The sequence below is a fragment of the Mus caroli genome, unplaced genomic scaffold (genome assembly GCF_978045245.1).
Source record: "Mus caroli unplaced genomic scaffold, Mus_caroli_1 scaffold_2, whole genome shotgun sequence".
Classification (NCBI taxonomy): domain Eukaryota; kingdom Metazoa; phylum Chordata; class Mammalia; order Rodentia; family Muridae; genus Mus; species Mus caroli.
In genome coordinates, this window is record NW_028227257.1 from 45,355,122 (window position 1) to 45,499,300 (window position 144,179).

General features: G+C 39.6%; 1 protein-coding gene and 1 pseudogene across 1 annotated transcript; one reads left to right on the forward strand and one right to left on the reverse strand.

The window, feature by feature from the left end:
- The first annotated feature begins 10,484 nt into the window (after nt 1–10,484).
- Nucleotides 10,485–58,548, forward strand: Hao1 (hydroxyacid oxidase 1). Its single transcript, XM_021185841.3, has 8 exons — nt 10,485–10,663; nt 15,979–16,130; nt 32,461–32,716; nt 39,891–40,066; nt 50,214–50,305; nt 54,745–54,903; nt 55,015–55,084; nt 57,580–58,548. Exons 1-8 carry the CDS (start codon nt 10,527–10,529, stop codon nt 57,648–57,650), a joined length of 1,113 nt encoding a protein of 370 aa, XP_021041500.1. The 5' UTR covers nt 10,485–10,526; the 3' UTR covers nt 57,651–58,548.
- A 35,140-nt stretch (nt 58,549–93,688) lies between these two features.
- LOC110289262 (nectin-3 pseudogene) lies at nt 93,689–95,827 on the reverse strand (annotated as a pseudogene).
- Between the last annotated feature and the right edge of the window lie 48,352 nt (nt 95,828–144,179).

Here is a 144,179-nt window from a genome sequence, read left to right on the forward strand (position 1 = left end):
CCTTTGATGAGTATGAAGTGCCCCTCCTTGTCTTTCTTGATTATTTTGGGTTGGAAGTCCATTTTGTTAGATATTAGAATGGCTACTCCAGCTTGTTTCTTCCTACCATTTGCTTGGAAAATTGTTTTCCAGCCTTTCACTCTGAGGTAATGTCTATCTTTTTCTCTGAGATGAGTTTCCTGTAAGCAGCAATATGTTGCATCCTGTTTGTGTAGCCAGTTTGTTAGTCTATGTCTTTTAATTGGGTTGTTGAGCCCATTGATATTAAGAGATATTAAGGAAAGGTTGTTGCTTCCTGTTATTTTTGTTGTTAAAGTTGGCATTCTGTTCTTGTGGCTGTCTTCTTTTAGGTTTGTTGAGGGATTACCTTCTTGCTTTCTCAAGGATGTGGTTTCCATCCTTGTATTGGTTTTTTTCTGTTATTATCCTTTGAAGGGCTGGATTCATGGAAAGATAATGTGTGAATTTGGTTTTGTCGTGGAATACTTTGGTTTCTCCATCTATGGTAATTAAGAGTTTGGCTGGGTATAGTAGCCTGGGCTGGAATTAGTGTTCTCTTAGTGTCTGTATAACATCTGTCCAGACTCTTCTGGCTTTCATAGTCTCTGGTGAAAAATCTGGTGTAATTCTAATAGGCTTGCCTTTATATGTTACTTGACCTTTTCCCCTTACTGATTTTAGTATTCTATCTTTATTTAGTGCATTTGTTGTTCTGATTATTATGTGTCGGGAGGAAATTCCTTTCTGTTCCAGTCTATTTGGAGTTCTGTAGGCTTCTTGTATGTTCATGGACATCTCTTTCTTTAGGTTTGGGAAGTTTTTTTCTATAATTTTGTTGAAGATATTTGCGGGTCCTTTGAGTTGAAATCTTCATTCTCATCTACTCCTATTATCCGTAGGTTTGATCTTCTCATTGTGTCCTGGATTTCCTGGATGCTTTGAGTTAGGATCTTTTTGCATTTTCCATTTTCTTTGATTGTTGTGCTGATGTTCTCTATGGAATCTTCTGCACCTGAGATTCTCTCCTCCATCTCTTATATTCTGTTGCTAATGTTCACATCTATGGTTCCAGATTTCTTTCCTAGGGTTTCTATCTCCAGCATTCCCTCACTTTGGGTTTTCTTTATTGTGTCTAGTTCCCTTTTTAGGTCTTGGATGGTTTTATTCAATTCCATCACCTGTTTGTTTGTGTTTTCCTGCAATTCTTTAAGGGATTTTTGTGCTTCCTCTTTAATGTCTTCTACCAGTTTAGCAGTGTTCTCCTGTATTTCTTTAAGTGAGTTATTAAAGTTCTTCTTGATGTCCTCTACCATCATCATGAGATATGCTTTTAAATCCGGGTCTAGCTTTTCGGGTGTGTTGGGGTACCCTGGACTGGACGAAGTGGGAATGCTGGGTTCAGATGATGGTGAGTGGTCTTGGTTTCTGTTAGTAATATTCTTATGTTTACCTTTCTCCATCTGGTAATCTCTGGAGTTAGTTGTTATAGTTGTCTCTGTTTAGAGATTGTTCCTCTGGTGATTCTGTTACCCTCTATCAGCAGACCTGGGAGACTAGCTCTCTCCTCTGAGTTTCAGTGGTCAGTGCACTTTCTGCAGGCAAGCTCTCCTCTTACAGGGAAGGTGCACAGATATGTGGCGTTCGGACCTCCCTTCTGGCCGAAGATGAAGGCCCAGAACAGAACATTTCCCAGAAACTGTGTTGCTTTGGCCTGTCACAGAAGCTGTTAGCTTCTGTGTGCACACTCTCACCTGTGCAGACTACTTTTCGGTGGAGTCCCGAAACCAATATGGCTTCCGCAGTTCCTGAGGCAAAAGCCTCCCCGGCCGGGTGGACACCTGTCCTCTGGCCGGAGAGGATGTCAGATGTCTGGAGCCTGAAAAGGGCGCTGCCTCAGAAGCTCTGTGGCTCCCGCCTGTCCCAGAAGCTGTCAGCTTCTGTGTGCCTATTGCAGCTTTCAAGACCAATTGTTTTCTTAACATTTTTAAAATCTTTTAATTATAGCATATTGTTGGGAGTTTCTTTTTCTCAGCTGTTCTCTTTAGTTAGTGTTTTATAGACCTCTTGTTCTTGGTTATATGCAATTTTTTTCTATGATTTCATGGAAAATATAAATGCCTTTGGTTTGATATTATTCTGCATTTTATACACTTATAATCCATAGGTTAAGTCTTGTCAGAGTACTCTAATATATGTCTTCATATATTTGCAATATATATGTTCATATGGTTAAAAATATTGTCCTGACATTTTCTGAGTAACCATTTTCTCTACTTTGTCTTCTATCCTAGATTCTCTGTTTTCTATAGTTATGTTATTGAGGCTTTCCACTGAAGCTTTGGTTCAGGTTACTTTTTTTGTTTTGTTTTGTTTTTCATTTCCAGCATCATTTCAGTGTTTTCCTTCAATAAATCTATCTCTCTCTTGAGTGAAGTTTTCACACACTGCACTGGCCATCTTCTTTGCTTTTGTTTTCTTGGAGTATATTTGTGTTATCTTCTTGTTATCTGAACACAGTTATAATCACTTATTAAAATTCTTTCTCTGGAAGTCTTCCAGGCAGTTTTCATTAGGCCTGTTATCATGAGTCAGTCATTATGAATGAGGTGTGACTTGACTCTTTTTATAGATTTTTTCTGTGCTGAGACTTGCACATCTTGAGTAAATTGTTAGCTCAGTCTCTCTCTCTCTCTCTCTCTCTCTCTCTCTCTCTCTCTCTCTCTCTTCTCTCTCTCTCCCTCCCTCCCTCCCTCCCTCCCTCCCTCCCTCCCTCCCTCCTTTTCTCCCTCCCTTTATCACTGCCCTCTCTTGTTTTGTTCAAGTTGCTTTTCTGTTTTCAGTAGCCTTGTTTAGAGTGTTCAGGAGAGGTCTCTTAAGTAGGATTGAGATGTGTGTTCTTCTGTAGAGCTTGTGTAGGAAGTTCCAGGTGGCATAGGTGGGCCTAACAGGGGAAGGGGGAAGCTGGAGTCCTCTACTTGTTGCAGGAGGCTTTTGGGATTTTTTTTTTCCTGAATCAAAATTCCCAGAAGTTGTGTGTGAGCCTGTATAGGAGGCCAGGATGGCCTAGTACCTGGAGTGAGGTCCATGAGTAGTGTGAGCACACTTAAGAAAGGGATGCAGGGGTTGTGTATTTAGTTCAGGCACTATTAAACACTTAGCATGTGATGTGGAGCTTAGTCTTTTAGCTGTTACTAACTGGGAATGTGAAAGGGGGTTATGTGAACTAAAGTGTGAGGATTATTTATATACGTAAGATGAAATGTTCTGTCTAAAATTTACTTGTAAAACATAAGTGAACTCTAGTGCTTGGAATAGCAGCACTAGAGCTATGGGCATACTATGTTTCAGGTGTCTATGCTGGGGACTGTTCATGTCAGGCAGGCAAAACAGCTACCATTAGGACAAAGTTGCAGGCTCTTCCAATGAAAAAAAAAAACGAGAAAAAGAGGAAAGGTATTGTCTTGGCAATTCTATGCTGTACAACCAGTTTAACAGTAACAAACACCCACAGTTTGTAACCAAAACTTGTTTGCATGGCTCAGAATCAGCTTGTTCCCAACTACCAGAGAGCCAGAATACCTGATTTTCTTATGACTTGAAAGAAGGATGTGAGCAGATTTATTGAATTAAATATTTGGTTCACTTACTGAAGCACAAGCATAACTAATGTAGTCCATAGATGGATGAAAACATGGGAGAAGGCTGTAAGATCTGTGTGGAGTGGTTATTGAAGAGATATTCATTCATTATATTGATGTCCATATAGGCATGAAGTCAGATACAAGGCTTCATATCCCTGAGGCTGGAGTTATGAGGTTGTTTTGAGCTGTCCAATTTGGGTACTGGCAACCAAACTCCAGTCCTCTATAAGAGCAACAACTGCTGAGCCACCTCTCCAGCCCCATCTATGGAGGTTTATGGAAAATAAGACTAAAGAGCTTAACACAATAGCAATAGTATAGCTTTATTTGAGCATATTAAAATTTTTGAATTTCTGTGTGATAAAAGGCCTATACTTAAAGGCCCTTAATTTGAAGGACCCAGACTAGCCTGATTAAATAGCCGTTTACTGAAGAGTATATTTTACAATGTTTTTCTGAAGTGGCAAGAAAATATTGGATATTCTTGTAAGTCAAAGCAGAAACACCAAGCTTACAAGATCAAGGAAAGCCTTTCAGACAGGTAAAATGCTGAATATTCTCCCATGTATCTGCTAAGCCCAAGCAGAAAGCATGTTGGTGTTTGTAGCTGACTGGTGTGCGGGCAGCATGGAAAATCCCATTTGAAAATTCAGCCCAGAAGGACAATACCTATGGTGAAAGGACAGTGGATCGTGGATAATGACCCACATCATACACTAGATGATAGAGAGTGGGAAAGGAGAAAGAAAAGAAAAGAAAAGAAAAGAAAAGAAAAGAAAAGAAAAGAAAAGAAAAGAAAAGAAAATTAATAAGATCTTGCTTGGGGCACAGGCAGACACACTCATGCACTTAGGAATCTCTGCAGTGCTGAGAATAGGAGAAATCGTCTTTCCAAGAGAAAAGCACACCAACTGGATCCCCCATACCAAATAGTGGGCCCTGAAAACATGCACACAAGTAACGTTCTTCAGATTGAGCAGGGCATATTCATGTATTTAGGAATATATATGTATATACATGTACACATATGTATATGACAACAATCAGCAAAAAGAGGAGTCATGAATTTGAAAGCGAGTATGAGGAGTTGATGAGAAAATGCTGGAGGGAAGAAAGGAAGGGAGGATTTCTGTAATTATTAATCTCAAAAATAAAATGAATAATCTAAGCACATTGAAAACACTCTACTAGAGCAGTCACAACCCAGAAGTCAGAAGTTGAGCTACAAGCTCTGTGCTGACCTAGACATGCCCATCCAGGCTCTCCAGCCCGACTCCCTGGGTAAGTCAGTGACTTTTGAACATAAATTTTTGGTGACATAGTCAGTTTCAGAATTTTTGATCAGCAAATTGTTACCTGTATATTTATAAATATATCATGATTCTGTGAAAATGTATTATCAAATAAAAGAGGAGGAAACACAAGGGGAAAAAAAAACACACCAGTATCTACAACAACAATTAAATTACGCAGTGCTTATCAGCTCAATGTAGAACAAGCTCAGGTCAGCTAAACCTCCCAGGAAACTGCTAAGTTCTACTGTTCAGAGGAAGAAAGAAAACTTTCTACAGAAGCTTGTCAACATTTACATACCCTTTAGCCTCCACTGAGAGTCAGCACCTCCTAGGAAAACACAGCCCTCTAGTTAAAATTTTACCCTGCAACCTTTTTACAAGGTGCAGAAAGTGTGCTACATAGATATAGGCAAACTGCCTGTCTAAGACTTGGGTGTGACAGAAGATGAGGGCAGAAGGGATAGACAATTAAAAGGAAGAGTATTAGAAAAAGACAGGGGAGAGTAAAGGAATAAGAATACAAAAGAAAGGGAAAACAATAATCCAAGACATGGACAGAGGTGAAGAAAGAACGAATGGATGAAAAGACAGGAAGAGGAGAAAATTTTGAACCATAAGAGAAAGGGAGGGGATGGAGAGAAAGAGAATAGTGAAGACTGGGGAAACATGGAGACTGAGCATCACAAGTTCTCTTAGATGAAAATTAGAACCCGACTGAAGCAGAATTAGGCACAACAGCAAGTCAAGAATTTCTCAAAGGGCTGGGGAATCCTGTACAAGATCCACGGTTAGTTTCCAGCACCAGTGTTAAGTGTACCTCCAGCTCTAGGAGATGGAACTTGCCTCTTCTTGGCTCTGTGGATATTACACACACACACACACACACACACATTTAAAAATAAAAATTTATTTTTTAAATTTAATTTTATTTGTAATTCATTTTTTACATTCCATATTCCATTCCCCGCCCTTTCCCATTCAACATCTGACTGCTCAACATCCCACACCTCCTCCCCACCCCACCCCATCTCCACATGGATGCCCCTACCTGCCACCCCACCTGATCTCTAAACTCCCTGGGTCCTCCAGTCTCTTGATGGTTAGGTGTTTCATCTCTGAATAAACATAGACCTGGAAGTCCTCTACTATATGTGTGTTAGGGGCCTCATATCAGCTGGTGTATGCTGTCTGTTTGGTGGTCCAGTGTTTGAAAGATCTTGGGGGTCCAGATTAATTAAGACTGCTGGTCCTCCTACATAATCACCCTCCCCCTCAACTTCCCTAATTCAACAACAGGGGTCACGTGCTTCTGTCCATTGTATGGGTGCAAATAATTGCATCTGACTCTTATAGCTGCTTTTTGGGTCTTTTAGAGGGCAGTCAGGATAGATCCCTTTTTTGTGAGCATCCCACAGCCTCAGTAACAGATACACTGAATCTAATAGAAGAGAAAGTGTGAAAGAACCTTGAACTCATTTGCACAGGGGAAAATTTCCTAAACAGAACTCCAATGGCTCATGCTCTAAAATCAAGAATTGATAAATGGTCCTCATAAAACTGGAAAGCTTCTGTAAGGTAAAGGACATAGTCAATATGACAAGTCAGCAACCTACAGATTGGGAAAAGAAATCTTCACTAACCCCTCATCCGATAGAGGGCTAATATCCAAAATATATAAAGAACTCGAGAAGTTAATCACCAAAAAACCAAACAACCCAATCAAAAAATGAGGTATAGAACTAAACCAAGAATTCACAACTGAGGAATCTCAAATGGCTGAGAAACACTTAAAGAAATGTTCAAAGTCCTTAGTGATCAGAGAAATACAAATCAAACTGACCCTGAGATTCCACCTTATACCAGTCAGAATGGCTAAGAGCAAAACCTCAGGTGACAACACATGTTGGAGAGGATATGGAGAAAGAGGAACACTTCTCCATTGCTGGTGGGATTGCAAACTGCTATAACCACTCTGGAAATCAATCTGGAGGTTCCTCAGAAAATTGGAAATAGATCTACCTGAAGACCCAGCTATACCACTCTGGGCATATACCCAAAAGATGCCCCACCATGCCACAAGGGCACTTGTTCCATTATGTTCATAGCAGCCTTATGTGTGATAGCCAGAAGCTGGAAACAACCTAGATGTCCCACGACAGAAGAATGGATACAAAAAATGTGGTTCATTTACACAATGGAATACTACTCGGCTATTAAGATCAAGTTCATCCTGACTTTATCCGGCAAATGGATGGAATTAGAAAATATCAACCTGAGTGAGGTAACTCAGACCCAAAAGGACATGCATGGTATGTACTCAGTAATAAACTAATAAGTGGATATTAGCCAAAAAAAAAGAAAGAAAGAAAGAAAGAAAGAAAGAAAGAAAGAAAGAAAGAAAGAAAGAAAGAAAGGAAGAAAGAAAAGGGAAAAAATTTCATACAGAATACACAAAATACAGTCCATAGAATTCAAAAGGCTCAACAAGCTGAAGTGCTCAAGTGAGGAAGCCTCAGACCCACTTGGGAGAGATAAGAAAGAAACCACAAGTGGGGAGGGGGGGACTTGGGAGGGAAGTAGAGGGGGCAGTGAGGCATAGAGGGGAACCTGACCTGGTATTGGGTGAGGGAAAAGAACTGAAGCCCTGAGGGCTGGAAGAAAGAATGCAAACAGGCAACCTCAGGAAATAGGAGGTTGGGGGACCTCCCCCCACCCCCGCCCCTGCCAGAATACACCAGAGACCTGGGAGGTGAGAGACTCCCAGGACCCACAGGGAGGGACCTTTGATGAAGTGTCCCCCATTAGGGAGAGGGAACCTATAGAGCCCATCTCCAGCAGAAAGACAGGACATCAAGTGAGGGATGGGGCTGCCTTCTCAGTCACACCTCTGACCCATAATTGTTCCTGTCTGAAAGAATTACAGGGATGGAAATGGAGAGGAGCCTGAGGAAAAGAAGGTCCAGTGACAGGTTCAAAGTGGGATCCAGCTCAAAAAAAATCTTACGAAATTTTAAAGAGTTTAGTGAAAATATACATACATAACAGAAAATGTTCTATACTCAAAAAAATGCATTTTAAAAGCCTGCCAGTCAAGTGTAAAAACATGTATTACGAAAAATGGCCCAAAGGTTTCACAAAGATAGAGAATGAACAGCCACAAGCATGTAACAAGAAATGCCAAAGTAGTCATGGAGTAGTCATGGGTAGTCATGGAAACATACTTTATACCTGGAAAGGGCTGTCTTCTGCCATCCATGGTACCTGGAGTTCTTGCTTACCTTTAGAGCTAGAGAGTTGGAATTCTGAGTCTCTTTTGATGCCAAAGATGATGGAAATGACTGATTTGTCCCTCAAATCCCACCTGTCATTTCAATAAAATGTTTCTTCAAAGGGTAAAAACAGGAAACCAGATATTCTCCCCCCAAGAGTCTAAAGTACCTGTTGGATAAAAGTACCAAGAAGATTTCGCATTCTCATTGGTTGCTATGAGCTCAGGCTTGTGTCTTACTGGAGACTTAGGAGCAGGTAGTGTTGCTGAGCAGTCATGTAGCTTGGAAACTATCAAAGGGGTTGGTAGTTGTTGGGACACTACTATTGAAAGTTTTCTTGTTGCACAAAGGAGAATGAGATGTAAATTAAGTTCTATTAAGGCCAGTATTAAAAAAAAATGAAAACTCGAAGCTCCAGTGCTTTGGTCACTGTGAGTAAGAGAACTTGAACATTTACATGGGCATCATCCTGATTCTCAGATTTGAGACCAGGGCTGCTGTAGCTGCACACAATTGTACCCTCTAGCCATGTGAGTAAAACCCGAACTTGCTTTGACCATTCTCTTCTTAAGCATCCTGTTGTGAAGGTTTTCTATATTATTTAGGGTTTTACTGCTGTGAACAGACACCATGACCAAGGCAACTCTTATAAAAAACAATACTTAATTGGGGCTGGCTTAGAGATTCAGAGGTTCAGTCCATTGCCATCAAGGTGGAAGCATGGCAGCATCCAGGCAGGCATGATGCAGGTTAAGTTGAGAGTTCTACGTCTTCATCCAAAGGCTGCTAGTGGAAGACTGACTTCCAGGCAGTGAGGATTTTAAGCCCACACCTACAGTGACACACCTGTTCCAACCAGGTCACATCTATTCCAACATGGCCATACCTCCAAGTGATGCCACTCCCTGGCCCAAGAATATACAAACCATCACATTTTCCATGGAAGTTTTACAGACTATCTCTGGGGAAAAAAAAAAGTGCAATATTTAGTCAATGTGGTTGTCATGAATTAGCAAAGTCTGTTTTTAAACTCCAACCACTTTTATTCCTAGCCACCCAAGAGATTACTAAAATTTTGTGAGGACTATGCATTTCACAGTTTACTTTCTAAGACATCATTCTAAATCCACCAGTGACCTGCAACAGTACTGAAGGAGAATGGAAGGTTGGTTGGTCAGTTGGTTTTAAAATTCATGTTTCTTCCTTTATTTCCTTTCTTGCCCAAACCCTAGCTCTCAAACAGTATTGTGAGCCACAGTCACAGGCATGGCTTCGTACAGCCCAGCTGCCTGTACCAAGTGTCTCATCCTCGGCTGAGCACGAAGATGCAGATGCTCATCTGGCATCTGGTTCTAGAGGATGCTCAGCTCTTGGTTCAGAATCATACTTTGAAAAATCTCTGGCTTCTACTTCCCTTCTTTGGTATCACTAGGATTTGACCTGCTTAAAGTTTATTAAACAGTACTAAACCGCCTCACCATCCTGATTATGTAAGTTGCAAGGTACAAATAATAATTTCTAGCAGTTGTTGCAAGGGGCAGGCTGCATAAAGAACAGGTCGTTTAATTTGCAAATTTTGAATCTGTTCTGAGCAGCAGACAAGACTTTGATCAACTTTCTTAACGATCCTGTTAATTGCCAAACTGGGGCAGTTAAGACTCCTTTGATCAACTTTCATAACAATCCTGCTAACTGCCAGACAGGGATGCTTGCTCCTCAAAGCAACGCAGTTGGTACATTCTCATAGTAACTTTAAATTGAACAATTTAAAGTTTTGTTCATGCCGTTTTTATTCTTTGGTGAAGGTTGTTGGAGCTTGACCCCTGCAATTGCAGTTTTCATGTTACTTATATTGATGCCTGAACCATTGGGAAATATTGTAATATATCTATGTATTCATCCAAACAGTAAATCATTGATAAGCCAAACAAATCTTCTTTGATGAAATAAAAATTCTTTTCCCAAAACAGTTTCAAGCTTATATTCATTACTGGTTTCATTTCCATTTTTTTCTCAGACTATTACTATGGACCCATTCTTTTAATTCATTCCCTGCTTTGTCAGTGTGATCAACCTTACCCATTTCTGCTACCTCCCCAGCTCCAACTCTACATGCTTTCCGTACATTGGATGGCTAGCCTGCAAATGAAATGTCAAAGTCTAGGCATACAATGTTTGCTCATTTGATGTAAGCAAGAGAGAATTAAATATGAACTTTGGCAAAAGTCTATTAATAATTGACAAATAACGGAATTGTCTGGGGATAAAAAGCAATCCATGAAAACCCTCCAGAGTATCCTAGGTTGCCATACCCTGTCACAATGTTGCCTCGACTGGTCTGCATCAGTGATTATGAACAGCATGCCCGATTAGTGCTTCAGAAGTCAGTGTATGACTATTACAGGTCTGGGGCAAATGATCAGGAGACTTTAGCTGATAACATCAACGCATTTTCTAGGTAAGAAACTTTGCTATTTAAACTTGTGTTGTTATATCACACAAAGACATGGCATGAGAATGAAATGTAGTTTTATGTGACAGTGTAAAAATGATTGCCTGGATTTGTGCTTCATAAGTAGAACATTTCCGGCATGTGAGAAATCTGGATGTCTTGAAGATTGATGGATTGGTGGCAAAAGCTAGCAGTATCTTTTCTTGAACTGTGTTAGTAATTAATTTAACTATACATACAGATTGTTATAATTGCTCATGATGCCATTTGCTTTGTATTAGAGTGTTACAGAGAATACATGTGTTGATAGACTAGGACAGCTTTAAGTTGAACTGCCACCCTATCCAGTTGAACCCAATACAATTATTGCTTCCACGTTCCCATCCTGTTGGCTTTCTCCATTGACATTCACTTTGATATTAGGTTGCCTACACTTTTGCTGCAGATTGCAATAAATCTGTGTAGCATCTGCCTTTTACCCTTCCTGCCTCCTGTAAAGTGCTTCTTCTCTCTTCCCACATTATTTCCCCCAGGCTTTCATGTTTCAGATACGAGACAGTAGGTGCTTTTTTTTTTATTCTTTTTTTTCTTTCTTTTTTTGTGTGGTAAAAACAGAAAATAAGATAACTTTAAACGGGTATGTTTTCTTTCTTTCTTTCTTTCTTTCTTTCTTTCTTTCTTTCTTTCTTTCTTTCTTTCTTTTTCTTCTTCCTCTTCTTTTTTTTCTTAGCCAAGTAGCTGAGGGGGCTTTCCCATCTCTCACTCTTTCCACGCCATTCCTCTTCCATTGTAGTCCTGAGTGATGGCAGTGCGCAACAGGGTTCTCCATTTGTGATCACCCATTAAATGGAAATGGACGGAAAATGTCCAGGGGTAGAACATCTGCCTTCTTTCCTTTTTCTTCTTTGATCTGGAGAAAAACCACTCAGAATTGCCTTTATTTTTCTGATTAGGAGAAATTAAATCATTGTAATCAAGGCAGTCTCTTGTTGGCAGCAGCCATGTTACACACAGGTTGGTAGCAGTGCCTGGGTGGGCATAGCGTGGAGAGCAGGATGTCTTCCCAACCTCTGAAGTCCTTGATCAGGCTTTCTCTGAATCCTTCCTGAACACACAAATGCTGGGGAAGTTGTAGATGGGTAATTGGTTAATAATGCAGGAGCTTAGAGTTCTGAACTTTATCAATTATTATTATTATTACTGATATTATTATTATTATTATTATTGACTTCTTCAACATTTCCTGCTCTTGTAAATGTTCCTTCTTGGGGTCATGCCACTGTGTCCCCCAGATAAATAGATTTCCTGAGTGCTCTCCTTAAGCAACAACTTAGTTCTTCTGGGCTTTTATAGCAAAAGACTTCCATGCCCTTGACTGATGTATAGAGCTGTATATGAGCATTGCTGCTGGTGGTCACCAATTCCATTTCTACAAAGCCTTCTCTACCCTTTTAGATACCTCACCTCATCTGGTCCAACTTATTAATTAATGCATTTATAGTCTCATCAAGTAACTCCATGTGATATCAGTCTAGCCATTCAAAGTCATCCTCCTAACTGCTTCCTGAGAGCTACAGGGATGTGCCAACAGGCAGGATAATTGATTGAATTACACTTTGAACTGTTTCAACAGACAAGATTGCTACAAGCTGAGGACCCAACATTGATACAGATAGAAAGTTCCTACCAATAGAAACTTGCATTTCAGCAACTATACATTGACTTAGCATCCATAAGTATAGATACACCCATGGTATTTATACTTCCATGGAATAAAATACCTCCCCACAACAGCTACCATAAGAGAACAAGCAAAGAACAGTAAGACAGACTGCCTTGCTGACACTAGAAATTCTAGAAACGTTCTGAGGCATAGAAGTCTTGGTGTCCAAGTTTTAACCAACCAGAAGGGTCCCATGGCTTCTATGAATTCTATAGCATCCCAATAGAATACCATCCTAAGTGTGGATTAATTTTTCTCCATGGCACAGATAATACAACTGGGAAAGACAAGTGCCACATCTTTCATGGAACTTGATAATTCTTTTGTTTCTTTAAAGAAATAAAAAGGCCTTGAGCAAAGTTCTTCAAAGGACAACTGGTTCTTAGTGTTTGTACTCCAGCAAATGTCAAGTGTGATCCCTTCTCTGACATCTCAACTTCTCCCTTGCCTTGTGGTTCTCTGCTTGACCCACAATCCCTTGATTTGTTCTATTGAGTTGGTCATATGCAACTAAGAGAATTTCGGCTGACTTTGGTAGCCTTGGTTTGATAGCAGGAAGGAAGTCACACTGGAACTTCTCATTCTGTTTCCAATAAAGTCTACAAAACAATCAGACATAACAAAAGGTCAAAGGCATTTGTGACGTTCATCCCCTTTTCTTCCCACAAGTATCTGGGAGCATCCTCACCAGCACTGTCTATCAGCACACAGATCTGACAACCACATTTTAGAGTTCTGGAAACTTGGGCCACTTATGTGACCAACAACTAGCTGGAGATGTTTCTTGGTCAGACTTGGGACTAGCATTATCATGACCAGAAATAATATCACGAAAGGATAAATAAGTTGAACCACCGAGAAAAATGAAATTCTCTGTTGCAAATATGTAAGAATAAGGCAAAGTTCAGAATGCCAAGGGGCTTCATTTTGAATGGACTGACTGGACTTGGGGTTAATTTGAAAAAGTGTACTACAGCGTTTCTTTTACACACTGACGAAAAGGAGCCTCCCCACCCAGGTTTGTCACATGCTCTGGCTTTTCCTGAAGGTATTCCTGATGGAGACTTCCTCCACAGTTCGATTATTTTGCAGGATCATAACTTCAGAAGTAGAAGCTGCCCTTTTGCTGCTGCATCTTGATTGACACTGACAAAGGGAAGGTTTAAGGCCAACTCTCTGGTAGATAAAAGCTATGCTAGCCCCAGTTTCTTATATGGGAAACACTACAAACTTGCTAGTGGTGTTTTCAGTATTACATAAACAGAACTGTCACAACATCTCTCCGTTGATCCCTGAAAAAAAAAAAATGAGGAAAGAGCATTTGCAATCATTTGCTTTAAATTTGTGGAGGGAAAAGTTAAGATGAAGAAACCCTGTGGTTTGCAGTTGTAAGTGGGCATAGGCTTCAGTGCTATGGAATTTGGGATGTTTCAGGGAGTGGCTATGTCTGCGGGAGCATGTCTCTCTTTTGAATTTTGGTTTATTTAGAACTTAGACCTTTGTTCTATGTGAAGTGTAGGCTGGGAGTCCTGTTGTAACTTCCTTTGTTCATTTTGTTTTTTTTTAAAAAAGGTTGCTACTCAATGGTCCAGCTGTTCTCTCCATCTTCACAGGCTCTTCCCAAAGTAGACAGCAGTGAATGAAACGTAAGGTTATGTCGAAGAGTTATTTTTTGTATAATTGAGGTGATAGCCATTTAAATTTGAGGTAGTTTTCAGTGAGAGTCAAAAATTCTTTGAGACTATCTCATAAAGCTGTTGTTATTTGTAAAACACCCAAACCTGGAGGATATTTTAAAAGGTGTACCCTTCCCCATTTCACTCGATTTACTTAGTTTTGCCCAGAAACGTAGGTGTTGAAGAGTCTTTGTAATATTTGAAACAGAAAACGTATTTACAGAAAGTGTGAGCATGCAATTATTAAGGTGACTGCGCCACCAAGTGGACGAGTGTAAGGCTGTTGTTTATTGACAGAAGGAGCCTTGGTTTGAGTGTTGTGTGTCCTCATAAAGTCTTCAATTGTTCTTTTAGTCATTCGTAAATACTAATGTTAATGCCTGTCAAAGCTGGTGTGTCTGTCCCCTCTATTAAAATCGCTTCCTCTCATTCCAACAACTCTCTTAGAGATGATTGGTAATGAAAATTCCCTCCATGGTTTCTGCCTCTCCCCCTTCACACTGGAGAGCAGACAATCGTGCTGTAAGTGTCCATGCCGAGGAACAGATTTCCAGGAACAGAACATGTGGTGTGATGGATAACCATGACAATTATGATGGTCAAAGAACAGCTTATGGAGAAACCAACCAACCAACCAACCAACCAACCTACCTACCTACCAACTGGCTAGCTTTAGGAACCAGATGCTAAACTTCTCTATCACCTCGTTCAGGGATGGGTTGTTTTAGTTTACTGTGTGACAAATGTTAGACTGCAGACTTCGAGCAGGTCCTTAGGATAGAACTGCTGCTGCTGCTGCTGCTGTTCTTCTTCCTCTCCCTCCCCCAGAGACAGGTTTTATTCAATGAAGGGCTTTCCCCTCATTTCTCCAATATGAAGTCACTCTTCACTATATTTGCAAGAACAATCTCAACCTTATTAGAATTAGAGTTAAATCTAGAAAATCAATATACAGGACTGTTGGTTAGGCTTGTATGTATGTCTAAACAAGGTATTTATTTTAATAATGTCTAGTTTTGGTCTGCCTGCAATGAGGAGACTAATTGACATAAGCAAGTAGGAAATATACATTCTGCTGATAAGTTAGTTACGGGTAAGATTTACGGATACAATTTGACTTATTAACTTCTGTTCTGATTTTGAGGAATCACAGAAAAAAGTCATTTACAATAAATTTCAAGAATTAAAAGTTTTAGTTTTTATTAAATATTCTGAGGAAAGGGCTTGACTAACAAAACAAGTAACCAAAGCTTATACTCTTAACCAAAGCTTTAACTCTTCTCTTATGTTCATTCATCAGCAGACACAGCACTTAGTTAATAACTTTGAAGAAAATATTCATAATTTTAAAAACAATTGCCTTGAACTCCTCTCTCTTACAGAAGGAAGATCTATACCTTCTCCAATCTGAATATAACCTCTAGGACTTTGTATATCATCATCTAAATCTGGGGAAAGTAAAATAAGATCTATATTCACTCCAAAGCCTATAAGTGGATGTTCATAGTGACTCTCTTTATCATTTATAGAAAATGGAAATATCCTAAGTGTACCCCAGTAGTGAATAAGTAACGAAGGTTCCCTCCAGGAGGTGAAATGAATCAGCCCAATGGTACAAGCTAGTGATGCACACACCAGCACGGATGGCTATCAAGGACACCATGTCAGGCTCAGAGGCTGTCTACTGTAGGAATCCATCACACCAAACTCTTAAACAGCAGAAGTATGAGGATGAAAAGTGCAGACCAATGTTTGTCAGAGGTTTGAGGTAGGGAGATAATTTCACTATGCAAGGAAAAGATTTGGCCTAATTAAAAAAATAATATTTTCTCTTTTAAACCGAAACGTGTTGAAGTTTTTTGGTTATACCTTTGAAATTCTAAAATTACATCTATTGATATTAATATTATTTTAAATTCCAGATGGAAGCTCTATCCACGGATGCTTCGCAACGTTGCTGATATCGATCTGTCAACTTCTGTTTTAGGACAGAGAGTCAGCATGCCAATATGTGTTGGGGCTACTGCCATGCAGTGCATGGCTCATGTGGATGGGGAGCTGGCCACTGTGCGAGGTAAGAAAAGAGAGACAAATAGAGGCTCCCTTCTTGAACACCCTTCCTAGGATGCTTTAATTTAAAACAATTACATTCCTTATTTTTCTTTACTTTATATTTTTCAATGGTATATATATATATATATATATATATATATATATATATACACACACACATATATACACCCTATTTCATATATATGTATACACACACACACACACACACACACACACACACACACACACACATATATATATATATATGTATATGTATATGTATATGTATATGTATATGAAACCATGAAACCCTTGGTTTTACCATCAACTTTCTAGATTTTGGTTCAGTGCTTGGTGCTTGATGCTTGGCTTTCTATGTCCTCTGCGAAACAGTGATCAAACTAGTAGTTGTTGCTTTTGGTTGCTGGGGGGGTGGGTCGGTCCACAGAAATTATACATATAAACACCTGATGCAGAGTAGTGCTCAGCTAATGTTTGTAATTTTATGAGTAGTAATATCAAGGTCTCTAAAAATGGAGATCCAAGAACTAGCTTTCCCAAGATCATAGGTCTTGAGTGGCAGAGGTGGGGTTGCTCCAAACAAATGATTTGCATACTGAAAAAAAAAGGTGGATACCTAGTTGGCTCTGATTTCTTCTATGGTATTGGAACGTGATTCTGTTTTATGGGTGGATTCTTTTCCCAGTAGAGCATTTCCCACTGCCCCAGGAAGGAGCAAAGAGGAAAGGAAAAAGAGTACAAAGAAATTTCTCTCCATGGCTAATAGATGACCTTCCTAGTTCCCTAGCAACACTGACTATGTGAAAGGCTATACATAGACCTCAGCATATTCAGCTTTACAGACTAAGGACTGTGGCTGAGGAATCCTATTTAACTGCTCTTGATGCCAGGCAGGCAAGAGATGAAAGGCCAAAAGAGCATGAACTCAATGCTATTTAAAGCTTTTTAATTCTGAGAATTACGAATTAAATGGCTCTACCTTCTTCATTAAAATGTCTCCCACAGAACTCTGCCATGAACATCAAAATTTTGCTTTGACACAAAAAGGTTGTACTGCATCAGCCTAGGTCAGAGGCTGACAGCATCCTTACTGCTGGAGAACTACATGCAGCTGAATGTACTCAGAGCCCCAGGGGATTAGTTTTGGTAATCCAGAAACACACAGCCCCTGGGGTGGAGGTGGTGGGAAGTGGGAGAACAGACTAAACAAGTGTGGAGGAGTAGGTCCATTTAAAGAAACTTAGGGCAACAAAACAAAAGTGGGGAGGTGGGCATGTTAGCTTAAATCTTGAATGCACCAAAATTTCCATAAATATTAAAAGGAGATATTCCATAAGATATTGTGATTTTTTTTGAGGAATTGAATAATAGTTGAGAAAATAAGAGACAGCAAAGGGAAATTTTCACTCGATGTCAATAGCCCTCAAAGAAGAAAATGATACAAAGACAAAAGTAAGAAAATAAGAAATTCATGAAGGGACACAAGAGTCAAGGAAGGGGAAATACTCCTCTAATATGCAAAGGAATATAAGTCATTACCATGTATCTTATTTTCTGGATGTGAGATTTTTATTTTAAGGACATGATGTCTGGTGTGATTTGGGGAAATGTTCAGTGTCCAACATAGATCTGAAGAATAGAAAGCAAGGAATCTAAGAAATAGTGTGGCACTTGGTATCAAAGATTTTAGATGTGAATTCTACATAATGCTGTAACTTTTTTTTTTGAAAAAGATTTGTACAAGAGTTTCCATGATTTTAACTTCATTTGACAGACCTTAGAAGAATTGACCTCTAATTCGAGAAACCATGGAAAAAATGGCAAGCATATCAAAAGAAACAAAAATTTTGAAAATGGTACAGAAATTGATTGTGATCTCTGTCTTTTGTCTCTTAAAAAAAAACAAAAAACAAAAACTCTTTCCTTCTTTTTCCTCTTTTCTTGTTTTCAACTTTTTACAAGAATCTATTGTATATCTCAGCCTGATCCTACTGCCTCAGCTTCCTTCCTGCTTGGATTATAGATATACTAGCTACCATACTTGAATTATTTCAATTAGCAGTTACAATTGGAGTAAAGCACACAGTTTTCATGTTTCTGTTAGTGGGCAGAAACAATGTTAGGGAGACTGTATTGGAGGATGGAGATGCTTTTTGTAATTCACTAGTTTTTTAAAGTGGAGTGGGAGATTACTTCTGGGTTATAGCCCATCCTTATAAACTCTATTTGAATTATTGTTCAAGAAACAAGTGATGGAAAATAGATTTGAAAGAGGAGACAAAAATTGGGAAACAACTCAGAGGATAGAGCAGAGGGAAGCAAGTTTACCAGTGGGCAGAGCTCACCTGGTAAGTCACTGCGGGACCAGGGAACTTGGCATTACTGTCTGGTTTTGTGAACAAATTGCTAGAGTTTTCGAGAACTGCTTTCATAACCACTGATGGCATGCTGTATTCTCTAACTTCCTCCCTATGGGTCTGAAGCCCGTGATTTTGTTTGAGGACGGACTGGAGTTAAATGAAAACGCTTGTTTAGAAATTGTTAGGGAGGACTAGTCATCAAAGGTTATGTCCCCGGGCACTCACCATGAGCTGATATTAAGTGCCCATTAGTTCTTACCCTTTTAGATTTATTTAGCACAAAATTGCCACCTTCTAGGCACTTGCCTAAGTACATCACAGCTCTCTCAAGTTTGGTGTTCTCAGAAAGCCCAGAGAGGCAGCTACATTACTAAGCCTAGTTTACACATGAAAAATGGAGGCACATATAAGAAGAGTCACTTGCTCAGGGCTACATGATTCATAAGTGACAGGAAGTGTCCAGATCCCAGCAGTCTGTCTCCAGAAAAGTGGCTCCTAACTACCTCGTGCTGCTTTGAAAATGCTCTGAAGGAGTTATAGCATCAGCAGGCAGGCGTTTATAGCTTTAGATTTGTACAAAGGAGGACTCTGGGACAGTGACACATACACTCTACCTTTGAATGAAGTGGAAAGGGCGTAAGAAATAGGGTTCGGAGAACCCTGTCTTCAAGAATCCAAAACATCTGAGTCATAGCATCTCAGGCTATAATACAGCCGTATACCAGAGAACTCCCTCAAGGACCTCCGCATTCTTCCAGTTTCCATCTGTGTTCTCACGATCTTCTATGGTGCGTTGTTCTCTTTAATATTGGAATTAATCAGCTCAGAGCAAAGGCTATTGCTTGGTTCGTGCATGTGGGCGTGGTCTGTGAATTTGGCAAGGCTTGTGCATTTAGGTGTGGGATAATGAGTTTCTTTAGCAGGAAAAGGAGGGGGCCCTTAAGCTGATGCTGCCGGTTACTTGCGTATTTGAATTCATTACTTCTTCCTGCCACTGTTGGCTTCTAGAGAAATGTGGACCGAGATAATAGCTCGGTGAAGGATGTAGTTAGCCACAAGTAAGTTTAAGCAAGAATGGAGCAACCTTCATGTTTAGCCGATTACTATCTGAAATGCAGGAAACTATCACAGAATCAAGAATCTATTAATTGATTTATTCCATTATTCCCAGGAAGAATTAGACAATCTATATCTGATCCTTGAAAATACTGCAAAATCTGTTCAAGTTTCCAAGGAAGAGTTTTGTCTACCTCCTAATTATCTGGCCCCTAAATTTTGTATTTCCAGGGACACAGCCTACGTGAAGTCGGGGCCAAGTTCAAAGGACAGAGGTTAGTTTGTGATCTCAGGACAAAGGTGTCCCCAACAACCCAGCAAATGAGAATAAATGAGGGTCAATCACATCTACAGGGAAAGGACTGACCTGTGAAACTAGCATGTTCTCCTGACAGTTATAGATATAGTGACAGTTATAGATATGGCCACAGCACCATAGTCTTACATACCCTGGGTGATTTCCAGAGTTCTTCCAAGAATCTGACTCAAAAGCCCTTTACATTGTCCTGTCACCACTGTGGGTACAAATAGGCATGACCCAGACCCACAGCTTCAATTCCACGTTTTCCCATTGTCTGATGACTGTAGAATGCACTACACATTTTATTATTAATTTTGAGATGCAGTGATGATGCATACAAGCATACCAGGTAAAATTCAGGGGCCCTTCACATATTAGTGAACAGCTATTCACTGGATGTACTCGAGAGCTCTACATTCTTTAGTGTGGAGTCCTGAAACAAATGCTAAGGAAGTCTACAGGGGTGAAACATGCCACTTGCTCACTTTTCCCTCAGACCTCCAGGTTCCCAAAATCTTCCTCTTGCATATATAACTGCTTTCAGAAAAGCACAGTCTATTCATAGCTTTTCATAAGGAAAATCACTTTATTTTTGAGCTAATACTTTTGTCTTACACTTAAAGCAAGGACCTCAGAAATTACCTTTGAAGGCTAAGCTTGAGCTATTTCATGTCCATAGAGTAGAGGAGGTAAGGAAACTAACAATCTATGCTCAGTGCTGAAGGCAGTGATCGCCTGTTTTATCCCAAAGGGGGCAGCCGTGAACTTGCTTCAGCTGACTGCTCCTGAGAGACTGAGGGAGTGAGCTGCCAGCTGTTCAAATATCTCAAAAGAAGCCAGCAATCTCATTTTTTAAAAAAAAATGTACAATTTCTTGTTTATATGCGTTGGCAAATATATCAAAATTCTTTAAAACGTTATTTGTGGCAACAGTGTGTGGGCCAAAACAAATACAACTGTTACAATGTCCCCAGGCTGTTCAGTAAGGACAACGTATTTATGGACAAATTCACCAAATTTGCATCTTGCAGCTCCTTTTCACTTTCTAAGGTTACTGTTTCCCCACTGATAATGTCCACTGCTTAAGAAAGCCTGTGGTTTTGCATACCATATCTCAAGGGGCTTCGGGCTGTTCTGAAGGACCTTAGAAACTTAGTCAGCACTGAGCATGCCTGCTGTTATAAATTTAGTAATTAAAAAAAAAGTTCTTTAGGGAAATCTTTCCACTGCTAAACAATACATGACAGAAAACCTGTCTGTGAGAAAACTGCAAAACAAAACCAGCTCAGCATGGTGGCTTATGCCTGCAAGCTCAGCCTCAGGAGATGGGGGCTGGGGGTTGCAGTGAGTGGGTAGCAGGGAGGGAGGGTTACATAGCAAAACAAAATGACCGCATCACCATAAGACTCAAGAAACAAAACCAGAGAAAGAAACCAATGCAGGCAGCACAATTTGTATGTTATGTTCCCTCAAATGTACATTACTTTATATCTTAGTAACTTATGTATGTGATTTGTATGAATGCAGGGATAGGCATTAAACAGAAAGAACGCAGGGGGTCAGAAGACAACATTTAGGAACCTTACTGAACCATCGTGCAGCCCTGTGTGTGTGTGCACACAAAATTACATGAAAACAGCTTGGTGCAAATTAAAAAATTACCCTCTCACAATGAATGATCCTTTCTATTACATATTTGATGTGGAAAAGCCTAATTTGGTGAGAAAGTGAAGACAAAAATGACCTCTGTCTGAGAGGCACTTTGGTCTTGCAAACTTTATATGCTCCAGTATAGGGGAACACCAGGGCCAGGAAGCGGGAGTGGGTTGGTAGGGGAGTAGGGTGGGGGGAGGGTATAGGGGACTTTCTGGATAGTATTTGGAATGTAAATGAAGAAAATATCTAATAAAAAATTGAAAAAAAAAAGAAACCAATGCAGATAGAACACAAGAATCCAGAAAAGCCCCAGAGAAGAGTGAATGATTTTTACCCTTAAAAAAAAAAATTAAAGTTTCACTAACTACTAAAGACAGTTCAAAGTATATAGTTGTCCTCAAACATTTTCCTGGGGTTCCATGTGGTTGGAGAGCCGGGACAGGGGGTGAGCACCTGTGTGCACTTGTGTTTCTACTCACACTGTACCCCTGGGATATGAAATAGGAGTGGAAACATATTTATCTTTGATTCTTGGCAAAGACACAGATAAATATTTGGTAAATATTTCAGAAATTGAGAAAATGATACTTCAAAGCCAGTGGAAAGATACCCAATATTTATTGAACCATTGATGTGTCTCAGAAAATTTAAATTTCTCTCATCTATTGCTTAACACTATCCTAAAACACAGTCACATGAATCCCTAAGGTCTGATATTTAACTCTATTAATGTGGAAACCATGGCTGGGTGACATTAAATGTTTTGTTCAAGGTTGTTATTCCATTAGTCTATGCTGACTGTGATATCCTGGTCAACCACCGGTATTTCCCAATATCATTAATTGGAGCAGGAGACCCAAGGCAAGCCCTATGTGCCCATCTAGGAACATTAATCCAAACCATAGCAGTTTTACCCATTTGATTTTGGGAAGAAGAAATAAACCAAAGAAAATAACAGCCATTAGGAAATACTTGGTAGCCTTGAATTATGTATCAACAGAAACTACAGTTTCTAAAACTCCTATGAAGTAGAGGTGTGTGACTGGGAGCGCCACAATTTTTTTTTTTGAGGCATTATACTGTGACTAAAAGATTTGCTACAGAACATTATTTATCCTTATAATTCCACCTTAACAGCTGGAAATTGTTCTAATATTTAGTGAATAGTAAATGTCCATAAATAAGAAATGTTAGCCCCCCTCTTTTTTTTTTTAGTTTTTGTCTTTATTCTTTAAGAAATTACTTCTGTATTTTACTAGCAAACAGTGATCAAGGTTATTTAAATTAGCAAACGGTTTCTGTGTTGCAAGATGGGTAGACCACTCTGATCTCTCTTGTCTCTTTCATTGTCAACTTAGCTGTTGATAGCTGAGCCATCTCTTCAGCCCCAAGTCTGATTTCTCAAATGCTTGTTGCTATGCTACAGGTGTTACCAGGGAAACTCTCTCATTGTCTGCATAGTGACCATAATCGAATGAACTTTACCATATTTCATGAAGTTGTATAAGCCTACTTATTTAGTGACTTTAAACATGGGGAATAATAATGAAAAAAATTTATTTATCCTTATATTTCTAACTTGTTATGTGGACAAAGACCACATGAGGGAGTACTGGGACCTTATATAGAGAAAGTCACCACTGTCTAATGCGTTCCAGGAACGCTCAGCATATTAGCAAATTCTTATTAAACTGTCAAAAAAAAAAAAAAAAAGAACCCACCCCGTTTTTAAAGAAATCCCCTCCGCTGGATGCAATTAGAGGCTACTGCACAGGATTTGATGGAACATAAAAACATTAAATCTGAACACTTTCTCTTTGAGCCTAACACATTCCAAAGTGAAGTTTGGGATTCAGCTGTGATTGGCCACCTATTAAGGTGCAGGTGGAAGGAAGAGACACAAAGAGCTATACACTTCAGAGAACCGAGCTCAGTGGAGGAGCGCCACGTTCTAGCTGTTGAATTTTCTGGATTTTCTGAGATTAAGTGGTCAGCCTTCACACCGACAGACAGACAGAGCACTCAGCAGGAAAGCACTGTCATTTCCTTTGCTTCCGACTCAAAACGATGCCGTTTTGAAAGTTTTATTGATTTATATATTTATGTGTTATTCTAGGTGACCAGGGAGGTGTATACATTTCAACATTCCTACTAGGAAAAGAACCGCATTGTTCTCAGTTTTACAGAACCCAGGCAAAGCAGTCGCTTGCTCAGAAAGACAGTTTTTTTTTTTTTTTTTTTTACTTTTCTGCATGTGGAGGGTATTTGCTGTCCTAGGTATAATGTTTGGATTTTACGTCTCTGCCATTGCTCCTCAAAATGGGCCTGCAGGACGATTGCCATTATCATGACAGGGAAGAGAATGGGTTGTGTGGGCAGAAGGGCTTAATCTAGGTATCTCTCTCTCCAAACTCTGCCCACTGTATTGTCCATTTTAACTAAGGGGAAAAAAAAAACGGAATTAGGAACAAAAGGGAACAGATCACCTCACACTTTCTGCACGTTATGTTAGCTAATGCTTTGGAAGGGAATATCTTATTTTGGTAAAAAAATGAGCATGCCAACAAGTAAGTTAAAAACACAAAAATAACTAGTCCGTGCTTTTAAAATATCCTTGCCTCGAGTAATTTTAGCTTAGTTTTATGGTTTAGATCTGCTTTTCTAGAAATCAAAAGTAATGGTTGAGGCACATTTCATATGTACACACACACACACACACACACACACACACACACACACAAACATGCACTCAAATGCAAACAGTATATGAAAGACTACTGTACTATATTGCTTGTAGATGTTCCTGACTTAACAATAGATGGTATCCTGATAAACCAGTTTTGAGTAGAAAATATTGTTCAGATAAAATGCATTGAATGCACTGAATTTGCTAAACCCCTCAGCTTAGCAGGTCACACAGGTTGCTTACGAAGTCTTTCTTTTGGTGACTGGAACTTGTAGCTCACAGCTACTGATCAACATGGCAAGCAAGAGAACAGCATTTGTACTACTGCTGGCCTGGGAAAATACTAAAGGTCAAAGTCTGAGGTGTGGGTCCTACTGAATGCATGTTATTTTCCTTCTGCTAGGAACTCAAAAACCATAAGCTGACCTGTTGTAAGTTAAAGGGAATCTGTAATTAAACAAACAATTTCATATCTAAAAATTCATAAAAGCTAAAATTTTATTTTTTATCTGAAAGTTAAGTTCAGTATAAAAATCACTTTTCAGGAAATAAATATTGTTCATCAAAAATGGCTATTTTTTTTTTTTTCGAGACAGGGTTTCTCTGTGTAGCCCTGGCTGTCCTGGCACTCACTTTGTAGACCAGGCTGGCCTCGAACTCAGAAATCCGCCTGCCTCTGCCTCCCGAAAAAATGGCTATTAAAATTAGCTAGCTCTATTATAATTAGAGCCATCATCAAGTGGTATGATAATAAGGATCGGCCACAAAAATGAAAGCAATTGAGTAGCTTTGTGAAGATCATGTGATTGCTTTTGTGACTTCTTAGTGGATGTCAGATTGTGACAGTGAAATTGATTGTGTTGTGTCCCAACACTGAGGGAGTTAAGCTGTGACAGTTGATTGAAATCACCAGGGATAGCCTTGGTGATCTTCAAAGTCATTCATCATTTGGAAGTGTCTGACTACAGGATGGTCCCTTTCTCATTATCTACCAGTTATATGGGGACTGGACCACTCAGCACAGGAGAAAGACAAAGCAGGTGAGGTGATGTTTTACTGTAATACAGTGTTGTGGTTGTGCCCTAGCAGTGGGCTAGAACAAGGCAGGAAGGTCTAAGGAGTCATTGGGACTGATGGGTCTTTACAAACACTTCTGTATATTAACCAAAACAAACAAACAAACAAACAAACAAACAAACAAAGTACAGTGGCAGGCTAGTGTGAGCCTGGAGAATGTACTGCTCCAATTTGGAGAAAGATTCATGTTAAAGGAATTGTAAGATTAAGCCTGTTTCCCTCACTTTTGTTGAAAGTATTTAAATTGATTAAAGTCCTTAAATGTTAAGGTTTGTTTGACCATTTCTAAATAGTTTGAACGTAATTTACAGTTCACTTAGTTAATTTCCTCAGAACTCTATTTTTCCAGAGAAGCCTAATAATACTTCGAGACACTCTTGAAACATTGGCCATGCCCTTAGTCCTTGCAAGATGAAAGGCTGACGCATGCAAGCGGACATTAAGGTGTATGTTTTTGCAAGTACTTCAGCATGTCAGACCTTGAATTTAGAGCACACAGTGGCTTGGTACTCTGTCACTGCATATTTTCCCCATTACACAAGGACTTCCTGTGCAGATGACAAAATTCGTTTTCAGCACAGATGTTTTGGTGACTAAGTTTTGTAGGAGCATTTTAATCAAATGCATCATAGAATGTTTTAGACCTTTTGAACAAATTAGAACTTTCTCCTTGCTTCTCTCTCTCTCTCTCTCTCTCTCTCTCTCTCTCTCTCTCTCTCTCTCTGTGTGTGTGTCTCTTTTAAAAAATGTAACTTTGAAAACTCAAGTCTCTTTTCCCATAAAATAGAGATAATGGTCAAATAAAATGTTTGAAATCAGGATACTGATCGGTACTGGATGGTGGCTTCATGGATCATACTGCTTACTTCATGTGTAGTCCCACACTAGTGTACATGATTTAACTTTAGTAAAGACACTTTATTTGGGTGGATCTGAGAGCTGAGCACTTGCTATCATTACTCCACAGCTTGGTATGCGGGTTGTTTATTTGCTAGTGGACTGAGTTTTTCATATCCCTTTGATAATGGCCCCTTGTCAGGCATATGATTTGCCCATGTTTTCTTCCAGTCCACTAGTAGTTTCTTCTGTTGTTAACGGTTTTCTTCACTGTGCTGAGACATTGAAGGTCAGTGAAATCCCTTGAAAACTAAGAAATAAGATTAAAATGTGACCCAGTCATCCCACTTTCGAAATATTTAAGGTTATTTAAATTAGCATGCTAAATATACAGTTGTAATCTCATGTTCAGTTCAGCATTATTCCAAATAGCCAATAGGAAAGAACCTAAGATCCCATTAATGGATGAGCAAATAAAGAAAATGTGGTATGGATGCATGCACAATGAAATATTGTAGAATTGTAAAGTGCTAGAAACTAGAAGCTGTGGTTGGGGGATGAGGATGGGGAAAGGAGGATGTCAATCAGAGTCTAGGATGCTAGGATAGAAATGAGAAGCCAGAGTCCAGGCTGAGAATGGGGAAAGGAAGGAGTTAATCAAGGTCTAGGGTAGACTAGAGGAACAGCCATTGGGAAGCTATTGGGCTGCATGAAACCACGCTGAATACTGATATATTATATATTTCAAAATTTGCTGAAAGAATAGGATTTTAAAAATTATTTTTAATGCTATGGGTTGAACTCAAAGCCTTATTATACATACTATTCAAGTCTCTACTGAGCTACATACCCAGCCTTGAAGAACAGATTTTTGATATTCTCATCACAAAATTACTTGCATATGTCACTAGCATAATTGATTATTTTTTACTATGTGTTTATAAGTCAAAAGATCACATTGTATCACCATTATACACACAATTGTCACTTGTGAATTAAAATTCATAAATATATGCATATGAAAAAAGGAAACATTGATGACGAGGGGCACTTTACCTTAAGATGATGTTAAGAAGTGTCTACGATAAAATATGAAGAATTTGACAGAGCTCTTGGTTTTCCTTTTCCATATTGCTGTAGAAATTACTGTACCTAACCCATCACAGTCATGTGACCTCGGCATTCAGTCGTGCCTCTCTTAGCGAAGTAGAGGTCAGCAAAGACTCAAGACCAACAAGCATTGTGCACAGTTAGTTCTATAAGCAAGCCTACCTCAGTCTCCCACCCCATGTCACAATCGGTTGAGTCCCTTTTTAGTCCTCCCTCGAAACATCACCTGTCCTCCAGCACGTGCATCTGTCTCAGCTGACATCACTCTGCCAATCAGTCTGAGTCTGTGGAAGTGACAAGAAACCACAGCAAGCACAGCACACCACCAGAAACTTTTTTTGGTGTGTTTCTTTTTATGAATTCAGGACAAATGGAGCTCAACTACACAATGTAAGGCCGACCACTACATGCATGTGAAGAATCTCCCATCATGTGCTTGCTGTAGCAAAACATCCTTTCACCTGTGCCTGCTTCAAAAAAACCTTCATTCAGGAGTCTGCCTTAGTCACTCCTGCTAAACATTCCTTCACGTGTTTGCCCCACTAAAACACCATCCAACCAACTTCCCAAAGAACCTGCAAGTTTCCACTTCAAAAAGGTTAGATGCTCATGGTACCACGAATCTGAAATCCCAGCACTTAGGAGGTTATGGCATAGCGAAAAGAGGGTCTCTTGTTCAAGGCCAACCTAAAATACATACCAAATTTCAGGTCAGACTGTGATGTACAACAAGACCAAGGAAAGAAAGAGCTTTCCTCTGATATTTTAGGGTTCTATTCTTGACATTATATCTTCAGGATGATAAAAAGAGCCAGGGAAAATAAGAAACCAAAGTTCCAAGAGGTCACACGGGGTTCCCATTTACTTGACAGTGTATTCTTCTAGAAATGTTATACTAAATTTATTATTATTATCATTGTGTGTGTGTGTGTGTGTGTGTGTACATGTATGTCAGTCAGAGGGCAAATTTGTAGAGTTGGTTTTCTCCCTCTACCTTTATGTGAATTTGGGGGATTAAACACGGGTTGTGAGGCTTGCTTGCAAGTGTTTTACCCTCTAAACCGTCTCCCTAGCTCTGGGTATGTTAACTTTAGTATGCATTGACCACCATGAATCTTCAACCCTGGACCAGTATTAGAAATGCTCACCCCTGGAAAGAGCCAGGCTGTGCTTTCATAGCAACAGTGCCTCATCTGAGAGCTCTGTTCAGCAGGCAGTGGCATTGAAGAAATTCAAAGTCACCTTGCAGTCAAGTGGTGAACAGCCACCATCTGGGGATAAAGAGGAAAGCTGAAGCCTATCCTTTGAAGAATTAAATCTGCCTTTGAGAGGCGCAGGTCACAGACTCAGACCTCACAGGGAGACTCAAAACCTCTTGGGAATAACAGGATGAGACTATCTATGTACATAAGTCACCAGAAGATTTTTCTCACTAGAACTTTGGGACAAAGCTTGCCCATGCTCAGGTACTTTAAAAAAATTTTAAAAGTGTAGTCTTTATCTCTAAAAATTCCCAGTGAGCTAGAAGGGTTTATCTCTTGGGTGAAGGTGATATGTGAAATCCCTAGTATTCAGAACAGCAAAGGACTTTAACCCATGAAAAATGATGCTTAGATACCAGCATCTTATGCTGTAATAGGCATGGATGCTGCAGGGTGTGCCAAGTATTATAGAAGTCACTGGTCTGTAAAAGCTCCAAGGAACCATTGGAGAAGGGAAGAACTGAAGGCATGACAAAACACTTTGGTACATTTGAAGGACAGAACAACAATTACTTCACAGCTATGGTTACTTCCCTATGAGGATGGAAGTACATTAATTTTCTTTTCTGGGATCAGGTATAGCTGAGGCTGGCCCTAAACTTTCTCTGTTGCAACAGGAAATCAAGACTTTCCTTAAAATTGAAAACTTCATACCTCAGCTTTCCCAATGGCTGAATACCAGAGATGAGTGATCACATTTGGTTACATTTCAATACACTGAGGCATCGAAATGTCATTTTCAGATATGCTCTTACTTGATTAGACAATTTTTTCAGTTCTATCTCTAAATGGACTGTTAGTTTGTTCTAAGGTAAAAATATGTTGAAAAATAACAGCTATATTGCATTAGTAATTTTCTTTGTGCAGGATGAGTCATCACAAGTGAATAGGAATCAGAGTGATCAGTAATAGTTGTTCAGGAAGCAGGGAACCTCCGAAGATGTCTCCCGTATTTTTTTCCTGGTTGCAATAGCTTTGCTTCAACAGAGATGATTCATCATGCTCAGATTCTGCTAGTCCCTCTGTTGCCCATAGGCTCTTATTAAATCACCAACATTTGTTAAATTCTTGCCACCAGAGACAACTGTAACTTAGAATTTATGGTCCTCATCTCCAGATTTCAGCCCCTATGATGTTAGTTGTTGAAAAAGCATGCTGCCTGGGACCATTGCTCTGTGACAGCATTCAGGAGTAAGCATGCCCTGGGTTTGATCTCCAGACATGGAGGGCAAAGTAAGTTTGAGGACATTATAGCAGGATGGGTAGGTAGCTCCAGAGCAGATCGGAGCAATGGAGGCAGGGACTGCCCTGTACTTGAGTGATTATGGAAAGATGTCTAAGAATGTTGACACCCCAAGAAAATTGGAAAGTTGGTGTTGGGTTTTTGCATTGGTGTTTATCGTTGTCATAACCCCTATGGAATGCCTGTAGATACTAATATGCTAAAGAGAGTCCTTGAATCCATTCATGTTACCACTGGCAGAGCTGTGATTGGGTACACTGTTAACTACATGAAGGTTCCCAAAGGAGATATCTGAATATCTCCTTTACTCATCCTTTTGTGAGGAAATACCTTTTAATCTGTGCTTGGCTACCAGGAGAAAATCATGGAAAACAGTCCTAGACAAATAGGCACGTTGAAATTTTGTCTGTCTTTGCTGCCCAACTCTATATGACCTTAGTTAGGTCACATCTTCAGGACATCTTTTTTTATTTTATTTACTTATTTATTTATTTTTGTGGTAATGGGATAGCTAGAAGTTCTGACTCAAGCACTCAATGCCCTCTGGTGTTGTTTCCACATTGCTAAATTTAATGAAAATCAGACAAGGATCCAGATGTATTGTTATCTAGCAAAATGTGTTTCTTATGGACAGTGATTTTTCAAGCCATGAGAACCTATTATAGAAATTCTCAAACAAAGCTCCTGGGATGAACACGGTCAAAAAAGGCATGGTGCACTCCAGCTCACATATTTTGTTTGAGATGAAGATACCATCAAAGGTATTAGAAAAATAAGGTCCATGTTTCAAAAATCAAAGCCACCTTAAAAGCACTCAAACTTAGACTCCTAATCTCATAAGCTGTTTTAGTGTTCTAGTGCAGTCCAGCATAGATAGCAGCAGCATATCTGAAATAGTCGAACTTGGGGTACAACAGGGACGGATGGAGTAAGAGACTGTTGGTTGGACCATGACGCCCACTTTTTAAAAATATTTTTTATTACATATTTTCCTCAATTACATTTCCAATGCTATCCCAAAAGTCCCCCATCCCCCCCCCCCACTTCCCTACCCACCCATTCCCATTCTTTTATAAGCTCTCCAGGAAATCTGGTTGCTGGTTAAAGTTTGAGCATGGAAGCTCTTGGACCTCTCAGAGAAACTTCACAAACACCTTCTCCCTTGATTCCCCTTCTTGTCTTGTGAGTGTCACTTGGACAAGTACATTCGCTTCCATTAGACACAAGGTGGCCTTTCATATATGAGTGGCTATGGACGCTTGCGTTCTACTTCTTGGAATTTTCTGGACCTTTCCTCCACGGACTCCTTACTACCTTTTAGGGAGGATGTCCTATGACCCATGCTCTTTCAAGTCTTCCCATACAGTGTTGCTACCTTGCTCAGAAGGATGAATCTGTTTTTGATGTCTAGCATACACATCTTTAAAAGGGGGCAAAAAGGTAGAATGTGTCTTAGTAGACACTTAAAAAAGAAATTCAGAAATACAAAAAGGAAGGAAAACCTGAACTCACCATGGCTTTATAACTCAGTGATGTTTCATTTGCTTAGGTGAGTTATAATTTGTACAAATATGGAATCATGTAATAAATGTTGCTTCTTGAGTTTTTAAAAATATATCTATGTGTCATTATTGTATTAAGAGGCATCTACAAGTATTTTTTTTAAAAGATTTACTTTGTCTATTAGTACACTGTAGCTGTCTCCAGACACACCAGAAGAGGGCATCAGATCCTATTACAGATGGAAGACTTAACTAAAACATGAGTGATGGGATTTCTTCCTTAACAGGTGGTAAGAGTTTAGTGGAGAAGAGGCTGATTTGATGTTTTCATGCTATACAGATTGTGGGTGCTGGGAAGTGACTTAGGACCCCTGGAAGAGGAGCCAGTGATCTTAACTGCTGAGCCATCTCTCCAGCCCTATAAATATTTTATAATTATAGCAACTAGAGTTCTCCAGAGAGATGGGTTCAATACCATCTCTCTTCCAATATAGGTAACAATATCATCCATCCGTCTATCTCTCTCTCTCTCTCTCTCTCTCTCTCTCTCTCTATATATATATATATATATATATATATATATATATATACCACTATGTAAGATAGAGACTTACTTTTAGGACTTGGGTTACATAATGATGGTGGCACCTAAACTCCAAATCTGCACACTAAGTAGAAGGCTAGTGAATTGATGAAAAGTGATATTAAAGTCAAGTTGAAAGTCAGTCAGCTGGGAGATTTTCCTTTCCTTCATGTTTTACAGTTGAGGCCATACAAGAGCAGGCTATCTGCTTTGCTCAATTCTACTATTAGTTTAAATGCTAATTTCAACTAAAAACACCTCCATGGTAACATCCAGATTTGACCAAATATCTGGGCACTATGCCCTAGACAATCTGACGCAGAAAATTATCCTTCAAAAAAGTGCTATCCTTAATGGTTGTATGCACTTTACATATTAATTACATACACTATAACCAGTACCCTAACATAGTCATTTATATTGCTCTTAGGGTTTCCACCTTCATCTATAGCACATCCTTGGTTATTTACTTATTCTTCCTCAAATGATATAATAAACCCAGAGTGAAATTCAATGCATGTTGTATGTATTTATGCTTAAAGATTTAATTTCATGTTGACAGGTTGTATTTGTAGAGTTCTTCCCCCTTGAATGAAGCACTAGTCTTAGGAGGAGGGACTGTGCTAGGTCTTCCTCAATTTTCTCCATTTCATTACAGCCTGTCAGACCATGGGAACTGGCATGATGCTGAGTTCTTGGGCTACTTCCTCAATAGAAGAAGTGGCAGAGGCTGGCCCAGAGGCTCTTCGCTGGATGCAACTGTACATCTACAAAAACCGTGAGATCAGCAGACAGATAGTGAAGCGAGCTGAAAAGAAGGGTTACAAGGCCATATTTGTGACTGTGGACACCCCTTACCTGGGCAACCGCATTGATGATGTGCGGAACAGGTTCAAGCTGCCACCACAACTCAGGTCAGTATGATCTCACAGACTCAAAGTGAAGTTTCTCTTTTCCTTTCATGGGCCACGTCCAGAATCTGCTTTTCATTCATTCATCCATCCATCCATTCATTCATTCATTCACCTACCTACCTACCTACCTACCTACTTACTTACTTACTTAATTTAGTTTGCAAGTAGATACTAGATCTCCATAGAGACATTAACTATAAAGATATTAACCACATCATTAAAAGGATCTCAACTAGAAATGATTGGCTCTGTGTTTTAGAGAAAGTACTGCCATATATTTGCTTGGGGATGCCACACATTTGAGATATTCCAACAGGAGGGATTATTGTATATTTGTAAAAGATTTTTTTTTAACCAAAGTCCATTAAAGTTTTTGGGAAATATGAAACAGCCTACAGATGAATTTTGTATAGGTCACAGTTTTATTATTGTGATCCTGGTACCCTAGTTCTCTGTGGAAATCAAAGACTCACATTCATCATTTAGTTTTAGTTGAAGTAGGAGCAGCTAGGGCAACGAAGACTGACAAAAGGACAAAGGCTTGGAGGCAAAAGAAGCCATGCATTTGATTCTTCCACTTCATTCCGTTCCTCTTTCATGTGGTTCATCCATGGATCAAGACTCATTTATTCACTTACTCATTCATGTTGGCAAAAACCATGCATCAGATAATTTTAAGTTGAACTGATATTTCATCAGGACATTCAACTTTCTATTGACTTTTAACTGTCCTTTCCCTGGTAGCATCTTCGAAACCCAAGTCAAAGCCAGGCCTCAGTGGAACTCAGTGAGAAAGGACTCCAGGTTCCTTCAGCTGGATCATCTTTCCCCATTGCTTTCTCATTCTGTATTTTATACCAAAAGGCCTCTTCTGCATTTTTCATAGCATTTGTGGTAGATGTGTGACGTTCCTTAGGACTATATATATCTAAACAGACACCAAACCTTTGTGTTAGTAGATGATATTTGATGTTGGGTGACTGTAGATGTCTTCCAGGGAGTCTAGGCTTACACCACAGGGACCACTGCTCACTCTGTAGATATTTAGTTTGTGTTTGGAACTTTAGGGCTTTAAAGACAGAAGAAATATAAAAGAATAAAAAACAAAGGAGGGCATGTGTAAGCATTCTCTGTTTCATCTTCTGAAAGAATTAAAAATGAACAGAAGCAAAGCTCAGGTCAGGTTTTCCCATAAAAAAGACAGATCACTGGAAATGTGACTTCATATGCATCATGGGCAAGAGTGCCCAGCCTTGTGTAAGGACCACAAAACTGACACTTACCATAGCCACCAACATACTTAAGATACTTTAAAGTTCCACACATAAGATTTTGCTATTGCTGTGTGTCAACTGGTGATGTCCTTAGTGGGAATGCTTGTCACTCCCAAACAGATTTGGGGGACATTATTTCTGTAGGTGGTACCTCAAGTAAGCTAATGAAAGACTTAGTAGTAAAGCTTGGCCACAGGTCTGATGAATAGGCTACCTAGATATGATGTAGGGAACAACTTCCAACTTCTCTACTATGCAATCTATACTCTTTATTTTGACGGCCTTTTTATAGACTTTCTAAAATAATTAGTTTCACACTGCTACAGTTTCCTCTAGGAAACACTCATATTTCCCTTTGGCCGTTTGTGAGGGACGGTCCTGTTTCCTCTTTTCCTAATGACATCACTTTGACAACAGTGATGATGATAGAACCACGGAGTTTGCTTTGTGCTTCCTGATCTTGGTAGCAAACACATGGGTGTCTTGTGGGCAGGAGAATACTGTTGTGTATCCTGGCTGCGACCCTTGGTTCTCAACGCAGGGTGACTGCATGATGATCTGCAGCCCCCCCTTCCCCTTTTCCTTTGCCCCTGGACTTCTGCCCAGATGATGTGGAGAGCCATGAAACAAAGAACCCTTTCAGATGTTAGTGTTCAGAGGAGTGGCCCAGCTTGTCACAGCTCTGTTCTGAAGATGATCAAATCACGAGCAACACATCCAGGTTATGGGGAACACGTAAAACATCCTGCAGCCGGGCACACCCCTTCCGAGCCTCACACTGGCAGGGTTTGTCCTGAAGGCATCAAGGCAGTCAGTGGCTCCTGCTCAGCAGCACCTTAGCGATCCACACTCTGTTAGAAGGCAGAACACACAAACTGGAGGTCAAGCCTTCCGCTTGAAGCTTCCTTCATCCCCCCCACCCCCCGCCAATTCATCTGTGAACAGTACGATATGAAATCAGTTTCTTTTTGCACTGACCTGACTCATAGAAGGTGAAGCCTGCTTTTCAGAAGTGAGGTTTGGCAAGGGAGGGAAACAGGAAATCCAGGGGAGAATGAGTCGCTAAGCCTGGCTCCTTCCAGCCCTTGCTACTTCCTCTGCCCGGGTGGAGGGGAGGGCCCTGACTCTTGGCACCCGGGAGCAGATACAGTTCAGAGGGTTGGTAATAGACACTTGGTCTATATGCAAAACATATGCCTGTGTGCTCTTTACAAGCCAGGCAAAGGGAGAGACAGAAGGGAAATCCTCTTTTCTGGAAGAAGCAGAAATAAAGCCAGTTTACCATGTGGATTCCGGAGCCTGTGAGGCAGAGGCATTTTTGCCTTGCCCATGCTCCATGGACATGATTTATTACTTGGGTTAAGATTTGTCTCTTCCCTTCCCTCCACAGTACCAGACAGTTTAAAGAGAAGTGACAAGAGCGAATCACTGTTAGGAATACACGCCCAGGCAAAAGGAGTCCTTCCACACCTGATCCCTTCCTTGGAAAAAATGAGCTGGGCAGAAGGGATTGCGATAAGGATCTTGAGATGGGAGATGACCCTGTTTCATCACATTAGACATTGTATGCAGCGAAGAGTTTTGTTACAGAGAGACATTCATGTTGGAGAGAGGAGGAGCTGAGATGCTAAAGCACTTTGGAACCACGTGCTCCAGGGAAGCTGGGCTGTCCACTGTGAGGACAGATGGGGGAATCCATTCTTGTCTAGACAAGCAAAGAGACTGGACACCCCTCTACACCTTAAGTTGAGTTCACAGAAAACCATTTTGGTCTTTCTAACCCTTGCAAATATATATATATATATATATATATATATATATATATATATATATATATATATTTGTAACATTACAATTATTTAGGTTTTTTTTGTTGTTGTTGTTTTTGTTTTTTGAGACAGGGTTTCTCTGTATAGCCCTGGCTGTCCTGGAACTCACTCTGTAGACCAGGCTGTCCTCGAACTCAGAAATCCACCTGTCTCTGCCTCCCAAGTACTGGGATTAAAGGTGTGGGCCACCACTGCCCAGCTGTAACATTACAATTTATTTTTATGTGTATGAGTGTTTTGTTTGCATATATATCTATGCAGCATGGTGTCCCACTGAGGTCAGAAGCTGATACTGGGTCCCTTAGAACTGGTGTTATAGATGGTTATGAGATGGCATGTAAGTGCTGGGAATGGAACATGTATCTTGGAAAAGCAGCCAGTGTTCTTCACAGCAAAGCCATATCATCAGACCTCAAATTTGCAACATTTTACATCTCTACATCTGTGGTCATTTGTCACAGCAGCAATAATAAAATAAATGTAACCATATTGAATTCAATTTTATAGTAGCTTAACAATGAGTTCTGCCTTTGTTGCTATACTTAACCCATGGATTTGAGACTGTGCCAATTGTTTTCCCTCCTACCCAGTTGTCGCCCTTTATTTTGTACTGTACTTACATTCCAACAAACTTGACAATTTACACTTTGATTGTTTCTGTGACAGATGGAGATCTTTTACTCTCTTCTTTACTGGTATTTATTAAATATCTAAAACAGTGGCAGATAATAGTGGTGCTTGGCATGTAATTATTTAATCAGCATAAGAAATTTCCTAATACATATGGGGTTTCCCCAATATATGATAACTAGGAAAAAGTTGAATAAGACTGGAACTCCAATTTTATGGCCCTGGTCTGTCTTTAGAGCACTCAGTCACACTGAGGAGGAAGTGACCAGGGTATGCTCTGAACACTCTACTTTCCTAAGCACAGAAGAAAGACTGACTGCCTGTCCTCATCTCCTGGGAACTGGGAACCTGGCTTCCTCTCTGCACTCTGATGAAATTGCAAACTTAGCTGATTTTTATTTTGTTTTACTTTATTTTTGGAGTTTTCAGTATAGAGATGTAGCTTTATCCCTAGTATAATATTATCAATATTTATAAATCGTATGTTACCATCAATGTTCATTCTTATTAGACTATTAGTTTCTTTCAACATATTTAACTTTAGTAACTATTACTATTGCTTGATATTGATTTTATTAAATCAAAGCTAATTTTTATGTTAGATTAAAAAATATACTAAGAGCCACTCCAGGCATAACAATTGCTTTACAAGGAAGAAAATTGATCTCTTTGCAGTATTTACCAGTTCAGGATTCTGAAAATTAAGTTCTAAATAGATATGTTAATATTTTGGTGTTGTGTTTTTTATTCCTTACAAAATAAATATCAGAAGGTACTTTACGGTTTAAGGGATATATATATATATATATATATATATATACATATATGATATATACACAGATATATTATATATATTATACATATATATGCACACATATATGTCACAATCTGAATAAAAATAGCATTCTTGGCAGTTTCTTTCAGAGCCATCAGTAAAACACTCCGTCGCGGTTCTCTGTCTAGATATCTGAAAACTTTTTCTTGGCTTCTGGCTTTGAACAAAGTTTAGAGTAACAACAAGGCTTCATTGTGCCCTGAGATTTCTGTAAGGCAACATTCATTCAAGTGTTGATCTGCATTGCACGGTCCAAGAATAACAACAGTTATTTATATAATTTTATCCATGTTTCTGTTTTTTTCCTATCCATCTCACCCTTTCACCCGCCCCTACCGAAGCACTGCCGCCTGTTTGGAGTGGGGGCAGGGACACTTGCAGATGGTTTCCTTTTTTTTTTTTTTTCTTCATGTCTGATGATGGGATAGATTGTTCTTTTTTCTCTTAACAATATTATTTATGTTTGGAGTTTAGTATCCTTGATGTAATGGGGTAAATTTCTCTCCCAAGAATATACTTATTGAACAGAAAGCTTAATTCAATTCACATTAAGGAGACCACAGAAGACGTAGGACTGTGACACACTGTATAACCCTAAGTGCTTTGACAAATGGAAAAGCTCAGGTATTTCATCAAAAGCCAATAACTAGACGGGCGTCAAGTATTTGGGGATGCTTTATGTCTTTATATCCATGAATCTTCAGGAATATGTTCAGTCCTTCAGAAGAAGCTGCCATGATACAGTGGCTTGGATAGGGTTGTTTGGACCTGAAAATTAATGTCCATGGTATGGTCTGTGGTCCCTAAGTACTCCACTAGTCATTTTAGCTGAAGTGTCCCAAAGTGTAAAGTAAGTATCAAACAGTTTTGTATGAAAAGAAGATCTACAAATGATTTGAAAACAGAATTCCTAGATACTTCTATCTGCAGACATCCAGATGTAGTCATGGCTCCAGGATCTTTTCTACATTCAATGGCAGAGATGTTACAGGGGAAAATGAGCTGGGACGAATCCAACAGTTCTGTTATCACGTAAGAATGGGTAACAGCTCAGTTAAAGCATGTAGGAGAGCAAGTTGAGTTCCAGTGATTCAAGAGAAGTTGTTCATGTAATTAGTTTGCAAGTAAATTGGGGAATTGTAGCCTGCTAAGCCGCATGGAAGAAACCATCTGTACAGTCTCATTGCCAGTCATCCATGAGGTATGATCAGAACTACAAGCAGAATGAACTTTGGCTTTAGCTTGGAACACTGTTCAAATAAATCCAAGAAGGTCATGCTAGAGCAAGGAAAAAGATACCAAGCATAGAGGATCCACTAGTAGAGTCTTGGTCATGAGTTAGAGAGCTACTTGGTCAAAATAGAACAAGAAGTTAGACTAGGAGAAGTTGACAGCTCAGACGTAGCATGTCTAGGCTGTGGCTCCCTGGGGACTAAACAGCCACTGGCCAAGTGTATTTCAGAAAGTAAAGATTGCTGCCATATAGGGATGTATGAGCAGTAGAGGAAGGCAACAAAAAGCGGGGGGGGTTGTGAAGACTGATTAAACTGTGGGCAACTGAAGCACCTAATCCGGTGAGAATATTCTGTGATCATATGCATACTATATCTCAGAGTGAGTCTACCCAGAGGTGCAGGAGATGACACTTCCAGTTTGCTGGGTGTTAATGAAAGTCTGGCACTAAGACACACACACACACACACACACACACACACACACACACACACGAAAGAATGATGGTTGGTGATCACTTGAAAGCCAGACTCTTGTCAAAGTTCTCTGGAAGATCAGAGTTTGAGACAGTAACCAGGCAACCAGAGAGGACAGGAGGGAACTAAGAGACACTTCCTGATCTCCATCAAAGCCTACAGCACAGCACATCTGAACTAAGAATATATAGTCAGTAGTCAAATAATCCAGGCCAGATCCCCAATAATGTCCTGAGCTAGTTTTATTCTAGGTCACTGAATTCTGCAAGTGAGTTACTATTTTCTATATAAAACAGGAATTGTGGTGATTCAATGTTACGTTCTAAGAGATTTTCAAAAGGAGAAATGTGCAAATAAAAGTCCTTTGTAAACCATAAGGCAAATGGTTTCTATTATCATGAATTTGTGTGGCTGGCTGAAAATAGCATCCAGTCTATTGTCTGTAGCTGTAAAGTGATTGAAACAGGAAACATTTGAATGTGGCCACATATTGATAATCAAAACTGATTTGTCTGAATACGACACACTTATATAAAGTAAACTTTAGTTGGTTAGTCAAAATCACTGGATGGTCACAGTTAGAACATACTTCTATATAAAAATAGAAATTCCGCAGACAACCAGCCTGTGGGTGTCTGAGTACATTACAGAAAGGGGGACTTTTTTTTTTTTCTTATTTTCACCAAGTCATTTATAAACTGTCTCTAATTCCTATTATATGCATCAACTCAGATATAAACTGTCTCTAATTCCTATTCTATGTATCAACTCAGATATAAACTGTCTCTAATTCCTATTCTATGTATCAACTCAGATATAAACTGTCTCTAATTCCTATTCTATGTATCAACTCAGATATAAACTGTCTCTAATTCCTATTCTATGTATCTATTCTAGGATGAAAAACTTTGAAACCAATGATTTGGCATTTTCTCCTAAGGGAAATTTTGGAGACAACAGTGGACTTGCTGAATATGTGGCACAAGCCATAGACCCATCTCTCAGCTGGGATGATATTACATGGCTCAGACAATTGACATCACTGCCTATTGTTGTAAAGGGCATTTTGAGAGGTTTGTCATTTCTCTACTTTGCTGCACACTGGTTTTACAATCATTTATGGATAAAGTCATGGCAGATTCCCTATCATTTGATAAAACAAATGATATTGTAAATTGAAAGCTGTATCAGCTTCCATTTCTCTCTCAAAACATTTATGTATGTCCATATGCCTTCATGGCAGAATGTGCTCTAAGTAATGCATAGAGCCTTGGGATATCATAGAAGGGCATCAGATATATTAGAACTGGTTTATAGGCACTTGCGAGTCACTATGGGTGAGGGGAACCAAACCTGGATCTTATACAAGAGTAGTCAGTGTTCTTAATCACTGAGATCTCTCTGTAATCTTTCTAGACATCCAAGTCTCTCCTTTGGGTTTAGTAAACCTCTTGACTGTGGACAATATTCTGTGATAGAATTGAACTCCCACTAAATAGAAAGTAATTTCTTTCCAAAATATTGGAATGCCATTGCCTTATTTTGGAGCTGTTACTGAGTCACAGAGGTTGACAGAACCTAAACAGAATATCATGGGCTCATTGCTTTATCTGAAGGCAATAGTAATTGATCTTAGTCTAAAGAGAAGCCCCACAGATGGCACTGTGGCCACCAGAACTATTTCAGGAGAACTTTTTTCTTTTTATTGCCTTCCTTCCTATGACTAATTTTTGACTAACTTTTGAATGTGTCAGACTCTACACAGTCTCTCTTTGGAGAATGGTAGAAGATTGTAAAATTCCGAGTTATTAAGCTGCGGGTATTAAGAAATCGGGCTCTGAATTTGGCATTTGCATATATTTAAATTTACCTGGAAACTACAAAGATGATAATGACTGTTCAGTAGTGTGTTCATTCATGGAAATGTCTTCTCACCTTTAAAAATATTTAAAACACCTCTAAAAAAGAAGTGGTCCTAGGGAAACTAGCAAAAATAAGTTTAAAGTAAGGAGTTTGAGTAAGAAACTTTGAGATGAGAGTGTCTACTAAAATCTAAGGATCTAAGGATATAGATTTAATTTGAACATATGCCTTCATGTCCATATGTGCACTATATGTGCATAGAGCCTTCGGAGGTCAGAGGTGGGCATGAGAGCTTATAGAACTGGGTTATAGGCAGTTGGGTTAAGAGCCTCTGTATGTGTTGGGAACTAAACCCAGGCCTTCTATAAGAACCGTCATTGTTCCCTATTCAAGCCATGTGTCCCTATTCTAAAGCTCTGGGCATGTCATCTACTTTGATTCTGTCATCTAATTTATATAGAAGTGAAGCTCATAAAAGTTAAAGAAAGAAAATGAGTCCACTGCTACTCTGGAGTATTGGAAACGTGTTTAAACATAACTCAGTGTTAAGTTTTGCTTTTTAATTCAAGAAAAGTTATACCCTTCCCTGTTGAGCACCGTTGTAACAGAATTACTGTGGATTCTACACCCCAGTGTGCATCCTGCATCACACACTGCTTGAACTGTGATGACTATTACTCCTAATTTTTAGATCTATATATAATCAAAGAAATTCAGCCTGGAAGTTCTGTGCCAATTATTCAATTATCCACTATGTTATGCATTTATTATGCTAGCTCTGTGCTGACTTTTGAAATATAACAACTTGATGGCCTGAGCCAAAATTATAAATGTTTTTACAGAAAATGTTTTGTGGAAAAGCATTTGGAGTATAATAAAATAGAGAAGGTGCTGATGGTGAGATATGAATCTATAGAGTAGACTGCAGTAGACATAAAGTGCTGTCAGGCAATTTTAAAGGTAGGCTAAATAATCTTATTTCAGGGTGAAAGTTTATGGGATGGGTTTTGCAATCTTATCAGATCACCAAACTATTCCAGACTGAAATATTAGTAGAATAAAGTAGCTGTAGGTAACAACTTAGGTAACATGTACTCAAACTAAAGAATATAGACTTAAGGAGGAATTAGCATCCTAATTCATTCATGCCTTCTGCAATGGCCCTAACACCATGCACAGTCAACTATCCGGAAGTCAGGGAGCATAGCTATCATGTGGGCAGATTGTGTGTAAACTCAGAACAATGCTGGTAAGAGACTGGGCATGTGCAAATGATTAAAAGATTAATACATTAACTTCTAGAGGAACTGGTCTGAATATATGAAGATGTATGAACGTTTACTCTAGCTCCCAGACTAGCTGAATTAAACAGGGGACAGATGAAGTAACAAGGTAATTTCTGCAGTCTTGTCACTTAACTGGCATCACAGTTCTGGATTCTTAACTTATATCATTCCATACAACTTTATCCTGTGGCATAATCAAGCAAATCTGCTAACTTAGGTTTGATAACAAGTGGTCAGTTAAAAACCACTTGCACATCTGGATCTGTAGCTTGCAATCACTATACCTAGGACTGCCCCCACTCTATTGCCCTCTCTTCTTATCCAAATGGGTCATCTGGCTCATTTCTCCAGGGTTTCACAATATTTAGCATACAATAGATAAAGTGTTCCCTAGGTAAAATGCCTGGTGAAAACAATGAGTCTTTCTAATTAGAGAGAGCTCAGAAGGCAAGATGAAGATTGTAGGGTTGGAAAGGAAGTTATTCATACATGTAAAGTTTATACTGTCTAGTTTGTCTGTAACTGTTTACTTCACTTATTTATTAAACAAAAATCATCTCCATGACAACAAGTATATCAAGTAACACATATGCTCAGCCTGAACTTCAGGAAAAGCTGAGGCAGTTCTGAGAACCCCAATTCTCATCAATTCACACGTTCACAATTTTACCTGTAAGTCACATGGGTAGACTGAGATAATTTCCTCCCCTCCCCTCTCCTCCTGTCCCCCCTCCCTTCCTTTTCTGTCTTTTCATTTTCAATTTCTTTCTAGCAGAAGAACAGAGAGTCTGAATTTGGAATATGAAACCATGGGTAGCCGGGAAGTTCTAGAAGCATCCACCCTTACTACCATTTTGGGAATTGCATTTTTAAAAAATGCAAATTGGAATGAGAGATGTAATCTGTTGCAGTGGTTAAAATCTGCCCCTGGAGAACATTAGCAATTTTCCAACCCTGTGCTTCAGACAGGATTTTGTCTTCACTAGAACTCATGCTAACAAACAGAATCTAAGAGCAAATTCATAGTGCTTCTTGGAGTTTCCTTTCTTTGATTTTTTGAAACTGTCATTAGGAGTTTTTTCACTTTCATTAGGAGTTTTTGCCTTGAAGAAACACTTCTCTAATGAGATCTTTTCACATATACTAGGTTAGAAAATTCCTAACAAATATTACTTCATTATCCCTGGATTATTTTCAAAAGTGTTGATACATATCCAAAATATTTTAGTTCTTAAACTTACACAAGTTACTGAATTCCCTAGTGCTTGAAGTTAGCCCTATGGAGTTTAAACTTGTCTTTGGTAGTTTGAATATGTAGAGCAATGTATGATATGACAGCACATGGTGTATTACCCTGTGATGATTGTCTTTCTTAAACACTCAACTGACTTAAGGACAAAAGCACAAAATTAGAAGGCCACATCATGTTCTCTGAGGGTTAGTGAAAATGTCAATGATTTGTAAATATTTTGCCAAGCCAGAACATTGTGACCCTTTAAGTAGCTTTTTGGTCTGAGTTATAAAATAAATAATTAAATTAAAACTTAAAACACAAACTCATGGGCAGGTTTCATAAGCAGTTAACAAATAAAAAACCCTTTTATCTGACCGTGTTTCTTCCTGTCTCATACACTCATAATTCCGTCATAACAAGCCATTCTGTCATTTGCCCAACAGCCCAGCAGTGCCTAGAAAACATGGAAAATGACTCTCAGTGGTCTGGATGACATAATTTTTAAAAAAGTGTCATTTCTTCAAATGGAAGAGCCTCTCTAATCTTATCCTGGCTAAAGTATGACTTCCTTGTCTCAAAACATTCAGTAAGTGAGTTTTACCCAACTTTCTCTACCTGCTGCCTGGAGTAGCACCCACTCATTCTCATCCTAAGAAAATAGAAATAGAAGTTCCTTTATTGTCTGAGGGTCCAATGTGTGCTGGGCACTTTCTGAACACCCAACTTCTTCACTCCACAAGCCCATACAATGCAGATCAATGACTTCACTGGGTGGTTTAAGATATTGACACAGAGAAGGCAAGAGATTCTCTGCTCACACAGAAGAGGGGCTACTTGAAGGTAAACGGGAGACTGTCTATATGCTCAGCACTGGACTTAAACAATCTTAGTTACAATTTTTTAATACATTTGGTTTGATATCTAGACAACCAGAGGCAGCTACAGCATGTTAAAATATATTTTTGGCTACATCTATATTTTAAACATCATTCTGTACCATATCTCCTTATGGCTACAATGTGAAGTGTGGTGGCATCTGCCAGTCACAGGTGGCTATATAAATTCATAAAAGTTAAAGTAAAACTTCAGTTACTGAGTCAGAAGGCCACATTTCAATTCTTTTCTATTTTACTTTTTAGTTAGCATGCAAGGTATTGAGTTCCATTATGGGAATTTAGAGCCTAATTTTTACCTGTTTGGTTAAGCCTCTATCCCAATTTTCTCCACCACCACCCCGGCCTGCTTTCTACTCTTCTTCCTGTTTACATAGTACATGTCCTGTCTCCTTCTCTTCCTCAGCTCTTCCTTTTCATGCTCGCATGCTCTTCTTTCTATTTTTGTGGCCTAAACCCACATGGGTGGTTACATATATGTGAACACTGAAGCCATCATCTGCATTTGAGAGAGAAAACACATTATCTGCCTTCGTGAGTGTATGTCACCGTGCTTAGTTAAGAATCATTTTAGGATCCACCCATTTTCATGAAAATGACATTATTCTCTGTAGTTGAATAAAATTCCATTGTGTATATGTATTTCATTTTCAGTTTTCATTCATGAGTTGAGCAGCTAAGCTGGTCCCATTTCTCAGCTCATGTGAATACAGTAGCAGTTAACGTGGATGTGTAAGTATCTGTATGAGCATGTAGAACACATTGGGGATGGCCCCAAGTGGTTTAGCAGGGTCACCTGGTAGTTCCATATGTTTACTTTTTAGTTTTCAGGAAGTCACCACTCTGACACTCCATGGGTCTGTGCTCATTTTAACCCCCACCCCCACCCCAGCAGTGAATAAGTGTTTCTGCTCCTTCACATGCTGTCTTTTATTTTCTTGATGATAGTATGGTTGACTAAAGTGAGATGGACTTACCAAGTAAATTTATGTGCATTTCCCTGTTGGCTAAAAGTCTTGAACTACTTAAAATATTTACTGACCATTTGTGCTCTTTTGAGAAAGGTATCTTCCTTGTATTAGCTTATACTGACTGGTAGGTTTACTTGTGTGGAACTTTTAAGAAATAATTATTTCTCTATAGTTTAAATAGTATTTTATGTGTATGGGTATTTTACCTGCATGTATGCTTGTGTATCACATGCATAAGTACATGCATTCTCATGCATACGGTATCTCAAGCAGAGGCAAGAAGAGGGTTCAGATATCCTGGAACTGAAGTCATGGACAATTGTCACTGGGTACTGGGAATCCAACCTAGGTCCTCTGCAGGAGCAGCCAGTGCTCTTAACTGTGGAGCCATCTTTCCAGACCATGGTTCTTAAAACCGTCAGCTTTAAAACAGATACATATTGTAGATATTAACATGCTGCTTGAAGGCGAGCTGACAAATATTTTCTCCCATTCTAGGTGATTTTACCTCTTTGGTGGATAGTTTACTTTGTTTCATAGAAACTTAATAATTTCATGTACCACCATTTGTTAATTCCTGGGACTTTCCTGAGGAATTGAAGTCTTTTTCACCAAATCTTTATCTGTTCCTAAATTTTGAAATAGTTTTTCTGTCTTTCCTTACAGCAATTTAGTGTTTCTGGTTGTAACTTTTTCTTTTATTCTTTTTTCTTTTATTCCCTTTGAGTTATTTTCTGCATGCAGGGTTGAGTATATGTATCTATTTTTATTCTTCAGATGTCCAGTGTCACCAGTTCCATTTGCTGAATAGGCTGTCCTGTGTCTAGGGTTAAATGGCCATATCTGTGTGAACATTTTCACCACCACACGAAGTTCTACTGAACCAGATACATATACACTTAGATCCAGCTAGTCTAGGTATCTTACTGGCAAGGTCTTCTGATTATCTCCTCCCTGGGATTAAGGGTAGTCTACCATACCTATCTGGCATTTACATGGGTCCTGGGAACTAGAACTCTGGCCCCCAGTCTTGTATAGCAACTGCTTTATATGTTGAGCTATTTGCTCAGCCTGACTTCTTAATTGCTTAAGAGGAAAAGTAGAACATAAAAAAAGAGGTATGAAACACAAAAACTAAAACAAAAATGAAATTCTTGGGTAGTTGAACAAAAGTCAGGGACATTTCCCCAAATAAACAAAATAACAATGAAAATAAGACCAATACGATATTATAGCTAAGTAGATGGTAGATACACAGATGGGTATAAAATGTCAAATATCTAACTGACATACTTTTTAGATAGAAAATACACAAGGAATTGACAGGAAGACATTGTTAATGATAGAGAAGTCTAAATTTTGGTGATGTAAGTCATTAGACTAAGAAAAAAATCATACCTTATCATAGATGGTATGGCAGAAAAATAAAATGTATATAAAGTGAGAAAAATCAAGAAAAAAGTTTATTATGAAGGACTACAGACAAGACTGTCATCTGTCTTCAGGTCAACAATTGTTTCCATCAAACAAGGAGAAAAGTCTTTAAGGTTCTATGGGAAAACAGTTGCCCAACCTTGAGTGTGTTACAGCTCATCTCAGGAAGCACACAAAGAGATCAGTCAGGGGTTGCCAGTTGGTTTCTCATTGAACTGTTTTGGGGCAGCTATTCATGAGTATACTACAGACAAAAATGTAAACCAAATGAGAGCTTACCTCTTCCTGTTTGTAAGAGACTTAAAGCAGAGAAAACCGGAGAATGAAGATGGACAGGCCAGAGAGAACCCACTGAAGAGCAAAGCAAGAAGGCAGAGAGAGCTGAGCAGCTCTCAAGGGATGAGAGGAAGTAACACAAAGGGCTTAGCTGGAATAATGGAAAGGTTTGAGACTTTGATACTCAAATCTCATAATCATGAGAACAAAAGAAAAACAATTAAAACTCTATATAAGTCAAGTCATGTACCAAGCATGTAAGTCAAGTAAGTCCAAGCATGGAGCAACAGTGAAATGCAAAGTAGGAATGGCTGATTTTGGAAGCCATCTTGGTATCCCCTTTCCTCCACAAATTTAACACATTTCTTTAAAAAATGAAAATAAAAGTTAAAATTAAATTATGAGCAGATGAAGTTTTTCCTTTTTCTATCCAAAAGATTGACAGTTTTCATCAGTGCCAATAATCTGCCATCGTAAATAATGTACCAGTTACGCTGAGAGGACTAATCCCACAATGTCAAATGACCTCTTAAATTCATCAAAAGAATACATTTAAACCAGTCACTCATATGAAACGAACACAGACCATTTCCCTGTATAAAATGTCTTTGGGGCTGTCAATCAGAGCTTATACTTGCTAATTTTATTTTATTCTTTTAAAAGCCACAGGATAGAAGAGTAATTCTTCTTTTTCTGTTTCATATATATGTACCATATTTACATAATTTCCCCTTATTCTCCTCTCTCCAAATACCCTGTGGAACTTTTTTTAATCAAACTCATGGTCTCTTTTTCTTTAATTAGTAATGTTTCACACACACACACACACACACAGAGAGAGAGAGAGAGAGAGAGGAGAGGGAGAGGGAGGGAGAGGAGAGAGAGAGGGAGGGAGAGGGAGGGAGAGAGAGAGAGTTTTAATTAGGGTTTCTACTGCTGCTATAAAACACTGTAAACAGGGAGTAAAGGCTTTGATTCAGCTTACAGTTCCATATTATAGTTCATCATTAAGATCACGAAAGGAAGAAAGAGCAGAAAACGGGAGGTAGGGACTGAGGCAGAGGCCATGGAGTGATGTCGCTTATTGCCTTGCTCCCTAAACCTTGCTTTCCCTGTTTATATATATATATATATATATATATATATATATATATATATATCCCAGAACCAGTTATTGAGGGATGACACTACCCACAAAAGGACTGGGACCTCCCACATCAATCATCAACCAAGAAAGTGCCTAATTAGGCTTGGCTACCTGCCTGTTTAGTAGAGGTAGTTTTTTAAATTGAGGTTCCTTATTTTTGTACAAAGCTAGCTTTTTTTTTCACATTGACAGAAAACTATCCAACACAGAGATGACATAGAGACACACACACATGTACTTTATAAATAAATTTATAAATACAACTTGCTGAATTCATTTAGTGATCCTCATACACATAAACTTTTAGAGCTGACCCCTTGTTATTGTTCCATGGATTCCCTGCCCCCCTTGATTTCGACTTTGGAGACAATGATTCTTCAGGCCATAGCAATTTTTAAGTTGGAGTCTCAAATACCCACTAGAAGTAATAATAGTCACAGTGATAATAGTATTAAGACTCAACAAATTACTATATACAATAGAAATGGGATGAGAGTCAAGGCTTAGCATAGATGGTTTCTGGTGAGGGTTTACCTCATCTGTTTCTTCAAAGGGACAAGAAGGCAGAGCTTTTTCTTATAAGGGAAATCTCTCTCTCTCTCTCTCTCTCTCTCTCTCTCTCCTTTTAGTTGATGTTTTGTGAATTTCCCATCATGCACCCCAATCTCACTCACCTCCCCATGCTTTTGTTTCTGCCCTCTGCCCTTGCAGCCTCCCCCCAAAAGAAAATAATCCTGTTATTGTGGTTCACTTTCATGAACTTATCCAATCCTAATTACCTATTAGAGATTCCATCTGTAAATACTATCATATCAGACACTAAGTGTCTTAGTTTCCATTGCTGTGTGGAGATACTATGACTAAGGCAACTCTTATAAAGGACAATATTTAATTGGGGCTGGCTTGTAGGTTCAGAGGTTCAGTCCATTATCATCAAGGTAGGAGCATGGCAGCATCCAGGCAGATGTGGGCTGGAGTAGCCTAAAGTTCTACATCTTGATCCAAAGGCAGACAGGAGAAGACTGGATTCCATGTGGCTGGGAAGAGGATCTCAAAGCTAAACCCCACAGTGTGAAACGTCTTTCAACAAGGCCACATCTACTCCAACAAGGCCATACCTCCTAATAGTGCCATTTCAAACTACCACACTAAGATTTCAAAAGAATTTGAAGAGGATTGAGGTACTCAGACCATAACATGTTGATGTAATATCATCAATATGTACCTATTATGTTAAAAAGATAGTATCACTATCATTCTTAAAAGAGTTCAGTTTTAGTATATCATGACATGTAGTGGAAAATGATGTAGCACAAAAATTAAAATAATCAGAATTAAATTGTTGGGCATCCTCCCCCTGGCCCCAGAAGTCTATGTTAGGCTTTCCTCAACCTCAGAAGTCTGTTTCCTTTCTGTCTGCTTCCTTGCTGCACTGAGCAGTGAGAATATCTTAGACACCTAAGATGTAAATATTAGTGTATTGCCTGTTCAAACGGATACAGGTTGCTCAATGAAACTGTTGGGTTTCAAACTGCAATTTTTTAATTAGATATTTTCTTTATTTACATTGCAAATGTTATCCCCTTTCCTAGTTTCCCCTCTGAAAATCCCCTATCCTCTCCCCACTCCCCCTGCTCCTCAACCCACCTACTCCTGCTTCCTGGCCCCAGCATTCCCCTTTACTAGGGCATTGAGCCTTCACAGAACCAAGGGTCTCTCCTCCCATTGATGACCGACTAGGCCATCCTCAGCTACATATGGAGTTAGAGCCATGAGTCTCTCCATATGTTTTCTTGATTGTTGGTTTAGTCCCAGGGAGTTCTAGGGTTACTGGTTAGTTCATATTGTTGTCCTTTGGTCAGAGGACAAATTCTTTATTAATGATAATTTGCTATCTACTCACAGTTCTGTCACATAGTTACATTGCTCTAATTCTTATTTTGGATGAAGAAACCGGTACTAATACTCTATATGTAATTATTTGGAGTGTTTTAATGGTCAAAGTACTAAATAGAACAGGTGGGAATGAGGTCCTCTTCCTTTACTGGAATGCTGGAGATTCGAAGCCCAAGCCTTTTGTCCAGTGGCTGTTTCCATGGTAATTTATTCTTTTCAGGTGATGATGCCAAGGAAGCTGTTAAACATGGTGTGGATGGGATCTTGGTGTCGAATCATGGGGCGCGACAACTGGATGGGGTGCCAGCTACTGTGAGTTTCCACTGGGATTTATCTACTCTATTCATGTCTACTGTGTGTGTGTGTGTGTGTGTGTGTGTGTGTGTGTATGTGTGTGTATGATTTATCTACTCTATTCATGTCTACTGTGTGTGTAATCACTTATGGTAAAATGTGTGGTGCTATGTGATATCTCAGATTTTCAGTGTTACAGAGTTATCTAAATTAGCAAATACATTTATTTTTAACTAGCCAAATGTCCATTTATAAATTTATGAATGGAGGCTTTGTTAACTAGTAAGCAAGGTATTATTCTTGTGAGCACAGGCACACTTAGGTGTTATATGAGCTGAAGAAGGAGAGAGAAGATTCAGACATGGCAATTTAAAGGAAATGAAGTGGCTAAGTCTGCAGACCACTTGGGTTAGAGTCCAAGCCAGCAGAGAAGACTAGTATGCATAGGTGCTCACTCAGTATTACCAAAGCACTGAAGAGTACAGCAAACTAAGACTGTACACAATGGGATTAGCTACCCAAGACTTAAAATCATAAAGCTGGAGGTTGTGAGCCCCAACTGATGGTCCCAGAGATACAGCGTTTGGGGGACAGTAAATGTTGCCCACAGGTGAAAGAGGTGAAAAGTGATGCCCCCCTTTAAAGCAGGGTGCAGAAGCTGGTCACAGCTCCAAGTGTTTTCTCAGGTTTATGCCTCACTTGTGCACAGAGACATAGACTTAGTGTGCAGGCCAAATTAAGTTTGTTTTCTAAAAATAAACTATAAATCTTCTGAAATAAAATCTAACTCGATTTTAAGGGGAAAATATCTAAATGGTGTGGTGGTTTCTTTCCTTCTGGCCTAGGACATATGGAAACTTATCTAAAAGGGCTTTTTGAGTTGTGGTCTCCGAGACTGTTTAGGAAACAATAACCGTCCCTTTTGCAGGCTGTGTGCATGAGAGAGAGGATTTACTTGACTATGTTTTGCCTCATACGTAGAGCAAATTTAAGGCCCATGATAATGAGGGAAATGTATGAAAGCACTCAGTCTATGGCACATGGTGATTTCCCCCTTCAGTGGGTGTATGGGTTTTGAGGTGAGCAGTCAAAGGCTTAAAAGGAAGGTATGGTCTAAGCCTCTATGTTAGCTGCATAAAAGGTCTTACTGTCCTGCAGATTTGGTTACATCATAAGCCAGGGCCCAGGGACAGTATGATATCTTGGAAGGGGTTTTCAAATAGGAGGCTTGGGTTTGAGTTATTTTCTTGTCTCCAGCATTTATGAGAGACAGGGCAGCAAGTCATTCAGACTCTTCAGCCTGAGATGCTCCTGGTATTGTGTTGGTTCTATAAAGAATGTGTCTGGACCATACAGCTCTATGTTTCTCTACTTCATAGCATTCCCTTGTATGCTTGAATGTCTGCGCTAGGAATTTCACTTCTAGTTATCTTGACACATTATTCCCTGGCTTGTTTGAGTCCTTAGAGCATTCTCTTTTTAAAATTTTGTTTTTAGATTTGCATTTCATTTTGATGCCAACAAGACCCAAAGTACTTCAGACTTACAGATATAATGTTCTTTTCCACTGTAAATCTCACATCTACCAAACACTTGCACTGAATAAGTGTGCTGTTAAATTACTAAATTGAGTCCTTAGGCATGTTCTGTACCATCTAAGAGGTGCTTTTTTTTCTTTTAAAAGGGGGTCCCTGGGGCTGGGTGTGGTGCTCAGTGCTGAAATGCTTGCTTAGCATAGAGGAGCCCCTAAATTGAATCTGCAGCATGGAGTGTCACAAAAGTCTAAAATAAAACATAAAAGCATACTTTATATGTGTCATCCTTGAGAGGTACTTGATATATTAATTGGCTTTTGAGGTATAAAAATAAATCTGAACTTACTGGCTAAAAGAACTCCCATTTATTTAGGTGCCAGTTTTAAAAGTTTGCTTTTTGGCCTGAGAATTGTGAGGTTGTGCATTCTGGTTTCGGCTGGGCCCTGTCCTGGATGCATGGAATCAGTTGCTTGTGCAGTAGATCAGTCTGGTGTAGGATAATTTCACTGTCTTACATCTCCTAGTGTATCAGGTTGGTTTGTTTTCATGAAGGATCAGTTTCCTAACATGTCATCCAGTTTTTGTGATCTATACAATGAAGTAACACACTGTTAAAAATCTCTCTTGTTCCATTGGGGACTGCTAAGCACAATTATGAACCCCACCATGCTTCTAAAGATGCCCCAAGTGCATGGGACCCTTATGAATTAGAATAAGGCAGAAATCATCAGAGCCATTTTGGGGCTTGCTAAATCTCTGGGCTGGTGATTTTCTGACTGTGATGGGTGGAACCCCTGGTGAGATGTGGGGTGTGGTCCAGGAAAGAGTCTGAGGATGGACCACAGCAGCGGGGACTCTGGCCTCCTCTGCTCTATCTGAAGCTTCTTTGGTTGGGTCATTTGAGTGTTCATCTTCAAGAGAGAAACAATGAATGCTATAGGGACGTGAAGGAAGGGGAAAAAAGGAAGCACAAACAGGGCTGTACCTAGTGGGTTTCTTTGCTCAATTTATTTATTCAATCTGTAGGGACCATTTGATTTTATGCAATGTGTGCCCAGTGAAACTGCAGCTCTGGAAAGGCAGGGAAGTTAGATTTGCTCAGTGTTGGAGGAGACATACCTGTCCTCAGACACAGAGACACAAATGCAGGCTCTGTTTTATATTCCAGGATTCATATCTTAAGTGTCCTTATTAGTGTACTTTTAGGCCAGGTTAGGCACTGGAAATAACCTAACAGACTTGATTTGTGTGACTTTGAAAATGTGTATTGAACCCAAGCTAGCTAATATTTTTCTTTGGTTCTGGTTTCAAATGGGGAAATATGCTTAATTACGGCTTGCATCATGGCTTGGAAATTGTAGCATTTATATGTTGATGTAACTCGCCTGAATGTAAAACGGGGGACTGTGTATAGGTAAGGGAACGTATGTAAATGGATCCGAAGCATGTTTGGCAAGGCATGGAAGCCAAAAGGGAAAGGGGAAAATTACACTACCTGCCAAACATTTAGGGGCCACTTGCCAAGGGTTGCCTCCACTTCCTCCAAATTGTAGCTCTGTTTGGTTTTCAGTCTTTTACATAAAACTCGATTTAAGTTGAGCCACTAAACTTCTAGGAGAGAAGGAGGAAAGCCTTTGAGTGATTTCAGCACAATTATTTCTGGAAAAAGTGCAGTTTAAGTGTGTGGTGGCTTTCATAGCATACGTAAATGGAGTCGGGACTTCATTTAGGATCCAAACGTTTTTGGGACAAATGTGGATAATTTCTACAAATTTTCACCTACATCTAATGATTCAGTTGTATCACCCACTACTGTAACTCTAGTGGGGAAAACCCCAGTGATTTAAATTGACAATTGTTCACTTGAATCATTCCGCTACTTAGGTCTTCTGACCCAGCTTAGGACTAGCCTGCTGACTGGCTTGTCCGTTTTAGGATCAGTTGAGTGAGGCTCAGACAGCTTTGCCTCCAGAGTAGATTCCTTGGACTCAAGCTTTGTTAAAACCAATCCTGGGGGACTCCTATCTCATGACAAATGGTGGAAGTACAAACGTATCCAGAAATACTGCCATCACTTCAGGTCTGTGCCCAGAAATGGCCTCTTCTACCTTCTGTGCACACATGGGATTGGCCAAAGTGGGTCATATAGCCAAAGCCAGTGTCAAGCTGCAAGTAAGTACACTATTTTAATGAGAGAAGACTGTATTAATGTGGTAGAAAGGCAGTTCATTTAGAGGAGTCTGAAGCATTAGGAAGGACAATATAGTAACCATCTCACCCTTGTGAGGTTCTTATGTTTTCTATGATAAACTGAGCCCATTGCCAGTTGACAACTAAGACAGAGATCTTTGGGGTCCACATGGTCATATGCCTATAACAGTGGGTAAAGTGCTTGCACAGTTAGTTACCTAATGCTTATCTGGAGGTAAAGTGTGTTAGAAGAGGAAGTCAGAGAGGAGCTATGCTTGAATGTTTTATATAGCACTGCTTGCAACATCTAATGTGCATTTTAACCATTGCCTTCTGGGAAATAACATTCAGAATAATGTATATCAGCAAGAAACTTCATTTACTTTTATAAAAAGGAAGTATGTAAGACCAAGTGCTTTAGAATTGTGTTTATCATTTTTTAGATGCAATATTTGCACTTAAATAATCAGAAACTGAAAATTTTAATGCTGAACATGGAAAACAAAGAAGCTAGTGAATTCCAAATTCATATGAGTTTGTAGTTCCTAGCATTTGTATGATTTCTTCCAGGAGAAATGATTCCACCACCAATCTTGGATCTACTTATCTCCTTTTAGCCTTTTTAAAGCCTCTTTCTTCTTGGAGTCTTAGTTGGGTGGGTCTGAAGTCAGTGGAGGTGACAATGAGCAGAGTTTTTCACTTGGTATAATATTGTCCTTCTTCTCTCCCTAGATTGATGTCCTGCCAGAGATTGTTGAGGCCGTGGAAGGGAAGGTAGAAGTCTTCCTGGATGGGGGAGTAAGGAAAGGTACCGATGTTCTCAAAGCTCTGGCCCTAGGAGCCAAGGCCGTTTTTGTGGGAAGACCCATCATCTGGGGCTTGGCTTTCCAGGTAATTAGACAAGAAGATAAATAAATAACTAAAATAAACCATTTAATAGTGAAATAAATACATAGAACCTGACAAGTTGACTCAATACTTCAACATCTTGTACTTCCTTAGGGGGAGAAAGGTGTTCAAGATGTCCTCGAGATACTGAAGGAAGAATTCCGGCTGGCCATGGCTCTGAGTGGTAAGGCTTGGCACTCCTTGCATTTTGTGCCACAGTAACACAATAACTGATGGACAAAATTTACCAGAAAACCAATTATTTAAGCTTATGACTTCATAGACTTTCAGTCCATCACCTTGGTGAAGGCCTTGTGAAGCTCATGGCAGAAACTGAACTAGGGGCCAAGTTGTAACCTTGGAAGGTCTGGCCTTAGTGCCTACTTCCACTGTCTAGGCCCCACCATGTAAATATTCCCAAGTCTTCAACATGGGACCATCACTGGACAACAGGCACTGAAAATATGAGCCTGTGGTGAACTCTCCAGAATCAAACTGTGGCAGATTCTGACTTTCCTTTACCAATTTCTTGTTTTCTGTATGCTTTAAGCCAGGCTCCCCGGAGCAGAGATTTAAAGGGGGGGGGAACAAATGGTTTGGGACACTGAATTTGAGGTTGACTTTGTACTTATGGCTTGGAGGTATAGCACTCAGACTGGGCGTGTTATATTGTGCATAGATCTATGGCAGTTACATAGCCTTCAGCTCCAAGCATCGTATCCATCCCATCAGGGATGCTTTGGTGAGCAGGAGTACTTTAAAGATAAGTATAGCATCATTATTTTTCTCACTTCTTAATACATGAGTAGATAGAGCCAACTGGCCAGTCAGTTCTACCATGTGACTAGTGCGAAGTCAGAATCTACCCTTTTAAAACTAAGGCTCCAATTCTCTTCTTACACGTTCTACCAGGAGCCTCTCACTCCCAGTTCATGCTCATGTCAAAGGTTTATTTGTCAGGCTTAAACTCCCAAGACTTGCCTCATCTTTCACATCTTGCCACACACAGGGATTGTTCATTACAATATAATTCAAATGCGACCCCTTTCACCACCACAACTGCCACTTGGCTATACCATCAGTCTTTCTCTCTTTCAGTGGGTATTGGAGATCTGCCTCTCTAACTTTGTCTACTTGTCTTCCCCCAGTCTCCTTTGATCACAGAAGCCAGGATGATTATTTAAACCATTAATTGACTTCATGTTCTTCTTGTGATCAGTACCCACAAATGACTCTTTGTGGCCTTCCCAGCCTTGAGCAGGCCCTTCCCAGCCATGAGTAGACCTTTCTCAGCCTTGAGCACTTGCCACAGTGGACCTTGTCGACCTCAGTGGAGTCATCTGCCTTGGTTGCAGGTGCAGGTTCCCACAGGAACCTAAATGAAAAGAATTTAGAAGAACAGACTGTCACGCTGACCTTGCTTTGCAACATAAAGGATGAGTTCTGTGGGTTTTCCCTATATAAACGCAGTACTGAATATTAAACTGGGAGCCTTGATCAGAACCTTGTCTTGGCTTCATTCTTCTCTCACCCCCTGGCCTCGTTTTCATTTCCTGCATCCCACCCCCGTTTCAGGTAAACCCAGTTAGTCCTTGGCCGCTGGATGGCTACAACTCTTGACTTAATGAGCATAGATGCCAAAGTCCTTACAGTCATTTACAAGGCCCTTGTTCCTTGTTACCTTTTCAGTCACAGCTGTCACTGCTGCCATCCCTGTTGCTGCACTGAGGCTTCTTTTGCCACTTTAAAGTTCCTTGACTATCAGATAAGCTCTTACATCATGGTCTCTGTACTGGATCTTCCCTCATCCCCGATGCTCCCCAGATGTCAAGCTTTCATGTAAATTCTTCATTCACAAAACGACCACCGTGGTTGCTTATCCTTCCTCATAGTCCAGCTTTCTGTCTGTGCTCTAGTATTCCTTTTTCCTTAGAATCCATCACAGTTCATAAGTCATCTGTCACATAGTTTTTTTGTTTTTTTTTTAAAGACAACATGAATTATGTATTTTATGTTTCCTCTCTAGAATATAAAATGTGCGACCAGGGATCTTTCTGTCTTTTATCTCACTGTAGGGCTTGCAGTGTTTAAATGGTGCCTGGCACACAAACAATAAATGTTTGTTAAAAGAATTAGTAAGTGCTGTGTTTACTGAGGATTGCTTAGAGTTTGACTCAAAATGGACCTTAGGCTGAGGGGAGGGGAATCTTTGAGTGAATTACCAGCTTTGCCAATTAAAGGTGACTCGAGATTCGTTTTCTATGATCCACAAAATCCAAATCACCCTGATGGCTACAACTCCCTAGATGAATTGTCTCCCCGCTACTGTACAGCTCGAGCCTTTCAGAACTTTCAGGAGAAGAATGTCATTCTGTGAATCCTCACTACACATTTTAATTTGCTGCAGACATCTCCTAAATGAGAGCTTTCAGCCGCTGGCTGTCTATTAAATGTGGCAGAAAGAATACACTCTTTGTGTTAATAAAAATATGTGCCAGTCATTTTGTATTAAGGACTGTTTAGGTAATAAAAATGGTCTCATGCCACATAAGATTTGGCAAGCCTACCTTGAATCATAAACCTTACATTTGTCAAGTTTTACATTCCTTGGGAAAACGATTACCTGCCTGATTATTATTGCATTCATCTCATATTAAATGTATGCATTATTTTTTTCAGGGTGCCAGAATGTGAAAGTCATCGACAAGACATTGGTGAGGAAAAATCCTTTGGCTGTTTCCAAGATCTGACAGTGCACAATATTTTCCCATCTGTATTATTTTTTTTCCAGAGTGGATTACTTGACAAAGAGACACTGTGCAGAGGGTGACCACAGACTGTAACTCCCCACTTCTATACAAAGGGTGTCGTTCTTTTCCAACAAAATAGCCACCCCTTTTCCTTCATTGCTTTTGACTTTTCAATGGGTGTCCTAGGAACCTTCTAGAAAGAAATGGACTTGCATCCTGGAAATATATTAACTGTTAAAAAGAAAACATTGAAAATGTGTTTGGGCAACGTCATCCCCTGGCAGGCTAAAGTGCTGGGGAACAAAAGATATCCTCTGGTGAGATTGCAGGTAGCATGCTGAAGTGAAAGATACTGACCTCACTGTCCATTAACCTGTCTTCTGTTTAGATTTCCTTAAGACAGTGGCTCTTACAGTTTGCACTGGGCTTTGAAATGCTGGAAATGCCCAGAGAAACATGAGGTTTGGATTTGCCATGTTGAGAAAATAGCACCGGGTAGAATTGAAATGGATGGTGGTAATTTGTGATTTTTTTTTCTAGAAACTTTTCATTTTTTTAACACCCTATTTCTTTGAAGGTAGATTTTTAGCTATATATCGCACATCTGAATATGTCTGGATGTTTTGTGGCAGTCACTGCATTTGAAAGGGATGTGTTTAGTCCAGTTGGGACCACATGGAGCTATTTTTACTTTTAAACTTTGTCTCCTCATTCCCATTTTAAATTAAGTGTTGACTTCCTAATTCCTCTTGAATCTTTTTTGATTTTCTCACTTTTCCTCATTTATAGTCACATTCAGTGTCAAGTATATATTTTGTGGGGTCCATGATGAATAAAGATTTGAAATTCTTGTTCAGAAGGAAGGCAAAAAAAAAAGCCTTTCCTTTTATCACAGTAATTTTCTTAATTGTCCATGTTTTCTTTTCCTTTTCTTTATTTTATTAATTTAGTGCCATTCTTCCATGGGTATGGGCTAGTGGAGGCACACTACCAATTGAAGACTCCATAAAAGTGACTGTAGTTCTCCCTGAAACTTGCCTTGTTTGTACCTATGCTCAGAATTTGCACAGAGTGACTGAGCCAGCAGCTAAGAGCCTGTTCCTGGGACATAGAGGGGTACCAGAAGGGACAGTGTGTCATTTTTGGCTCAGTATACACTCCACTTGTCTCACTGAAGGCCTTGGGGGCTCCCAGAGACTGAACCACCAAACAAAGAGCAAGCATGGGCAGAACCTAGGCTGCCTTAGAGGCCCCCTGCACATATGTAGCAGATGTACAGCTTGGGCTTCATGCATAACCCCTAACAACTGGAGTGATAGCTTACCATGACTCCGTTGCACTTAACCTTGTAGGGTTAACCAGGGTGGGGTGTTACCCATGGGGGCTCCTTTTTCTCAGAGGAGAAGTGAGGGTGGAATACAGGGATGATCTGGGTTAGGGGGTGCTGGGAGGAGAGTGAGGCTGATATTGGAATGTAAAGGGAATACATACATAAGTTAAAGAAAAAAAAAGACACAATTTCAAAGGTAAAATTGTTAGTATTTTAAAGGTAGCAGTCAAAGAGCATCAAACGCTGAACCTGATGAAAATCCTTCTGGCTATGGAACTGTGAACACTGAGTTTAACTGCACTGGGCTATTAGTTTTAGTCCCAGAGAGCTTTCTGCAATAGGAGCTACACTTGGCTTCTGGAGTCATTTTTTCAACCATCATGGAGTGTTGAATAAAGCCCCCTTAAAAAGGATGGTTGTGATATTGTTGTTTTATCATTGTGTTTATTGTCTTGTGATCTCCCCCACCAGCTTCTGAATCTCAGGTCATTGCTAAATGATAACAATATAAACAGAGATTTCCGTTTTGAAATTATGTGTGTTAGATTAAAACAGGCAGTCATTTACTCTGATAAACATGGGGGTAGTTAGCTTTCATCTTTCCATCTTTTCCTGTGAGGGGGAAATGACATATTCATTTCATATCATAAAGTCATTGCTGGTTAATCAGCAAAGAAGTATTCCCAACTGATTGGTAACTACCCTTGCTGTTAGTGAGTAATATTCATTGTGGCTACATTGTTGGATGATGCCATCCTAAGAGGTTGATGGTAGCTCAGGAAGTGAAGCTCCACAAGAAGGGTTTATTCAAATTACCATGAGAATAGCTGCAGGTGTGCACATTTCCTATAACTTTTTGTAAGCTCCGGACTATGGTATACAGAGTTCTTTTTATGTTTTCAGAGTTAGAGTATGTCTGAAACCCCGTGTTAAACAAGTTTTCCAAAAACAAAAAGATATATTTGTTTCCTCTTTTTTAAAAGAGGAATCAGATCCACTGGAAACAAGCAGAATACAGGAATGATTGAGGTGAGAATGGAGTATGTCCATTATACATCCCTTCCTAGGAGCCCTGCCATTAAATTTAGGTTGTCTTTTATGTTTTTAATTTCTTTTTAAAAATAAGTGTATTATTAGTCAAGTACACAAAACACAAACATCATACACAATCATGGTGAACCCTGGGTGTTTTGACACTTCTGCATATATATGTATGTACATATGGTTTAATATTGATCAGAGTTTTTGTAAATTTTGGGGAGGAAAGAAAAGATGGTTTCGTTAGGCTGCCTCCTTGATTGTTGTGTCATCTAAGACCAGAGTGCAGTGGGGCAGTGTTCTCCAAACCATCAGAAAAACTCGAAAGTGTTAAAGCAGTCTGCTGTGCCCAGGTGCTGGCGGCTTCTCATCCAGCCAGCTCAATGACTGTAAGCTGTAGGGACTGACCATATGCCACCAAGAAACACCGGGCACTCTTTAGCAGTTGACTCTTCCTGTTTTATTTTGTATTTCACTGAGGTATCAAATGCCTACAATGGAGCATATAAAGATGTAATGACCAAGTGTCGGTCCCCTGTAGATCCTGATGTAGAACATTTCCATCTTCCTCACAGTACCCTCCATTTCAGAAGTAAACACCACTGGTGTCTGTGGCCAAGGATTGCTTATGAGAGCTGTTGAAGACCACGTGATGCAAACAATATTGCATGTGCTTGGGTATTTGAGGTCTTCTGCTCACTCCATGTTGAACTCATTTATGCTGACCTATCAGCAGTTAGTTTTATTTATTGATTTGTAGTATGTACTGATTCACTGTAAGGCTTTGCCACAGTTTAGTGATCTCTTCTTCCATTGGTAGGTGTTTGGGTTATTTACGTGTTCTCCTTTTCCCCCCTGGAAGTAGCTTCTGCTTTGCATTAATGTGCACACATTATTAGTCGATGCTTTTTCCAGGAAAAACTATTCAGTTTGAATACTGAGATGGGTCATGTTCTATGTAGATATGGTCTACATCTGGTTCAAGATCACTAAGTCCTCCTTTTCCATAACATCTTCTTGTCATAGCTGTTTCTTTCTCTCAGGGCTGAAATACTTCTTCCACCTGATACACTCATGCCTAGAGCCTGAATAGCTTGGGGTGGCTGCCAATAGAAATCTCCAGAATTTCCTTTGCTTAAGCTTGCTTAAACTCTATTATCTGGAAGAGTGTGGGTGTGAAATAAACTTCCTCCTCACTACCAGGCTTGGGTACCCAGTTCTCAGGCTTGGAGGGCTGCATGCAGTGGGACGGATGCTCCTTAGCGTGCACTTTGCAATCTGCATCTGCATCCTAGCTGTGTTATTCATTTGATTGTTTATCTGGCCCAAACCTTGGTGTTTGTGAAACAGCTTGAAAAGGCTGTGATGCATTAGGATAGCATGAAAGGAAGTTGTGGCTTGTTCTCAACGAAGAAGAAAGGATTTTTTTTTCTTTCTCTGTAAAATCCATAATTTATTTACATGCACTGTGCTGCATGTAAGTTGCATAGCAACAAAATAAAGTCTGTCTATAAAAATATGAAGGTTTCATATTACATAGAGACGGAGGACACACTCTGACCTTGTACTCTTTTATAGTGTGCACTCTGTCATCTGGCAATTATAGAAAGCCTTCAGGGTGACAATTTATTTTAACTGATATGTTAACCCAAGTGATAGCAAGCCATCATTATATGTTTATAGGACAGAAAACTTTTATCTGTTTTAAATGATGCAATTTCCTGTCCTTTCCAAATCTAACTTGTGCAATAGGGCTCTTCTCTCCTCAACCTGATTCTCCATAGACAGCCAAGGGAAAAGAAAAGGATGCTTTTCCAAACAAATCATTTCCTGTTTGCTTCTCTAAGGATACTTTTCTGAACCTAGATAATGACAATGTTCAACTGAAAATTTCCCAGATCCCTCTAGAAGTCAGGAAGTGGGGAATCCCAGATGCTGGCATGAGAAGTGGAGTCTCTGTGTAGCTTTTGGATTTATCACAACTTCTATTTCCCATGGCACAGGTATATAAACTACAAGAGTAAATAAAATGTGATTTATAACTTATTTGCACATCAAGATTAATAATTAAAATTATACATGTAATTATATTTTAAAATTATTTGGACAGGAAGTTGATCTAAATTAGCTTTGTTTTTTGTTTCCTTGGGTAGGTTTCCTTATTAAGAGTTTTAGTTATGATTCATTGAAGCAAAAGCAAGAATTTTGTTTAATATCAGTCCAGACACTGAAGGGACACATCATTTTAAGAAAACAACCCTGGATGTTAGAGCTCACTGTCTAGGTGCCTGGTAATATTACTGACCAGTAGGACATGATCACAAACTGTAAGAAGTGATGTGTGTGCAAGCTGTTACCAAAGTAGGAGCAAGAAGAACCTTGGCATGTGCTGTGATGACAGACCTTGGAAGCCTAAGAAGAATGACAGCATAAGTTAGACATAAGGAAGAACGCCCAACAGAGAGTATGTCAAATGGCTAAGTAGGAGCTGGCATGAAATCATTCTCTAAGGAATTCTGGCACTTATTTGGTATCTAACAAATTTTTATCATAAGGAACAAGTAACATTACTCAAATTGAGAACATGTTTTCATCCTACATTTACCTCCCTGTTCATGCTATGTCAACAGTGTTTGTATAAACAAGTCTCAACTAACGATTAAACCCTCATAATACACCATAGCTCTCCCCAAGTCAAGATCCAATTTCTTTTCCAACATTAGTTTATGTTCTATATCTACTGTGTAGTTAGTTGTTGGTTGCTATCATAAGATACCTGAGATTAACCAGCATATAAGAAGGGAAGATGCACTGGGTCCTGGTTTTCAGATTTTGAACTTCACAATTATCTGGTCCTGTTGCCTTGTACTACCTTGTGGGGAGGCAGCCTGTCCTGAGAGAAAAAAAATGAAGAGGGTAGATTATCAACAACCTCTTCCATGATCCCACAACTTTAGTGAACCCATTTCTCTTTTGTAAAATTACTTAATTAATTAATTAAGTAAGTAATTTACCTCCTAGTTCTACCCTCACATTCCTTCCCTGTTCCCCCCCCTTCTCCTCTGATAAAGGGGAGCCTCCCTCCGGTATTATTCCCTATCCCATCCCTGCACACCAGTCACTGCTGGACTAGGCACATACTCTCTCAGTAAGGCCAAACAAGGTGGAAAAGTTAGGGCAATGGGATCCATGGGCAGGCAATGAATTCAGGGACAGCCCCACCTCCAGTTGTTGGGGGACCTTTATGAAGACTAAGCTGCACATCTGCAGCATATGTGTGTGGGCTAGGTCCATTCCACACTTGGTGGTTCAGTTTCTGAAAGCCTCCAAGGTAGACCCATCTCTTAAATGCTACGTTTACTGATGGTGCCACAAAAATAACAACTGGACCTTTTACCATATATGACTTTGTGGAACATCTAGATCCAAGCCATAGTACATCCAACGTAGTGTAAACATTATGCGACAGTCTTTTGAAAACTTCGAAATATATGTGTAAGTATAATCTGTGCTATGGCTTGAATACCCCTGTATTAAGTAGTACTTTTAAAAAATAGCAGTAAGAAAGTAAGAGGAAAATTTTTGAAGAAAACAACCCTCAGTCATTTGACTGAACACTGTTAGAATTCAGTTTTCAACATTCCCAAACACATACCCACAACAACAGCAATGACCACAGTGCAGTAATGCTCAACACTCAGACGTAAGTAAAACCTCAATCTATCAAGGAAAAGGAATAAAATGATTTATTTCATGCAACTCTTCAATAGTCACGATTAGGCCAGGATAGTGTATACAAAAGCCAGAATTAATACATTTGAAGGGCAGCCATTGGATAAGCTGGTGGATTTGTCCACACAATTGCAAAAACAAGTCAGTTGTCTGCTCTCCACTAAATATACCACAGACTTTGTTGTCAAGTAAACACAATTTAAATGAAATCCACAGATTTCCCCCAAAACCTCATTTTAGATAAATGTTTCTTGGCTGATCTTAGTCTAGGTCTGTTAACAATTTACTCAGGATTATTTGATTGGCCTTCAGCTCTTTGGCCATCCCTTGGCCATCCTGTACCAGGCAGGCAAATGATGGAGAAAATGATGCATGTGTAAACAGAGAAACAGGGAAAGAAAGGCTCTGGGAAGCCAGGCTCAGCCCGGGGTTGTGTGGCTCCTTCCTAAGAAGCTTAGGAAGGTAGCAGTCGAAGGGCATGAGGCGTGCGTGTCTCAACAGCCTCTGCCTTGAAGCAGCCATCCCAAGAGCTCAGGAATGAGAATCTTGTCCCTCCACTAAACACCCTGGTAACATATCTACTTTGGAAGCTCTTCCTGCGACTATAGGGTAAGTGAAGCAAACAGCACACATTTGAAAATATTGATTAAAGGGGATATATGTGAATGGATCTCAATTATGCATTCTCTAATAATTTCCCCAAGCATACACCTTTTTTAAAAACAATTTTTATTAGATATTTTCTTCATTTACATTTCAAGTGCTCTCCCAAAAGTCCCCTATACCCTTCCCTCTGCCCTGCTACCCAACCCACCCACTCCTGTTTCCTGGCCCTGGCATTCCCCTGTACTGGGGCATATAATCTTTGCAAGACCAATCCTCCCAATGAAGGCCGACTAGGCCATCTTCTGCTACCTACGCCCTTTTGCTGCTGGATGTTCATACTCTTTCTGTGATTTTCAACTTGTCCAATAAAAGGAAAACAGTAAAAGTACCAGCTACAACAAGAAGGGAATAAGACATCATTCAAGAATTAAATTTTATTACTTTAATTTCAAAGAGCATTTTCATTACTTTCAAATAATTTATCTTATTAATTTCAATACATCTCATGTTCTTTTGACCCTTGAAGTTTTTGACTGTTGATCAGAAATCAAACATAAGCCAGGGAGCTCTAGTACTCTTCCCCAATGTAAGAGTCCGCATGGTTTCCTATTCTATATTCATCATGGCTGAGCGTTCCCTGGTCTATGAATTGGGAAGAAAAATTACAGATATCAAAATCTTAGAAATGTTCATATTCAGGCTCAGGTCACAACATGGAAGCAGTTTAGTGAAATAAATAATTATCTTGGTCATTTGATATCTTACAGTGACAGTTACTGAAACGATATTCAACTAATAAGAACATTTTAACAGTTTCACTGGGAGGATGCTAGAAGCCTGGGAGGGGCAGTGTTGTGTGCTTGATCTTTGATTTTACAGAGGTTACTTCCATGCCCTAGACATCTCTCTGAACACCAGGGTCATGCAATGATGAATAGAGGGCCAGGAGCTGTCTCCCAGGCTTTGGGGTTCTTGCTAGTGCCCCACCATTAGGGTGACATATTCTTTGCATTGCTTTTTACTGTTTCATTATATAGCTTAAGATGGTAAGTTTCTATCGTCATTAACTTAGGAACTTTAAAACCAGCATATTTGAAGAAAGAACATTGATTTTGTACATTGTTCTGAAAGTACAAATGAGCCTTTATGACCACAAAGTGTCATTGTGAAATTATTTTATTTACAATAAGAAACAGAAATGATAATAAGATAATATTAAAAGTATGGTTTTCTTGAATATAGATTCTGACATTTAAAATTCCTTTGATTCTTCAGTAAACATCAATTTGAATTTGATAAGCAACAGAAATTCAACTAAGTGAGAGAATTTTTGCGTCCTTAGAGAATGTCAGTCATGTATCCATGTGTCATATGCATTCTTGATACAGGCCAGAGAAAGAATTCTCTAGCCAGGTAAGTAGGGCGAAGGGATGTGATGCATGGCAGCCATGCTGGAGTCATCTCAAAATAAGATGCAAAATCAATAGCTCTTCAGTGCTTCTGAGAAAATCATACTTCAGCATAACAAATGATGCCCAGGTGAGATTTTAGAACTCATGGTGATTTGTTGGCAGTAAGACACAATTTGAACTAAGTCAGAGAATGGGTGCTTGCCAAAGAAAAACCAGAAGAATAGGCAAATCCCCAAGCCATAGCAATGGCATGGTGCTGCAGGGTTTGAGGTGATGTGGTTTGAAAGCAGTAATAACACTTTGGATTTTCCAGTCTTGTTCCTCTAGAGTGTTGTTGCCTTGGTGCTTTCGAGTCACAGACCCAGTAGCCTCCCATAGTCCGACATTCAGCTGTCTGGCATTCCTTGGGCTCATCTCTACTGTATTTGTAGTGAAGAAAACTTCACTTATTTTTTTTCCATCTCCAACTCAAGATAATAAGGAAACATAACTCATACGGGCCATTTATTTGTTTCTTGACCTGCCATATGTGGTCGGGAAGAAGAGCTACTAATGAATATGGGACCCTCTGGATCCTCAGTATTGTGAACAGGGAAAAGCAGCACTATTGCTGTTCCCAGTGTATGATGACTTTACTGGCTTCAAAACAGTAGATACGCTATAGGAACAATGACATTTGTAGTGAAAATATATCCCGAGCAATGTTTTGGACATGCCTTCAAAATATCACTTGTTATGTGAAATTCAAGTTTAACTTGGCACTCTGTACTGGTATATGTGTGCATTGAGCCTGGCAACTCCCTCTTTGTACCATTTTACAAACCAACTGTTTTCTGGCTATATTTCCATTTAAAAAAAGAAATTTTGGAAACATACAATTAACCATCTGTATTGGTGGGTTCCCTACCAGTGGATTCAAACACCTTAGGCCAGATAAGACTGGGCCTACATTGGATGCATGCACATTTTTTTCTTGCCTCCATCCATAAATACTACAGTACAATGATTATAAAGCCTCCGTATTTTTATCATGTTCTTAGTAATCTAGAGATGGGTTTAAATATATTAGACGGTAAGTGTAGTTTATGTGCAAACCCTATGCCATTTTATCAAAGAGGCTTCAACACCTGTGCAACTTAGTTTCTGTGAAGGTTTTAGAATTATTTCCCCATTGATACATACCCAAGGAGGATGCATCTATTCTCTGATGGTAATCTTGTGGTGCCTTGTGAATGCAACATCCTGTGACAACAGTAAAATTACATTGTGCAGGAGCTTGCCTGAGGTCTCCCTAAGTCATCTTTTACTTTGTTTGCTCAGCCTCCCATCAGCGACCCAGAATGAGCTTGTCAATTTGACATCATGGCATGATGGAAAAGTAGCAAAGCAAACTGCTCATTCTTTCAAATCTACCATCTTGTTTGTTGTGTGCCTAACTCAATCCCATAAATTTAACATTGAGGCCTGTGGTTTGGTGAAACCAATCTGCTGCTGACTTGATTTAAGAAGTGAATTACTTTCCCCAGCCCACGTATTTATTATGAAAGCCTTGGATACTGACACGACAGAGGGAAGGGCTGGGATTCTGTGGACACTATGAGACCTCCCAACTCTTTCCCGTTCATTTGTAGTTTAAGAAACATACCCAGAAAGAGTATGACTTACCCAAGGTCAGTCTACTGACAGTAGCAGTATCAGTGAAAACTGATAAGCTTCAAGATAATAAAAACAAGATTGAGTTATAAGAAATGAAAAATCTATTTATGCAAATCCCCAGAATAACTTTTTTAGTCAGTATAAATAGAGGTATACATTTTAGGTAAGTATTACTTAAAAAATTCCCAACTTTAAAGTTGGGTAATTGTGGCTTCTACAAGAGTGGCTGAAGGCACTATATGAAGCAAGGACGGTACATGGGAGAAGGATCTTGGGACCAGCAAACAGTGAAGGGAACTCCCAGAAGAGCTGGAAATAGCTGGCATAATGGAGCCTTCAAGTCCTAACGCCGCCCTGGGACTGTGAACTGTTTTTGTGGTGGGCCTCAGCCGAGCTGAAGTCTGCTCCATTGAGTTTGTTGATTACACTCAAGGCAGAGAAATGGAATCATCTGTCAGCAGATTTTGTAGGTCACTGTCTGTCAAGCCACTTTCTTTCTTGACACCAAAAAAGCAATGAGTATTTAAATGAAATACTTTTGACATTGTGATCTTATATGACACTATAAAAATAGAGTTTCATAGGAAGATCAACAACGAATTCTGCTCGGTATTACTCCTAGGTTGAAATGTTCAGTGTTGGGCAAGGGATAGAGGGATAGAGGGAGAGGAAATGTGGGATTTTTTTTTTTTTTTTTTGCCTCTGCTAACTCAGCTGGCTTTCCAGCTGTCTCTGGGTATGCATGACAATCCATCATTGCTGTCTCCTGGGTAGTTTTTCTGCAGGTCATTGCCTGTGACAGCCTCCAATGGCTCTCCATCAGCCTTGTTCTGGTAAGGACTGGAGCCATGGAGAATACAGTTGAATACTTGCCTCTGGCTCCTGTTCTGGTCTTGGCAAGGGTAGACTCCAGGATGGAGACAGAGACAGGAATCTGGCTATGAGTATCTGTTCCAGTCAGGTCTCTTGCCAGTTTAGGATCTGGTCTTCATTTGAACACCTGAGACCCTGTTCTCCATCTCTTTGGTTCTGTGGTCTAGACAATTATTTCCACTGTCAGATACAGCAAGCAGTAAAACCTAGAAAAAACACAGGGCCTTGACAGTGAGAAAGGATCTGTATGCATAGTTCAAAGCTCGTAGCATATAGCTCATAGCACAGAATAGTTCTAGGAAGCCTTTTTTATGTGTGGCACTTGTAGTGACACTTCCTATCAGTGCCCCTTAAGTTCTAGATTTATCCAATGAATATTTAACACTGGCATTGTTTCCATAGAGAGACCAAATGTTGAGTTTTAGCAAAGCAGTGTTGGAAGCAGAATGTTGTATGTTGACAAAATTAGCCACTTCTATGAATGCATGTTGACGTCTGGTTTAGTCACAACTGGATGGTGGGTTCCTAACACCACCCTAGCCTCTTGATCCCAAAATTCATACTCAGCTTTATAGCAAAATTCCTTTGAGCCGGAAGCTGGAAAATTAAGAGTCCATATTAAAAAGCGGTAATTTGTGGGAAATACGCATTAAAGAAAGACTAATTACACTGCAGGCCTCTGTCAGGCTTCACAGTCCCTTCTCCTCTCTCCCCCACTTTGTCTCAGCACAGAGGACTTGTTTGATGTGCTGTTATTCAAGACCTTTCAACATCCTTTTTGAACACCTGTCTGGATAATTAGCCAAGCAGTAGACAGAGATCAAAGCCGTGGCTATTTTCTCTGCTCTTTGAACAAGAAGTGCCCCAGGTATCTGTCTGGAATTTGATATAAAAGAGACCTTGCCACAATGCAATAGAAATATCCTGCCACAGTGGCATCCATCCTTAGACCCACTGATGCTTTGGCACGTGCTCCTGTCATGACAAGGCTTCTAAAAGTTTAAAGCTTGGCAGAGTGGTGGTGTTTTTCTTCTATAAACCCCGAGTAAACATTAAGTAGACAGCGTTTCTTCTTAGAGCTTTAAAGGGAAAAGGGGCTGAGTCTGTAAAAGCTTTCTAGTATGAAGCAGGGAGTTCAGCAAGTGTCCTTTGCCTGGGAGCTGTAAGGAGAAGCTTCCAAATTGTGGATGGGGTCAGAACTAAGCCGTGTGGCCTCATTCATAACTTCACAGCTACCAACATCAGCTGATGAATATTTATGTTACTCCTGGCTTAGACCAGAAAGACAAATAAGAGGCGGGGGAAGTTAGGAAAAGGTCGTCTGAACTCTGTGGGATTTTTAACCAACACTTTCCATGCGCGAGCAGTAGCCCTGAATGAAGTCATTCTGTGCAGGGGCCCGGGCTGGGAGAGCAGCCTGTTCATTAGCGCTCTGCAGAAATTGAACCTTGTGCATTCGTGAGGTCCTGGAAGGGAAAGCCTTTTACTTAAATCAAACACACAGGGTACATAGCTACATTATTATTATTATTTTGGGAGAGGTAAATTATTGCAAATTGCTCCTTGCTATATAATAACTTTAATGGTTCAAAGAAAGAGCAAAGGAGCGAAGGAGATCTTTTAAAATATTTTTTAAAGGAGCAATTTCAGTCTGGAGTAATGTTTTAGAGAGTGACAGATTTGGAAAAAAATGTTCTAATGTGTATGAAATTGATTAACTAGGTCTACTAATTATCACAGTTACTGTCACCTTTGTTTCTCCTTTGCTTGTGCTATAATTGTCACCTCCAGTTTAACCCAAGGCTATAGGAAGAAGGAAAAGGAAACACACAAAGTGGGGAAAGCATTAGACTAGCTAACACTTTATGGTCATTTGGGTTGAGGACAAGGCTAAAATATTTCTCCACAGTGCTATTTCCTTTGAACATTGGTTTCAGTGCCACTGTTTAACAGGCATAGTGAGGCAAGTGTCCATAGTGGGGGTACCCAGAAGCACTTTATCCCTATGAAGATGGAACCCATGTCATTTACTAGGGAACCACTTTCAAGAGACACCAGGAAGTCAGATGGTTTTGGAGAACAGCTTCAAACAGCCCCTAGTGTAGAGTTCTCTACCTGCGAGTTTGTCTCAGTTAGAAATAAAAGGGGCAAAGGTGTTGCTTAATGTTTTGGGGGAGACAGTAGCTTGAATGAAAATCGCCCTCATTGGTTCATGCATTTGAGTTTGCTCTCTGCTGGGTGGGAACTGTTTTGGGAAGGATTAGGAGGTGGAGGTAGGACTTGAGATTTTTCAAAAAGCCCCACCAGGCCCAGTAGCTCTTTCTGTTTCCAACTTGCAGATCGGGATGTATGCTATTAGCTTGTAGTAATGGACTAACCCTTTGAAACTGTAAGCAAGTCTCCAACTAAACGGTTTCTTTTATAAGTTGTCTTAGTTATGGTGTCTTCTCATAGCAATAGATATGTAACTAAGACCATACAAGGACTTACCAAGGGCCTGACCATGCTGCTGTTTGTGACTTTGGATTAGGAAAGTGGTTGAACACTGTCAGTGGGGTTTAAAAGGCCTTCCTGGTAGGATTGTGGGAGACAGCTGAGAACAATGAAGATTGTGGTGGATCAGCTTGAGGGGCATCAGAGGGGAACAATATTATCATGGGAGCTAGAGACCATTCTTGTCATTTTTGCAGAGTGTCGCTGCTTATTGCCCTGCTCCCAAGAGTCTGTCTGAGACTAAACGGGACAGTTTTGAACTAATATTGACAGAGTGTATTTCAAGACAGCCCAGTATTAACTGTGCCTTGTGGCTATAAGCAAATGCTCCTCTGAAAGTTTACAAATGGGGAAGAGCAAGCAAGGCAGAAGAGATACAAACTATAGTTTGAGGAGAAAAAGAAAACCAGGGAGTGTGATGTCGGAGCTAAGGACTTTGATGCTGAGAGGAAAGAAGAACTCAGGCACAAATGAAGTAAGTGCAAAGCATCATGAGTTTGGGGGCCAGATGATGGCTCAGTGGGTAGAGAAGCATGCTACCAAGTGTGGTAGCTGGAATTTCATCCCTGGAGCCCAAGTGGTATCAGGAGAAAACCAGCTTCCACAGCTTGTCTTCTGAATAAACACATACACACACACACACACACACACACACACACACACACACGAGAGAGAGAGAGAGAGAGAGAGAGAGAGAGAGAGAGAGAGAGAGAACAAGGCTCCGTCTTTCTATCTCCAACTTGCAGATGTTATAAGACCTTAGCTACATAGCCAAGATTCAACTTATAAAAAATAATATTTGTAGAAACTCTATCTTAAAAATATAACATAAAAACCACAGTTTGTTGTATGAAATTTTAGCCCTCATTTTACCTTTGGTTTGAGGATTAAGGAAGCATTTATTTACCTTGGAATTTAAGATAGTGGCTAAGCATTTTTTGGTACATTTTCAGACTTATATGACTGGTGAGAACAATTACTGAAGTACATAATATAGATGAAGAGTCTGTGTCATAGTGAATGGCCTTTTTACATGAACAATAAAGTTCTATGCAAAAAATAACAAGGCAGATTCTGCAGGTACTTTACTGAGAGCGTTCCTAGGAAGTAAATGACTATAAAATGGCATCTCTCTGAAGCCAGGAGAGTCTGAGTCTATCTCAAAGTGCATAGAACTTTAGAGATTATCTATTATTTAGAGTGCTAAGAAGATTATCGAGAGCTAACCTATTTGGGCTTTTTCCCATTTGAGAACATTTTAACAGAGCTGAGTTGTTGGCTACTCTAAGTAGGAACACACCAATAATGCCATTTTCAGGATGGAAGAATCCAAAGGCTTTCTCAGTGTTTTGTGCTTGGTACTATCTGGATTAATTTTTATGGAATACTCAAAGATCCACTAAATCAAGCCCAGAATTCTACAGACCTCTTCAGAGCTTTTATATTTCCTAAACACAGAATAGTAAAGCTGGAATAAGCTGCAAGGTCCTATAAAGCTAGAGAGCACTAATCTTTGCATGCTCAGACACTGAAACTCCATATAACAGCCTAGGGAGATGGCTCTGTAGCTAAAGTGCTTTTATCACAAGCAAGAGAAGGGAGCTCTGATCCCCAGAACCACTAGAAATGCTGGCTTGGCATGGTGATTCCCAGGAATTTCTCCCTAGGGAAGCAGAGACAGGATTCTCATCCTACTGGCCAGTAAGACTATATTAGTACACCGTCTCCTTGGTGAACTTTCTCTTCTAGTTGGGTCCTTTGATCTGTCTGGTCTCTATATCATAACATTTATTTTTTAATCAATTAAGAGACATACAAGAAATAATTATTAATCAGTGAAAATTTTGCGATCCAAGAATTGTATTAGCAGATCCAGAATAAAACCAGCAGTAGCAATAGGGATGTGGCACATGTGAGTGTAGCACAGACCTTCAGGGCAGGAAAGGTTTTAGTGATTTTTTTTCCTCCTTTCTGCCTTAGCTGACCCTCACTCCTGGTATGGTAACTCCAAAATAATTCATGTTCTGCCTGTAGATGGCGACGTCTGAACTCTTTTCCTTGATGCTGAGACTATGAGCAGCAGGTTTCGTCCCACAGGCAGGTGAGAATGTGAACTGATGTCTGAAAAGGAAGCAACAGGGGCTGTGGCTGCACTCAACGGTTTCTATTACATTCGGTGCAGAAACCATTCCCGGAGGCACAGAACATCCAGGCTGAGTGTGTGCTCAAGGTTGATGGGGAATGTGAACCCTGTCTACTCGCTAGGACATATTTCAGTCATTATAATGTGGCAGAAGGAAGTGTGTGTTATATTAAAGAGTGGCTGATTAAGAGTATTTTTGAACTATTAATACTATCTGCCCATCAATTTTTCTCTTCAATTATTGGACTTTTGCTGTTACAAATAAGACTTCTTAGCCCAAGCCAAAGACCACAAAGAATTTTCTCTTTCTTTTTCCTTTGTGAAGTTTCATAGTTACATTTTTATTTAGATATAAGATATTAATTTAACTTGTATACAGGTATGAAGTATGAAATTAAATTATATGTATTTTGTATAATTGTCAAATGCAGTGTTTTGAATACTAACATTTCTCTGTCTAAACGCCTTTGAAGCACTGGGGAAAAGAAGTGAACTCAGTGCGATGGTTAGTTTCTGGCCTCTTTGTTTTGTTACCTATATATCTATTCTTCACTATTACAGAAGAGTCATTCGTTTTTAAACTTGGACAGTGTGAAAGTGGGTTCCCCTCTAAGGACATCTGTGGGTCCTTTGCCCCCTTTGTGAACATAATCAGATGATCTGAGCTCAGCTTCTGCATCAGTAGAATATAGAATTTTATGAACAGTTGTCTAAATCCATTCCTTCCTCCTTTTCTCCCTCTTTCCCACATCTTCCGTTTCTCGGTGGTTCTGGGGCTCTGGGTCCCTTTCTCATTCATGTCTGTTCCGCATCTGGTCAGTAGGTGGTGCTGTGCAGCAATACATCCACTTGTTGATTTCTTAACATCTTTTAAAATACCACATTATGTCATCTGCTAGCCCATGACTTCTGTCTATGCCGTGAAAAATGATCACTAAATTGTTACTAGAACAACAGTTTAGAAGCCTCTTTCCCTGAGCATCTGAGTCTAGGCTTGAGCTCGGTTGCTTAAGTCTCTGTTTTCTCAAGATTTAAAGGCTTTTCATTATAAAAGGAGATTTTTTTTTTTTTTTTTTTTGGACAGGGGTGGGATCCAGGGTGGGGGTGAGGCTGGAAGTGAATAAGAACAAAGTGAGTATAAAAATGCCATACAGAAACCCATTGCTTTGTATGTTAATGTAAAGACTTGGAGCAAAGAAGTCAATAAGGGGCCTTGAATCCCCACAATACAGCCCAAAATGACATTTGAGTTGGTGTTTGTTTATCAAAGAGTCAAAACAGAGATGGCTCTGAAGAACACAAGAAGCTAGCTAGCCCTACTGCTCAAAATAAAATTCAAGGCTAGTTTGTTTGTGAATTACTGAGCCAGCTGGCTGTCCTGGCCCAGTACGACTTTTGTGGTGACAGCTGTTCCTACCAGGATTTGATGGCTGGGAGTGGTGAGGACAGAACTGGTGGTTTTGAGATGAGCTGGATATGGGAGATGGGTTGCGAGGATGGATTCTGGTTTCCTTAAAGAGGAAATCCACACATGTCAGATGCTCTCCGTTGAAATCATAGTTTCTGTGGCTGCTCTGGATTCGTTTGCTTTCTGGGCAAAGGGAGGTAGTACGCATGCGCGATCTGTTGTAACTCTGTGTCCCCTTAGGTTATGATTTAATGATGGGTGGTTCCATTTGCAAGAGCTTAGCAACTGTGCGGGTTTCCAGCAAGGGCACTAGACTAGCCTGCAAAGAATCTACCCAGGGCCGCTGCTCTGGCCAAGCGTCCCGAGGGTGCTCTGAAATCTTGTTTCCTTTCCCAAGTTCCCAAAAGCCAGAGGAAAAGCTCTCCTTGGGGTTGGTGGCATCATGCGGGGGTTTCCATGTGTAAATGCTGCAGAGCCACCTCAGAAGTGCAGTTCTTAACCCTCTCTTCAGAAGACAGAAACTCAAGATAGGACACTGGAAGCCAAAGCTAGAGAAAGACAGAGTGAAAGAAAGGCATTAAGGGCTCTCCACTTTGGCAGTTCAATCAAATCCTGAATCTAGCTGTCATCTGACCCCTCTCAGTTCAGTTTCTGTCTTCCACATCCCAGCAAATGGAATTTCCCTGTTTTGGTTGTTCAGCTCCAATCTTTGGAACTCTCTTCGTGCTCCCTCTTCCATGATCTAGAAAGCAAGCCTGTTTGTTGATGGGGACTTTAAAGTGTTGCTGGGATCTAAAGCACTCAACACCGTATCCTTTGGCTAACTCTGGCCTTATGTGACATCATCTCAAGCATGCACTACACAAGAGTTTTTCTAAGATTTCTCTGTTCCAATCTTGACCCCAGTTCATTTTATTTTCAACATGCTAGCTACAGTTGGCACCATTAAAAGCTAAGTGGGTACCCGGTTCTTCTCTACTCAGACCTCTGCAGGCTACCCATCTCATTAGAAGGAAAAAGATCTTATACTGGTGGGAAAGGTCCTACACAAAAGGAATGACCTTCCCTAGCCATCATTTAGGTCACTTACTGATGATGCTTGACCATTTGGTCTCCTGCTTGTTTCTATACCTGAAAGAAATATGCCCACCCTCTAAGGATCTGCTTACCTGCTTCTTCCTTCAGCCCTTTCTTCCTGATCTTTATGCAGTGCTACTTTCTCAATATAGCCTTCTCTGGCTTCAGGATTTGACCTTAACCCTCTGAGTAGGCTGGTTGCGTGTCTCCATGGGTAAAGGTGCTTGCTCCTAAGCCTGCTGAATGGAGCTCAATCTCTGGATGTCATATGGCCAAAGGACTGACTTCTACAAGTTGTCCCTGGCTTGGATATGTGAGCTCAAACATGTGCGAGTCTATGCACACACACAAGTGCACACACCCACACACCCACACAGTAAAATATAGTCACCCACACACTAAACAGATACATAATCATAAAATAATATAAAGATAATATATAAAGTATAATCTTTAATACTTATTCACAATTTTCTTATATTAGTATTTCATTTTAGTACTTATTACATATACTTTTAATTTTGTAAATCAATTCTCTTGCTTAATTTCTTAGGGCATAAACCTCCTACGGCAGTGATTCTGAGCCATTATTTCAGCCCCCAAATCTACATCACTCTTGCCATATGCAAGGCCCTCCAAAAAAGGCAGCTTGGCTCCTGGGCTGGCTGTGATGTGCTCCAACTGTTCTTTAGAGTCCCTGGTGGGTCATTGGTTCCTGGGATTGCAAAGTTCCCTACTTAACCTAGAACACAGAATTCAGTTCCCTGACATAAGGGGTAAATGATGCAGGTTCGTGGTCATACTTCTGGAGAGTCACCATTTTTACATGTGATTAAGTGATTGCAACTCTTCTCCAGGTTTTGGGACACACTGGCCTGGCCTACATTTTTCTTATCAATCCCACAAATACGTAGTAAACACATTCTGTAGTCTAGATATCATGTCAGGGAATTGTCCCAGCCTGGAACCTGGTAGGGGAAACAGATATGTAAAGTTCAACTTGGGCTGCAGTGAACAAATGCTTCCTAAGCATTAATTGCTTGCAGCTGATGCAGAGAAGACAAACGAGGATGATCTTGGATATTTCTGAAGAGTTCTCATGGGTAGTGACTCACAGTCAAAGGGAGGCAACAGGGCAGGTGGATAGAAGACCCTGCAGACACACAGGTGTCTTGTCCTCCGTGTCTAAGGGAGAGACTAGGCTCTCAGTACTGCTTGGAAGATTTCACTTCCATGCTGTATACTCATGAGGGAATAGGATTGGGAGCCTTTTATTTCACAAGTAGTACCTGGGCTCCTTTGCATAACTATTTCCTGTAATCTGAGGACAATGGATGTCTGGAGAGAAGACAAATATGTTTTGGATTTCTTTGTATAGATTCCCTTTTAAAATGGTATAAAATAAAGCTGCCCTTACTGTAAATAACTAAGGATTTTCTTGGATCTTGAGATTTTAACAAAATTAGTGCCATCTTTAATAATAATACAAACAAATGGTCAGGCTGGTGACAAATAACAGGGGGTAAATCTTCTGGGCTTGAAGCTTCAACCTTCCTCAATTCATATCATGTTTGCAAACATCTGTGCATTCTCAGCCCTCACTCCTGTCATTTCCAACTTTTAACGTAAGTCTAATATACTTTGAGTTTTCTGTGCTAAAATTGCTCATTTTTCAAGTATCATATTATATAAAGTAGTATGTTTTGCGTCTTAGTGTTAGCCACTGTACTACCACTCCCTTCATCTCAGTGCTTGGGAAGAATATAGTGATAATTTTTGTCCATATTATGTGTCTCAAAGTGGGAAATGGGGACAGAAGCATTTATTTCATGTAGTCATTTAGAAATACAAGTTCTGAACCTTTGTAATCATAGCTTTAGTATTTGTTTGGTCTCTTCCAGATGGCTGATAAGGACGATAATCAAGCAAATATTCCTTTTTAACACATCTCAAGCCATAGGTCAAGTTGTACCTTAGTGTAAGGGATAGATAATACCTGGTTTAGACTGTGTGGCCCACCCATTATTTGTTTAATTGACTTCTTCTCTGGAGCTAGCCTGCACTGTGCATCAGAGGTAATACATGTATGAGTGGGTGGCTGTGCTTGAATAAAACTTTATTGGTTCAGTATGGCTTGTAGGCCTTAGTTTGATGAATTCTGCATTAAGCCCTGTGACATTCCAGTAGCAAAAAAAAACCCAAAAAACAAAACAAACAAAACAAAAAACAAAAACCACCCTGTCATGTATATCTACCTTAAAAGGATAGTGGTGGGTTATAGTTTGATTGTTTGCTCAAGAAAAATCTAGTAACAATGGACATAGGGATATCCACCTCCAAGTTATGTAACATGTCAACATGTTTCATTGCAAGAGATCCTGTTACCAGTTTCCTAAGCTCTTTCTCCTTCATTCTGAGTGGGAAAACGAGGGTGATTTGCTTAAAAATCACTCTGAAAGACACGAATGTACATCAGGTCAGGTGGGAGGTTGTGCTTCTGGGCCTTGGCAAGTATGAACCCAAGCTGGTGGCTGAAGCACAGCACATTGCCACTGGCAACAGGCAGCTATGAGTGGGAGCAAGGATAAGGATTGTGTTTACTCAATTTTCAAACCAAGCAGGAATGGAGGCCCTTCTCTGTGTTGTTTACCTGCCCTGTCTCCTTGCACAGCTCCCGCAGATGGGTGGGAATCTTGCTCCTGCAAGTGTATATCCAAATATATAATTATAGCAGAAGTAATTCGGTTTTCAGTTTGGTTCCTTGTATCTCCAAAACCTTCCCATTTAACCTACAGTTGATTCAGAAATAAAGGGCTCTTTCAGCAGAACTGTAAATTAAGCAGGGCAAACATTTACCTAAAAATAACCACAGGAAAGTCCACCTATATGGGACTTACAAATAACCTCACAGTCGTAGCTTTCAAATTCTCATGCCTGAGGAGTGCCATATGACATAGAGTGGGAGCAACTCTGACCCTCTGCCTAGCTTCCACCCTGGTGGTTTCTTTTGGCTTGCTCACTGTGGGTCAAGGATGGTAGGAAGACTTTATCAAAACATCTCCTTTGTTCCACATGCACAAAACTGTGTGGAACAGGTAGAAGATGGAGAGACACAGTGCAAACGGCAATGAAGATAGGCCTTCAGTATAGACCTGCTCCATAGGCCTTCAGTATAGACCTCAACAGATGCTTGGCTCAGATGAGCATAGCTGTCCAGATGACCTGCAGATCTGTGGTACATATATAATCGACAATGTCACTATATATGATCTTATGTTGGGAATTGATTCTAAGGTTTTGTCTTAATTTGACTCCCAAAAGCCAGCATCCAGATGCTGAGGGTCTTTGGCCCCAGCTGGCATCAATTGGTAAGAAAGAATTGCCATACAGCCATTGGCTGGGCAGAGAGATGGAGGCAGGACTTTTAGTTTACATGAGCAAGATACCCAGGGAGAAGAGAAGAACAGTAGAATCACCATGATGGGGAAGAAAAGAGAGCTGACTAAAGGCTCACCACCATGTAAGAATTTGTGAAAGTGGCTCTAGGAGCTACTTCCCTGATTGCGTTTGGGGTAGCTGAGATGAAATATAGATTTTAAAAGATGTTAACTCAGAAATATTGGAAGGGAGTGTGTGCTAGCTGCGTGGACATTTAGAAGTGCCCAGCTATTGAGCTAGTCAAGGATATCAAAATTAGCTGGTGTGTGTGTGTGTGTGTGTGTGTGTGTGTGTGTGTGTCTTTCATTCACGGATCCAGGAAGCTCTAGAGCAGGTGCGCGTGCAATGTGCATGTGTGATCTGCTTGACGCAGTAAGTGCTTTAACTCTTCACTACTGAAGTCTTTGTTGTAAGAAACACTTAATCACAATTGCTTGGAAATCAAGCCTTTATTTGTTTTATATAATAAGAAGGATAAAAGTACATACAGAGTTCCTACATGTGACCTCATTCTCATAAAACATGAAGGAGTGGTGGGCTTTATTATACCATCAATAACTACATGGTTGGAAGATGCCTGGCTTATCTGAAAACTTACAGGAGCTTAAAGGTACAAAGGGAAAGGGCACATCAATAGAGGCCTTTTTAAGAGAGAAGAGAAATACTTTCTTGAATTTTCATTTCACCAAATGTCTGCTTATGGCTTTGGACAAAATCATGCTATGTAGTGATTTATTGTGTGGAAGTGTTTTAGGCTCAGGGAGTAATGGGTGCTGGAGGTGCAAGGGCTGTGCCCAGAGAAACGTTTTCAGAGATGAACTCACACACACACACACCCACACACACACACACACACACACAGCCTTTTGACATGACAAAGAGTTTCTTGTGTAGAGGAGATGGGGTCTACTGAAGATACTGCATGTACTACGGGAATGCTGAGAAGGAGTTTGCCTATTTTTGAGACCAACACTCCCCCTCGGAGAACCATAAATGGATACATAATTTCTAAAGTGAATGAAGCTAGATGCTGACTTGGCAAGGCTCAAATACTCATCTTCAGATCTGTAGTTTAGGGTCTTTCAAGGCCTGTAAAAGATAAGGGCAGTTCCTATGATATCTGTATTTCTGTATATCCTGTCCGTGGACATTTATCACATAGTCACTTTCTAACAGGGATGACTCAAAAGACCTATTGTGAACAGTTGGGGAAACTTGTACATACCACTTCACTTTTGGTCGTAGTTTTCTTCAAAATAATGCTAAAAGCATCACTCAATTACTTAGAAAAACTATGTGTCTGATTCATACTATCTTTGAACATGAGATTTCCTACATCTGTTAAGCTGCAGAGGTCTATTTTTCTTATTGTAGTAATGACTCATTTGTCTCTGTCTCCTCCAGGACAAGTTTCAATTTTGCTTCAAAGAGCAAGTGCAGTGACCTAAAACCCCATTTCTTGGGGATGCTGACATCAATCCTGCAGTGTGGCTCTCTTGAAAGCACTCTTTACCAGGTCCTGTCAGTGTGGTTCTGTAGCCCTTCACTATCTCTCTAAGGGCAGAGGCCTCAAAGTTAAGCCAGAAACATTGTCACCTTACTTTGGGGCAGTGGTTCTCAACCTGTGGTTTGAGACCCATTTGAGGGGGAAAAGACCCTTTCACAGGGGTCATCTAAGACCATTGGGAAAACACAGATATTTATATTATGATTCATAACAGTAGCAAAATTACAGTTGTGAAATAGCAACAAATATAATTTTCTTGTTGGGGGGGTCACCACAACATGAGTAACTATATTAAAGGGTGGCAGCATTAAGAAGGCTGAGAACCACTGCCTTAGGGAGACACCACAGCTAGATCTGCCTGTGACAGTTACAATCTGTGCCTCTTGGCCTTGTTTATGGCCCAAATTATCGTTTGTCTCTTGTCATTCTTGATTACAGTTTTGATGGTGACTTATATGATCGTTTCCTATGATTTTATGTATTTCCTTTATGTAGCCATTGCCATCCTCTGAAAACACTGGTGCACTGTCACAGTGACCGGGTTTTCAGTTACTGTTTCCATCTTTTAAAATTTAAGTAAATATAAAACTTAAGGAGAACAGAAACATTAGCTAGCAAGAATAACAGTTTTTATGCTTTTATGCCACTGAGTGATACAGGTATTTACATTTTCTGATCATACCAATATTTGACATTTTACCCCAATTTCCCCTCATTGAAAAGAACATCTTTCTGTTACTGACTCTAAGGCAGAATGGAGATTTGCTCACTTCTTATAGGAGGTGATTAAATCCACAAACTGCTAGAAGTCACGAGGGGAGTTTGGATTCTACCCTGTTTAAAAAGAATTTCAAGGATTTCTTGCTACTTATTTTGGGATGATCTGCTCTAACAGGAACTCTCAGTTACCCACAGTTTCTCAGTCTTACAGAGATGAGTCTTGGAACATCTGTCTCAATTCACGGTGGGCAAAAGACCTAATTGGGAGACTTTCTGGGCTATGACTTGTTACACTCTTGGGTTCTTCAATGACTGGCTGCTATATATGGTACCTGGAGTCTTAATAAGTCCTGATTATTGCTTTTATAACATTATGCACCATGGAAGACCACCTGTTTTTTTTTCTATTTTTTCTTTTTATTGGAAATAGATTTTTCCCATATACCATATCCTGATTACAGTTTCCACTTCCTCTACCCCTCCAAGTTTCTCCCAAACTCCCTTCTCATCTGGATCTACCCAATTTCTTTTGTTAGAAAGAAAACAGGTTTCTAAGGGAATATAATAGAACATAATATAGTTTAAAACAAAACAAATAATTAGGACAAAATAAATAAACAAGGAAAAATCTCAAGAAAGGCACGGGAAACAGACTATAGATGCAGAGATTCATTTGTACATGCATTCAAGAATTCTATGAATACACAAAACTGGAAGCTATAACATGTACATAAAAGACCCATTGGGTAAAAAAAAACCATAAGGGGGCTGGAGAGATTGCTCAGGGGTTAAGATCACTGTTTTCTTCTTTCACAAAAACTGGGTTCAATTCCCAGCACCCACACAGCAGCTCACAACTGTCGGTAACTCTGAGATCTGACACCTCACACAGGCATACATACAGATAAAACACCAATGTTTTAAAATTAAACGAAATAAAATTAAAATTAAATAAGTAAAATAAGTAAAAATTTAAAAGATAAAATTAACAAAAGAAAGAAGGAAAAAATCCCTGACAGCTATGAGACCAGGAACCTCCAAAGATGCTGTTGAGTTCATTTTGTATTGGTCATCTATGACTGACCACGCAGTCTACCCTTTTTTTAAAATTTTTAATATTTTTATTACATATTTTCCTCAATTACATTTCCAATGCTATCCCAAAAGTCCCCCATACTGCCCCCCACTTCCCTACCCACCCATTCCCATTCTTTTGGCCCTGGCATTCCCCTATATTGGGGCATATAATGTTTGCAAGTCCAATGGGCCTCTCTTTCCAGTGATGGCCCACTAGGCCATCTTTCGATACATATGCAGCTAGAGACAAGAGCTCCGGGGTACTGGTAAGTTCATCATGTTGTTCCAACTATAGGGTTGCAGATCCCTTTAGCTCCTTGGGTACTTTCTCTAGCTTCTCCATTGGGAGCCCTGTGATACATCCAATAGCTAACTGTGAGCATCCACTCCTGTGTTTGCTAGGCCCCGGCATAGTCTCACAAGAGACAGCTATATTTGGGTCCTTTCAGCAAAATCTTGCTAGTGTATGCAATGGTGTCAGCGTTTGGAAGCTGATTATGGGATGGATCCCTGGATATGGCAGTCTCTAGATAGTCCATCCTTTCATCACAGCTCCAAACTTTGTCTCTGTAACTCCTTCCATGGGTGTTTTGTTCCCAATTCTAAGAAGGGGCATATTGTCCACACTTTGGTCTTCATTCTTCTTGGGTTTCATGCGTTTAGCAAATTGTATCTTATATCTTGGGTATCCTAAGTTTTGGGCTAATATCCACTTATCAGTGAATACATATTATGTGAGTTCCTTTGTGATTGCGTTACCTCACTCAAGATGATGCCCTCCAGGTCCATCCATTTGGCTAGGAATTTCATAAATTCATTCTTTTTAATAGCTGAGTAGTACTCCATTGTGTAAATGTACCATAATTTCTGTATCCATTCCTCTGTTGAGGGACATCTGGGTTCTTTCCAGCTTCTGGCTATTATAAATAGGGCTGCTATGAACATAGTGGAGCATGTGTCCTTCTTACCTGTTGGGACATCTTCTGGATATATGCCCAGGAGAGGTATTGCTGGATCCTCCGGTAGTACTATGTCCAATTTTCTGAGGAACCGCCAGACTGATTTCCAGAGTGGTTGTACAAGCTTGCAATCCCACCAACAATGGAGGAGTGTTCCTCTTTCTCCACATCCTCGCCAGCATCTGCTGTCACCTGAATTTTTGATCTTAGCCATTCTGACTGGTGTGAGGTGGAAGCTCAGGGTTGTTTTGATTTGCATTTCCCTGATGATTAAGGATGTTGAACATTTTTTCAGGTGCTTCTCTGCCATTCGGTATTCCTCAGGTGAGAATTCTTTGTTCAGTTCTGAGCCCCATTTTTTAATGGGGTTATTTGACTTTCTGGAGTCCACCTTCTTGAGTCCTTTATATATATTGGATATTAGTCCCTTGTCTGATTTAGGATAGGTAAAGATCCTTTCCCAATCTGTTGGTGGTTTTTTTGTCTTATTGATGGTGTCTTTTGCCTTGCAGAAGCTTTGCAGTTTCATGAGGTCCCACTTGTCAATTCTCAATCTTACAGCACAAGCCATTGCTGTTCTATTCAAGAATTTTTCCCCTGTGCCCATATCTTCAAGGCTTTTCCCCACTTTCTCCTCTATAAGACATTAGCTATAAAGTGCAGGATAACCGTGCTACAATCCACAGGCCCAAAGAAACTGGGTCATAAGGAGGCCCAAAGGAGGATGCATGAATCTTACTCAGAAGGGGAAACAAAGTAATCACCAGAGATGAGTGGAGAGAGGGGTTTGGGTGGAAGAGGGTGTGAGGAAGGGAATGGGGATAGGGATCAAGTGTGGGGTAGGGGTGCAAGAACAGGGAGAATGAAAATCTATGGCAGTATTGGGAGACAGGGGTGATTCTGGAGACATTTTAAGCTATTCCTATGGGTATAGCCCTTGAGATATGGGTAGAAGAATTAAATAATATCCTATGTGGAGGTCATTTTAGATGAGAGTGTTAGGCTTGGCACTGAATTCAGAGATTTTCACTTAAAACTGAAAACAACTAAGATGGTTGCTATTGCCTGAGATGAAATCCTTTTTATTTTTCACTTCTTCATACCTTCTTTTCTTTATTATTATTATTTTGTAAGGGAAAAGATTCAGTAGAGAAAGAAAATAGACACATAGAAAATGGGTTTCACCAAAGGTAGCAGAGACTTTTATAATTTTGAAAAGGAGTTAGGTTGAAGTATGCCTTTGAAAGCTGGAGTTAACGTACAGGTCACAAACATGTAATGCTTATGCATGCTTGGAAATTTCTTGTCCAAATCAATGGGTTTTAAAGTTTAATATCTCAACAGTGAAAGGAAACAGAAGCGGCTAGTTCTGACCTTGAGTTCTTTGCTGACCTCCTAGTACATAGGCACAATAGGGTGAGCTCAGGGCCAGCTAAGGTCTGAACTCCCAGCTTCCTGCCTTTTGTTCGTCTCAATTTGTCACTAAACATACTTCAATGTGGACTTTTGGGTGGGAATGCCTTTGATATTTTTCCACTCCTGAGAAATTCCAGCTGAGGAAGAAAAAAATAGGATATGACTCTAATCACATGTAATATATGTCTTAAGATTTTTCTATCCATCCATGCATACATGCATGCAACCATCCATCCATTAATCCATTTATCTATCTTTTTACCTGTTAATCTATCAATCTATCTATCTATCTATCTATCTATCTATCTATCTATCTATCTATCTATCTATCTATCTATCTATCCTCTATCTGTATCTGTCTCTGTCTCTCTGTCTCTGTCTCTGTCTGTCTGTCTGTCTGTCTGTCTGTCTGTCTGTCTGTCTATCATGAACCTAAGTGCTACACTAGTGACTTTGCAAGGCTCTTTTTTTAAGACAGGCTCTGAGGTGCAGTCTTAGGGAAAGGTACACTCCTATCCACTGAAAAATCCACAGGTCACAGGAAACAATACCCATAGGTTCTGGGATGGCAGTGACAAACAGAACTGGATGAATGCCCATCTTAAAGAGCAATATGAGCAACCCTACCAAGTGAACACATTCTAATGGAATAAGGATGGAGAGCTCAATGGGATGCTTTATTGCTTTAGTTAATGTTTCTTTTGAGCAACAATCATCAGGGGGATCATCAGCTAACTATGAGTAATAGACTGTTAGAATTTTCAGTCCTTTTGCTTAATGTGGTCTGTTCAGTTGCTTTGATTGGGAAAAGTTTCTGTTTCCATTTGAATGAGTAGGGCATGTCTGGTTGGGGGATGATCCACAGGCCTCTGTTAGAATGATGGAAAAGCAAATAGCAGGCAAGAGTGAGTAACAGTGATGAAAAGAGCTAAGTAACAGAGTTAACATTGTTCCCTATGACTACAGTGTGTGATGCATACCTTTGACGAAGAAACAAAGTTAAATTAACTGTATGGGAAATAGATTGGCAATGTATTATTTATGCTTAGCATTTTGGTGTATATATATAAATATATAAATTGTGTATAGTATATACAATCCCACCTTTAATTTTCCACAGACACTTGACAACCACCTGCTCTAAAGGGGATCTGCTGTATTATTCTGTAGTACTTTATGTAGTGATATAATTTTAACTTATGAATCGCACTTCCATATTATCAGACAACTGTCATATTAAACTGTTCAAGAGAAAACATGCTTTGTATTTTACTTGCTCACTCCCAGGCTGTGCAATTTGGTAGTTTATGAACAACCCAAGGAATGAAGGTGTTCTGTTATAGTGCCATAGTACAATTTTCAAATATGGAAACATCAATGTGTGTGGCTTTATGGCTTAAAAAAGCATAATAAGTAAAAGAAATACCAAGATGTAAACATTTGTATAAGTGAGAATCTGAGTTTGTATAATGCACTTAGTGCCATGGCTAGGAGTCACTATTTATTCTCTTCAAATTAATAATCAACCCTGTAGCATCTGAAGACAGCCCAAAAGAACTCATTTTGTATTATTTTCAAGTCATAGATAGGTTTTTCGGACAGAAGTTTGTGTCACTTTATTCATTCATTCATTCACTCATTTATCCATCTGTTTATCCATACATCAATCAATCAGTCTATCTATCTATCTATCTATCTATCTATCTATCTATCTATCTATCTATCTATCTATCTATCCATCCATCCATCCATCCATCCATCCATCCATCCATCCATCCATCCATCCATCTATTAAGTCATTCAATGTTTTCATGGGTTTGTGATAAGGTGTTATGAGGGATGAGTGTGTATGGGTGAATGTGAGAATGTGGATGCCTGTCTGGGCTTAGTATTTAGCAGAGTGGAAGGTACTGGAGTAATTTCAGGTCACTTGGGCAATGCCTATAAGATCTGCACAAATCATTCTGTGTGTTGAGGCATGTATGGGTCCTGAAAGTTTACTTGACCTCTCTTTCTGGCTAAGAAACTCACCAGCAAGCTCACGAGGGGCAGATGGGGGATGAAAGGCTAGCTTTCTGTTCTGCCTAGAGAGTACAGAGTACGAAATGCTCAGAAAGTAAGAAAAGGCAGACATGTCTATAAGATCTGGAAGTCTGAACAGAACCGAGAGTAGCAGGAAAGGTGGAGACTGGGAGATGAAGCTGGAAATAGAAAATGTAGATTTAACTGATAACTCTATGCAAAGAGCAGTGGGGACTAGTCCTGAACTTTAAAGAGCAGTGTGCTAATAACAACTGTGTTTAAAATCATTCTAGAAAAATAGAGTCTATAGTAGGAGTTTTATCCAAATGCCATTACAACAGATAGGAGTTACAGAGAGGTCCACACTGTCACCATCCTCTTATTTTGAGTAGATAAAATGGCTCATTTATTCTCCTTCACCATTTTCCTCAAGGTCCCCTTTTCCCATGGTCCCCTTTTTGCCTTTCCCTAATTTGTATCTTCCTTTTTCTCCATCTGTGTCTTCTCTTCCCCCCCCCCACCTTTTCTCTTTCTGACCCCATTTTCATTAAATTTATTGGTCTAGGAAACACCTGTTGCCTGGATAAGTCCTGTGATCCCCTGAGTAGCATCAGAGTGGTCCTGGCTTGTGCGCTCATTCTCATGATGATGCTGGACAAACAGTGGTGCTTTCTTATTCTTTGATTCTTGTTCTATAATCAACTGCCAGAGAACCATGACATCATCTTAGGCAAGGTAGAACACAAATGCACAGCTTACTGTTTCATAATTATGACACCTGAGTTCAGCCTTTTTAAACTTCTCTGGACTGCAAAAGGTTTTGGTCCCATTTTTTCAAAGCATTTCTAGGTCACCTCCCTGCATGGATTATTTCCACAGATGGCTAATTTGGTAAATTTATCCTAACCTGTGCTAATTTCATCCTAGGGGATAAATACTTCATGAACACACTATTTTTCCCCTCAGTGAGCTAGAGGAGTCTTTTTATGTCACTTCTAATAATCATGTTTAGGTTTCATGTATGTATGTACATGGGCATGTGTGGTGGACAGAGGTCTGCATTGATTGTCTTTTTAAATCACTCTCTGTTTTAATTATTTGAGACAGAGTCTCTCACTGAACCTGAACCTTGATTTGGTTAGACTGTCCAGAAAGCCCGGGCGATCCTCCTTCTGCACATCCCTGTGCTGGAATCACAGGCTCATACTGTCTCTGTTGGGGTTTTCTTATGGATGCTGAGGGTTTAACTCCCATGATTGTAATTGTGTGGCCAGCATGGTACCAATTGGCTTTGCCCCAGCCTCCATCTTAATTTTCACAGCCCCATTGGAAATTCCAGTTCGTTTAGACAGAGTAGTTCTCTCTATGTGCCTAGGGAAGTGTATCCCAATTAAGACAATTAATATTAATGTGTGGAATGATTGATAATCAACCCGTCCCAATTTAATGTTCTCTTCAAAGTGAGGGATTACAAGCCAAAGTGAGTCTCAAATTGGATAAAAATGAAGTGTAACATTACGTGAAGAACAGTAGACAATTTGACAGAAAGATGTTAGATCCTTTAATAGCTACTGTACTTAAAATAAGATCATTATGATTCATGCAGTAAGGTGAAAGTAATTCTGGGCTAGTCTAAAGCAGTAGCCGGATGGTATCAAGGTTGTAAAGTAGTTGGCCATATCCTAAGTAACTCAGTTTGCACATCCATGGAATAAGGAGGCGTGGCTAGACTAGACTTGGGGAAATGGTAAGAATGAGATGTCTTAGAGCTCTTATGACTATTAGAGCATCCATTGTTAATATGAGAGTGAAAGTTAGCCCAATTTAATTGACTGGTTATGTATGTTAAATTAAACTGGTATATAAATTAAGCACATTCATAGTATAACAATGAACACAGGTCAAACTAAGCTAAACCATAGCAACATAGCATTTACTGGTGCATTATTTGTGGTAATAAAGTTTCTTTTTTATTTTTAAAAAATTTTTTTTTTACCTTCAGCACCCACAATCCTCTTAATTTTTCAGACATAATTAGGGTCCATTTTTATACAGCTTTCAAAAATTGTTCCTAGTTTAGTATGTCAGCCAATGTTCTGGTGATTTCAGGCCACAGGAATAAACACCAACTTAAGCCCCTACCCCAAACTGACTAGAAAGATGCTGTGGTTATTTTGCTGAACTAAAGCAGGGTTAAACCCCATAGTCTTTAGAAAGGGGAACTAAAGGAAAGTTACCAAGCATCTCAGTATCCTGTGTCTGATGCTGCTGCTGATGTGAGTGAACTACAGTCTTCAAGCCTCTGCTATTTTGAATTTGATTCCAAATGTGAATGGCCAAGCTAGATGGGATTAGTGAACTGTAGTGAGTCTGAGTGGGGGGAGAGAGAGGTGATGAGATGAACAAATCTCACAGTGTAGAGAGCTGAGTGTCCTTGTTGTACAGGATGAATGGTCCCTTGTGGACACTAATCCCAAGAAGGACATATTGCCCATAAACACATTCCTGTTTAGTCACAGACAAACAGGTGCACACTGCAGGTCTTGACTCTGAGCCAAATACCATTCACACTGTAGTACATTAATGTGCAGGTGTGTTCATGAAGGTGCAGGTATCTGTGGAAATCACTGGTTTTAGATTCCCCTGGAGCCACAGCAAGTGGGTGCTGAGAACTAAACCCAGGTCCTCTGGAAGAGTAGTGCATGCTGGTAATGACTGAGTCATTTTTCTAGCCCCAAGGACACATTTTGTAATTGGTGCTGTCTTAGCATTAGCTATAGTTTCAGACTCTCTATTTCCTTCCCTTTCGGGCACATAAAATAGTGATATTTTTTACAGGTTGGGCGTTTGCACAAGTTTGAACAATAGTATTTGTTTCTAGCTAAGAGTCCCTTATGCATATACAAAGAAATGAGTCCTCAGATAATAGTCAAGGAAAGGGCTCTCAACACTCCAAGCAACTAACTATACTGCTTATTTTTAGAAATAAAATAAAATGCTAAGTGTTGTGGGTTGCAGTAAAATTGAGGTGTTCTGATAGTCATACATACAAATTACACCATGATATTCAGTCCGCAGCCTGGGAAAGATCACACAATGCTTTACACACACACACACACACACACACACACACACACACACACACACACACACACACACACATTGTTAAAGATTATTTATTTTTAAATTGGCAGGTAATACTGGTGCTTATATCCTATCTAACATGATGTTTGAGGTCCATAAACACCTTGGAATGATTCTGTTTAGCTAATGAACAAATGCATTACCTCACACTGTAGTTTTATGGTATAAGCACATAAAATTCACCCTCTAAATTTCTCAAGAATATAACACAGATGTTACTCAAAATATAGATAGTGCTGTTTCCAGAGAAACACATCACCAGGTGAAAATGCTTTCCCCAGCTCCACCCAGCCTGTCAGACATGCTTTTACATTAGTCTACAGTGAGGCAGAATCCACAAGTACGAAGTCTGGCTCATGTCAAGTACTAAATATTGCATGCAATTTCTGCATATTGCTTAAAAAGTGAAAAGCAAATGGATTGCATGGATAGTCACCATAAAAACACAAATAATGTGTATTTAAGTTCACTTCTTACTGATAGCTTTTGGTAGCATTTCATTCTTTTTTTGTGGATGAAGAGTTCCCTGTTGTGCATACATACCACATTTTCTTTTTAGTTTATCCACTGAGGGCCACTTAGTCTGGTTTATATTTTTGCTATCATGTAGAGTGCTGCTATAAAAACGAGAAGTCAGATAACTCTTTGCCTCGCTGATCTCCTTTGCTTTGGGTAGATCCATATTTCTAGGTCATGTGATCATTCTGTTTTCCATCTGGGGGACCCCATGCTGTTTGCCATCACAGATCCTCACATTCACATGGGCATGAGTAGTGAGTCAGCATTCCCTGTGCTCCATATTTCTGCCAGCTCTTATCTTATGTCACTTTGAGTGATAGCCATTTGAGTTGGAGTGTGGTGCTGATATCTGTTGTGGTTTTGAGTTGTATTTCCCCGGTGACTGGCAGTACAGAGCACTTTCCATATGCTTGTTAATCATGTCTACGTCTCTTTTTGAATAATGGCCGCTCAGGTACATTTTAGAATTATCTTTCCTCATGGAGTTGTTTGTATTTTTTTTACATATTCTCATCACAAAGACTAGTGAGGCATACTGAATGTTATAACCTGTAGGTTTCCTATAGGAGGGACATAGTGAATCTAAACTAATGGATCTTGAGCAATTTCATTCACTAAATACAGCCCAAGTTCCTGTTAAGTCTTTATGGAATGGGTCTCCTAGCTAAAACAAAGCAACAGTCTGTTATCATCTGCTTAGTTGAAATAACCAGCTTGATAAAATTCTATGAAGCAAAGAAGAGTTTTAAGACATTAACTATCAGATAACAACAAAGTGAGAGTGGAGACATGGAAAATACAAACAGAGGAGCAACAATTGTCCAGCTTGCTTATGGCATTGGAATTTGAATGCTGATTGAAGAAGGGAGAACCACGCTGGAGATTGGTAGACACTGATAAGGGAGGGTTAATAATTTTCCATAGTCTTATAATAGATAAACTGCATTTTATAAAGACTATATACCATGTTATGTAGCTCTCTGGGTTCAGCCTTATAGGATGCTGCAGTCAAATGGACAAACTTCATGCAAAAATAAGAATCTTGAAATAACTCATATAGTGCCTACAATCCCAGAACAATAAGAGACTGTGTGATCATTACAATTTCAAGGCTATCCTGAGCTACATAATGTAGTGAGATTCCCTGTCCAATAAAAACTGAAATGGATTCCTTATCTCCATGTTTGAGCTGTTTAAATAGACAGAGATATTTCAGCAGAAGGTTTAAGGTTACCTCTTTGTTTTTTGTCTATTGACAAATTCAGGAAATCAGTTCCAAAGAACATGTTTAAAGGACAAAGTACTGGAGAGGAGAGGCATATGTCCTTGTCAGTCATCCATGTGGATGCATGTGGTACCTGGATTTACACTGAACACCACATGGTCTACTAAATACACAGTTCTTTACAGTGATTCATGAGCATTCAGGACATTTTCCTGGAAAGGCCTTTGGAATGAAACACATCTCTCCTTTTCATTTCTACCTAATAGAAATGAGCCATTTCTACCTAATAGAAATTATCATGAGCCATTATTAAGATAGGTAAACACAATTCCATATTTATGTCCAATTTGACAGCTTCTTCTGGATCTATAGGACTTCCGACTGTCAGTTCTGTCATCTCAGAATGATCTGAGCAATACTTTAACAATTTGTAAGGAGAAACAGAACAATATGAGACCCTCCAGGGCACTATCTGGAGGGTCAGAGGGTGGAAAGGGATAGAAAAAGGCAGTCAGTTGTTGCATCAGAGTGATGCTGAGTGTCAAAGTCTGAAAATTATTCTCTTCCTATCGTAAAGATGTTCTTTGGGACTGGTTTCCTGAATTTGTCAGTGGACAAAAACCAAAGAGGCAACCTTAAACCTTCTGCTGAAATACCTCTGTCTATTTCAACAGCTCAAACATGGAGATAAGGAATCCATTTCAGGTTTTATTGGACAGGGAGTCTCACTATATTATGTAGCTCAGGGTAGCCTTGAAATTGTTATGACCACACAGTCTCAATTGTTCTGAGCATGCAGACATTACATGAGGTATTTCAAGATTCTTATTTTGCATGAAGTTTGTCCATTTGACTGCAATATCCTCTAAGGCTGAACCCAGAGAGCAACATAACATGATATATAGTCTTTATAAAATGCAGTTTATTATAAGACTGTGAAAAATGCTTAATTCTGCCTTGGGTAACACATTTTGTCAGAGACTGACTGACTATGATAAGAACTCAAAATACTAAAAACCTCCTCCCTCTCTCCCTCCCTCCTTCCCTCCCTCCCTCCCTCACTCCCTCCCTCCCTCACCCCTCCCTCCCTCACCCCTCCCTCCCTCCATCCCTCCCTCCCTCCCTTCCTTCCTTCCTTCCTTCCTTCCTTCCTTCCTTCCTTCCTTCCTTCCTTCCTTCCTCCCTTCCTTCTTTCCTTTTCTTCTTTCCCTGTGATTAATTTTATGTATATGAGTGCTTTTCATGTTTTCTTAATATGTACCTGATGTCCACAGAGGTCAATAAATGGAGTCAGGTTACTTGAAACTGTAGTCAAAAATGTTTGTGAGTCCTTATATGAGAGTTCTGGGAACTTACTCAGAGTCCTCTGCAAGAGCAACAAATGCTCTTGACTCTTGAGCCAATTCTCCAGCCCCACCTATCTCTTCTCAAGTAACTCATACTTCATCAAATTTGTCTTTCTTTATTCTTTCATTTAGTGATATTCTCCCTCAGAGATTTCCAATTCTTTTTTTTTTTATTTTTTTTTTATTTTTTTTAAACCAAACAAATAAACAAACAAAAAAAGCTTGAAACATATACATACATTTAGGAGAAATGAAGAAAACAGGAAGGGATTGCCAACATTCATCAGCAAGTGTTATCAATGACTGGTTCTGTAATCCAGATTTCTCTAAAGAAACCTCAAGCTTCAAAGCTTATTTTAATATTGTTTTGTACATGTACCCGTTTGAACAATACCAACATTAAATAACTAAAACAAGAAGATTAGAAAACTCTTCGTATAGGTTCCTGGCTGGAGCAGCTCATGTCTAACTCTGGCACACAAGCAGACTCAAATACCCTCTCTGTCCTGTACCGCGCTTGCGTCACTATTCATCCGCTTAGCAAATAAAGCATTAAGATAAGGTTAATGCTTCGTGTACCAAAGCCACATTCACAAAACAACTGAACAATTTTCTTCCAGAGATGAAAAAATTAGTAATTATTGTGTCAGGAGGCATATATTTTATTACTCTTGCATGTATTTTAGACAAAAATATTGAACAGCTAGTTATGCTCTTCCACACATCGTGTTCACTTAGTTTATGGCCACAGTTTTAGTGCAACAAAATATCTTTGAAAAGCCACTCTACAGTAATTATGGCAAGGCTCATTTAAATGCAGAGGTAAAGATCCTATCTATATAGAAACTTAGAAAATAATGTTTGACGATGAAAAGATACTCCATCAGAATGAATGATTTTAGTATACTAAAAATATATAAGCATTTCTTGAATGAGTTTTACTGTCAATTTTGATGGAGTATTCTTAGTGGTGATAAGTTTTGAGAGGTATATGTTACACAATCATTATACTTGAGATTATAGTCTTAGGTAAATATTTAATACACAATGCCAAGGTAGTTTCTTTTTTTTCTGTTTTTAATTTTTGTACCAAAAACGTCATACATTTAATGTTGACATCTTTCTTACCTGTGTGCCTCAGACCAATAAAGTACTCTGCATTAGAATTTAAATCTTGAGACAGTAGTATAGCAGTGAAAACTGTAAAGCAGCTCAGATACATTGAACCCAGGTTTTACATTTTCATTTGTCAGATCAGAATATAAAAAGTAAGCTCGAAATCAACTTGAAAAAGCTTATTCTTCCTCAAGAAAAAGTATGAACAATCTGAAAATGGTCAACTAGTGTGAATGAAACCTTGTACATAGTGAAGTCGCGTCAGTGGCTGTTAGACATACCACTCCCTCCTGGAAATTATGGAGCCATCTACATGAGAAACCAAACCATCTTCACTTTCATTGTAGCGTTCATCACTGACGAACTTCATTCCCATTTTTAGATCTTCATAGTAATCCATCGGTCTTTCAAACCTAGTGAGGTTCTCTACATTATTCCACTGTGTTTTCTCAGGCTCCTCTAAGTAGTCTTTACAGATGAGGTTGTTCACTGGGATTTTGTTTTCCTTTTTTACACTGTCGGGGTAAGAATCAAGCTCATCCTGGTGAAGAACATCAATCTGCGATTCTTTCTGCATGTCTGATGGTGGAATGTAGTTTTTGGCAAAGTAGTCTCCACGAAACGTCCGTCGTCTCCTATAGCAGAATATCCTAGCCAAAATGCTTACAAGCACTAAGAAGAGAGCCCCACCACTACACTAGCAATGATGGTGCCAACTGTGTCATCCTTAAGTGTTGCCAAAGTTGACAATGGAAAGGGCAATTTTTTATGCTCTGTTGCTATATCCTGGACGTCAGCAGGTGAGGAATGCCACTGAACTGTCGGCTGAAGGGTGGTGGTGGTAGGAGGATCTGAAATGTAGATAACCTTTTGATCACTTCTTTGACCAAGGGAATTTGATACTTTACAGACATAAACGCCAGAATAATTGATAGTCAATGGATGGACAAAATGAAGAGTATTATCTGACGCCAATAAACCATCGGGCCATTGTCCATCCAACCTGCTCCACACGGACTTGAAGGGCGGAGGATTTGCATCAGCATTACACTTGAGGTTGACACCTTTTCTTCCCACGAACCAATTTCCATCATATCCTGTTACTGAAACTTCAGGAGCATACTGTATGTCTAGTATGAAAGAGTATCGAATGTCCTTTTCTAAGGCTGGATGTTTTACAACACAAGTAATTCGCCTTCCTCGAGCAAATCTTGTGGGAAATAGCTTGTATTGGCTGACAATCGTTGCTGTTTCATTAGGAAAAGAAGTTATAGTAGATTCCATTTCACCAAGATCACCTTCCCAGTCAATCTGTGCGACTGGCTTTCCAGTGGCTGCTACACAAACGGCTGCTACTGTCTCATTCCCTCCATCAATTAAAGAATCCGGCCCTTTTATCAGGCTCACCGTGGGTTCAACTAACACAGTCACAGTTGTAGAGGACTGAGCATTTCCAAGTGGGAATGTAACGGCTTTGCATATATATTTTCCAGAATCTGAGAAGCCTATGTTATGCAGAGTAATTGTTGCATCATTAAGTGAATAGTTTTTAAACAAGACTCTTCCCTGATAATCTCCTTGAACAGAGAATCCATACTGAGGATGATGAACTGCAACAGTCTGTGTACTTTTGCCATGTATCTTCTCCCATGAGATCTGGGTTATAGTTTCATTCACTTCAATTAAACACTTTAATGAAACATTCTTTCCCCACACTGCTGTGACATGTGGCTCCACAATAATTGATCCAGCTAAGGCACCACAGAGCCGGGAGAAGAGAAGCAGGGGAATAAGCAGCAGCAGCAGCGGCGGCGGCGGCGGGGCCGGCAGCAGCAGTCCGACCGCGGGAGGAAACGCCGAGGAAAGTTGTGCTTTGCCGCCTCCAGGACACAACGGGGCCGGGCCCGGGGTCCGCGCCATGCGAGATTTCCAATTCTTAACAGAACTGGCGATTGAGATATTTTCTCCTGTTGTTTCTACTCCTTCATAATCCAATCCTAAACCAAAACTGTCAAATTAGATCCACGGCACCCAAACATGAAGACACGAAGTCTTTCACTTGGGTGTAGTAGTGTAAAGATCATGCTCTCCACAGAAAGTTTGGCTTTCGGAAATTCCAAATGGGCACCGAGAGTGAGACTCGAGGGTACACCCCTTCTGCACTGACTGCAAAGTGAGGACCATGTGGAACTGTTGCAACACAACAGAGATGAACCTGCTTTCCTCTCTGCCCTGGAAATTTGGATATAAAATCATTTTATATTCAGCTTGGAGTCTTTCTTCCAAGACCCTTTGCACACAGGTGTGGCACGATTAACACATTATTCATAACAACTCAGTGTTATCTCTCATAACTAGTACTGAGTTGGTGAGCAGCTGTGTAGCTGCTCATATCTGAAATAAACAAAGAGGCAGTGTCTCTTAAAATAAAGAGCTCAATTCATAACAAAACTGCACACATTTTTAATATAGGAAATAGAGCTATTTTGTAGAGGTTTCTCTCAGACAGTGAGATATGTTATTTTACACATTCAGAATTGGCAAATTTTAATTTTTCAAGAAGAGTCCTTTTCAAATATTTTAGAGTTTTGTTGTTTTACCATTTTTTTATTTCATTAAATCAGTTGAGTGAAGACTACTTTCTGGAGGTCAAACACTTGATTGAGAGCAGAACCCTAGTGTGAGCAACCAGAAGGCACTGTGTGATGGCACAGGCAACAAAAACAGAGGAACATTCGATCAAAAACAGGTTAGTGCCCTGGGTGAGGAGTGGTGCCTCCGGAGAGAAGGGAAACTGAGGAAACCGAGGGTGGCTGAGAGCCAGTGAGAGGAAAATGATGATGGGAGATTTCATCCAAGACAGAACTGAGAAGGGTGCTGTATAGTGTCGGGATGGGTTCAAGTGCGATGGACATTTTCTGTTGAGGTCTCTATGTAGAGAACTTGCCAAGTCGCAGTCCTACACTTGAGTACCAGGTTGGTTAAAGGAAAATCTATGAAGGAGGTCAGGACAGATTCCAAGATTCTGCCATGATTTTCAACACTCTCAGTGTTTTGGCAGATTTTCTCTATGCAGGTGTTCAGACCCCACATTCCCTTCCCCTGAACCGCAGGGTCACCCACATTGTAGCAATCAGTGAATACCTTTTACATGCCAAACTTTCCTCTCCAAAGTCTGATTCTTTCTTTGCTGGTATGCTTGTTCCTTGCTGGAGTTAATTTGACAACTGACTGGGTGTCAACGACGGATAATTTTGTCCCCCCTCTCTCTCTGGTCATATCTTCCCCGTTCTTAACAAAGTCAAGTGGAAATTCTGCTGGTTTTGGAGCAAAGAAGCTTTCCCCTGATTTGTTCAGATGGAAACTCTAAGTAAGGACGACCCTTGGCATGGGCGCTTCACTTCTGTATTCTGACTAGCTGTATTTTAGAAGATAATAAAGACAAGTATCACTAGAAGTGTCGATTAGACACTGGAAGGAGCATGGAAGCAAACCATGTGGAAAGGCTGGAAGCTTGACCAGAGATGGTTTAGGTGGATAGCACAAAACATTTAAAGGATTTAGTGGATGGCTGAGGTAATCCCATGAACTATTTTTCCTAAACCATAGTTTGAGCTAATGCATTTCTCCAGGATGGCTTCTCTTTTCCCCTACTCTGTGAATGCAGCCCGGCCTCCGTTCTGCTAATGTTCATTGGTTCTGTTACATGTCTGAGATGGAAAAGGTTGCTTAGGTGTCAGCCAAGACACTCCCTCTGCTTGGGGGAGAGGGAGCTGCCAGCCCAATTCTGGGTTTCCTGCCAGCTTAAGGAGCTTATGACTCAGAGTCAAGCAAAACACTGAACTAAAGCAAGAGGCAAGGGAGGGAACCTAAGCTCTGATCAAGGCTTGAGGGCCAAACAACATCGCTGAACATTTCACTTAGGGGAACCCAAACCCATCGCACTTGAGGCTGTGTGGTCCTGGGCATGCTCTCTGCTTTGAAAGCACCTGCCGGTGTGAACACAGTGACTCCCTTTCCTTCCTTCTCATAGACATATTCTGCCCGAGTTAGAAATCTGAGGCTCACTCACCTTCTTGCAGGAAAAGCTTCTCTTAGAAGCCAACACTACTCTTGATGGTCTCTCAGGTCCTTTGACAGCAGAAAAGTCCTCACCAGATGCTATGACTCAGCTAGGGTTTCTACTCGTTCCTTGTTTCCATTCCTCACGGAGAGAAGTGTTAGGGGAAGACTATGGACATTTCTTGGGAATAACACTGAAACCCAGACGCTGTGTTTCAAAGTCCTCTGTGGTTTCAGTAGCTTACTGGAGATTGCTTTAGTGGCTGAACTATTGCCAATATTGACTTGCTGGTCATAGGAAAGCCAAACTCTACCCCTGAGGAGAGGTTTTGGGTGAATTGAAAAGCTCTGATTCGCCACCTCCTTTCAGCTATCTTTCTTTGAGTAAACCTTAATCACTTCCCTGTTGGAGCCTTACCTCTGTGCACTGGAAATGAACAGAAAGTTCTTGGGTATCTGTTCTAGTTTGGATCTTAGGTGTCCCCAGTGCCTGTTTTAAAAGTTTAGTCCTCTGCTTTGGTGTTGTTAGGAAGTAGTAGAAAATTCAACAGGAAATGCCCATTGTGATGGCTGGGTCTTTAGGTTACTGGGAGAAAGTCTTGTGAAACTTCTTATATATTGCTTCCTGGCTATGTGGAGTGCAATTTCACTGTATGACAATGTATACCATGATATATCTCTCCTTAACAAAGACCACTCCCCGACACCTAAAACCTATTAGCCCAAATTAACTGTTTCTCTTTACAAGGTGATGTGTCTCCAGTGTTTCTCAAAGTAGCGGAAAAGTATCAAGCATAGAACTCAGCCACAAACATTTGTATGGAACAGAATTTACAGTGTGACTCCTTCATATCTGAGTACATAGGATATGCACAATCATTTTAAAAGTCAGTGCATGTCATTAACTTTGAAGAAATCCTAAATGTTTCATCATCATACACATATGATATCTCGGTGCCCTTTGCAAATATTCCTGGTCTGCATTCAGCTTGAGTTTCTAGTTTTATGTCACTTCTCTTTATACTAGCAGAACTGGTCTACCTGATCAGTTAATCACTCTTCTCTTTTAGACTGTTTTTCAAACATTTACCTAGCTCAAACTATAATTAAAAACTGAGCCTGTGTCAATCAATTATCTTTATTGCAAGGGGAAAATAAGGACAGTAATTAGGAGGAAAAGACATCAAGAAAGTAAAAACAAATAAAGAAGTTGGCTGTGTAGAAATCCTGGGGAAAACATGGGTACAAGAAATTGTATATGAGACCTCTCATCCCTTCACTATTTAGAGAGTCTCAAAATATAGACTCGGTGTACTGAAGAGCTATCAACCCCAGCCAGGGAACTCCATTTCCTTCCTTCTAGAGTGAGGTCATATCTTCACACTTAACAGTGACAGACACATGGAAACTCAAGTCCTGATAGGTGCAGTGGATGTTGAGTGAGTTGGAGGAACTAATGATAGTTCCAGTTTGTCCTCATTGTTCTCCAGCTTCTGTGCTTTCAGACCTTCCTCAATGGTCAATTTAAACTGCTGGCAGTAGGTTGGCAAGGTTAAGTCTCCATTGATATAAGGCTGCCTCCCATTCTTATCAGGCACACTTTTGTATTCTTTCAAATGCTTATACGGCACTTCTGTGTCGAACAAGACTTAGAAGGTTGGCTCCTCTTTGTCTTTAAGATGAGACTGCACATCTCAAAATGCATCACCTGAAAACTTGAAGGAAGGACCCTTATAGGAAGCCTATAGTGAGCTTTCTTCAAGGTGCTGAAATCAACCAACATTGGGTATAGTGTTGTCTCTATCAACTTGTCAGTACCCACTGCTTTACAAACAATCTGTGACATTTGTGGTCTATGCGAATTTGTTTTGTCCAGGATATGTAGTCTGTAGCTTCATTAATGATTCAGAAAGACTAGTAGAAGTTTCCCAGAAACCTTTGGGGAAAGAAAAAACAAAAAATGAAAAACAAAAACCAAAAACCCAATTGTTAGACAAAGCTTTGGATAAGTGAGGAGGGGAACAGGGTTTCCATTTACTGAAAATTACAAGTTGATAATTTATATATTGTTTCGATGAAAAGCACTTCAGACATGCTGATACAAAACAGGTCTTATTTCATAGATTAAATTAAGGCTTAAGAACTTTGATTATTTTATTCAAGCTCAAAAAGTGAGTGACCAAACAAGCCAAGAATCTACATCTTTTAATTTCCAGGCAAATGGAAACCACCTTCTTAAATCATAGTGTAATTCTAGAGTGTAATTGAAGACATAGTTTCTGAATATTTGTACCTTACGATGGGTTTCCAGGATCCAACAGAACAATAGACACTAACGTTAGGCAATTTCATTTTTGTTGGCAAACAATTAGGTCAGGAGTTCTTTATGTTCATTATAATGGTAAGTACTGAAATCGACTTTGTCATGGTTACCATGGAGTTAGACAAAAATTTCAACATAAGCTGTATGAAGCCATTGGCATAACCACTCCAGATGTCATTTCCAAGGTAAAGATTGTGGTGATGGTGACTCCTGGGAAGGAGTCAGCACTTTGAACTTTGGACAAATGAGTTGGAATGCCATTCTTACGTTTATTTATTCTGTGCTGGACGTGGTTTGGAAATAGTGTATGGTTTATTGGTTGATACCATGAAGGCAAAAGAAACAGTTCTATTTCACACTTTCCATCACCTCTATAATTTTTCTGCCTCTGTTATTTTCTTCTATCTCTTGACACTGAACTCAAGTCCACTGGAAAAACATGTGCTCTTAATCAGTGGGACACACTCTAGGACTTCCAATCTAGGACTTCACAAAAGCTTACGAATGTATTTTCTTTGAGCCCAAATGCAAATTAATTAAATAAATGCAAGCTTTAAATATTATAGAAAATTACTAATATGACACACTTTAAAAAATAAGAATCAGGTTCTGGAGAGATGTTTCAGTGGTTAAGAGAACTGTCTGCACTTTCAGAAGACCAGGGTTCAATTCCCAGCACCCACAAAGCTGCTCACAACAGTCTCTAACTCTAATCACAAGGAATCTGATTCCATATTCCGGCCTCCTTAGGCACCAGGCCCACATATGGTACACAGACAATATATAGGCAAGGCACATAAAATTAATAAATAATTAACAATAATATTAATAAATAATAATTTAAAAAGAATAACAGAGTTTATTTGATAACCAGTCATAGAAAGTTGGTCCATTTTATGTACTTAAATGAATTTTGTAATTAAATTTTAATTATGAAAAACTAAGTAGTGATGAAAAGATGTTAAGAATTACTGTGTAGATAGTTTGTATCCTTTAAATCATTTTCAGTATTTTGCTTTTTCTTTTAATGGGTAAATATTTTTCTAATTATTAATAACAAAATAAATGACCTTACTTAATGTATTGTTAATAACCCAGGAAAATTACTATTCCAAGAATCTCAGTGATTTTTACGTTAAGCAGGTAGGCAGGAAGCTCCTTTCATTGGTTTAAATGACAGGTGAGAGTTACAAGCGCTCACCTTGCTGAGCATGCTCTGGGGAAATAGAACTTTGAGGGTAAATCTAGTAAGTCTAGACAGCTAATTAGACTACAGATAGAAGTTCACACTCCAAACACGTTCATATGAGCATACTGGATTGCTTGTGTGCCACAGACTTGAATAGCAGAGTTAACGGAAGAATCATAGCTCAGTAAACTACCAACTAACATGTAAACACAATTCCACCAGGCATGAATCATTTAAGTATTGCAAGCATTTGTCCTGTGTGTTTTATAACAATTCTAGAAGACTACCTATCTGAGCAATATTTAATCTGGCTAGTAAGTAAGTGTAATTATATTTTGTGGTGTTTAGAAATTGAGGTTGATATAACTTACCAAAGACAGACAGACAGACAGACAGACACACACACACACACACACATACACACACTATTTACTTAAAATAGAATGCATCTTATTATGTTACAAATTTTTTTCCTTTCAGTATTTTTTTTTCCCTCTCCAGAAAATCACCTTGTAATCTAAAATAGTTTAGAGGAGGCTTTTCCATCACAAAAAGCAAATGAGATGGAAAGGAGAAGAACAATAGTCTTCTCTAATTATTATAAACTATTAAAGAAAACTAATTTAGTCCTGCAAATAAGCACAAGATTAAAGGGCAGAGATGAAAAGTGCTTGGCGGTCATTCTTATTTTCCTATATGTTGTCTGTTTCCTGGATACTGGAGAGAGCCCTATAGACTGGCAACGGGAGCATCTACCGGGAGCCTGTTAGAAATGCAGAATCTGTGTTCCCACACAAAGCTCAGAATTTGCATTTAACAAGATCCCCAGGTAACTCATGTGCATGTTGAGTGTTGCCCACAGATGATATGCAGCGCTTTCTTTCTTTTCAATGCCCAAGAAGCTGAGCTATAGAGTTTCTCTGATGATGTGAATAAATCAAGACGCCCCACCCTTTCCTATAGGAGCAGAAGTGGAAGGATCTGAAAGCATCAGTCCAGCTGGCTAAGAAAGGACTCTTTTTCTACTGCTGTGGTGGCTTCTGAACATCCGCCAAGTCTTCTAGGGGTCAGATGTGCGCTGCCACCCCATGCTGTGCTTGTTTCTTCATTTGCTTTTCACAAGAGGAAGGGCCAGGGTCATTATAAACAGAAGGAGATTGTTTGCTCATGTTAGATTACACTCGTTGTTTCTGGTGAAAATTAATTTTCCCTTTGGAAAAGTGTGCTAGCTTCCTAGGGCCTGAGAGGATAAAGTGCCTTACTGCAGTGAGGAGCCCAAGAAAGATTTAAACTTCTCTGCCTGGTCTTCAAATGCAACAATGCCTAGCCTTTGGGGGCTGGGTCCAAGCCTGTTGCTCTTTCTAGTTATGGCATGGTCAATTCATCTTAATTCTTTTATTCATTTAACATTTTGGCAGTCATGTTGATGGAAGAGTACTGTGTAATTTGGGTTATAACAAAGAGATAGCAATGCCACGTGTCTTCTCTTTTAAAGATGTGGACTGAGGATGTGTAGAACCAGGAAAGGAAATGGCTTACCTCCCATGTATACGACTGAATTGACTCACACGTGAGGCAGGGGTGCTCCCTGGGATTTCCACAAAAAGAAAGGAGGAGAGCAAGGTTTATGTTATCCATAAACATGCAATCTCTTGGAAGGACAGGAAACAATTCACAATGAAGCAAATAATAATGCTTAAAAACATTCACTGAACACCAAAGTGAGCATGGGGCTGTCTCCATTGGAGGTAAGGCTGACAGTCTTCTTAAGAGGTGGCCAAGGAGGAAAAGTCAGTAAAGAATATGCAGATGTCTCTGGTCATCTTTGAATTAGTGACCTTCAACTTTCCTGCATGCTAGAATGTCCTGAGAAGGCTTTCAAATACCTGGTTCTCTTGCAGCTACCACGGAAACACACACACACACACACACACACACACACACACACACAAAACAAAACAAAACCAAAAAAAAAAAAGAATTATAATGTCGTTCTGTTACATAGTAACCCAGGCCAGATGTGGTTGAGAGCAGTTAATTATACATTGCAAGATGACTAGAGGAGCAGGGCGCCAAGGTTCACAACACATAGAAGAGATACTTTAGGAGCCAGAGACTATCATTATCCTTATTAGATCATTACACACTGTAACATACTGAGTTGCAATGCTACCCACAAATAAGTACAGATAAGTGTAACTGAAAAATAAAAAGGAAGGACTCCTCTACTGCACTCAACATCTCTCTAGAGTAGTTCCAAGCCCTGGGCTCTGTTGTAGGTATTGTAAAAAACAGCATCAAGAGAGGTGAACACGTTCTACACATATGAACTGGAATAAACAGAAAACTTCAAACAGAATAACCAAATAATGAATTCTACAAAGAGGTTTTAGATAAGAAGAAAATAAAACAAAATAATGTAGTAACTCATGTCTTTTTACTCATTAATTATATATGTATTTATTCTGACTAGTAGAGTGGCTACACTCTAATTTTAAAGTAATACCAGAAAACTTTTTTTTTTTTAAAAAGAAAAGTCTTTAAGTTTTTAGATTAAAATTGCACCCTGGTGTGATGATTTTAATTTGGGAACTCAATCCAAAGGCAGTCTCTCCTGATGGTGCTCTTCTGACCTTGGACATACACACAGAGACTGGCAGCCTATGGGACAGTCAGAACAGCAAGGGAGAGAGAGGACTGTCAAGTATCCACTCATCAGAGGGCAGCCAAGCCTTCACACCTAGCTGGTGACAGGGTGACAAGTTTCGGAGTCAACAAGAGGCCACCACCAGTAGAGATGAAATTTATCTACCAGTAATGGCATAAAGAGTCCCTGATTCTGAGGACCCTTCTGGGAACACCTCCCTTGGAGGTGGGGCTTCCAAATGGCTGGTGTGACTTCTCACTGAGCAGCACAGACACCCAACTGCACCCTTGCTCCACTTATGAGCACTCTTCCCCCCCCCCCCCAATTGGGCACAGAAAGAGGTGATGAAAAAGAAGGCTTGTCTGACCAGATAATGTGTGCAGGCCCCACTCTCACAAACACTAGCTAAATTTATACTCATATATATATATATATATATATATATATATATATGAGTTATAGTTATATATTAAGTTATATATTAAGTTATATATAGTTATATATTAAGAAGAGGAAAAAACCTTTCCTAAAGAGAAACCTTTGAAGAACCCAAATGGTTCAGGATGTTTATTGACCTCCTATGCACAATTATTCTCTTATAAAATCTTCCAGCTCAATATTGAAGATACCTTCCCACCCTCTTGTGTTCCCCCTTCCCAGCCCTCTTCTGTGTCCCCAGAACCCTGGACTGCTCCCTGGTCCAGCCCAGTGGCGTCTATCTCATTTCTAGCCATCTATGGCTGCCATGGCTCAGAAAACAAAACTCATAGTTCAGGTCTGACCTTCAGAAATGGTGTGTGACCTTTCAAGATAGTAGTGAAACATTAAAATAGGGATTAGTGTCTTCGAGGGAGCTTTCATTATTATTTTATGTTACTGTAAAAATCATACAATAAAGATTATTTTATTGTGTATATTTAAAGTATTCTTTTTGTTTGAAGACACACAGTGGTTGTCTATTTTTAATGTAACAAAATATTGCAATATTTTAGAATTTATTATTATGTATGTGATTTAAAGCCTTTGGAAGATTATTGAGGGATAATTTAAATATTTTAGGAATTGGGCTATCTCCAAATAAATTATGTTAAATTTATGTGCTTTCTTATTTTGTTTTAAACATTAGAGCATTCTATGGATATTATGCTTCTTCTTTTAATTTTTTTTAATTAGGTATTTTCTTATTTTACACTACAAATGCTATCCCAAAAGTCCCCTATACCCTCTGTGCCTGACTCCCCTACCCACCTACTCCCACTTCTTGACCCTGGTATTCCCCTGTACTGAGGCATATAAAGTTTGCAAGACCAAGGGGCCTCTCTTCCCAATGATGGCTGACTAGGCCATCTTCTAATATATATGCAGTTAGAGACATGAGCTCTGGGGGTACTGGTTAGTTCATATTGTTGATTCTCCTATAGGGTTGCAGACCCCTTTAGCTCCTTGGTTACTTCCTCTAGCTCCTCCATTGGGGCCCTGTGTTCCATCCAATAGCTGACTATGAGCATCAACTTCTGTGTTTGCCAGGCACTGGAATAGCCTCACAAGAGACAGCTATATCAGGGACCTTTCAGCAAAATCTTGCTGGCATATGCAATGGTGTCTGCATTTGGAGGCTGACTATGGGATGGATCTGACAACATTTTGGCAAGACATTCACGCTAATTGGATGAAACAATGAGGCTGTTTATGCTTGGGATCTTTCACCCCTGCTTACTCTGCATTGGTAAGGAACTCTGTGTTCTAATGGAATTGGGCTAATAGAACTTTAGAGGTGAAAGTGCATAGGTGGGATTCACAGTTAAAACTTTAAGTGACTGAGGTGGGAGGAGAGATAAACAATACAAGATGCTGGAGAAAGCCAAATAAACATTATTATTCTGTAATTTTACATATCTATGTATAGATATGTATTTGTGTGTATGTGTTCGAGCACATGAGTGAGCGAGTGCATGTGTTCATGTGTGTGTATGTGTGTGAGTCTGTTTATAGAATTCTCTGGTGGTGGTGCTCTCCCAAGAGCCACGAACTATCAAAGAAAGCTCCCTGTGCCAGATATGGGACATTTTCCCTTAAATTGTTTGTTAGGCGATTATAAGACTCTTTCAAAGCAATATGACCTATTACCATTGCCCTGAGTTGCCTTCTGGAATATGAACTTGCCTATTGCTGAAGACATCATACACTTCAGTTACAGGACTTGGAGGAATGTAGCTGGAATTAACTTGAAACCTCCTCCACGAGGACTGGCTCCCATAGTATCTGGAAATGGTATGCAAGTGGTAAAGCCTATGGACCACTATGACCAGTTAATCACTATGTCATCAATTGTTCAATAGTGGCACTTTTATCTTGGGAGTAACTAACATGTGCTTTATTGGACTTAAGTAAACTCTCAGGGGAAGGGAATTCATGCCTGTTACTATAAACCTAGCCAAGTACCCTTTACTAGAGAGGTCATAGACTCTAGAGAGTACCTACTAATACCATTTCCTAAACTCATATGAGTTTTAACTGGATCTAAATATGTATGCTTATATCCACAAGTATCTGTAACCATCATCTGCCTTCAAAGAGGCTTCCTTATGTAGCAGAGAATATTAAAGAGGGCTGAACTTGGTTAAATGTACAGAATAACTGGGCATGGAATACCTGGGCCCAGTTGGTACATCTCCTATATAATGCCTACAGCTAAGACGTCTTGCCAAAATGTTGTCAGATCCATCCCATAATCAGCCTCCAAATGCAGACAACATTGCATATGCTAGCAAGATTTTGCTGAAAGGTCCCTGATATAGCTGTCTCTTGTGAGGCTATTCCGGTGCCTGGCAAACACAGAAGTGGATGCTCATAGTCAGCTATTGGATGGAACACAGGGCCCCCAATGGAGGAGCTAGAGAAAGTACCCAGGAACATCATGGAAGAAAGGGAGAGTGCAGGAGTATTGTAAGAATCGGAGGACTAGGATTCCCCCTGGAGAAAGTGTCCTAGGCAGGAAAGGAAAAATATATCCATGAGATCACAGCAATATGGTCACCTAAACAAGACAAATGTAGGAAATTCTGTGAGGTTTCACCCCCTTGATGAAGAGCTGTAGGCTGCTAAAAGAGAGAGAGTAAGTTTTCTTGAAGGATAAGCTCTGATAAAGGTTGTTTAACCTCCAGTGGTTAGCTCTCTCTCTATGTATATATGAGCAATGCTAAATAGACTCAGTAGGATATATGCATATCCACATGTATAAGTGTGACAATAATATGTCAATAGTAGAATAAGGATGTCATGAATTTAGAAGGGCAGAGTTAGAGAGGAGGATGGGAGAGGGTGATACAGAGGAAATGTTCATGTATGAAGCACACAAAAAATAAAATAAAGTGTAAAAACCAAACAACAGAAAAATCCTTAAGTGAAAAACCCAAGAATAAAGATGATCTCAACTACCAAAGACACACTGGGCAGACACCAATCAAATGACATAAAACAGAACCAAGTTTCAGGTTCTGTTTAGGTTCAGAAGTCAGCTGCATGAGAATGAGCTGGCTTGGCCACAGCACAGATGGCAAAACTCTGGGATTTCCATCTGATGACAGCCATAACATTAGCCAATAGCATCATGTGGCTGTAGGAAAAGTAGCCTAGCACAGTCTTAGGTTGCATTTATGAAATATTGCATCTAGCACAATGGAAGCAATTGAAAAGACAGAATAAATAAATCCTGTGTTAGAGAAATGGCCTCGAGAATGACTCTATAAATCCCTTGTTCTGTGCATTAGCCCCTTTCTATCTGGAGGACACTCAGAGGAAGGAACACTGAGTTCCCAGTAACATCTCTTGTGTAAAATTGGGAGCACAGGGTCTTTCCCTGGTCAGGGAAAAGACCAGGAATGAATCTGCAGAGGGCTGTTCTCTGTTTATAAGCCAGACAATACTAGCTAGAATGTTAACTTGAAGGAAGAGAGGGAGAAATTTCCTCTGACATGAAAAACATCAGTAGCATATTTAATCCTTTGTATGCGTGTGCTTGTGTGTGAGTGTATGTGTGTGCATGATTTCAGGAGATATTTTTTAGCATAAAAAAGTTCTCTGTGCATCTATTGGGGCATGTGAATCTCTTTCAAAAACAGCATTATAAGGAAAGGATAAACTGAGGCTGCATCATATGGACTAACAGCCTCTCCAATGTACATTCACTTCCCTGAACTTGAGATGAACGAAAACGTCCATCTCACAGTGAAACATGGATCAGACAATATTTCAGTTATCCATCCTGAATAACAAAATGTCCAAAACGTGTGCTTCTACAACAGTACTATTTTGCTCATACTTTTACGGGTCAGGATTCAGAGAAGTTGTCTGGGAAATTGTCCCTTGAAGTGTGTGCCACCTTGCAGTTGAGGCCTCACTGAGTTGGATGTTCTAGGTGGCTCTGTCACCTGGTCCCAGGTTTTCTGGAAGTTTCCTGGAAGCTCCACTTGAGCAGGCAATCACAGCAAGGACATATGGTCTCTTTGTGTATCATCAGCTTCCTCCTAACATGATTGTATCCAAGCTGTTGGGCTTTTAGCTCAGGTATGTGGATGCACATTGGAGAAGACATTAGTCCGTATGATGCAGCTCCAGAAGCATGCTGGTCCTTTCCTTATAATGCTGGTTTTGCAAGTGAGTTGGATGCCTTAATAGATACATAGATTTCAATTCTGATGGAATGGATGTCCAAAATTCCTAGACATTGCACAAGCAGGTAATTCCATGGAAACCGTAAACATTTTTCAAAAGACTGTTACAGTAATTGAGTTATATCTTTAAATGTACCCAGTAAGTAATAGACAAGGAAGACTTTCCAAAATTTCTAAAAACTAATGCTTTAAACCTAAAATATGCATGGTTTCATTAATAACAAAGTACAAATCATCTAATCTCAATCATTTTAATTATGTGTACATCTATTACCACATGACAGATAGTTGCTTTAGAGGATGATGCAGAATGAGCCTATATCATCATGGGCATTGCTCTGTAGCCCAAGCACTATCTTAGCAAATGCTCCTGGGAAGAGCTAGACTTCTTATGATTTGGGCCAAATGACATGCACTTGTAATCCCCAATTCCAGCCCTCAGGGAGCTGAGGCAGGAGACTGAGGCCCTCTGTCTCTCTGTCTCTGTATCTGTCTCGGTCTCTGTCTCTCTCTGTCTCTGTCTCTCTCTCTGTCTCTCTCATAAACACACACACACACACAAAACTTCCATTATAGTATAACTATCACACATTATTATTTAAAAAAATACTTGTGTTCTATTTGTGAAAACTTTTATTCTATTCCCTTGGGACAAGATATTAAAAAAAAATCTTTATCTACCAAAGAAAGATTCAATAAATGTTTGAAAATAAAAGCAACAACAAAAATTCTATCACAGATACCACCTTTAATATTCTGAAATGTATACATCTGATTTTGTAAATTTTACTGGGTAGTAGAAAGATTTTTTAAAAAGGAGATAGAGAATGTTGACATCTTCCTCTGTACATTTTGACCAATGTCAGAATTTTCTTGAAATTATTATATGACCTGTGACATAAAAATATTTCAACTTGACATAAGCACATGGTATACATTATATGAAATATAAAATGAAGGCTGTGAATTGTCTGAAGGTGTTGCATGTCATGAATCTGTTTGCAAATATGAGGCTCTGGGGCAGGCAGGGTGATAACTCAGGGTTACTCAGCTGCAGGGGGAGTGTAGTGAGACATGCATTCACCTGACTAGTATAGATATTTCAGGGTTTCTATACAATTTGTTGAGTATACATAGATACTGACACCCCCCCCTCCGAAAACAAAAGATTTACTCACTAAGCTTGGTTAGAGACAATCTTGGGATGTTGTACATTCCTGGTATAGGGAGTTAAGCAACTTCAGACAGAGACCCAAGCTGCTGATAGGACCTTTGTCCCAACAATCATTAGATGACAAGAATGACCTCACTGCAGTTACTCCTACGTCCAAGACACTCTAAGAGCCTCAGCGCAGGCCCGGTTACCATCCTCATCTTCTACTATGTTGGAGTGCTCTTTGGATTTTTCTGACAATGGCTCTACCCTTTTCTTTGTTCAGTGGTTTTTCAACCTTCCTATTGCTGTGGCCCTTTAGTAAACTTTGTCATGTTGTGGTGACTGCCAACCATAAATTTATTTTTGTTCCTATTTCATAACTGTGATTTGCTACAGTTATGAATTGTAATGTATATATGTCATAGGTAGGACCTTTCATATGCAATGCCTGTGAAAGCGTTGTTTGACTCCTTAAGGGGTCGAGACCCATATGTTGGAATGCTTTGCCTTCGCTATTTCTGCTATGGTGATTGGCTTTTAGCCTTTCTTTCTGATTCATAGTAATGTATAGTCTCGGATCCAGCCTGGTGCATCCTGCTGGGTCATTTAAAGATGCCTACTCTCTCTCCTTGCTCATTATAGTTCCCATCTGAAATGTTCGCGAAGGCTATGACTTCCCATAGCTTATTTTTCTCATGGCAGAAGCAGGTCATAAAAGACTGTTGTTGACCTCATGGTGACTGAGAAGCAAGAGAACTGAAAGACTGGGTTCCAAATCCCTTCTAGGGTTTACCCCTAATGGTTCGACTTCCTGCCACTAGGCCTTCCTACCTTAAAGGTCCAGCACCTCAAGTAACGTCACAAGGGGATGACCAGCTTTTAGCACATGGTCCGCACTATAACAGCAATTAAGTACTTGTCTGAACTAATCAGGTTTCAGTTTTTCCTGTTTCCTTGACAAGTTGCCATTTCCATTGTGATTCCCCACTGACTCCAAGTATATCTGTTCAAGTTGATTAATGTTTTCTGGAAGCCATTGCAGAATATTGTACAGAATTCCTGACTATTGCTTTTCTGATATAGGACTAATTAAAGGTTTTGGGGCAATGTACCAAAGAAAGCTTTCAACTGAAGAACATAATCAATTATCTGATGAATAGCCTTTAAGTTTTCTTATTTCTTATTTTGCACATATACATGTACATATTTGTGTATAGGTAGCCATAGACTCATGCATATATAGACCAGATGCAGATATTGGGTGTCCTCTTTGGCATATTCCCTTTACATAGGGTCTTTCCTTGACTCTGAGCCTTACCCCCTTTTTTTTTTTTCAGAAAATCTTGCATCTAGCAAGCCCCAGAGATCCCACCCCCATTCCTATCTCAGAACCACAGTACTGGTGTTATAGAACTATGAGGTTCATTTAGTTTTAAAAATGGGCACTGAGAATCTGAACCCAGGACCTCATGTTTATCAAACAAGCTCCTTTACCCTCTTAGACACCTCTCCAGTACTGTTCTGATATCTTAATTTAATTTTTTTCAGATACTACTTCAATTCATTAGACCCATTTATAGTATGATTAAAAGCCAAAAATAATAGCTGAGTAGTATTCCATTGTGCAAATAAACTACATTTTCTTTACCATTCTTCAATTGAGGGTCATCTGGGTTATTTCCAATACTATTGAGCTATTAAAATATAAGGGCATCATGCGTTTTGCAGGCATATGTATGGAACTAGAAAATATCATCTTGAGTGAGGTAATCCAAAAGGACATGATGAGTAGTGTATATTCTTCACATACAAGTGGCTATTAGCCATAAAGTACAGGATAACCACTCTACAATCTGTAGACCCAAAGAAGCCAAATAACAAGGAGGGCCCAAGGTACAATGCTTGAGTCTTATTCAGAAGGGCAGATACAATGGACATTAGAGGTAGATGGAAGGAAGGAACTGGGTGGGAGAGGGGATGGGAGGGGAATAATGTCGAGTGATCAGGTGTAAGAACAGTTGGGTAGAGAGAAATGAAATCATTAGTGGGTGGAGGGGGTGGACATCTCTAGGACCTTTCAGACACCTGGGACAATGGGGAAGTCCCCAGAGACTCTATGGGGTGACTCTAGTTGAGACTCCTAAGAGTTGGGAATATGGAGCCTGAACTTGCCACCTCGAGCTTCCAGGCAGGACTCCCAGCAGAGGGATGAGAACTCCAACCCACCCACAGAATCTTTGACCTAAAATGTGTCCTGCCTACAAGATGTGCAGGAACAAAGTAAAGAGCAGAGACTGGATGCAAAGATGGCCAACCAATGACTGGTCCAAACTGAGACTCATCTTATGGGCAAGAACCAATCCCTGACACTGTTAGATATTCTGTTATGCTTGCAGACAGGATCCTAGCATAACTGTTCCCTGAAAGGCTCCACCAAGCAGCCAGTGGAAACAGACGCAGAGACCCAGAGCTGAACATTAGATGGAACTTTGGGAGCCTTGTGTAAGAATTGAGGGAAAGCTTGGGGGACCAGAAGGAGATAGGGACTTCACAGAAAGACCAAAGGAGTTAACTACCCTGGACTCTTGGGGGCTCCCAGAGACTGAAGCTGGTGGTTCAAAGAGCTAGCATGTGCTGGACCTAGCCCTCCCACACATATGTAGCAGATGTGAAGCTTAGTCTTCATGTGACTTCTCCAACATTAGAGCAGGGGCTGTGCCTGACTCTGTTGCTTGCCTTTGGGACCTGTTTCCCTAACTGGGTTGCCTTATCTGGCCTCAATGGGAGAGGATCCACCTAGTCCTGTAGTGATTTGATTGCTAGGGTGGGCTGATAGCCAAGAGGACCTCCCCTTTTCAAAGGAGAAGGGTAAAGGGATATGGTGGGGCTGTGGGAGGAGGGGGGTGGGAGGAGGGGGAATGTAAAGGGAATTAATTAATTAATGGAAAAGAGCAAAAAATAAGAATTTTTTTGACCATAAAATTGTATGCTGTCAAGACATTCTCATGGAGTCTAAAGTACTGTGAAAAGTCATGAAAATGATCATGGAAGCCAGCAAGGTCCCCAGGGGTGGGCATTTATAAATGGGAAATCCAATAAGCAAAATGTTGACTCTTGGGCTTTCTAAGGAGACACATTTCTCATCCCTTAATCTTTTCCTCTTTGAACAGCAAAACTAAATTTATTTCTAGCAAGCCTTACAAGGCACACAGAGCTCTTCCTTCACTGAAGGCTTCCCCAGGAGAAGATTTACAAGTCTTCCTGACTTTTCATAATCTCAGTTTGGGGTAACCCAGTTATGTCAGATATGTCAAGGCATCCAGGTATACTTCAGGGCAGAGTTTGCCAGTGTTTGCCAAGTCCAGTCAAACAGATTGTTGGTATTGTTTTTGGAAGCTGAAAGATGGTCAGAGTCGCTGTGCCAAGTGTTTTCCTGAGAAGTCAGAAAAGTTTCTAAATGTTCAGTTATGAAGAAGGAGAGTCAGGCAGCCTGTTTTCCAGACTCCCTGCAGTCTTGCTGTGACATCAGTGACATCAGTGTCATTTTTGTCTCATGACTCCCATCTCTTCCTGGCATGGTTTCTAAGAGCATGGCCAGAATGATGTCAAAAGGAGGAGAGGGTGCAGATTCTCATGATGTCATTATGGCTTGGTGTGTTGGGTGTTTGTGTGGACTTTAAACTTTCTATGTGAAGCCTGCCTGGGTCCTTCACTTGCTATCTCATTGGCTCTGGGTAGTGTGCTATGGATCTAGAACCTGAGCTGTGAAGCTGTTCAATGCTAGTGTCACCAAAAGATGACAACAGTCTTTAGCCTAGCCTTACCAGACAGACAGCTGAACTGCAAACGTGGGAACACAGTCTTTAGAGTGTTCAAGTGATGTGAAGTAACAATTACAACAAAACCATGTCAATAGTTTTTGTTATTTTTACATTTTCATATATGCACTGTATTACATCATTACCTGCTCCCTCCAGTGTCTACAGTGTCTATGTTCACGCTTTCCTTCAGGAAGTGGGTCAGCTGCAGGCCTGTGAACCCACTTGTTTACTGCCTTGCCTGAGCATGCGCAGTGAGACTGCATGCACGGGCTGCCTGCCAGGCTGGACTGTTCCTCATGATCAGGACCTGTCAGCCTATCTTTGAACGACCTGAGCTCATGCCTGGAGCATGTGTGAATTCTGATTGGATGAAGTGGGGTGGAGGTAGAAGGAGGTGAGTCGGTATAGTTTTTAGCCCTTGCTGTGAGTAGAAGTAGTAGTAAGAGAAGCTGTTGTAATAGTTTAGCCCTTGCTGCAAGAGGTAGTAGAAGAAGCTTCTGGGGAAGAGAGCTGTAAAGGAAAAAGCTCGAAGTAAAAGAAGTTGCTGTGTGAACCCGCCTTGGTGTCCGTGTAGTTTGTGTCACTGCCGGCTCAAAGGACCTGCAGCACTTTCTGTCTTTCAGATTGATGGCTTCTTTTTCTTCTTCTTCTTCTTCTTCTTCTTCTTCTTCTTCTTCTTCTTCTTCTTCTTCTTCTTCTTCTTCTTCTTCTTCTTCTTCTTCTTCTTCTTCTTCTTCTTCTTCTTCTTCTTCTTCTTCTTCTCCTCCTCCTCCTCCTCCTCCTCCTCCTCCTCCTCCTCCTCCTCCTCCTCCTCCTTCTTCTTCTTCTCTCTCTCTCTCTCTCTCTCTCTCTCTCTCTCTCTCTCTCTCTCTCTCTCTCTCTCTCTCACACACACACACACACACACACAAATTCCAAAATACAACCTGCTGAGCTCATTTAGTGTTGATCTTATGAGCATGTGTTTTGGGTTGACCATTTGGTGTTGGTTTGCTGACCTCATCCTTGGGAGAGATTGATACTCCCTCTATGGACAGTTCCTAATTATGTCTAGATCTTCATCTAGGAGCAGAGCCTGAATTTTGTTTTTCTCCATACAAATTGGCAGGTCAGTTGGGTCAGGTGTTGCTTTGGCAGCCATATTGTTGAGGTTTCCTTACTGGAGCTTTCCTGTCTTATATGTGAGACACAGTCTAGCAGTGGTCACACTGGTCCTTTGGCTCTTAAAATACTTCTTGCCCAACTTTAACAGTATTCTATGAGCTTTAGGTATAAGGATCCTTCTGTAGAAGGATCAGTTAGCTCTGGCCACCCTATGGTCAGTGGTTCTCTGCTTTTTGACTAGTTCACCTTTCAATAATGGTTTCCATCAGTTGCAAAACAACAACAATACCATCTTCTTTAATGAAGGACAGGAGCTGGCCTTCTTAGACTGGCCCTGAGCATGGAATATTTGCCCCAATCCCCCAAGGTAAGACCATGGAAGATTGACGTGTCACTGTGGGATTAAGTCAATTGAGAAGACAAGAGTAATACACAGGATGTACAACCAGGACTGAGCCTGGGGTTTGGATGGTGAGGGTAGGGCAGGTCAGACTTCACTGTTTATATGTCACTTCCTGCTAAAGATTCAGCAAATACTTTGTGAGCTAGGAACTATTGTTAAATATTTATATTCTTCTATCATTTAAAACTTAATAAACACTTCTTGGGGAACATCTTGTGTTTTAAGCTATATAGAAGTACACTGTAGACTAAAGATAGATTTCTTCTAACAGTTTTCTCTCCCTCTGCTCAGCAACATTAGACATGTCATTAGTTTGCTCACTAAGCATTTCAGCCTTCTAAAATCTGCAGCTCCCACGATACTTTTAAAGGTCATATGACTCTTTTTAACCTTTCAGCTTTTGTCCTGAAAGATAGTGACAATATCCTATATAAAGACTGCTTCCAGAATGGAAAGGGAGGCAGAGCTATATGGAGTAATATCAGCTCACAAAGCTATGTGGGTTAAGCTACTGATGTTGCAGTTACTTGCTACCACAGCCTATCCTCTGCTCACTTGGATGATTTCCTGTTATATTCTGTCTTCCTTTGGTTTTCTTAGGTAACTGTTTGGTTGCTTGACTTCTTTTCCTGATAAACATTTGCTTGCTTCTCTCTCCTTCTCTCCAGTTCTCTTTCACTTTTTGCTTCCTTCCTCAAATTGCCCTCCTGATGTGGTGTCCTGTGTAGTCTGTGCTGGCCCAATCCTACTGCTTCAGCCTCCCCAGCCCTGACTTTCAGCACACACTTCCATGTTTATGGCTCATGGTAACCTAGGGAAATGTGTCACAATTCTGCTTGCCCTTCTTTTTGTCTTACCCTTAGTAGAGGCAGTTCTACCTGCCTTTGAATAACTTGGTTCTTGTCACAGCTTCAGCTTCGCATTACTGAATTAAGTGCAGCAAGTTCTGCATCCAAAAAATCCAGACTATCTTGCAGGTCACAACTGTGGAATGCACGGCATTTTACCAGATGTTTTGTAGATAATGATCACTCAGTAAATTATTTGTTTAGTGAATGAATAAATGAGCAAGCATGTTTTTACTACTTTCCTGCTAAGCTGCTCTCCCATAGCACAAAGCTGACCATCCCCCTCTCTTTTGTCAATGACCTGTCCATGTTACAGGCAGAGTGATCTTGGTCCATACTTCATTTTTCTTTTAAAAGCATAAATTATGCGTCTTACTGAATTGACCATTTCCGGCAGACTATGCATGTTCTTTTTCCAGTTTGAGTTGGATTTCTGTCACAGTTGGAAGATGACGAATGTTGTCAAATGGGTTCACACAGATTTGGTCTGTTTTCTTCTCTGCCTGTTTGTCTCTTTCCTTCTCCATGGCATTGTCAGGCTGGTAAGATCACTGAACTTGAGATTATTAAAGCCACTCATCAGACAGTAATAAGGCACTGGTCTGACTGTCACTCTAATTATTTTCTTCTGAATAAAACAACTGGCATAATTGTAGGACACACCAAGTTTTCAGCTCCAGAGGAAGAATAACAGGGAATAAGAGACAAAGACATGACCTAGAGGATGAGAAAAAGGAAAAAAAAAAAAAAAGGAACAAGGGAGAGTGGGGAGGGATATTTACTCAGAAAGGAGAAAGTACTGTCTCTGGGTAGATAGGAGACAGACATGGCCCATAGGCAAATGGCATTTTATAAAAGATAAAGGGAAGCCCTGTGTTAGGATGAGTTAGTTCATTTTGATTGGAATGTTAAATAGGTGAGGCAAAAGGGGCCTTTTGCTTTCTGGATTTCAATACTTTGATAGTTGGATATTGGTGGTCATCACCAGGAGGAGGAACTGGCCAAACAAAGTAATAGACCTTGGTGGCTAGCTTTAGGAATGTAGCAAGGCAAAGGGGATGGGGGAAGGGCAAGGCTTGTCATGGCCATATTTGCTATGTTTGGGCCTACTAAAGCCCTTCACTTATAGAAAAATTTGAAAGGTATTTGGGGATGTTTGGGAATTAGTTATTTTAGGTTATCAAACCACAGAGTCACTAATCCATTGTGACCTTGGTATAAACATCTCCTGTGAATTAACTATATTAACTGAACGCAGTCATATGAGCACAAACCAAAATCACTCACATACACTCCTCTGAGATTTGCTGGGATAAGATGTTTCAAGAACTGGTTTTAATTGCATTGTTTTTCATCCTCTGACCCAGACAATTCAGTGTGAAGAAACACTTAGAACATACAGTGAGTTTATCCATGGTTCATGGTTCCCACTCCTGTCTGGTTGCATCCTTTCTCTAAGAGTTCTTTATAAAACTCACCAAAACCATCTTTATACTGAAGGTTTACATTTTCTGTCTCATATATAAATAATAACTCACCATTTATATGTATGTAATAGGTAAGACATTTATATAATAAGTAAGATACTTATATAAGAAGTAAGATACTAGTATTTGAATTGTTGTAATGGCTAAACTTTTGGTGTGTTTTATTTTATTTTATTTGGTCACAAATGTGTGCACCTTTGTCTCTGCTTTGAAATGGACAATTTACTTTGAAACCTCAGTACAGCCTTCTTCTCCAGACTCTAATACTAAAAAATGTTTTTCTCTAATATTGGGTTTTCTTTAATTAGCTATCCTGTCCTGGTTAAGTAAACTATGTTTCCAGTTTCCAGATGTACGCAGTACAGTCTGTTATAAATGAAAAGGAAGGACCTGTCAACAAACATGGCATACATTCTGTGCATTGTACTGGAAGCATGTCACCTGCACTGAGGACAGTGTAGGTCTCTAGCTGATTCATTTTGCTGTCTTGCTGTGAGTGAGTTCAGCAGCCTCTCACCACCCTAATACTCTTAGCTTTCAGGTCAGACGGGCCCACAATATATTACTGTTTTACATACCACACACATGTGCCACAGATGGTCATTTTTAATTTCATAACTCAACTGCAATAAATTCTGCACATTATTATTTGGCTGAGATTATGTGCGAGGAGACTATCATAGAAAGCCCATCAGTCAAGTTCATCTCTGACCAGACAGCAGTGTTCCTGTGGCTACAAGTCAAACCTTTGTTATGTTTTCTCCTGGGATGTAGGACCCTTTCTCTCTGTGGGAAAGATGTAAATCTAGTCCACTGGTCCACATTTGCTTACAAGCTGTGCAGAAGAACTCAGGACCTACCCCTTCCCTTCTTTCCTTTCTTTCACCTAGCAGGTAACCCAGGCTGGCCTCACACTTACTAATGTCTCCAGAGTGTTATACCACTATTCCTGGCTTCTAGATGCTAGATAATTTATTAGCTTCTAAACCAAATTACATTGTGATTTGATGGTAGAAGCAACATTCCTGACATGTGACAGCAACTTAGTAAATATTTGGCAGATGAGTCTATAAGCAAATGAATAAATAAACAGTATCAGACTCAGGTTTCTAAATATCTAAATTGATTATATCTTTAGAAAGTATAAACATATGGTCAGAAGCACATGCATGATTTTTATATCATTAAATATTAGAGAAGTGTCAACAAGAGCCATAGAAGCATATCACCAAATTTATTTGTAGATGGCACTAATAAAAATATGATCAAAAAGCTCTCTGGCAAGAATGTTGAAGAGTTGGAGTCTTTAGGCACAATTTCTTTTTTTTTTTTTTTTTAATTTTGTTTCAAATGTTATCCCCATTCCTGGTTTCCACTCCAAAAACACCCTCTTCCTATCCCCTCCCCCCTCCCCCTGCTCACCAACACACCCACTCCTGCTTCCTGGCCATGGCATTCCCCACACTGGGACATAGAGTCTTCACAGGACCAAGGGCCTCTCCTCTCATGAATGTTCTACTAGGCCATCCTCTGCTACTTATACATCTGGAGCCATGGGTCCCACCATGTGTATTCTTTGGTTGGTGGTTTAGTCCCTGGGAACCCTGGGAGTACTGGTTAATTCATATTGTTGTCCCTCTTCAGCTCCTTAGTTCCTTTCTCTAGCTCCTTCATTGGGGACCCTATGCTCAGTTCAATGGATGGCAGTGAGCATAGACTTCTTTTTTTTTCAGGCACTGGCAGAACCTCTCAGGAGACACCTATATCAGGATCCTGTCAGCAAGCATTTGTTGGCATCCACAATAGTGTCTGGGTTTGGTGATTATATGTGGGACGGATCCCCAGGTGGGTCAGTCTCTGGATGGTCATTTCTTCAGTATCTACTTTGTCTCTGTAACTCCTTCCATGGTTGTTTTGTTCCCCATTCTAAGAAGGACCAAAGTATCCACACTTTGGTCTTCCTTCTTCTTGAGTTTCATGTGGTTTGTGAATTGTATGAGCTTCTGGGCTAATAACCACTTATGATGTGTGTTCTTTTGTGATTGTGTTACCTCACTCAGGATGATATCCTCTAGATCCATCCATTTGCCTAAGGATTTCACTAATTCATTGTTTTTAATAGATGAGTAGTACTCCATTGTGTAAATGTACCACATTTTCTGTATCCATTCCTCTGTTGAGGGACATATGGGTTCTTTCCAGCTTCTGGATATTACAAATAAGGCTTCTCTGAACATAGTGGAGCATATGTCCTTATTACATGTTGGAACATCTTCTGGGTATATGCCAAGGAGTGGTATTGCTGGGTCCTTAGGTAGTACTATGTCCAATTTTCTGAGGAACCACCAAACTGATTTTCAGAGTGATTGTATCAGCTTGCAATTCCACCAGCAAGGGAGGAGTGTTCCTCTTTCTCCACATCCTCACCAGCATCTGCTGTCACCTGAGTTTTTGATCTTAGCCATTCTAACTAGTGTGAGGTAGAATCTCAGGGTTGCTTTGATTTGCATTTCCCTGAGGACTAAGGATGTTGAATATTTCTTTAGGTGCTTCTCAGCCATTCGGTATTTCTCAGTTTAGAATTCTTTGTTAAGCTCTATATCCCATTTTTTAATAGGGTTGTTTGTTTCTCTGGAGTCTAACTTCTTTTTTTTTTTTTTTGGTTTTTTCGAGACAGGGTTTCTCTGTATAGCACTGGCTGTCCTGGAACTCACTTTGTAGACCAGGCTGGCCTCGAACTCAGAAATCCGCCTGCCTCTGCCTCCCGGGTGCTGGGATTAAAGGCATGCGCTACCATGCCCGGTGGAGTCTAACTTCTTGAGTTCTTTGTATATATTGAATATTAGCCCTCTATCAGATGTAGGGTTGGTAAAGATCTTTTCCCAATCTGTTGGTTGCCTTTTTGTCCTATTGACAGTGTCCTTTGCCTTACAAAAGCTTTGCAATTTTATGAGGTCCCATTTGTTGATTCTTGACCTTACAGCACAAGCCAGTAGTGGTCTGTTCAGAAAATTTCCCCCATGCCTATATGTTTGAGGCTCTTCCCCACTTTCTCTTCTATAAGTTTCAGTGTCTCTGGTTTTAAGTGGTGGTCCTTGATCCTCTTGGACTTGAGCTTTGTACAAGGAGATAAAAATGGATCAATTTGCATTCTTCTACATGATAACCGCCAGTTGAGCCATCACCATTTTTTGAAAATGCTGTCTTTTTTCCCACTGGATGATTTTAGCTCCTTTGTCAAAGATTAAGTGACCATAGGTGTGTGGATTCATTTCTGGGTATTCAATTCTATTCCATTCATCTTCCTGTCTGTCTCTGTACCAATACCATGCAGGTTTTATCACTATTGCTCTGTAGTACAGCTTGAAGTCAGGGATGGTGATTCCATCTGAGGTTCTTTTATTGTTAAGAATAGTTTTTGCTATCCTGGGTTTTTTGTTATTCCAGATGAACTTGGAAATTGCTCTTTCTAATTCAGGGAAGAATTGAGTTGGAATTTTGATGGGGATTGCATTGAATCTATAGATTGCTTTTGTCAAGATGGTCATTTTTACTATAGTAATCCTGCCAATCCATGAGCATGGGAGATCTTTCCATCTTCTGAGATCTTCTTTGATTTCTTTCTTCAGAGACTTGAAATTCTTATCATACAGATCTTTCACTTGCTTACTTAGAATCACACCAAGGTATTTTATATTATTTGTGACTATTGTGAAGGGAGTTGTTTCCCTAATTTCTTTCTCAGTCTGTTTATCATTTGTGTAGAGAAAGGTCATTGATTTATTCGGGTTAGTTTTATATCCAGATACTTCACTGAAGCTGTTTATCAGGTTTAGGAGTTCTCTGGTGGACTTTTTGGGGTCACATATATATACTATCATATCATCTGCCAATGGTGATATCTGACTTCTTCCTTTCCAATTTGTATCCCTTTGATCTTTTGTTGTCGAATTTCTCTGGCTAGAACTTCAAGTACTACATTGAATAGGTAGGGAGAGAGTGGGCAACCTTGTCTAGTCCCTGACTTTAATGGGATTGGTTCATTTTTCTCTCTGATTTAAGTTTTTCTTATTTGTTTGTTTTAATTCTGAATTTCATTATCTACTTTACATCACAATCATAGTTTTCCCCCTCCTCTCCTTCCAACCCCTTCCCCTCTGCCGCATCCTGATCTACTCCTCCTCTCTTTCTCCTCCGAAAAGAAGAGGCCTTCCATGCATATCAAGCCACCTTGGCATATCAAGTTGCACTAAGACAAAGGCATCTTCTATTGTGGCTAGGCAAGGCAGCCTAATAAAGAGGAAAGGGCTCCTGCTCCTGTTGTTAGGATTCCACATGAAGACTGAGCTGCACAACTTTTATTTATGTGCAGAGGGTCTAGGTATGCCTCATTCATGCTATCTGGCAATTCAGTTTCTATGGATCCCTATGGGCCCAGGTTCACTGATTTTGTATCTTTTCTTATGGAGCCCTTGACCTCTCTGGTTCCTTCAATTCTTCCTTCTCTTCTTCCATGGGATTCCCCAAGTTCTGCCTAATGTTTGGCTCAGGGATTCTGCATTTCTTTCCATCAATTGCTGGATATTTTAATAGATATTAAAATATCATCAATAGTGGTGGGGTGGGCTGTCTTTTGTGACATGGGCACAATTTAAGTATTATTATATGCCCATTTTAAGCATTTAAGAATGTTTTGGTGAATTATGGAGAATATGCTTAACTTTATCTCCTGTTCTCACCACAGTAGATGTGGTACTTGGCATCATCCATAAAACTGTATAAGCCTGGGCACAGTCTAGCGTTTCCATACAATGTGTGATCACTATTTATTCACCACTATCAGCTGGGAGCTGGTTAAAATTGCCAAATTTTTACTACTTCCCAAACCTACAGAACCTAAATTTGCAGTTGAGCATGATCCTAAATCCTGCTTTGAAGCTCTTTTCTTCTCTTTTCTTTTCTTCCTTCTTCTTTTCTTTTCCATTTTTCCTTCCCTTTCTTCATTTTGTCTCTCTGGAACGAACATCTTTCCAAATAAAAATATGAGTGCATATGCTGTCAAAACAAAGTTTAATTTTTATAATTCATCTTAAAATTTCAAAATAGAAATAGTTTGCTTCAAAATGAGAATAAGAAACCATGTGCAGTAGGCCATCCCTATAATCCCTTCACTTGGGAGGGTGACACAGAAAACTTATTCCAAATTGGAAGCCAGCCTTAAGTGTAGTGTGAGACCATGTTTCAAAACCAAGCCAAACCAACAAAAACAGAACAAAACAAACAAAACCAGACCAATTGAAAAAAATCATAGATTTGTAAAAACACAAGGAATATTTGCCATGGGTTTTTATGGTTAGCAGTTACAGCATTCCATTTATGAAGTGTTTTGTTATACAATTTATTTATATCAGGGGCAGGTCATGGGCTGAGGCTCTTAAGACCATTGGGCATCACTTACTACAGTATTCCGTGTTCACCTGCCATGCTTGATTCTTATCCATGGGAGTAGATGCTTCCTATATTCCCCTAAATGGGGTGCAAATTTCATCAGTAGTTGTGTGATAACTGTGAAGCATGTAGGGGAAGTATCTTGGCTAGATCAGACTGCTATAATAAGGGACCACAGAGTGAATGGGTTGAATACATGACAGAGTGAGTACATGACAGAAATTAATTTCTCAGTGTTTTGTAATACTTCAATGTCTGAGAACTGGTACATACCTGGTCAAGTTCTGCTTAGGATATTCCATCAGATTGCAGATTGGCTGATTCTGATTGCATCTTTTCATTGTAGAAAAGGGCTGAGATCACTCTTTGATGCCTTTCCTGAAGAAGCACCAATCCTATTCTCAGGGATGAACCTTTATGACCTAGCCACTTGTCATGGGTCTTACCTTCTGATGGAGACAAGACACCAATTTCTGTCTATTACAGGATTTTTCCCCAAGTAAAATGTATGTCTGTTGATGTAGCTTAATGTACAGTTATTTTATTGTGGTTGAGATTATATCTAACTATATTCTCAGTCTTCAGGAAATGATTGGGTATTTGAACAGTTGTGTACTTTTAAGTTTTGAGTCTGAATAAAATATATCTCTGTCAATATCAAAGGTTTTATGTTATTGTTCATATCACATCAGATCTATTCTATTCTGCTTTTGTGTAATAGACATCACAAAATATGGGAGACTGCAGCCATATTTAGCTCAGTTATTTATTAAATTTTTTTCCAGAGAATCACATACTTGGGGAAGAGCAAGAAGTTAAATGACATACTGTCAGTATGAAGGACATTTTAGCTGTGCATTATGCCAACCAATAATTATCTTCACATCAAATATTTCATGGCTATTTGAAGTCAAAATCACTCTAATTTGGTTATTGTAGATAAATGTGTGTTCTTCAAGCAATAGCAAGAAGAGAGACAATAATAGAAGCTAAACTTTTTAAACATTCAAGAGTTTAAGCTGGGCAGTGGTGGTGTATGCCTTTAATCCCAGCACTTGTGGGGCAGAGGCAGGCAGATTTCTGAGTTCGAGGCCAGCCTGGTCTACAGAGTTCCATGACAGCCAGGGCTACAGAGAGAAACGCTGTCTGGAAAAAACAAAAAACCAAAAAAAAAAAAAAAAAAAAAAAACCCAAAACAAACAAACAAACAAAAAAAAAACCCAAAAAACCAAAACCAAAATAAAACAAAAAAAGATTGTCTTAAGAAAAAAAAACGAGTTTAAATAGCCAAGTACTTCAAAGGAGTGTGCATTGTATCTTGTGCATTATATCCTGAGAATTCTCTCCAGATGACTTACAAACCTGTCTGCTGCTCCCATGTACACAGGGAAAATAAACAGGCACAAGTTTATATTCAGTCTGGACAATGGTAGGCACTTGTCACAATCTTGGCCCAAATGGGATTTCTGAGAGTTAGGAGACATCACTGAAGTTTTCCATGTCCAGACACCAGTATAGGCTTCATTGAATCAGACTCTGGAATGAGTCAATACTGGTGAGTCTATGCCCTCTACCACAGAGCAAGACCACATCTAATTGGCCAACCACAGACACATCAGAATCAAACCTATTCTGAGGGTTTTTGGGGGAATATTTCACAAGTTCAGCTATTCATTCATGTGTCATATGACTCCTCTCATTACGTTCTTTCTTGTGCCCAATTTCTGAATTTGAATACTCAGCCTACTTTCATGGCTAAATTTCTGCAGAGATGAGAAAAACCCACTTACTGCCTAATCAGAGCCATTAAACCCCCTTTAACCTTGCAGTATTCAGTTAACAAATTAATCTCTTCTTTCAATTTCTCTGATTGAAACATTCACCTTGATATAACTTTTTGAGATCATAATGGTCACAGTACCTCTTCCAGTTGGTACTGGGAAAGGATTTCCCCCTTTTATTGAAAATAGATTCTTTTCTTACATAATATATCCTAATAATGGTTTCCCGTCCTTCTACTCCTCCAGTAGAGGATATAAAAATATCTCATAAGAAAGTGGGCTCTTTTACAAGCTAATGTTCTTCCTTCCTCGCCTAGATGAACTTCCCCCCATTTAATTAAAACAAAACCTAGCTTTCCAAAATATACATTTGAGAATATAAGGCCTCATAAAAATATGGCTATTTGGAAGAATATGGTTATTGTTAAGTGCAAGGTAAATTGTTATTATTTAAAGTCTGGAAAATGAGAATAAAACCATTGTGGACTTCTCCTTACTTCCAAGCAAGCTGGTTCCACACTACCTGTGATTCTGTCAGCAGAGGCTGAATACAGTGTGGCTTGTGATCACTTCTGGTCTTGGTTCAGGGTTTCTGGTGATACAACCAACCAATCATTGTAGACTTGGTTCCAGAACTAGACTGCAAGTCATAAATTCTACTGGCTTCGACTTGTGCTCCAGGATTGCATGCTATATCTCTGACCAAAGAATGATTCTCACCTTCTTAAACACACTCTTCCTCCATAAGTAATAATGAAAACCAAAGAAAAAGGGAGTATTGCTTTGAGAGGTGGGGGGCGAGGATGCAGGGAGGAAAGCTAAGGGTGAAGTTATGCAGTCAAAGTTTGAGTAAAATATATTTTAAAAAAGAAAATGGAAAAAGCAACAGAGGTATTACTGCCTTGGGATTATAGTACTTAGAGCGCATTGTTTAGGGTCTCGCAGAGATTACATAGTTTAATTCGTCAGCGACATTGTCAAGTGTATAGGCTTCTCCTGTGAGCTTTACTGAAAAGACAGCACAGACTAAGAACCTTAACATATTGCCCCCGTATTCATAGCTAAAAGCTCACAAAACCAAGGTCTACTTTAATTTAATGTTACTAATATGTTTAAAGTAGAAACTTAAGGGTCCGTTATAAAGTCAGTTGGATGGTGTTCTGCTGGGGCAAACACGTGAAGGAGTGTTTCCCTGAAGTGAACACAGGTGAAAGGCTAAGGAGGACTTGTGAAGGAACATTTCGCTGAAGCAGCCACAGGTAAAAGGATGTTCTGCTAAAGCAAACATATGAAAGGACAGGTGATGAAGGATTTTTTTGCTAACAGCATGTATGCATTCGTCTGCCTTACAATTTATAGTTGAGATGCATTTGTCAGAACTCCAGAGAGAAATACACCAAAAACTTCTGGTGGTGTGCTGCAGTTTCTTGAAGTTTCCCCAGACTCAGGCTGATTGGCAGAATGGCGTCAGCTGAGACAGATGCACGTGCTGAGGCAAAACCAGTGCTGAGGTAAGACCTGTGCCAAGGCAAGACCCATAGAGGATTTGTGATGTTTGGAGGCTATAAATAGGACTCAATGTACAGCGATGGAATCTGAGCTAAGCTTGCTTATAGAGCTAGCTGAGCAATGCTTGCGGGTATCCAGTCTTTGCTGACCTTTGCTTCCCTGAGAGAGGCACAGCTGAGAAATTCTAGGGTTCCTCCTGCTCCCTCTTGCTGACTCAAGCCAAGCTGAGGCCTGGCTATTTCTAGGAAGTAGTGCCGCCACCGCTGATTTGTTTTTGCTATCCTGACTCTACCAAACTGGAGTGGTGCTGTATCCACGAAGTGCTTGCGAGTGGATTGAGCTGCCAGTGCTGACCTGTGAACTGAACTGCCGATTTCCAGATGATACAGACAGGAGTTGCTCCAAAGAACCTTTCTAAACAGGTCCACTTCCCTGTATCCTTTCTTTCCCACTATCTCTGGTGGGTGGTGGGCTACCAGGAAGGTTAAAGCATTTAACAACCATCATTAAAAATGAGGTTTTCAAGAATTAATGGTATATATGTTACTGCTACTACTCTCTCTCTGTGTGTGTGTGTGTGTGCGCACGCGTGTTTGCGTGTGAATATGGAATACCTGTTATGGAGCATGTGCAGAGGCAAAAGGACAACTTGGAGAAGATGATTCCATCTTTCCATTGTTGAATGGATCAAATGCAGGTCTTCAGTATTGGTAGGCAGTACCTTTATGGGCAGAGTCAACTCTTTGCGCCACACAGCCGATGTTGTCTCCTAAGCCATGGAAGTAAATGTTTTGCCTTCTCTTTACTCTGCTCATTGGACTTCCTGTTTGCAGTAGGTTGGTTTTGATAAATGGTCATAGTGTGTAATCACATCCCGTGCAATGTTATACTATAGCTTTTCAGTTAAGAGATGAGACTCATTTCTCTACTTTCCTGGCTTTGTGATTAGATTTTGGCTAATACAGTGGAGCAAACCAGCAGTGTAGCACTTGCAAACCCAGAGAATTGAAACACTGAGATACTCCGTATCTCTCTTCATGAACCTGACAAGTCCGTGGTGGGGATAGCGCCTGATGGAGTAAGTGACTTTTTTTCCGTTAAGGCTGTTCCAGCCACAGGAGAGAGACTGACCAGGGTCAGTGAATAAAAACTGCAAACCTGGGCAGGCAGTCAGCAAAAAATATAAAATCTGAATTCCAAGGAATATCAAACTAGAGCCTGTTTGAATTTCTCAAATTGTGTTGATTCTGAGAAGCAGATTTGTATAAACTTGTGGTGTTCTTTGTGTTACTGGATCATAAACTTCTAGGAGGTAAGTTTTCTTATCAGCATATCATGATATTCTAAGTCCTTAAGTTATTGTTGCTTTTTTCTACTGAATTGATGGTGAGTGGCTCTCTTGTTAGACATATATGTGATGTATAGATTTAGATAAGGCTGGAAATAACTTGAGGAGAAGATTAAATGTATCAATCATACGTGAGCTTCTTGCCATTGTGCTCAACAGAAAAATGCAGTCTAATATTTGTTATCAGTGACCTTTTGTCGCTTGCAGACTGTCCCCACTAAGATACCACTAAGATAGGAAGACACTGGTTTAAATTTGATTCTGAAAAAGTAAAACCTAAAGTGGAAATACTTTGGAAAAAAACATATTGAGGAAGAACTTTTAAGAAAAAATGAGTGAGAAAGGCATAGTAAGTCCTGAGAAGATGCTGAGCAAACATAGTATCTGTCTAGATGCAAGCTAGCAGAAGGGCTCTGGGAAGCCCAGGATGATGATCTGTGCCACTTTGATGCAGGTGGCCGCAGTACCCACAAAACCTCCCAGGGATTGTGTGCGTGTGTGTGTGGGGGGCCTTCAGACATTAACAATTCTGTAGAGCAAGAGAATGCTATGGGTTATTAACTCTCAAAGCATCCGTGGGACTGATCTGGTGATATAGTGACAGGAATTTGGCAAGAAATAGGTTCTTTTTTAAATTTAATTTTAATTTGGGAAGAAATAACATCATCACCATGCCAAGTTTAGGAAATTGCAAGGTGAAGAAATGGATTCATGTATGTTAAGATAAAGGGAAAAGAAAAATCAATTCAACACGGGTCTACATATGTGCTTATATATCAATGCACATAATTTATGGGTATTATACATTGTTGGGACAAAAGCAACTTAGTCGCAAGTGGCTATATTTTGGTTCACAGTCCAGGGATCATTCACCTACAAAGATGGGGAAGCCACAGTGTCAGGAGGTTTGGGCTGCTCCTCTCCTTGGATTTGCAGTCAAGAAGTGGAGAGTGATGGCTGTTGCTGTTCAGCTAGATTCTCCCATTTTGTTCAATTTAAGGTTCTAGCAAACAAAGTGGTGTCATTGACCTGTAGAGTAGGCCTTCCAACCCACATTAAGCTTATTGAGGAAACCCCTGCAGGCATGACCAGAGTCTAACCCAATCTGATAATACCTCGTAGGCATAATCAGAGGCCTGTCTCTTAGGTGACTCTCAATATGTCAATTTAACAATAGTAACCCCAGCAACGCAGTACTTAAAAAGCCCTAACTGGTCACCTCTTGCCTCCATAAGCTCAAGGCAATCCCATAACAAAAACCTCTACCATCTGCTTTCCCAAAATTCCCTCAGGATCTTTAACAACTGAGAAAAGGTTTTAATTTACAAAAGCCCAGGGCAAACATTCTCATTCTAGACTGGAAGCTTGGGGAAATAATGAAGAATGACCAAAGCAAGATGGAAACGGTGTCTTTATAGTATTTATTATTTTAGAAATGTTTCTTACTTCTGTATATCTGAAATGAATAATCGTAAAGAACAAGAAAAATGTTGGAGAAATAATGCAGAGTATTTAAATTTTGTTTCCTCATACGTTATATGGACATGCTTACAAGTATTAAGAGATTTCTTCTGAGCTTGGATTTTGAATCAACATTAACTCAGTGAGTAAAACTCTCCAATAATACTCATAGAGGTGACAGATACTGTTACAAACAAGTGAAAACTTTTCTTTTAAATGACAAGAGACAAACCAGGAACAAAACACACACACACACACACACACACACACACATTAAAAAAAAAACATAAAACATCCTGAGGAATGGTCCATTTACAGTAAGAAGCCATCTTAGTTTTTACTGAAAATTGTTTACAGAAAGGTTTTTTCACTGTATTTAGAAGCACTTAAAATAAGAAGAAAATACTTTTGGTACCCTAGAAGGGTGAAGCAGACATTTTCCCAGGCTACAGGTCTATAGAAGAGGGGATCCCAAGGTAAGTCAAGTGCTGAGCAAGCTGTGCTGAGAGTGCAAGAATCCAAATTCATAGACTCCTAAGACAAATAGAAAGATTTGTGCAGAGTCAACACCAGGAAGTTGTGTCTACTTTGAAACCAGAGCTTAAAACCACCCACAGTTATGAAGCATCCTTCTAACTCTATGCCACACACTTACTATAAATTTGACAGCGCAAATCAATTTTTTTTAGCATTTTTGTTTGGATGTCTCACAGGTACATTTAGCTTAGCATAGCCAAAACAGAGCACTTCATCACTTCATTTCTCCCACATGCCTGGCTCTCCTCAGCATTTTCCATCTTTGTAAACAGAGCTATCATAGAATAACTACCCAAGCCAGTAGCCTGAAAGTCATTCTTGACTCCTCCTTTTCCATCATCTTCCATATCTAATTCATCAGCAAATCCTGTCAATTTTCACTCCAAAGTCTACCTCATACTCATCGATCTTTTCTTGAGAGCTCATTCTCTTGAAGCTGCTTTCATGATCTACCCAGTGATCTGCAGTAGCATGAAGACTGATTTCTTAAATTTCCACTCTTGCATAAATATTTTTGTCCACATCACAGTGATGGGGAGGTTTAAAGGCTAAACACTAATCAAATTAGAACATCATTTTAAGTTAAATACTCTATTCTTAGATTGCTGTGGCTTGGATAGGTGTTACCCAAAACCCATTCATCAAAGTCTTGACTCTAGTCCTTGGAGCTACAGGGAAATGATGGAGACATTAAGAGATCATGCTTAAGACTTAACTCTTTTGGGTGCTTGTGACAGTGCCTTTGAGGGAGATGCTGAGACTCTAGATCTTTTTTATGCCTGTTGTTTTGTCTTCTCAGTTCCATGAAGTAATAAGCATTGAAGTCTACCACTGGTTCTATTGTGATGCATTGCCTCAACTAAGGACTAAAGGAAAAATGACCATGATCCCTTGACCTGGAGCCACAGGAGTATGGGCAAAGCAAGTCTTTCTTCTTCCTAAGTTGATTATCTCAGTTATTTGTTATAGTCATGGAAATACAATTAACATGCAAAAATTACCATCTATGCTCTTAGGTTCATTTGAATGGATCACAAATGTGTGCATGATCTGGATTAATTCCCCCATCCCTTTTTTTAACTGAGGCAAAATCATTGGTCTATTACCCTGCCTTTATGTATATAGAATCTTCTTACTACAGCAGGCTTTAGATTAGTGGTGATAGAAAATATTCTGCTGGTATTTGATACATATTAAAAAGATGACACTTTTGGAAGGTGCTCAGATCATAAATATCTGTTCTTGTGATGCAACTGGGGCTGTTATGAAAGGCAGACTTAGCTTCTGCTTGTTTGCTGTCACCATCTTCCCTTCTACTCATAGGACAGTGGAAGAGGAGGTTCCTCTTGAGTTGCTAGAACACTGATGTAATTCCCTGCCTCTGCAACTAGAAACCTGCAAATTCTTGTTCAGAATTAATTATCCACGCTCCTCTACTGCGTTATTACAATACAAACTGGACTAAACCAGACCACAATTATATTTCAAATGAAAATTATAATGTTATATTTGGGATATTGCTCAGTTGGTAAAGCACTTGCCTGGCATGCCTGGGTCACTGTACTGCATATATCATCATAGCACAGGCATGGAATCCAAGCACTTGGGAACTAGATTCAGAAGGACTAGGTGGTCAAAGTCACTTTAGAATACATAGTGAGTTTGAGGCCAACCTGACCTACACAAAATCCTTTCTCAAAAATAATTTTAAATTAAAATATGAATATTAAGTGAAAAATTATTTGATTATAATTATAGTTTTACATTCTATGCCTGTTATAGTTATATCTTAAAAGTTATAAACTTTGGCTTTATGTTATAAAATCACATCTATTTCAAGAATTAAAACAAAAAAAAGTAAGAAAAAGTTTTACTTTTTTCTTGTTACTTTGACTTATATTTTTCTGTATTAGGAAAATCAATTCCCTGAACCTTCATCTTCCTTTCTCTCTCTCTCTCTCTCTCTCTCTCTCTTTCTCTCTCTCTCTCTCTCTCTTTTCCCCTCTCTCTCAAAACCCTGACAAGATAATCTTGCAACCAGAAAATTGTTAAACTTTCACAAATAAACAAGAAATTCATTAAAACTTTAATGTACAAATGCAACATTGTGACTTTTAACTGTCCATTGTCACAAGGATATCTATATAAAACTCATTAAAGTTGTTAATACCATGCCAGTACATGTTGTACATAATGATAATTGAATGTTTGCAAATGTACACATACACTAGACATTTGTATAGACATAAGACTGCTATGCTTCATTGCTGACTAAATAATTTTCTGTCTTATGATTATAACGCAAACAAGCCTGACTCCCAAGGTTTTTACTACAATACAATTATGTGCCAGTTAAAGACAGGGCTATATTCTATATTCAAACGCATTCTTGTGCTCATATGAGTGTCTACTTTGACATAAACTAAGATGACTATGAAACCATTAGGTGATATTATCTAATGTATGCAATCCGTCACTAACTACTTGACCACATAGCCATCCAGTTAGTGTCCTATGTCTCTGAGGTGCTCACCTAGCTTGAGTCTGAGTGAATGGATAGAAACTGACTGCAGATTTGTTTATGAAGCATCATTTGGATTTCTCAGTGCATATTGTTAAATCCTCTTCGATGTTCTTCCTATGTAACTCTTTACTTAATCAGTATTGGTGTTTCTAGTCGTAATGTAAGCTGTGAGGGTACAAAGGAAGTCTTAATTTTATTTTGTAGAATTTCAGACCTTGAGATGAGTTATTATAGCAAACTTCTGGTGAGCTCACAAGGTACAGGTGATCTTTTTTCATGGAAGCTCCTGATCTCAGGCTAACAAATAAGCACCTCCCCAATACATACAAAAAGCACCCATCTTCTCTTATCCAGATCATTTCTTGCAGTGGACTATCAGAGTAGTGGCTAATTGCCAAGATGTTGGCTCTGGTAGTATGTTCTGTCTGGTAAGTTATATTCATCAGAGTCAACAGAATTTAAAATTACTTCCAAATGGCTACTCAAGGAAAACAGCTCCTGGCAATTAAAAAAACAATAATTTATAATCATCATATATTGACTAAGTTTGGTCATAATATTTATAAATAACCATAGAAACACATGACTAACTGTATGTTTCCAAACGTCATTCCTGGTCCAAAAGAGTCACACAACACAATCTAAATTGCCAGGTGATGGTGACTACTTGTTTCACCAAGATAGAGAAATTATACTTGCCATAGTGATGCCTTGATGATCTATGTTGCAAGCAGACTCACCACATCCTCATAGCGTCCTCATGACTGGTGATTGATGGAAGTCTCATCTAGCCACTCTATGATGATGTCAGAAAGGGGAATTGCAGAAGCAGTATAAACAAAGTCTAATTGTTTTATATTCTGTCCTCCATGACTGTAACTGAAGCCAGGATGAAAATGAATGCAATATTGTCTCATATTGTGAATTAAACCAAGATAATGAATGAGTGCTGTCAGGAAGCTGTGGAACCAGGGCCTAGGGAACCAGTCCTCTGTGAGGATATTGTTTCTGTCTAATAAGGTCTGACCTATGAAACCACACAGGGAAAGGCTTGTATCACATAACCATGGTGACTTTAAGAGAATGGTAACAGTTTTGTATGGCACTAGAATGACATGAACATTAATGGCTTTTCCATGATAAGAAGAAATGTTCAGCCACATGCCAGTTTTGATGCATTGATGAGATCCAATCTGTCCCAGTAAACAATTATTCAGGGTATTTTAAGCAAGGTTCAGGTATTCTGGCACCTCAGTTGTTAGGATATTACAATGAACAGAGAGGAAAGACCTGCTTTGACTGTAGGATCATGTCTGTAAGTTGAGTAATTGGCTATAAAGACTACATTTTAAGCTTCATTGTTGATGTCAGTCTAAGAGTTAGCTGAAAAGCTCGACTTATCAATAAATTGGTGACATGAACACACTCTGCTAGTTCCTTATTTTTTTCCATTAATAGAAGGTAATTTTATTTGAAATTTATATAATTTTTCTTCTTAGACAAACCCTTTAATTTGAATCCATTTAATTAAATTTGAGTCTGTAAGAGAAAGAAGTTCTAAATTCTCAGGTGCTCTGAATCTTTTCACTTTCTAACACTATACTTTTTTATGTAAGTACAAATGACAATTTTACTTGAATATACACTAGAAAATACATATACAAATATACATCTATGTGTTATATATATATGTATATATACATATATATATGTATATACATATATATATATGTGTTTCATTTGGTCTTCCATGTTTTGTATATATTTTTATTGGATATTTTCTTTATTTACACTTTAAATGTTATCCCCTTTCCTGGTTCACTGCCCCTGGAAACCTCCTATCCCATCCCCCTCCCTCTGCTTCTATGAGGGTGTTCCCCCACTCACCCAAACACTCCTGCTTCCCAGCCCTGGCATTCCCCTACTGGCACATTGAGCCTTCACAGGACCAAGGACCTCTCCTCCCATTGATGTCCCACAAGGCCATCCTCTGCTACATATGTGGCTTTAGCCATGGGTCCCTCCACATGTACTTAAAAGACACTGAATAATTATAGAAATCAATAGTTAAATATAGAAAATATTCCTGTTCCCCTAAGGATGGCATCTCTGTTTTGTCAGTTGCCAAGTTTGAGGATTGTAACTCAAAGAGCAAATTGCTATTGGCCTTTCTTTTAGGAGTCACTGAAACAAGAAGGGTTAGATGTGAATGCAGTGTGTGCCCCCACACATGTGAATTCCCTCAATTACTTGTGGTTTGTAGAGAAAACTTTCCTGCATATGATAAAGTATGTTTCCTAAACATGAAGGAAGGCTGGGTGAGGTGGCTCGTACCTTTCACTTAAGCACACAGGAGAAAGAGGCAGGTGGATCTCTGTGTGATCTAGGGCCTCCAGGGCTTACCCAAGGTCCCATATTAACATATCCTTCTATGGCAATTTATTTGTTACTGTGGTTATTTCTGGTCTTTTGTGACTGTAACTTCCCAGGAGTCCACAGAACAATGATCTTGAAATGGCTATTATTCTTTTTTTTTAAATATATTTTTATTAGATATTTTCTTCATTTACATTTCAAATGCTATCCCCTTTCCTAGTTTCCTCTCTGAAAATCCCCTATCCCCTTCCCCTCCCCCTCCCCCCCGTTCCCCTACCCACCCACTCCTGCTTCCTAGCCTTGGCATTCCCCTATACTGGGGCATAGAATCTTCACAAGACTAAGGGTCTCTCCTCCCATTGATGGCCAATTAGGCCATCCTCTGTTACATATGCAGCTAGAGACACGAGTCCCACCATGTGTTTTCTTTGATTGGTGGTTTAGTCCTAGGGAGCTCTGGGGGTACTAGTTAGTTCATATTGTTGCTCCTCCTATAGGGCTGCAAGCCCCTTCAACTCCTTGGGTACTTTAGCTCCTTCATGTGGACCTTGTGCTCCATCCAATAAATGACTGTGAACATCCACTTTTGTATTTGCCAGGCACTGGCACAGCCTCACAGGAGACAGCTATATCAGGGTCCTGTCAGCAAAAATCTTGTTGTCATCTGCATTAGTGTCTAGGCTTGGTGGCTGTTATTCTTAATATCACACTCAGAATCAGGCATGCTCCTGGCAGGAGGACCACAGGGGATGCCAAGGACATTGTATTGGGATAGTGAGCTTTGAAACAAGAAACCATAAGTATCAGTCAGTATGGCCCAAACAGAATTCTGTAACTCAACTCTGAAAACTTGAGTTTCTTTGTTCCCATAAAGGGAATATTAATGTGAACCTTATATTTTCCCTGGAAAATTTCATAATAAGCTTTTGAATGTATATAAACTGCTCAGCAAATATTAATTGACTTTGCCTCTGTCTTAAAGCTGGGTATGAATGAACCCTCAGTATAGAGTAACTGTAACTGAGATCCCCTAGGGACTCATCAAAAGAGTAGTAAGATCTTTGAGATTTATTGTTAGCTTTGGCAAAATCTTTGGGAGGAGGCAGAGGCAGCTGCGATGCCTGTATCAGGGGAGGCTCAGAGTGAGTCATTCAGTTCATCAGACTAAGCCTGGTCACAATATCTCATGGAAAGCTGAGTTTTACGTCCTCCTGCAGCCATACAGTCCATGAAAAATCCATTCCCCAGGGTGTATCAGCAAGCCCAGTTTGGATTAGAGGAAAGTGTCAAGCCTGTCACATTGGAAGGACGGACTACAGAGGCCGATCTGAGTGAGCAGCTGAAAGACATGTGGTACCTAATTACACTTGTTTCATCTAGTAGGAGATGAGCTTTGAAGAGCTGAATTGCACTCAGATTGTATTGATTGACACATGTGTCTTGGTCAAAGTTTCTGTTATGACACAGACTCAAGGGGCCTGGGATTTAGAATGTTGAATGGAAGCTACACAGATTATTTTCAACTATCTCTTGCCTTCAGCTGTGCATCACTTTTCCAACTACCAAAATCCCACGGAGAATGACACATTTGTCAGAGATGTACTTCTCCCACTGCTTCATTTTCACCCCATTGTCTGTATTTTCTAGTAGGGTTTACTATTGCTCTTGCATCTGTAGATTTTTACAGATGAGTAGCCACTATGTTATGAGTATGAGTATAATAATTTAATTGTTATAAGCATTCTTTGCATATTCATCCTTTCTACTCTTTAGCCTAAGGCTAATACTGCCATTTTTATTATTTCTATAGGTATTCCTATTCCAGAATGTTCTACAGCTGGCATCATGCAGTAAGTGACCTTTTCCATTTAGGTACTTTCATTCAGTTTGGTTTATCTTCCTGAATGGTTTGGTAAGACAATTCATGTCAGTGCTCCATATGATTCCATTGTATAGGCAACACCACGTTAACATTTCTATTCACCTGCTAAATGGCATCTCCTTCAATCAGCTGCTTCCAAGGTTTGAAAATTGTGACTAAAGCTCTGTATATGTTCTTTTGCACATATTTCTCAACTGGGCAGAATAAACACAGAAGAAAGGAATTGCTGGATCATATTATTAGAATATAGTTGCTTTCCCAAGAAACTGCCAAATGGCCATCCAGGATGTCTGTGACAATTGTTTCTCTCTCTGCATCCTCGCCAGAACGTAATGTTATCAGACTTGTAAATTTTGGGTATTAACATTGATATGTAGTAGTAGCAGCTCCCTAATGAAATATTATATTGAACTATTTTTTTTCTACTTCCACTTGTCATCTGTCTATCTTTTATTTTGGATGAGTGCTGTAGTCTTTCACCTTATAACATTTTTCAGTGGGGATTGATCTTGTGGCCTGGTACATGCGATGTGAAACACTTGCCAATGGAAATGCAGTCACAGCATTTTTTACCTGGTTAAAACTTAAAGTGCTATTTTTCTTACGGATGAGCTGTGAGAGCTGCTTTTACTGGATAACTGTCCTCACTCTGTATTCACTTCACATGAGTTCCCTCAATCTGTGGCTTTTCTTCCAAGTCTCATGACAGTGGCTTTCTAAATCAGCGTTTTTCAATTTAAAGACATGAGCTTACCTATTCTTTTGTGCATCCTATCCGTGGTGTCCTATGAGGACATCAAAACTATGCCTAAGGTTATCTTGGTTTTTGCCTCTATTGTCTTTTAGAAGATTTGTTTTTCTACTTTCTATTTAGGTATATGAGCTATCTTGATATGTGTTTTGAAGTTGTATATGATCTATTTTAAGGGTGTAGAATTGTGCTTGCTTTTAGAAGGGCTTAAAATTTGTACACATAATCCTTTTATCTATCTATCTATCTATCTATCTATCTATCTATCTATCTATCTATCTATCATCTATTTCTCTTCATTATTGCTTTCTGCAAGATTGGGTGAAAAAGAAGAGCATAGAGGAGACATCTTTGTAGTTCCCTTACTGGGAAGAGCATCTAGTAAATACTTATCATTAAGGTTAATGTTTACTGGATGTTTTTGTTTTTGTTTTTTAAAGAAGCTGTTTCCAAAGTCAAAGAGGGTCTTTTCTTTCCTCGTTTCCTTTATTAAAAAATGTTAAATGACTTTGTTAGTGATTTTTCTGCATATGTTGACAGAATAATGTGATTTCTCTCTTTAAGCATGCTGATATCAAGACTCATACTAGCTGACCTTTGATGACTGAAGCAACCATGCCCATCTGGGTTAAATTGCTTTGGCTATAACATACAATTATTTTTATAATTTGAGAATTGCTTTGATAGTATCTTTTCCGGTAATATTTTCATCTTTGTCAAGAGAGGTATTGATCTCTAGTTTTCTTCTGATGTCTTTGCCTGGTGTTTGTCTTAGGCTGATGGCAACCTCACAGAGTCAGTAGAAAGCTTAGCTTCTGGTTGTGTTTTTGAAAGAAACCTTAGAAAAGCAGTAATCCCCTCTCCCAAGTGATTCAACAAATCCCAGCAGGTGTGAGTTATTGAATGGATATCTTTAATAAATAAGTCTACTCTGGTTATCTAATTTTGTTGTGTAGCTTTAGCATATGGTAGTCTTCTAGGAACTGACCTATTTCATCTAGTTCTTTAAGTCTATAAGAACAGAATTTTTATAGTAGTCTATGATTCTATCTTTTGGTGTCCATCAATTCTGCAATAATGCCTTTACATTTTATTAGACAATGTAGCTAGATATTATTTATTTTATTGCCCTCTTTTAAGAATCAGGCTTCTGTTTTGTTGATTTTTTTCTACAAAGATGAGGAAATCTTTCATGGATTTGATGCTTTTCAAATTCATTGATTTCTGCTTTGTTGATTTTATTCATTTGATTAGATCATCACTAATTACTCTTATTTTCTAATTGCGTAGCAGCATGGAAACTTAGATTACTGATTTCTTTCTTTTGCTTTTTCTTCCAGAGTGTCTCTATTCTCTTCTATTTCTTTATGGTTCTAGAACTATCTAGAATATCCACTTCTATTCTTCTACTCTTCTATCCAACTGTTCTTTTATACTACCTCAGAATATTGAACCCAGAATCATCAGAACATCATCCATAGAAAACTTCATTTTCTGGGTTCTTTCCAGCTTCTGGCTATTATAAATAAGGCTGCTATGAACATAGTGGAGCATGTGTCCTTGTTACATGTTGGAACATCTTTCGGATACAGAAAATGTGGTACATTTACACAATGAAGTTCTACTCAGCCACTAAAAACAATGACTTCATGAAATTCGCAGGCAAATGGATGGAACTAGAAAATATCATCCTGAGTGAGGTAACACAGTCACAAAAGAACACACATAGTATGTACTCACTGATAAGTGGATATTAGGAAAAAAAGCTCGGAATACCCATGATACAACTTACAAGCCATATGAAGCTCAAGAAGAAGGAAGACCACAGTAAGGATGCTTCATTCCTACTTAGAAGGAGAAAACAAAATAATCATGGGAGGTAGGTGGTGGGAGGAACTTGGGGGGGGGTAGGAGGAAGGAAAAGAGAAGGCAGAATCCGATGTGGGAGAAGGTGGGAGAGATGTACAGAGGGTCAGAAAATTGAACAGAGATGTGAAGCAATGGGGCATGAGGAACTGGGGGTAGCCAAAAGAAATTCCCAGACACTAGGAAAGCAAGAGGCTTCCAGGACCCAATAGGGATGACATTAGCTGAAGTACCCAACAAAGGAGATAGAAAACCTATAGAGACCATATCCAGAGGTTAGGCACGGGCCCTAGTTGAGGTATGAAACCACCCACCCTTCTCAAAATTTTAATCCAGAATTGCTCTTGTCTAAAGAAAATATTGGGAACAGTGGAGCAGAGACCAAAGGAAAGGCCACTCAGAGACTGCCTTACCTGGATATCTATCCCATGTGCAGCCACCAAAACCAGTCACTATTGCTGGTGCCAAGAAGTGCTTTCTGACGAGCCTGATATGGATATGTCCTGAAAGTCTCTGCCAGAGCCCGACAAATACAGATGCAGGCAGTAAACCATTGGACTGGTCCCCAGTGGAGGAGTTAGGGGAAGTACTGAAGGAGCTGAAGGGGTTCCTATGGGGTTACCCCATAGGAAGAACAACAATATCAACCATCCAGAGCCCCCAGAGCTCTCAGAGACTAAACAACCAACCAAAAATACACATGGAGGGACCCATGGCTCCAGCTCCAGAGGATGGCCTGATCTGGCATCAATGGGAGAGGAGGCCCTTAGTCATATGAAGGCTCAATGCCCCAGCATAGGGAAATGCTAGGGTAGTGAGGCAGGAGTGGGTGGGTGGGTGGGGGAACAGCCTCATAGAAGCAGAGGTAAGAAGTGCTATAGGGGGTTTTGAAGTGTAAACCAGGAAGGGGGGGATAACATTTGAAATGTAAATAAATAATGAATAATTAAAAAAAACTTCCTTTTCATATTTTCAATACTTTTGGATTACCTGAGTCTAATTCTGACCCTTGTTTTGTCTCTTTAAACTGCTGTGTTTACTAATTTTAGTATGCTCTGTTAATTTTTCTTGACAACCGAATAAGAGGCAGTATGTAAGAGCAATTATAATTAATACTGTCTAGTAATGTGGTGGTCAGATCTAACTAGAGGGAGAAACTGTACTTTTCTACAGTTGTGTGGTTTTAGACCTCAGAAAGTTGGAGAATATATTTCTTTGAACTCTAAACTGTGTATCAAGGGCTTCTTAGCCCTCTTTCCTCTCATATGCCAGAGACCTGGGACAGGGGAGGCCTCAGGGATTGGGGATGACTCCGAGACTCCTAGCAGTGGGGGATATGGAGCCTTGAATGGCCACCTCCTGCAGACAGGCAGGACCCAGCAACCAACCTCCAAAGCCTTTGGCCCAAAATGTGTCCTGCCTACAAGAAGTGCAGGGACAAAATTAGAACAGTCTGAGGGAATAGCCAACCAGTTACTGACCCAAATTGAGACCCACCCCATGGGTTAGAACCAATTCTTCGCTTTATTAATGTTACTTTGTTATGCTTTCAGACAGGATCTTAGACTAGCTGTCACCTGAAAAGATCCACCCAACAGTCACTGGAAAGAAATGCAGAGACCCCCAACCAAGGATGAAAGCTAGGAAGTCATATAGAAGAGTTGGGGGAACAATTGCAGGACTGGAAGAACATAGAGGCCAACAGAGTCAAATATCTTGGACCCTTGGGAACTCCCAGAGACTGAACCATTAATCAAAGAACTAGTATGGGATAGACCTAGGTCCTACCCTACACACATGTACCAGATGTGCAGCTAGGTTTCATGCAGGTCCCCAATAATTGGACTGGGGCTGTCCCTGAATCTCTTGCCTGCCTATGGATCCACAGACTCAAGAATGATTAGTTTTCTACAGGTTGGGGAAATATAAATACATCTATGCAAGGAATACCTTGACCATCCTTCTGTTAACATTCATGTGGTTACAAGAAAAATTTCCACAAACACAGTGAAAACTTGAAGGCAGGAAACTGTTGCCTGTATGTAGTATGTATTTCTCTAGCTGAGCTATCTTGTCTGGCCTAAGTGGGAGAGGAAGCACCTAGCCTCACAGAGACTTGAAGTTCCAGGGTGGTGGCAATACCCAGGGACCCCTCACCTGCTCAGAGGAGAAGGGGAGGTGGGATGAGGGAAGGATTATGGGCAATTGGGAGCCGGGCAGTATGTGGGGTATAAAGTGAATAAACAAACAAACAAATAAATAAAATAAAATAAAAGAAGCTAGAATTGAAAGTTCAATCAACTAGGGTTGGGGTGGGACAATGCTGATATCAGATTCCTCAACAAAATGGAACACTTCAGAGCCTGAAAACCAAGAAATTTGCAGACAGACAAACAAACAAAGAACAACAAAACCAAAACAACTACAACAAAATGGACATTTGATGCTGGCATACTCATCTTAAAATAAATGTAAACAATTACTCACAGGCAGCAACGTGGGAAACAGATTCAGATGAAATGCACAAAATAAAATTTTAAAAATAATCATAAATTTAGCTCTCACCTCAATGATTGTATTAATTTTAACTAAGTTAGATGTCTATTAAAGGACAAAAAAAGCACATTAGATCAAAAAGCAAGATCCACTATAAGATCAAAATAAGTTCAAAAACAAAATCTATAAGAAATTCACTTCAAATAAAAAAAATTTTTAAGAAGACTAAAGGTAAAGAAAAAAGATAGAACATTCAATATCAATCAAAGGAAACCAGGGAGAGCTATGTCAATAACAGTGAAGCTAACTTTAGAGCAAACAGTATCCTAGATAGAGATAAGCACTGTGTATGGTAAAAGGAGAAACCTCCCAAGATGGCACAAGGTTTAATATATGCATGCTAACAAAGCCAGCTAAAAATAAGAGGAATAAGAAAATTGGATGTGGAAAGAAGAATAGTCTACAATTATGGCTGGAGACACTGACAATCCTCAATCAAATGTGATAATAACTGGACAGAAATCATCAAGAAAGAAGTCAGTATGATCACTAACACAGTCACCCCATCTCACTGAAATTTGTAGGCCATTCTGTAAAATATAAAACTACCCATTGTTTTATGATATTCAAAGAAGATACATTCAAGTAATTTGTATCATAGACTAAAAGCAAGCCACAAGATATATAAAAGGATTAGCACCATACTAAGTGTTCCTCACTCTTAATAAATCAGATTAGAAACTTCTGGCAGAATAACAATGTAGAAAGAAAGTAATATAACTTTTGAAATAATCTGTTCCCAAAGGAGCATCATCAAGGGAAAATGAAAATACACTTGATATCATTAATGTAATACATTTACATGTGAGATGTAATACAACCTAGTAATCAGCATTAAGTGCATATATTAGATAAGAAAAATGTCTACTAGTCACCTTCATTTCCATAAGAATTTAGTTAAAAAAGAATAAAACACAGCCATACTTCTAATAGCTTCAAAATTAAAATATCTTGAAATTAATCTGTTAGAAATAAAAGATATGTATAATAAAAATTGGCATTAAAATATTAAAACGAGGAAGATACTACAAGATGGAAAGTTCTACCATGCTTATGAATTGGTAGGTGTGATATAGAAATGACCATCTAACCAAAGTAATCCATAGTGAATGAATCACATCTTTTTGAGTTGTTGGTGAGCTCTTATAGTCCCCCCAATATTATAAGCTATTGATCTTGCACTTCTTTTCTCCTCCTACCCAGAATGTGCTGAAAACAAAATATACTTGAATCATATAGCAATGAGAAACCAAACTGCTGCTGATCTTGAACCACCCTTAGTGGTTATCTTTTACAGTGCTGAAGGATCCTATGAATGCTATTAGAATAGAAAAGTAATATCAGTCGTACACAGGTATAAAATAGAGGAGTTATAGTGACTGTCAATATATGCAAAACTGGTACAATAGTGGCATTAATGTTATGGTAGGATCAACTACTTTCTGATTGGCTTTAAAACCATCAAGTCAAGAACCTGGCGCTAGCTAGGTCATAGGCCCCAAAGGAGAGCCTACTATAGATTTTCTGCTAAATGGACATAGTATTAAAATTACTCCTAATAACTCATTATTATATCCATAGATTAGTAAATCACTCTACCCTTATTAGAGAGGCTTCTTCTCATAAGAGATGACAATTCGCACAGGGGACCACAAACTGGTCACCATGGAAAGAATACTGGCCTTAAATGGAATGTATCAGTCTATATCTCACTCACCCTACAGGTTCAGGGATAATTGCAGGGATTAACTGTGGTCCTTCCCTTTCTCTTCAGAGGCTGGGAACAAAAGGAACTGGCCAAAGAACTGGGTTCTTGTGAGAATGTACAGAATGATCTCCAGAGATGATACATCAAAAGGAGTCTACATTGTTGTATCAGGGATAGGGCATGGAAGGGCTTTTTTAGGTGTATGTGTTGAAAGGGCTAATTGGTTATAATATCACATGAGTGGGAAGGTCTGATTGGCTATGATACTGCACCTAATTATCATGGGGATGGGGGGCAGGAGTCAGAGCATGACAAGTGTGCTAAGTTATACTGTCTTGCAGAGAGCTCTGTACAAGATCACTTTTCAGACAAGGCCAGCTGCATGCATTCAGAGACATTCTCCAGACAAAGACAGGCAAAGACAGGGAAGCTCCTCTAAGAAAGGGAGGCTTCCATTTTGTGCTGAGCTCAGAAAACCATTTGTTCATGGGAGACTGCTATCTTAATAATCAGGTTCTGCAACAGGGGTGGACAGATAAGAACTAAAGGTAGTGGGCAAGTATAAGGAAATAGTATTTTCTGGAGATATGACAATTATACAAAGGAATCCATAGCAGTTGACACAGCATGCATAAGACCACCACAAACTCAAGCCACACATATCCCCACACTGAATGGGAAAAGTAGGCATGAAGTTCCTACCCCTAGTTGAGGGTCTGTGTCATTTGACAACTACTAAGAGAGGGAGATTGAGTTTTCTTTAAGGGTGTTAGCCCTGATAAGTTGATCATACTCCAGTGTAGGCACATACC

What these genes read in the sequence shown, in the direction of transcription:
- Hao1 (XM_021185841.3), top strand. Translation starts at nt 10,527, where the DNA reads ATGTTGCCTCGACTGGTCTGCATCAGTGATTATGAACAGCATGCCCGA. An exon ending in AAGCTGCCACCACAACTCAG is followed by an intron (nt 32,717 to 39,890) that starts GTCAGTATGATC and finishes TATCTATTCTAG; the next exon opens with GATGAAAAACTTTGAAACCA. An exon ending in TGGATGGGGTGCCAGCTACT is followed by an intron (nt 50,306 to 54,744) that starts GTGAGTTTCCAC and finishes TTCTCTCCCTAG; the next exon opens with ATTGATGTCCTGCCAGAGAT.